This window comes from Oreochromis aureus, linkage group 23 (genome assembly GCF_013358895.1).
Source record: "Oreochromis aureus strain Israel breed Guangdong linkage group 23, ZZ_aureus, whole genome shotgun sequence".
In the NCBI taxonomy this organism is placed as follows: Eukaryota; Metazoa; Chordata; class Actinopteri; order Cichliformes; family Cichlidae; genus Oreochromis; species Oreochromis aureus.
In genome coordinates, this window is record NC_052963.1 from 11,402,322 (window position 1) to 11,546,500 (window position 144,179).

The window sequence follows — 144,179 nt, forward strand, 5'->3', positions numbered from 1 at the left end:
ATATCTATGAGTTTTATTTTGGCTACTTTGTGACTTTCTGGCAAATGTAACTCTGTAAATGAGCTGAGTCAAAACTAAACACTAAAAAGTCAGGGAAAACAAGTTTTTAAAATAAAATGGCCAACTTGGCAATTCATTTGGCAATGTGACGAGCCAAAATGTCACAGTGAGTGATAGACTATACACAGTACTGGGCCAAAGTCTGGAGTCATCCATCATTTCTTTATATTTTGCTTCCAAGGAGGCAGACCTTCTAATTTTAACTCTTCCATTTAAAAGTCATTCATTATGTTTACTGACCACTTTCACCATTTTTTTTCCCTTTATGTTTAGTGAACACATTCAACTCTTCACTCACTTTTCACTTTCATGCTTTTGTTGAGCTATTTCAAATGTTACTGCGTACTTTGAGCAAAGCATTTAAATTAAAACCAAGGTATGAACCAGTTTTGTGTTGACACATAAAAGACAACTTCGCAAAAAAACAATTTTAAATTGGATCTTGACACACTTTGCCAGCAGCCTTTTACAAAAGCAAATCAACGCTTCCCTTTTCTTTAGTTAAATCCATGAAAAACGTTGATGATAACAGCCTAACAGGCATAAAATTATATTTTTTGACCAACAATGTGATTCCCAAAGAGTTATTAACCAGAAATGTGGGCTATGTCAGCATGGTGTGCAATGTGTCCTTAAAAAAAATCTGAGGAAACTGGACAAGTGGAGGACAAAAGAAGAAGCAGCAGGCCTCAATAAATTATCTACAGCAGGTGAGCTGTATCAGAAATGGGAATAAATATCTGAGGGATGCATTTGGCCTTTCATTTGGTCCACCTAATGTTCACTGAAGCCTTATCAGAATTTTTTTACTGGAACAGTGGCTGCCAGGAAGCTATTCTTAAAAGGCTGAGGTATGCTAAATTAGTGAAGAACTGGACAGTGGCAACAAGTCTGAAGGGGTGACTAATCCAAAATGTGTGTTTTTGGCTCAAATTGTTGTCGGTGTGTACAGTGGAGGTCAGTGTGTCCAACCACCGTGGAGGCTTTGTCATGGTTTGGTGCTGAATTCAATCAGTGCATTGGAGAGCTTGTCAATATTGACAGAACAGATTTTCATCCATTATGCTACCATTTGAAAAGTGTATGATTGACAGCGGCTTCATTTTACAGCAAGACAGTGATCCTAAACACACTGCCAATGCAATGAAAACAGACCTAAAAAGACAAGACGCACAATGAACACTATTAGTCATGGTCAGAGCTCAACATTATTGAAGCATTGTGGGATCATCTTGACCACGAACAGAACAAAGTGCAAGAATATCCAAAGAAAAGCTTTGAATGTCCTCCATGAAGCCTGGAGAACTATTCCTGAAGCCTACTTAAAGACATGAAAAGAAAGATGCCAGAGAGAGCTCAGACTGTGATGAAGAATAAAACCGATTATAACTATTTCCAGTTTTTACAGCAAGATTTGAAGACATTAGACATTAAGACTTTTCCTCCATAAACACGTGCTAATTTACATTCGTGAAGGTGGAATTCGGCGAGAAGTAAACTAACAAGAAAAATGCATTAATGTGATCACGTTAATGCGAGCAGTGAATAAAATCTCAGCTATAAAATGAACATCTTTCCACGGCCCAAACTGCAAATTTAGAAGGCCATAATAGAGATTTTCAATAGAAAGAGTCATTTACAACCAGGTCACTTTAATTTAGCTACAAAAAATGCTTCTGTTAGTCATTTTAAGTCAAACTTCGTTCACCTTTTTCGACTGTAATTTGAGGTCAAACTGAGCGTGCGCAGTCCTGCGCATACAGAGTTAATGCTTGACGTTCGCGAACGTCTCCTGTCAACAACGAACTCCCACAATTCACCGCGGTCCTTCACGTTTGGCTCTGTTGCTCTGGGTGTCAAATCCAAGGTGAGTACGGTGTCTTAAAAAGAAAAGCTATCAAACATTTAACTTCACCTTTTCTGTCACGACGCTCTGCGTACACAGATACGTGCACGGTGGTGTGTTTGGTGAGAGCGGTGGTGTAACACACCGCGGCACATCAAACCGTATAAAAATGTCCGAACGCTCCCTAGTGTCAGCTAAAGCTAGCCTAGCATGTTAGCATAAGCCGCTGTTTTGTCATTTGAATGAAGGAAACGTCCAGTGTTGACCAGCAAGCAGCAACTCAGTAAAGCCGATCTAACGTCTTGTAGTTATAGTAACTATGTTTCTATAGGCTGGGTGTTTGGGTTAGCTGCAAACTGAATGTGCTAGTTAGCTATGCTCTGCCTTTGACTTGAACTAGCTAATGCTAAAGGCAGCTAGTGGTACTGATTGATAGGGAATTGGTAAAAGATGGCAAACATATCCACGAGAAAGAGGAATTAAAGACTTAAACACTTAAATAAAATGCGTTTATGACTTATTGAGGGGTGTAATTTCAAGCCCTCAGAGTACTTTGTACCAGCACATTTCGTCCAAAATTAGTTTAAATGTCACCCAAACTCGACGCTTTGGCTCCTTCAGATGGCCCTGCACCGGTTATTCCAGCTGTCCTCCGTGCTGCGCTCTGCCGTGAGCCTGACCCTGCGCAGGAACATCGGCATCTCTGCTGTCCTCTTCCAGCGGGCCAAGGAGCTCGACCCCGTCCAGAAACTGTTCCTGGACAAGATCCGTGACTACAACAGCAAGGCCAAGTAAGTTGGTGATAACTCCAGACACTGACAGACAAGTTTGAATAAAGTTTACCAAATAGACTTCCAGCTCAGAGGTCAGCCGTTGGCAAAACATTAACTTTAAATGTCCTTTGGGAGCGCTCTGGCATGCGCTTCACGAACATCTGTTCAAACAGCATCTCCTCCTCCTGCCATCATGCTCATAATATTGAACTTTTTTTTTTATGCCTTTGCTCTCCCAGGACTGCTGGTGGTATTGTGGACGCAGGTCCGGCTTATCAGAAGAACCTGGGTGAAGAAGTAACCAAACTGCAGAGACTATATGGAGGAGGAGACCTCAACAAGTTCCCTGAATTCAAATTCACAGGTCAGTTTGGGCTCATTTTCAGCTCAGTGAGTGCAGTTTGCTGGATAGTCTTTAATATTGTAGTTATAGTTTAGTGAGAAATATTTTTACTTAAAGGTTCCCTTGCCACAAGGGGTCGCCACAGTGGGTAGGTCCCACAGCATTTCATTTCAAAGGGGATTTGTGTCTCTGGAGTTGAACCAGCGACCTTTCGCTTGCCACTACAGCACTGGAGGCACTAGGCCTGTAAAAATGTTTTGGTTTTTTTCTTTCCAGTTGTTTAAATTAATCTTTGGGTTACTGACATAAGGCAGTCGTTCTTGTTTTGTGTAATTTAAGCAAATACCTAAAACGTGTTATTTTATGGTCAAAACTGTGCCTTTTGTTACTGATTATCGATAAGGCGCAGGACTACAGTGACAATGGCATGTGCTTATTATGCCACACTTGTTCCCTTCATAAATATTTATTCCTTTGCTACAAAGGAGGCAGTCTGTGATTTGAGTCTTAGGTCTATAAATAGCATAGATGTTGTCATCAAACACAGCCAGATGACTTGAGTTTGAAATTGGGTCAGAAAGCTCTTATTTTTTAACTTCAATGTGTTTTTGATGAAGCTAATAGTAGCCAGTTTTTGTATATTTCTATACCTTTATTTTTGTTTTAGATGTCAGAATAATCACTAATATTGCAGTGCAGGAGGAAATCATTCATATGTTTTTCCATCTTGTCTCTTTTTTTGCAGAGCCGAAGTTTGACGAAGGCGCCAAGTGAATGATCTCCATGTTGTGTATCTCCTACCTGTCACAAAATATGTTGTATTTAATAAAAAAGATAGTGGACTGAACCACGAGATCTTTCTGACTCTATAAATCTGTTGTGATTGAGGCTGTGCAGTAAAATCTGGACCTAAAAATCAGAATGATTAATTTCCAGACACTCACCCTCAAAGCATGAATTTGTGCCAGGAAATGAGGGCTGCTTAAGAACTTGTATAACTAGGCCTGCATATTTTCTGCATATCTATAAATCTGTCCCCGGGCTATTATTAAAAGACTAAAGATGTCAATATTATTTACTTTTTCCTTTGGAGCTGAAAAATGTTTAATAGCAGTTTCCCTCAAATAACCGTTTGTCGGATTGGACAAATGCAAACATGCTCAGAACTCGAAGGAGGTTTGATTAAAAATACTGAAAGACATCCAGCTGCAGTGACACTCCCAGAACATATGGTGAGGCACAGTTAATTTAATTTTTTAATTTATATGTAGATATCCAAAAAGCAGCAAGCCAAATGTTGGCTGACCTAGATGCAAACTGGCTGTCAATCTGCACCGTTCTTGAGCGTTCCCCGTTATGACAAGGTCAGCGATGCATTTAAGCCTCTCCATGATGAATGTTTTGAAACCCCAAAATAGCATCAGAAAGGGCAAGTTTCTGTCTGACCTGGTGCCTAAATTTTTTAGACTGTGCAGCCAGCCTTTAAAGCTGAGCTCAGAAAATGTACCAACGTCTACCGCTGTGATTTCAAGCAGTGTACGGCTGCATTAAACATACGCTGAAAAGAAACAGAAGTGCATGTAGTCATGGCTGTGGGTTAAAAATGTTGCTGTTTATTCTGTTAGAGGGGGAGAAAAGCAACTCTGGAAATATTTAGTTAACCTGTCTGGGAGGGAACAGGTCTGCTGGGAGATTATCACTTGAAAGATTAATGTAAAGTCTTGCCGACCGCTGCACTTCACTGTAGCCATCTATGGGAATACAGCAGAGACTGTGAGCATTATGAGAGATGATGCAATTAGTTTCACGAATAAAGCAATAATGCAACAACCTGAACAACTACCAGTTTTCCACATTGTCTGATAAATCTGCAGTCCACTTAATTAGATTTACACATTCTTGTCACTTTAAGTAGAAGTCATGAATAATTCCTCTTGTCAGGTTGATGCTTGTGCTAACTGCAGCGGTGGGAGAAGTGCTGTTACTCTGAAAACTACTCAAACACATCCATATCTATATTAATGTAACACCTGAGTGTTGCAGCTGGTAAAGGCAGGCAGGGATACTTGTGATAAAAACATAAGCGAATGTAAAGATGGTGAAAAAGCGAGTGACGTTTGGTTCTGATCAAACATGGATATAAAAAGTGGCAGCAAATGCTGAAGGACTTTGAAATGATGCTTTAGTAGGTAGCTGGTTACTGCAGTGTACAAACATGGGGTTTGCATCAGTAACTGGCTTTGGAAGTGCAAGTTAATGGTTGTTTACAGGATTTCATAGGCAGCGCAGAAAATCAATACAGCGTAGCATCACAATATTTTGCCTGATGGTATCGTATCGGTAAAGGAACACCAAATATTGGTCTTTTATTAAGTCAATTAAAATGCAAACAAGAGGGCTCATCTCATGCACCACTATAAAGTTATAACATTAGCTGAGCAAACTGTTAAACCATCCACCACTGGATGCACTTAGCTCGACAAAGCTACCTGCTACTTCTGAGCTAGCTAGCAGCTCAGTCACAGGAATAAAACCAGGACAGCAACCTCCTTACATCTACTAAAAAGAAGAAAAACATGGTTGCTTCTGTTGTTTACTCATGCCCACTTGTGATTGCAAAGTGTGGAGAACGGGACGTGTACTGAGCACAAATGTGAAAGTTAAAGGTGAATTTCTGTCCATGTAGACGCCACCAGATGTGTAATTTCACAGGTAGTTGCTGTACCATCAGAAACAGATTGCATGTAATTGCAAACTTCCCCCCATTCAGTCTCAGACTGATAGCAGACTGCCTTACAGGCAGGTTTTAGTGACAGTGTTATGCTTGAAAATCTCATTTTGTTGCCAAACCCCCAACATGTGAGATAATTTGATGTAATTTGTGGTTTTAAAGAGCGATAAATCGCAGCATGCCACCTCTACTGTATATGCAGCTACTTCTCGTGTTGCATTCTTTCCACCATTGGAAACACAGTAATAACAAACATGGGCTTGAGTAGAAAAAACTTTATTACTGATACACTATTCAAATAAAACTCTGAAGTCATTCACACAGCCTAAAAACAGACACTCCTTTTGATAATCAGTGGCACAGAAATATAAAGACATATAAAGAAAAAAGTAAGGCAAATTCTTTACAAAAAAAGAAGTGTGATCCATAGATAAATATGACAGACAGACAAATTAAAAAGGCACAAGGTATATAGTATATATGTATATTTATAAAAAAGACCATGCAGGCACATCAGGATGGAATGGGGTTGTCCTCAGCGTTATTGGAAAGTGGCTTCTTGTTCTTACTAAGATCACGAGTGGTCCCAGTGTCGAAGACGAAATACTGACTGAGGTAAGCTGTAGTTTTATTGAAAACAACTGAGATGCTTCCCTTATGGCTTTAAGGAGAATTCCCTGTGATGATTCAATTTTTTAAAGACAAGAAATCTCTCAAATTAAACATCAGTCTTTGGTAACAAAAAAAAAAAAAAAAAAAAAAAAAAATTGAGTAATTAAAGCAGTTAGCCTTAGAAATTTATACTGAGAAAAAAAAGATCAATTGCAAATTCAACATCTGACCACCAGGGGGGAGCAGAGTACCATGAAACTGTATTTAATCCCATAATAGCAGGAGACATCAATGTAAGAGGCGAATACACAGCAAAGCCAGAGAGTAAAGAAGCCTTGCAGATTTGCTTGACATCAACCATCCGGAAGGATTGGCGGAGGAATAAAGATTGAAATTAGCACGCATCGGAAGATCAAGAGCTCGTTCTGAGTCCGAAACAAAATCAGAATCCAGTGTTGGCACCTTATCACCTTTTTTTTCTCTTTGTTTTGTTTTTGGAGAGGAAGACCAGCTTCTCAGAGCATGAACGACTGTGTGTGTTTAAAATCCTGGGGCTGAGAAGAGGGACACAAAACAAGTATTAATGTTTGCTAAATAAACTTATGATTTAAATTAAAAAGCACACACACACACACATCAAACATCCGGTAAGTGTGAACTGCTACATTTAGGCAAAGTGAGAGGGAAAGAGGCAAACCTGAAAACAAACACTTACTTCTTGGGGTGGAGGGATGTAGTTGACATTGGACCTGGAAGACAGAAACATGGTAAGAACACCTGACAGCTCTAACCTGAGTCATATCTCGCCTGTATTAATAATGCACGTGGCAAACACAGGTAGGAAGGACAGTCAGAGCGAGCTCGTCATTAGGCAGCACTGGAACAAACTGGAGAGTAAAGTGTAAGGAAAGTGCTGCAGTTTGTCGCAGGAGGGCTTGTGGATGCATTTGGAGAATGACAGACCTTTTTAAATCAATCAAGCTGTGCAGACTTTAAGTGTTCTAACAATAATTTGTTAATTATTTAGGAGTTACAGCCATGTTTATAGACTGCTGTGGTATACAGGGGCAGGATTATAAAAACCGTGGTGATGATCGGAGCTTTAAATGTGCCTGTAAGCAGATAAGATTCGGAGAGAGTCGGGCTAATGCTTTTCTCATTTCCGATCTTTACACCAAGCTAACATCTCCTGTTTGAATAAACAGCTATGAGAGTGGTACTGATCTCCTTTCAACATGACACGCAGGATGTTAAAAAACAGCTCCCTGAATTTCTTTCTTTCACATTTACAGTCATTTTAAATAGTGCAAAAGAGCAATTTGCACATTGAAAAGTTGCAATTTAAAAAAAAAAGTTAAAAATATATAATATATGTATAAAAATTAATCCTGTGGAGCTTTAACGGAGTGTTTATCCAAATGTCTGACAATTAAAAAAAATAAACAACTTGCATGTATGAGTTTTAATTATATTGGCTACATCGACATTTAATGCTCAAAATTCTATCGTGCAATTTACTTTACCTTGGAGATCTTAAAAACTCGTGTATCAAATATGACACACTCGGTGTTACAGGGTTAAGCAATCAAGGCTGAATGATGGTCAGAGTGCAGAGTGTTTTCACCATTCAAAACAAAAAAGTTCACATAGTCAACTTTGATTTGTACGGTACATTTGACATACTCATTTTCTTTAACTGTACATAACGTGGAATTGATCAGAGATGCTGTAAAACGCCGTTAATGAACACTGGAATCATTCATCGTGAACTGTTTGTATCTGCAGAGATGTGCAAAGGTCCTTTTGTTCAGCAGCAGTCTTGTGTTGCAGCGGCACGTGGTGTTAAAAGTCTAAGTGATCGTGTTAGCGGAGCTGTGAACTGTTGTGTAATGCATTTGGCTTGCTGAGTGTCTGGCACATCAACCTCTGTGGCTTTAATTATAGTCTCGAAATCACCTCCAAAAATAAGTCCTTTGAAAGTGATCCTCTTCTAAGAAATTAAAACTATTTCATGAGGAAAAAGTAAAGTTTTCATACAACACTGTGTAGTTGGCGCTTTAAAAACCAGCACTGTGGCTCTTACAGGTACATTTAATGACGCTGTCTGCTGAGGTCCTGTGAGGGATCCATTTCTCAAGTGAGCGACTGACAAATGGTCACTTATGGACTAATGTGCACTACCTCTCTTTCTAGTTTGACTGGAGTACTGTGGAGGGAGTAGTGCACACTATTGTACTGCTTATGTGGCCAATTTTTAACCCACAAACACTGATACTCTTTACACTCAACTAGAAACGTGTAAGCAGCAGCACCGGTCCAGCTAAAATGAAGATTTTCCATTACATTTAGTAGCACAGTGCCCCATCAAAACATGCTGAAAACTAATATCTGCACTGTATATATCTACACTGACAACATTTCTGATCAATTAAGTATTAATCCATCTATTAACTTCTATGCATCCAATTCAGGGTCACAGTTGGGCTGCAGTCTATCCCAGCTGTCACTAGGCGAGAGGAGGGGTACACCAGCCTTTCACGGGGATAATCAGTGGGCTAAGTCTTATTTTAAATAAAACAAATGTGCTTTTCTCCCAAAATTCTGCGCAGGACTATAAGTTAGGCGAAAAAGATCAATAACCCATAAATTAGCCAGTAAATTTAAAGTTGCAGCCAGAAAGATGTTCAGCTTTAAATGAAGACAGGAAACAAGTAGCTTGGCTCTCTGTGAGCAAAAGAAATCTTCTTACCGGCACCTCTAAAGCTCAGTAATTAACACGTTATCTCGTTTGTTTAATCCAAACACAAACAGCCAAAACAACATATGGTTTTAATGGTGGGTCAGGTTCTGCGGTTCCTCCAAAGTCTCGCTGTCTGCGAAGCAGTTACGTCTGTATATTTTATTTCCTAATGTGCCACACTCACATGTCCTCAGCTCTGTGCAGGGTTTGGCTGCTGATGTGGGCTGCACCATGACACTGGGAGATCCAAAATGACCTGCGGGGGGGTCAGGGCATGGGCTTTAACAAGAAGCATGTCCTTGTGGACCCGTACTGCACACCATGCTTTGGAGTGTGAGTATTAGTGTGAAGTCATCCGTAAAGATGTGCAGCTTAACTGTTGGTTTGGAAAGCTTGAACATTTGTAACCTAAATCCTAAATCCACATTTGATTTCTATTCCATGCATTTAGCTCTCTGTGCATCTGTGATTGTGCATTCAGATTTATACCTGGAAAGCCAAAAGATATCAATATTAACATGCACAGGCGCCCAACCAATTATGTCTCTGGAACTGCTGGTTGGACAACAATGATATTCACTCATATCCTTAGGTTTAGTCAGGCATGTTGAACAATAGTGAATTCTGTCATTATGCAACAAAACAAGCAAAAAAATGACCCTGACCAGTGTTTTATAGCCATTTGTGTGTAGTTCTTAGCAATGCCAGACCTCTAACTCTCATCTTTGGAATAATATTACTAATAGTAGAAGTCCTAATAGTCCATCTAATATTTGAGCAATGACCTGAATTCCAACAGATGTTGGAAACCCAAATGAAAAAGTAAGAATCAAAATAGGCAGAACTAATATGTTCAAGCCCACTTTTAAATTACATAGAGAAGTAAACCAAGATGTTCAAGCTTATTTGAGCACACTTTATGAATGACATTTCATAAACCAGCAAGCATGCAGCCAATCACATGCAGCAATCCAACACCCCAGTATTAAAAAGTTCAAACTGTGTGACTGCCTTTTGTTTGAGCAATGCATTTAATAACTGGAGTTACCCAAGGCTCCAGTTTAGGCCTCTTTAAAGGTACAGTGTGTAATATCTCACCACTAGATGTCAGTAGAGTGCAGATTACAGGAAACTGATTTCTGTTTTCTTACCCTCCTAGCATTAGCTGGCGTAATGTTAGCAGTCACATATCTAATAAGCTGAGAGCAAGTAATTGTGACAATATCGGGGATAAATAAGCCTGTTTATGAAGTGCCAGTTAACTCTTTCCTTCACGTTTTCATTTCTTTGGTGTGGGAGATGATTAAACATAGGTACGATCATTCGTATTTAAGTCTGAAGTTGCACACATGAATTAAAATTTAAATCAAGTTAAAATTTGAATTGAATTGATTTAATAACAAACTACTGCTAAATGCAGCAATGTTTATTGCAGAAAAAAGCTGGTCTTGCTATAATGGTGGACTAACTAAAAACACAATGAATCAAAAACACAAGCAAAGCTTGCGGCATGTGAATGCCCATGAGTTCTCTTCTCCATCATTAGCGGACTACACATGTGGTCAGGCTCCGGCCGCATATGTAAAACACAGTTTGGTGGAACAGCAATGTCCATTTCAGCCACTGTATTCAGGATGGAGGAGAACATGGTGGCTTCCACAAACTGTGCTCAGTGCTTTCTATCAAACACTAAAACACTGACGACTGCAGCTGAGAGCAACTTGGGGTTCAGTATCATGCCCAAGGATATTTAGGATCGAACCACCAACCTTCCGATCAGTTCCTGCTCTACCTCCTTAACTCCACAAACTAAACACCAAAGAATGATGCATATTTATGTGTACAGCTGACTGTACCTTTAAAGACTTCTACTATATCTACAGTGGCTTGCAAAAGTAAGATCCGAAAACTGCTGTTCAAACGCTGTCCATCTAATCTGACTGAGCTGGAGCTGTTTTGCAAAGAAGAATGAGCAAGGATTTCAGTCTCTAGATGTGCAAAGCTGGTAGAGACATACCCTAAAAGACTGGCAGCTGTAACTGCAGCAAAAGGTGGTTCTACAAAGTATTGACTCAGGGGGCTGAATAATTACACACACCCCACTTTTCAGTTATTTATTTGTAAAAAATGTTTGGAATCATGTATGATTTTCGTTCCACTTCTCACGTGTGCACCACTTTGTATTGGTCTTTCACGTGGAATTCCAATAAAATTGATTTATGTTTGTGGCTGTAATGTGACAAAATGTGGAAAAGTTCAAGGGGGCCGTATAATTTTGCAAGCCACTGTAGTTCCTTACTACAACCTATCATTTCAAGTATTCATCATACACTGTAAAATCACTAGTGCCTCATTTGAAATAAAAGAAATAAACTGTTTCCTTCTTCTTTGGCTAATATTTTCCAACAAGATCTTAAGTGAGCAACTACATGCTAAACAAGCCGGATGCTTTTTAGTATCCTAAAAAAAAGCCAGAACAGTTCGAACTGTGCTTCATTCAACCAACATTCATCTACGACGACTGAAAACACATCCGCTGTCAGTCCTCAGCATGAAATAACATTCATCCATCTAACCAGGTGCCCGAGGGACCATTTTTCTCTTAGATGCCACATCCTAGATCTGCATCGCCGCTCAGTAAATTTGTACCCACTATCGGTGCATCAGAAATCATGTCGCATTGTCTTTGATTCTTTGTGAAGAAGCCTGTTCTATAAATAGGAAGTTGACACTGACAACTCCAGTTAGCTCAGCAGGATAAGCATCAGACTTTAACCCAGACAAAGAGCTTTCGCATCAGCTTTAAGGAGAGCTCAACGCTGACTCCCCATCAAACTCTAAGCAGTAACAAGCCAGTAATCAAATAACATAAAGTCAGGCGAGTCAGACCTGGGATACGAGGCCATGCATTTATGTCTCTGTGTCTTCTGGAACCTCTTTACACCCACTCTGGTGTGTTTGGAGGGCAGTGTCTGTAAGACGGGTGTAAGCGCCTTCAGCTATGCCACACTCTCATTCTTCAATATCCAAATAATCCTTTTCAAATTACCCGTCCAATCAGTTTAATTGCCTATAATTCCTTCTACTGCCAATATTTTCCTTCTTGCTGATTAACAGCCTGTAATTATTCCATAATTATGTTGCACTGATTGTTTCCCCCACAGCCCTGTTTTGAGGAGGGAGGAGGCGGGTGGAGTGGTCATCTGTCTGGCTGTATTTTGACATGAATTCAACATTAGTACATCTGCCTGGAAGTGGAAATCAATTCTAAAAAAAAAAAAAAAATCAATCAAAACAATAGCAAAAAAATGTTTTCCCAGGGTTTTACATCTGTTGCCGCCAATCAAATGACCCAGCGAGTTGAAAAGCAGGCACTGCTGCATCTCAAATAAAAAAAACACACAGCCACAGCTGTCACTCCATACAGTCCTGACTCAGCACACAGATGCAGACAGGCCGGCTAAGTGCAACAACAATCCACCCCTCCCCACCGCCTCCCCTCCTCCTTCAGCGTGTAAGATATTAGCTTGTGTTTGTTCACATCAATGTTAATTTAATCACAAAGCTCTTACCTTCCTCTGTGTCCTGCTGATGAATGAGCCGGGACCGTGGAAGAGAAAACAGAGTCAATGTCATTCTTTTTTGGCGGGAATTGAAAACAGTTTCTATATTAATTGGTGCACTGTGGAGTGGTTTTCGGACTGCCAAGACAGCCACACAAACTCACGGCTGAAGAAGCCGTTCCTCTGTAACAGGAAACCGCCGCATCCACAGATGAGCACGGCCAGGAAGACCCCTAACACTGCTGCCACTATCGCTGTGACGTTGACGTCCTCTGGAAGTGCGAATGAAGACTGAGTTATGAGCTGTTTACTCGCTAATTTATTGAAGCAGCGAGACACAAGATAAATCAAGAAGCAGCAAATAAAGCAAAATAATCTCCTAAAGTGGGTAGCTGTACTTCAGCATTCCTATAATTTAATAAAGTCCACTTAATATGCTTTTCTTTTTGTCATATATATACAGTTACAATGATGAATGCTCATCTTAAACATAACCAAATGTATAAGTAATGCCTGTGAGCCACAAGCTCAGGTCACAGACTGCTGTAAATGCTCTGTTTTAGACAGGCTTTTCCCCTCGTGGCTCTGTGTGATGTCACTGAGAGCAGCAACCCCTAATATGGCCATCTGCGATTGCAAAAGCTCCACCCACCTGCTGTTAAAGCGTTAATGAGCCAATGGGAAGGGAGTGGGAGGAGCTAGTTTCAGACAGATGGACTGTACCAGGCTCAGTGTAAAATAAACTACTTTTTAAAATCAAGCACAGCTGCTCCAGCACATTCCAGGAATAAAAAATATGGAGCTGAAAATTAGCATAACAGGTCTACTTTAGGTGCTTAAATGGTAGTGTGCATTAACGTAGAGCACATTACATGATTTATTAACAAGCCCAGCACTTATTTTCATCAACAGCACCATTTTAAATTTTGTAATTTGGCCCACACTGGCTACAGGATCTCTTCAAACTGTAGGCTAGGCTATAAATGTGTCCAGACATTAGAAGCAGGGTGGAATGAACTTAGTGGGCTTTTCCTCTCCACTGCATCCTTGATTTTGTCTGGTGCTGAAAGGTGTGGGGGATGAGGCAGGATTTAGTGTGGAAACGCACACACACACACACACCTATCGTCATATGCTTGGCCTCGCACATCTTGGGTAGTCCCACTCCGTTGGATGCCAGGCAACTGTATCGGCCGGTGTCCTCTTTGGCTACAGATTTAAACTCCTGTGGAAGAGAAAAAACAACCAACAAACCTCTATTATTAGAAAGAGCACGCTTTAAAGTGAAGTGTCTTCTGTCCTGATGGGTCCTTGAGGAAGAATCAGGAATGCTACCTTGTATTAAACCGAAGAGCGACTCAGCAGAAGCATCTTTATGCTGAGGGTGTTAATCACCCACACGATACTACAGTGTGCAACATTTCCCTGTTTTCTTTATCTGCATGCACACACACTTATTTGTCTCACCAGAACTCCTGTGCGCGAGTTGATTAGATAGGTTGCGTTGGCAAGACGGGGCGGGTTCATTGGCTGGTTGTCCTTGTACCATGAGTAAGTGGCAGGTGGGATGCTGTGCTGGTCCCTGCAGCTCAGCTGTACCACTGAGCCAGTCACTGCTGAGCTGGGGATTTCACAGAGTGGGGTTTGAGGCGGCACTAAAAAAAAACGGGCAGAAAAATCACAGCAATGTAAGCAAAAAAACATTCCCATCTTTAATATAGTTTGAATGTTCTTTTTACAGCAGATTCTCATCTCAGTCAGTGGTACCTAGGACTTTAAGCGTTACATTGGTCTCGCCCAGGGTGACAGAGTCTTTAGGAGCACTGATCTCACAGCGGTACTCTCCAGCGTCCTCCTGGGTCACTTTTTTCAGCGTCACTGTCGCTCCTTCAATGGTCGCCCGGCCCTCAAAGGGACCTGAGAGAAAGAATAGAAGGTCAGAAGTGGAAATGTCTTCCATGGCTGTGGGCTACAGCCACTGCATGTTATAATCTACGGTCTGCAATACTGCCACCCAAAATTTAATAACCAGTAGCAACTGAACAACTGCAGTATGAGTAAAATAATCTACAATTAAATGTTTTCTTTTTTTTAACCACTGCTATAATTTGGAGACATTTTGAGTCGCCGTAAACCCAACACTGAGGATTTCTTATACTGTCATGCAGCTACTGGATGTGACACACGTGCACTGAACCCTGGACTTTTGTAGACATCACCCAATGGAGGCGTATGTGAAAACACAAATGTCCAAGTCTGATCAGACAGCCACCTAGTACATGTTTGTGTGTGGGTAATAATCTGGTACAGCTATCGAGTGTACACTCTACTTCATCGTCAGGAGTTTGTGTGTATCACTGGTAAAGGTGGGCGGATCGATCTAAATATTGATACCGACACTACCGATATTTTGGTTGGATGGTCTTAGAGCAGGGGTGTCCGACTCCAGGCCTCGAGGGCCGGTGTCCTGCAGGTTTTAGATGTGTCCTTGATCCAACACAGCTTATTTAAATGGCTAAATGACATCATCAACATGTCTTGAAGTTCTCCAGAGGCCTGGTAATGAACTAATGATTTGATTCAGGTGTGTTGACCCAGGGTGAGATCTAAAACCTGCAGGACACCGGCCCTCGAGGCCTGGAGTTCGACACCCCTGTCTTAGAGACATACTAGCATGATAAGATTGATGCTTTGTTTCTATCTGCTAGGTTCAGTATGTTAAATTTATATATGTATATTTATTTTATGAAAGACAATGTACCTCATACCTTTTTGTGTTTGACTGTCACATCTATTTTATTTATAGCCTGTAGCACATTTAAACAACAGAAGTGGACCCAAAGTGCTTTAGAGACAGACACGGTTACATTTCCGGTCTCCAAAAAAAAAAGGTTTCAAAGTACATGAAAAGCTGAAATTAGCTGGAAAGTAAAAATCACAATGATTTAGTAGTTATTTAAATTTACTGCAAAAAATAACATTAAAATGTATTAAAAGAACTTGCAAATTGATGAGGATTCATCTCATAAATGATCAAACACTGCTCTTCCCTACATAAGCTGCTTTCAAGCATTGGTATCGTAATACTGGTCCTATATTTACTTGGTATTCGCACTGCACTAATAAATGGCTTTAGTTACAGGGATTTCATCAGATTAGGTTTGTAGCCAAGACAAGAAATCATTCTGTATTCACTATGAAACTTACACAAATCAACTTTTAAGAATTTAGAAAACTATTATGCATTTTCTCCAATGATGTAGCGCTGTGCAAGTGTTGAGTAACCCTTCATTTCTTTACATTTTGCTTCCATGGAGCCACATGTTCTTGTAAGCCTTTAAAGTGGTCTTGAACAGTATATCTTCAGGCTTTCTAAAGGTCTTTCAAAGTTTTTATTTGGCTGCTTTTTCACTCATTTTCAGCCCAGTGCTTGCACCTGACCATTCTCAGAAGAAAAGAAGGATTTGTGTGTGTGTGTGTGTGTGTGTGTGTGTGTGTGTGTGTGTGTGTGTGTGTGTGTGTGTGTGTGTGTGTGTGTGTGTGTGTGTGTGTGTGTGTGAACACACTTAACGCCAACTTATTAAATAGTGAAAAAAGCACCTAACTTGAGGGATGAACGAGTGTTGTGTCTACACATAACAGCAATTTTAGCAATTTTAAATGGTATCTTTGGGTGCTTTGTTACTAGCAGCCTCATTTGTTCCCATTTCTTTAGTTTAATCTATGAAAAATTCTATTTGATTCGATATTTGGTTTAAATCATTGTCAGTATATACAGAGGAGGTCAGGGGAAAGGTATGACAGTGTCTACAGCCATCTGGTTTGTGGCTGCATGTCAGCCAGTGGTGCTCGGGATCTTGTAAAAAATGATTGAATTATGAATGGAGGAAAGCACCATCAGTTTTTGATCCATGATGCAATATCATCTGGAAAGCATCTTATTGGCAACAGCTTCATTTTTCAGCTTGACAATTATCCCAAACATACGTCAATGCAGTAAAAGCGTATCTGGATAGAAAAACACACAGTGGAGCACTATGAGTCATGGACTGGCCTCCCTAGAGCTCAGACCACAACATTATTGAAGCAGTGTGGAAGCATGTTGACAGAGAACAGAACAAAAGGCAGAAACATCCAAAGAAGAGCTTTGGATGTCCTTCAAGAAGCCTGGAGAACTATTCCTGAAGACTACTTAAAGACATGACAAGAACGCTGCCAAAGAGTGTGATGGAGAATAAAAGTGGCCATACCAAATATTGACCAAATATTAGTTTGTTGTCTCCCTAAGAAACTGCTTCCCAACAACCCTTTTGTGACCTTTGGTGTTCAAATGTATCCAGTATTTACTTTTAATATTATTCATACATACCTTTTAGCTACTACACCTAAACATTACCAGTGGTTAGCTAAACATTTCAACTGTTTATCCATACTTTAAGTTACTAGCTTAACAGTTAATCAATACGGTTAGCCAACATTTTAAAAGCTAGGAATACTTTTTAGCTAGCCACTGTTTTACGTGTTTATCTATTATGTTAAGCTAATTTGTTTATTAGTAATATTAGATAATACTTTCATATAGTAGCCATACTTTTAGTAATGTATTTGAACTTCCTCTTGCTTTTTGGACCATTATATATCTATCTATCTATCTATATATATATATATTTATTTATTTATTTTTTTAATCCTTCCTGGGTTCTTTTTGGTGTTTTTTCCCCCAATTTGTTAACTTTACTACCACTTGGTTGTTCAATTGTAACAGTTAAACTGACACTTCCACATATATGTCCCGGCTACATCAAGTACTCCTGGTTGGGGAATCCCCTCTACCTAAGTGGTTGGGGAATTTTTCTTAAAACAGTAAACTATAACATGATATCTCAGCTGAAATTAAAATAATAGATTTTACAATCCGCAGTCATGCAGTTTACATAACTCCATATCAAAAAGCTGTTATCTCAGAGAGATAACAGCTTGAAAGGACGACTTCCATGGCAAGGCTTGTCATGAATTCACAAGATATAGCAGCAATTTCTAAGAAGCAGCCTCACATTATGAACACAGTAACTATTCATAGCACCTTTAAAACTAACTTCAGCCGTAAAGCAGCCAATGAAGAGGCAGCGATGGGTCAAAGGCATTTCAAAGCCTTGACATATTTGAGAAAACTGTCAGGCTAACTGCACCGCCTTTAAAAACGACTGGCCCGGGTGAAAGCTGCTGCAATTCATTATTTATTTCGCCCATTAAATTCAAATCCTAAAACATAAAGATGAGAGATCAAGGACAAGAGACACATAGACTGAAATATCTCACCCGTACCCAAGTGTTTTGTTTTTGGGTTTTTTTTTGTGTGGCACACCCTATCCAGCTGGTACTGCAAGCTGATTACAACAAATGTCCTGTTTGTTCACCGAGAGGATGGAGAGCGACGGGATGCTTTCTCACCTCGAAACTTTCCCTCATAGAACATAAAGGAGACGTCTTTCCCCTTCTTCTTCCATTCGATGCGTGGTTGCTGGTCAGTCTCTGTATAGAATATGCAGGACAGCACTGCATCTAAAGAGGGAGTGTGACCAATGAGATATTTATTCCACAGCAGCGAAGGATCAGTGGCATTTTTAACTGCTTGGTCTATTTATAGCCTTATGATTTATTTTGACAGAGAGAATCAGATAGAAGCTTGGTTAGAAAAAACAAACAAACCAAAAAAAGACCAAAACGTGGAAGCGGCCCACAGAAGGGCTGCTTTATTTTTTTTTCCCGCCTCACCTTTGTGCTCCTCTACCTCCACTTTATGTCTGTTGGTCGTCACTGTGACAGGAACGGAGGGGGAACCTGGTGGAGGTGAAAGAGGAGGAGAGGGGAGGGAGAGAGGGAGATAAAAAGAGAGGTGAGAGCAGTTCAGAATGCAATATCACTCATCATCCATTAGGGGGCAAGGTGAATTGGGTAAAGTGCTCCACATTGCCCGCTAACTGCAAGAGGAGAATACTTAATGGCCGTCTCTGGTGTCTCGCTCCACTGTCCGAGGTAAAGACGTCAGTCGTCTTTCTCCAGGATATCTGGAGTTAAGGACGGGATTACTCCCTCCGTCGATTTAATCCCGCGGGGTTAAGGAGCAGCCTGCTGTATGTTTAGATAGGAAGAGTCATCAGTCATTACATTGAGGGGGGACTGGGTCAGATTAACCTGATGTATGGTAGGCATTAGCTTCCACCTATGTTTGGGTTTCCCTGATATCTGTGTGTCTTTGACACAGGAAGAGGAAGCAGCAGCTGCTGCTGCTTTTCCTGCGTGCTGATTGGTTTAAGGGGAGGATTAACGTCTGGTCGTCCTGTGATTAATTAGAGGTTAAGGATGAGTGAAGGACGTATGACGGAGAAGCAGGTCGGAATCGTGAAGGCAGGAACAGGAAAAGCAGTAAAACACACAGAGAGTCTAACTTCAGCCTGAAAAAGGTTTTCAGACTGAAGGCTGCGCAGCTGGGAAATTACAGAATAAATGTTGAATGGGCCTCTGGGGGTACTGGGGAACATTATGGCCTTCAAAACTTCTAAAAACTTATAATTTGGGTAAAAGAGGATTTCTTCTTCATACGTTCTTGAAAGCTCATTAACTTCCCTCGCCTTTGCAAGCACGCACACACACACACTTTCCTGCTATTGTCCCTGGAAACAGCACAACTCAAATCTCATGGTTGTAACTTTAAACATAAGTATGACAAAATATATTGTCACATCTCCACTTTCCTGTGCAGGGCCCATTGTCACCAGATTACAGTGAGTAAGAGAAGGTTTCGCTGTGGCAGGAGGGGTGAGGTGGAAGGGTGCTGGCCAAGCTGAGACAAAAGACAGGAAGTGTGAACTACAACATGGAGATGGCCAGTCAAACTGACTGTTCAGCTCTATGTGCGCTTAAGGTCTCTCACACAAATTTGCACAATGGCAGCTATTTTTATAAGTAACTTTTTTACATAAGCACCACCCTAATGTCATTTTCCGAATGCAGCATCAAGCACACTCGAGGTTTTTTCTTTTCGTTTTAAAGCTTTCCGTGACGTTTGCATAGTTTACACCAGCTTCACTTGGTCAAACTTTGACCTAGGTGAATTAAAAGTGCACGCTCTGCCTCCAGACGCTCCTCCTCGCTCGCCTTCACGTTGCTGTGTGTTGACTTGCAACAGTGTAACAGGATTATCATCGTAGCTTTGGCTCGTGTATCGCGACGCCCTCAGAGGAGCCATTGTCTCACTTGAGGGTGAACAAGACGAGGGAGGGAGATACAATGAGATTAAAAAAAGGACAAGAATGAACGGAGGAGAGATGAGCGGCCCTAAGAATAGAATACAAATGGAGTGGAGGAGAGTGAGGCGACCGGGGGGAGGTCGGTTAGGGCGGGGGGGGGGGACAAGAGACCCGCAGAAGCATGAATAAAAGAGAGAGTGGGATTGAAGGCGAAGGAGATCCTTTCAGACAGTAGGACTGTGAGAGGAAGAAGCTCTTGTCACATAGTGTGAGACCAGGCCTGCCGCCACCTTGAAGGGTGTCTCTTTGAGAAAGAAGAAATGTAACAGGGCTGACAACGTGCCCACACTGAGTGCGCTTTTGTGTGCATGACACATACACATAAAAGCGCACACTTAAAGAAAAGAGCAGAGAGGCTCTGCAAGTGAGGTCCCGCTGCCTCTGTCATGCTTTTCTGTGCTCTGCTGCTACGAACGCTGTCAGCTCCACTGTCCTCAATTAACTACAAAGGCGTCGAGGCAGACAATGAACACATGGCCCGCTCGGATCATTTCAAAACTGCGTGGTGGCTAATGTTAACATGGTGTAGCTTTTACAGGCTGCTGTGTAAGTCAAGTAAATAACAAATGTTATTCAAGCTCACAGACGACTGCCAGCAAGCAAAAGTTGACCCACTGACCCCTGGATGCCACTTTGATGTTGTGTCATCTGTTGCTGCTCGTGTGGGTGAATTTAAAGCAGACCTATTGTGGTTTTTTCCATACATATATATATATATATATATATATATATATATATATTTATATATGGTGAACCACATTGCTCTAAATTCTGTTTAGACAATCAGGAGAAAAAAGCTGTCTTAAGGTAGCGACGTCTTAAAGGTACAGTTAGTTATTTTTTTTGTTTATTTAATATCAAACTGATGCATTCTCATAAACTTTAAGTTAATCAATTAATCAAACACACAGGAGCGCTGGCTTATGGAAACTGCCATCTTGCCTCGCCATCTTGAATACAGTTGGCAAAATGGACATCGCCGACAAGAGCAGGCTAAACAACAACAACAGCTGGCTTTAAGCTGATATTATACCAGCCAATGTTAGGCTCAAGTTTCGAAAAATCACAATTTCCACCTGATAAACTGTTTGATTTCATTGCCACAATGTGTGAGACTTTATTTTCTAAGTGTCAGAGTCAGACAGTGTTAGATCCAGTTCAAAGAAAGTTTCGCTAACAGCAGCTAACAATAGCTAACAGCGGCAAAAACAGCAGCGCTTACTGACAAAAAAGTTCAGGATGTCCTCAACAATTCACTTCGGTATCGCTGTCATCGGACAGAAGTGAGCTTTCTTGGCTCACTGACTCGTATTGAACTTGTTTCACAAAGTTTTGCAGACTCCCTCATAATAAATAGATGTGGACATCTGGCATATTTCTGAGGTAAACAATGGACTGACAGTTTACACTCACTACAGATGAATGGCTGCCAGAGTTCTTTGTCCTGCAGTGGCCATCAAAGCTAGGATTTTGCAGATGAGTCAGGAAAGGTACAAAAACAGAATTGAACCTGCAATCTGCGATCTAGTGACATCTAGTGGTGAGATTTTTTACACTCTACCTTTAATCGGAGAAAAGCTAAAACTCAGCTAGTATTTTGGCTTCCAATATGTTTTATATGGGGGGTTTTCTTGTAGAAATGACCAGGTTTGCAGCAGTGTATGGAGTTATCTGCCAACATTAGCAAACCTGGTTAGGAGGCAGTACACATAAATTCCATAAATAGTGCCAAGAGATGAAGAGCCAAGGACTGCACGAAAACCATATGATTTATCATACAATTCAATTAAATATTCTAAAAGGCAACAACAGCACCAACATGGTGGAGTGGTCCAGTTCCTTAACATATAAAGCCCCATGAGGTGACTGCTCTTCTGAAGTAGTGCTGTATGAATAAAACTGAATAGAGCTGAACTCTAATAAGCAGAGGTGAGGTCTAGCTGGCCTGTCAGCTACAGCTGCCTGTTTTGGGATGTTGGTCAACGTGCCATTGTCCTACTTCCAGTAGGAAGTAGAAAACAAAATACACTTTAAACCCTTCCCTAGAGTTGTTTGATGACGGAGCGTCTGATTAATCTGATCAGCCTCTGAACTCTTAAACAAAACTTAGTACTGCTAGGTTTTATTTAACACTTTATTTTTTATTTTAAATGTTTTGTGGGAGTTTTTAATCATTCGTGTTTTATATACACAACAGCTCTATGGGACAGACTTTTGCTCATCTAGATGTTATGTTAATTTTTGAGTCCTGGCAGCTGCTGTTTGTGCTACAGCAAGGCTAAATAAGGATCATCTTGAATTGTGATCCATGCAAAGCCAGTGCAGTAGAGTCCAAGAATAAAAGTTAAAGAGCTGGGACTTAATTAGGTCTGCTTTAAACAATGACTGGCATTTGCATCCAAACGGACAGCGTAATCTTATAAGACATACAAAACATCTCCAAATTGTTCCGTTAGTCAGCGGAGGTTCTCAGAGTGCACCACATGTTTTCATTTGGCTGATTTTTACACCGCCTTTCCTGACCGAGTCACAAAGAGATTTGTATCGCCTTCCAGGATTGACCTTGATTGTTGGCCAAAAACTGGAACATCCATAGGAGCTAATGCACGCAGCCCTGATAGATGAGTACAAAACAATCATCAGACAGAGCAGACTGATTTGGGTTAACATCATTTCCAGTTAGCAGGACTATTACCGGCACCGAGTGCTGAGTATCCTAACTACTCAGTGTCGTCATACATAGTTACACAGTACATAAGTATGGACCACTAGGGGTTGAAAATCAACTCCATTTTACACTTTTTCCACCAATCCAGGTGGACTTCAACTACTTTGGTCAAGTGAACAGCAAAATGGCCTAATGAGGGGCTGCAGCGTTGCACTAGATTTGCCAGATGAAAAAGATTATTATAATAAGTACCACAGCAGCAGGTCTCTGGTGATTCTCCAATATAGCATCGGATTTGGCCACAGCGGTAATTAAAATGCTGCTTCTGTGGGCCTGTGGTGGTTCTGAAGCACGGGAAAGACTAACAATAGCACCAACACAGGAAGGAAAAAGACTAAAACACACACAGACACACACACGGATGTCGTGCATGGCATTAACATCAATCAAACAGTGCTACTGCTTAAACTCACAGGAGGGACAGCCACCCTCTTCCCTGAGCAAAAAATAGAAGGATGGCACGCTCACTCCTTGGCACTCAGCTTTACTCTCATTACGCGGTCCGTTCTGAGTATTACAGAGACTGAGGCGGGTGTTGCCAGGGCTGTGCCGAGGTCAAAAGCATGGCGCAGTAATAATTAAGGCACTTATTCAAATTAACAGAGAACAAATGAAAGAGGGAGGGAGATGGACCCATAGGAAATATCCTGTCTGCCTGCGTGATGTAGATAACATGAACGTGGAGGGCAAACACATTTCAAGGCTGTGGAGGGGGAGTGCGCAGGAAAACAGGATGACGACTGACTGTGCGGGCATGTGTGTGTGTGTGTGTGTGTGTGTGTGTGTTCTCCATTTGAACAAAGCCAGTCTGTGTATGACTGTAAGACTGTGAGCAACAGCTGTCTCAGACAGACACAGCATGAGAGAGTGTGTGTGTCTGAGAGAGAGAGGTTGATATGAGGGAGTTGATGTGTGGATATATGTGTGCGAGAGGGTGAGGTTGGGGGTATTACTTAAACTGTTTGTGAGTGTGTGTGTGTGTGTGTGTGTGAGAGAGAGGGAGATAGAGATAGAGTGAGAGAGAGAAGAGGTGATATGGAAGCTTCGGGATCACTTGCCAGAGACCCACCCAAAACATTTCCTCTTCTACTTCTTTTGTTTCTTTTTTCCTTTTTAAACAATGCACTGTACAAGTAGCAGTGGAGCTGAGGGGGGAGGGGGATCTCAATGGTGCTCTTCTCACCTGCTGACATCCATCAATTGAGCCACATGACGAGTGATTTCTATCACAGCGGGACTGAAAACACACAGCTCTGTGAACTCTGACCCGGTGTCCTGACAGGTGGCGAAATGTGAGTAAAATGTGAGTGACTCACTCTTACTGTCTCATCACATCCATCTCACGCTCAAGCCCCAAACAGCACTCTTCCTTCCTGCGTCTCCGTGCAGGATAATCAGCCCACTTGAGATGTTTTCTTGTTATTTTCGCCTTAAAATACATTTAAAAGTGTAACTTTTTGTGTTCCCAATTTCTTCCCTCCCACCGCCCCTGAAGAAACAAACAAACTCCGTGTCACGGTGAAAACCAGCTTGAAGTTTCTGGTAGAAATCCAAACGCTGACCTCACGCGCAGATCTGTGGCTTATTCTGCCAAAAATGGGTACCCACCCGCCACCAACATAACACCCACACCCTTAAGTGGCACCAGGCCAATACAACTTTGGGGCCAGCTTGTAGGAACCCAGCCTGGCTGCACCGTCACCACGGCCCACTCTATCGGAGGGGGTTCAACTAAACCGGGGGGGCGCTTGCAAATCAACAATTACGTGAATCCAAAAAAGAAAAAACGTGAAATGAAAAATTCCTCCATATATTCATCTTCCAAATCATGTTTATAGAAAACAGACCAACGCTGTATTATGACTTCAGTGAAAATCAGTAGAATTTCCCCACAAGATAAACATCTAGGCTTTCAAGCACCTTTTAAAGAATCGGTTTTCTTAATGATTCGTAATGGTTTCTCCCTCGTCCTGAAAAGTAAATAAAAGGGAACACTGTAAGAGCAACTTCTTCGAATGAACACTTTCCATTTTCCACTTACATTGCATCAGTAAAATCACAACAGGAAGATACAGGGACGTCCACATCATTATCGTCCCCAACTCTGGCTGGAGTCTCGTCTTCGGAGGACGGAGCGAGGAGGCAGATCCCGAGCCTCGGCTTTGTTGTTCACTTGTTCGCAACTCCCGGATAATTCACCCAGCATCCAGGGAATAAACTGATCTCCGGGGAGGGTGTCTGTGCGCGCGTGTGCGTGTGTGTCAAGCAACCGGACCGACCCGGCGCTCAGCTCCTGGCACGAGAAACAGACGAGCGTGAAGTCGCAACTTCTGCGCGGAGCAGTCAGCGAGATCGACGTCCCGGCTGAAAAGTGCGGTGAGCAATGGCGAGCAGCCTCTGTCACTGTCAGAGAGACGCGAATGGATGCTCTCTGTTCTCGCTGGGCGGCTGGTTGAGATTGAGGTGGAGGGAGAGAGGGAGGGAGGGCGGAGTGAGCTCTGATGAGCAGAGCGGCGGAGCGCCGAGAGCGCAGCGCCGTGTCCAAGACGCGCACTGCACTGCCAAGTGGCCACATAGCATAGCGGTGGGGTGGCAGCAAAGGTGTGGCCCCCTTAATACAGAACCCCGAGGGAGACCCGCGAGTTATGCTGAACTTTGAGGCCCACTCCACGTAGAAACACACATATTACAGTTTCTTTCTTCGATGTTGCAGTCAAGTTTGTTAGAAACAGTCAGAATCATTACGGAGTATTTAAACAGTTTTGATGAAAAATCTCTTTGGTTTCAGTAATCATGAAACAGGCGATTTGTTGGAACAGAGGACAAACACTGAGATGCAACACTAAGAATTAAGAGTTAAAAGAACTGTAAAGACCTGAAATCGTTTGCGTTTTTGAGAAAGGGGGGGTGCCGAACATAAGGCCCGGGAGCCAGAATAGGCCCAGCAAAGACTCCAATTTGGCCCACCTGACAAACATTGCGTGTAGATTTTGAACTGTAGACTTTACAGCTAGCTTTTCTTAATGATTATCACCATACTACACCGTATGTCCACAGTACAAAAACAAAAACAAACCCCAATATTTTCTGTAAATTGATTAAAACTTTATATTCTGACCTACAAGAACTTTTTTTTCTCCAATTTTACACATTTATCATGTAGTTTCACTGGTCCGGTCCACTTAAATTCAGAGTGGCATTTATCTTGTAAACATGAGCTCTTAGTATTGTGACTAATTTGGGTTTAAAGAGCAGAAGGGTGGCGTCATTAAAACTGTGCCGGGCACCTTCAAGGTTGAAAAACAGTAAATGTATTTCAGCTTTTCCACCATAACAGAAAACATGTGAGTTGTTGGGCAAAGAATTTTCTTTCAAGTTATTCATTCGTCAACTCTGAAAATCCTCCCTTATGTTTTGTGAGAATGAGCTCATGATTTCACTTGGATTTCATATGAGGTCTCGTTGTAAGCGGTTCTGAAAGTGATCCTGCCCGATTACGCTTTCGCTCAAGATCTTTTTAAGAACAATTTTGTAATTTTGTATAGGATGGATTTAAAGAATAACGAGTGTTTAACAGGGAAAAAAAAGCACTGACATTTAAAGTATGGTGCAATCAAAAGCTTATTTAAGCAAAGTAATTCTCATTAAACCTGAAATGCATGACAATAGTTTTTTTCCTCTATAGAAAGCTGAATGCTGATTATATCCAGAGAAAGACGGGTTATTACTGTTCATCAGCAGAGCATTGATTCCTCAACAATTACTCAAGAGATTCAGCGAGGCACGCAGATTGCATTAGAGACCTTTTGAACAAATGGAGAACAGAAGGACATAAATTCATTTGTCAGAATGCATCATTCCACAGTATTTTTGTAGTTATTCAATTTTAATCATCTGAGCAGCACCAGTTCCTAAACACCTCTAAAGTGCTGCAGGAAAGGGGAATTCAGGGCATCAGGGCACCGAGTCAAACATCTCAACTGGGACTGAGTCTGAGGCATGTGTGTTTGGGTGTGTCTCACACACTGTCAGGGTGTTTTTGGGTGGGGGGGTGGGGGGAGAAGCAGCAGGATGCTTGAGATGGGACAACAGCTGCATAGTTTGGAGCTTTTCTGGCCAGAGACTTTGCGCAATCTTACATTGTTTCCTGGATCCAATTTGGGAAAAGTTCAATGTTACTGAGAAACAAACATAATAATTTGACCAGAAATGGGCGTTTTTTCTGTTTTATGGTTCCTGGCATTCACTTTTAATCTCAAATGATCTAAAGACACCCAAAGAAGGGATCAATTTTCCTTGTCACTGGAAGCCATTAAACATAAGACATACTTTATGTATCCCAAATATGGGAACTTTACCAGAACGAATCAATAAACAGATGTTAAACAAGATTGTGTACACTGTAAAAAAACACAAACAAACCAAAACAACCCCCCCACCCTCCAGCCACCTACAGTAATAGTGCAGCATCTGGTGTGCCAGAAAAACACAGTGAAATAACGGAGCTTTACGATCACGGAAAAATAAAGACATTTTAATTAAACATGGAAATTTTCTCGTTTTGGAAACTAGTTCTGTAGCTTTAAGTTTACACAGTATTTTTTTAAAATTGCATTTAAATGTGCAAAAATGATAAACAAATATCTAATAATACGATAAAATACTGCTACAATAAAATCAACCAAGCTTAAAATTGCTACAGTTACCAGTCAGGTTTATTATGTAGTAAGAAGACAATTTTAGAAGGTTGCCACGCCCACAGTGCTTTTCATTTACATCTGGTTCAATCTATAAACCGTCCATTTTCCACCCATTAAAATTTTCCATGTTGCTGGCTATCTGTTTGAACTTTTTCCACACTGTCCCCTTGTAAGTGTCCCTCTGTGTAAAGTCCGTCAAGCATCCTTCAGATTTGACAGTTATTGATCTGCAAGTGCCCGCCCCTTACACCTTGTTTCTAATCAAAACTAAAACAAAAGAATCTGATTGGTTGCATCACTTTCCTGATTTAACCTATTTTTACGTTACAAAAAATGAAATTATTACAAAAATACTGTTTGTTTGGTCTTACATGACTAGACTATTCTGTTTATGGAAGAGTTTAGTAGTTTTGTAAAATTATATTGAATGATCCAAGTCTGTAATTTCACAGCCAATTAACATTTATTGTTCAATCTCATTAAACTTATGCATGCCTTAAGAATAAATCTTTACAGAATTTTTATTATTCCTTCTCCATAACGTCACAGTTTTATGGTTTATTTTAAAATAAACAGCACAATTATAAAATACACAGTCTGTGAAATTACACTAATTATAATTGTTAACTGTGTTTTGACAGCTTACTAATATTTGCAGTTTACGTTATAAACACCAAACTTTCTGTGAAAAATGTCAATTTTGTTTATTCAGTTTTTTTCCCCTATTTTGCAATTTTATTGATAATTTATTTACAGCTATGTGTAGCAAATTTAACAGACAGAATGTTTCATTGCAGATTCTTTTAATTTTAAAGCATATAAAGGAATGTTTTTACTTTAAAGTATCGAAGACCCTAGATTTCAGGCTACAATTGCAACTTCTCAAAAAACGATGATGTAGCTCTTGCATAAATCTCAGTGTTGTTGTCGACCGTGTCAATTTACCACGAATCAAGGAAGAAGAAGAAAAAAAAAGGGAAACGATGCTGCCTCATGACTCAAATCCTCAGGCTTGCTCACACATGCCAAACGCACTCAGAGGATTGAGAGCCACCTGTTTGCCAAGTGATAGACGCAACAGATGCACTGTTGCCTGACCTCTGGCCAATTTACACATGTACACATGCACGCACACGGCTTTTGTTGTTAAGCAAAACTCCTGATACAAGAACAAACGCACCCACAATCATGACTGTTAATCACGCCGAATACAAAGGCTGCTGCGTTTTGCGCAACAATACTGCCGTTTGTTTCAATTTGCAGCAATATTGAATAAGAAAATAAATAGATGCAAGAGATTTCTCACATATTTTTATACATTTATTGAACAAATGATCAAATCAGTTAAAGTGTTTACGTGGAGGGTTACAGAGGTGGTTAGTGGCTGGCTGGAAGTTGAGGTGAGTTGGGAGGAGATGGTGGAGCTGCTACTTCAGGACCCGGCACATCCACCTGTGTAGAAAACAAAAATGTGAAAACAGAGAGAAGAGAAACTAAAATTGATCTACTTCTAAGACCGTTGCATCCCCTCTCCATCCTACTTTCATTAGAAATAGGCTAAAATATCTTTTTGCATATATTTTAAAAAAGAAAGCTTCTGTAGTGGTGGTAGTGGGTTGTGGGGGCATGATGCCCACCGTGGGGGGAAATTTGGAAGAATCTCTTTGCAGTGTGGGCGGTGGTGTTTTGGAGCGCCAGCTGGAGGCAGACAGGGGACAGGCCTCCCTACTGCCTGCAGCCGGCTCACAAAACGCATCCGCCCACGTCTCGCTGTTTTTATAAACCTGTTCCTGGAGAGTCTGTAGGCTGGCACATACTGGGGGTGGACCAAATAACACTAATCTTTCAACTTAATGATGTAACAAATTACGCCCGTCAAAAAGGCCAGACAATTTGACATCAGTGCAAGATTCAGAGGCTTTATGAGCCTTCTGAGGCAATCTTTAGAAGAGCTAGAAGCATGGATGCAACACATAAATAACCAAAAAGTATGCGTTTTAAAAGAAAAACATTCGGGTAATCCCAGCGAATGAACCTCAACAAGTCCATTTAGATAACCGAAGTCTCTCTCTCTCTGTTGTCTAGCTGTACAGCGGGTTTTAGTATTGAACATGTCACCTATTTTCTAAGTAAATATATTTCTAAAGGTGCAATCCACACACACAAAGAAATCAAACCACAGAAGTCCAAAGGCACTGCATGTCACCCCAAAAGCACCACGCCAACAGTGAAGTTTGAAGGTGGGGACATCATGGTGCAGGGCTGCTTTTCAGCATATGGCACTTCCTTCATATAATTAGAGCAAGGATGAATGGACAAATTAAAATCTGCTTCCATCTACCAGGATGATGAAGATGAAACGAGGGTGGACATTACAGGGAGAAGATGCTCCCAAACGCAGCCAAGGAAACTCTCAGAGAAAGAAAATAAAACTGTTAGAAAGGCCGGGCCAATCATCGGACCCGAATCCAGCTGACGAGAAGGGACCCCATGTAAGCCTGTTTGTGTGGAAGAATGGGCCAAAATCACCCCTGAACAATGCATGCAGCAGGTTTCTCCATACAGGAGGCTTCACGAAGCTGTCATCACCAACAAAGGCTGCAGTACTAAGTAATAAATAACTCTCAGAAAGTGTGTTCAATACTATTTCCCTTTGTCACTTAATTTATGGACATCTATCGTTGATTTCTTTGTGTGTGTGGATTGGGCAGGTTGTTGCCGACATCTGGTGAGAATTTCATGTCAACAGCACTCTAGAAATATATTTACTTAGAAAATTGGTGACGTGTTCAATATTTATTTTACCAGCTGCATGTCTATCAATCAGAGAGAGAGAGAATTGTTGCAATTCCAAGTTCCCCCACTTCATACCAGCATTATAATTTGCAAAACGGTGCAGAAGAATCAACTAAAGCAAAAGGACGCCGCGGGTCATTTTAAAGACATACTGCCATGTTGAGCAAACACAACATCTGTAACCCTCAAACGCTGCAATTTAAACTGCACTCGATCATCACAGTAAATGTTGTAATTTAGAAAATTGTTTTGGTAGTATGACATCATCTGATGAAATGCTGCTTTGACTTAAAACAGCTGAACAGTGAACACGAGTCACAAACAGGGTGACTTTCACTGTAAAGACCAATCAACACTTCACAATATGATGTCAGGCAACAGCCATCACCAGAATGGTGACGATGCTAACAAAGTTACTGCTATCCATTCCTTTAACCTACCAGAGTCATAATAATTGATCATTAATAATCACACTTAAAGGCACAGGCTGAAATAAAAACACACGCACCTGGATTTCAAGCATTGTAGTGAATCCAGCCATTGTTTAACTGTTTAATACTGAAGGTTGTTTCTCAGCAGTTTTTCCACATTAAGGAAAGACAGATTTATTTCAAAGAGCTGAGCATGACAAGAACAGCCAGCCAGCCTCGGGCTGCTTAACAAAAGGAATGAAAAACATTCATGTGGTCTTAAAATGACATCTGTTTGCCACTGCAGGCTGCGAAAGAGAAGGAGAGGAGGTGCATTTGGCATGTCTGCCTACATATGCTTTCTTATGATGTAACGTGGTTGTCCTTCAGAGATCTTCTAGACCTCTTTCACTTTATAGCTCTTCCACTGATTAGCGGTAGCGACGTTCTGATAACTCGGGACAAACGGGACAGGGCGGCTGCCCTTCGTACACCTCGTGTGCACGACAAACACGGCATGCATTAGAAGGTTGGCTGATAATATATAACAGTGACCTCCAAGACTATAAAACTGATGTGCAGCCTCTCCTGGAGGAGGTCTGCATGCTAATCCTGCGCTCTTAAAAACTCCACAAATATATGATCCAAATATTTCACAATTTTAATATCAATCCAACTCAGGTCTTCAGACTTTTGTTCTTAAAAGTGCCATTTTCAATTCCCCGAGTATCCAATCTCTGTGTAGAAAATGTAGGCCATGGAGCACAGTATATCATCAGTTGCCAAATTAAGTGCGTCTATTAATGAGTACATCTTTTTTTTTATTATTACGCCATCAGTGATGCGCCGAGGATGCCAGAAAGGCTGCAGCGAAATCTATTTCGCCTAGATGGCTCCATCCAAAATTAACTCATAACCTAGTTTGAATTTGCAGAATTGATGCGTCTATCTTTCAGCGCTCCAGTCAACCTCGGTTATGCAGACGGAGCGGATTCACCTTTCGCATCAATCCAGACGTCTAGAAGTAGAGCCTTGAACATGCAGAGATTTAAAAATATTTTTCCCTCGGATCTTCACTCGGCGTTTGTGTTTTTGATGTCGACTTCAGAAAGCAGCCTTTGTCCTTCATGAGGAGGATGAGACCTGCCTTTTCCTTGAGATTACAGCCCGCGATACTTCTCCTGTCTCGGTTTTTGCCAACATAATAATGCACGGTAATAAAAACAGAGTGCTAAATCCTAACCTCTGGCTACTGGACAAATACTCAACACCGTCCAGACATTAAGAGTTCTCTCTGGGCTGGTTTCAGTTCTTCAGAGCTAAAAAACGGAGACATTTGCTGTTCTTTTCTCAAACATATTTTTATTAGATTGAAGCACATTTGCTGTTCTTACCAGTTTCTCTGCCCGTTGCCTCAGTTTCCTCCAGACTGTGTGGTGAGCCTGCAGAGAGAGGAAAACGTGACTTGGAGGCACATGTAGACACAATAAAGTGCTTTTTATACATCACACACTTCTTGGCAATTGTGCATGACAAACTGTTGTAACAGATGGACAATCAAGTGCCATTTGATTAGCTTTTGTTCCACTGCTGCAACGCTTTTAAGGATATTAAAAGAGAAAAACACGAACAATAAAGCCTTTATTTAATGTGGGCTGGACTGCTTTACATCACTTTTACAGTCCTAACAATCAAAGCACTAAAACGTGCATGAAGTTTACAATCATATGACACTCAACCTGCCAGTATCCTTAGTATGTGCAAAGACACTGGAATAAATTTTGCAATTAAAAGAATAGATAACTGGTTCCTATATATACAGCTTATACTAAACACACTTTCTCACCTGAAGCTGCAGAGGCAGGGAGAGGCCCTGTGCTCGACGATGGAGGCCCCAGGATCCCTGCCCCAGGCTGTGGAGGGCCGTCACCTCATACTGGGAGCACAAGCCTGTTCTGGCCACCAGGGGGCCCCCACTCAGGAGTACATGGTCGCCGCATCTACCAAAACGGGTACATGGTTGGTTGAGTTTAGGCGAGTGCAGGAATAATGAAAGATTCTACTCTGCCTGTCATGCAGTGCAATAAGGAAAGTTTCAGTCTACTGGTGTTTGCTCAGTGTCCAAATACTGTTACACATATTTGTTAAATGCAGAAGCACAGCCTGCAAAGTCAAAGGAGACGCAAATTCATAAACTCTAGCTAAAGTTAGGATACCTGTCTCGAGTTTAGTACCAAGTGACTGCTCTTAAAGAAGGTCCTGCTCTTGATATGTTACTGCGTATGAGATATGACGATATCTGGATGTTGTGTTTTCTTTCTTGCACTGTGCGTCAGTTGTATTTGTTCATTTATTTGAGCATGCATTGGTTGCGGTGTGTGCTGCTCTCTTGGCCAGGTCTCTCTTTTTGTACTCTGTTTATGTAAAAATGCAGTGTCACCTGTAGAGCATCACTGTGCCTTTGGGATTTTGAGATGCTTTCTGTTCCACTTCTTCCTGCTTACACCTGCCAGAGTAGGAGAAAATACAACAAATAAAGCATTTAAAACTAAATGAGTCGTGAAAGGAGGTACATGGAAGTGTGAGCTGTCTACACAGCTGAGGAGCACTCAGATGCCAGTCTACCTGCTGTGTGAGAAAGCCTCCAGTGCTACAGAGGGCGCCACTTCCAGAGGCTCCCAGGCCAGGTCTTGGTGGATGAGCTGCTGGGCCCCTCTGGTCAAAGAGCGTAACGACTCCTGAAAAGAAACGGACGTTTTGCTTGACAAACAGATCACCAGATAGTAAAACATCAACTGACAAACAGCAGGAGTCGTTCCTGCCCTCCAGCTTCTGGGCAGGATCGACTCCATTAGGAATGAGCAGGGATGGCAACATTACAACCAAAATAAGGCCGAATGATGGCTGAGTTTGTGGGATGATGAGGTCTCGTCACTGCGATCTAAGAATCACATAATTTCAAACAGCTGATTTTTGAATGGAAAATCTCATTAAAGAGAAACTTAACATTGGCCAGATGTCACTACTTCTTACAGTAAAAACTACAACCTGCCTAAACAGTTGTAGTTTTTACTAGAGTCGCAGGGCTTTTTCCAGTCGGGCTACGAAAATCTAACTCAGCTCTGCCCATCGGGCTATCATAGGAAGGAAAAATATATGGCAATGCTTTTGCATTCTTTCGCAAATGTAGCTGTGTAATTATGTCATTGGCATCGATGAGCCTCTGTCAATATGTCACATATTGAAATCGAGTTTGAATTTGCGCTTGTTTTTTGCTTTCACTGTGCGATCGCGCGAACTGTGTATAGAGAGCGGCAGCACTGATTGGTAAGTCACAGATTAATTGTGTACCAGTTCCTCTGAGGTCGTCTTATCACTCATTAGCTTCCTATTCAAACATGACAAGTGAAATCTCTCGCAGCAAGCTTGAACATGCGATAGAGGCTGATTGCGCAGAGAATCGCTGACCGTTAAATGCATTATTGCTCAGTCTGCAGTATCTTTCCCAGAACAAACACCAATTGCAAAAACATACTATAAATAAACCAAGCACAACAAGAACTCCTGAAAAATCTGTTTAGAACAGTGTACTATGTTGCAAAGAGTGAACTACCACTGGCAAAATTTAGCCGTCTTTGCAAACTTCAAAAAGCAAATGTCCTAGATGTTGGTTCCACTCACCTCTTACCCCTGACTTCAGTGGAAATTTGAGATTCAGGATCTGACACAGACTGATTCATCTTCTACAAAGTTCTTACAAGTTCATAGAAATTTCTGTCCAATTAGAACCAAGTATTTAAGTTGATGATTGTAATTTTTATACAATTGTTGTAATTTGTGTTTTAACAATTTTTTGATTGACGTTTTGTTTCCTTTGCAATATTATACATTTAAGTATAATATCTCTTTTTTGGGGGGCTTCTTAAATTTATTTTGGGCTACCAAAAACTGAAGAGTGCCTGCCCGAAGGGCTACCAGGGATTTCGAAATTTTGCGAGCCCTGAGTTGTATTTAAGAGGCCATGAGCACCTGCCGCTGCAGTAAAACAGATGGATATTCACCATCTAGGTAAACAGAAATGATGTCGGCAGCGACTGCAGTGGCGTAATAGAGCTTTGGACCATACACGCACCTCAGAGGGAGTCCATGAGTCGAGGTGGGGGTCGAGCACCACGTCACAGCAGAAGGCCCCAGAGAGGACTGCAGGGAAATACAAAGTCAGCACAGCAGAAGCAGAAATGTCAAAGCAACATTTTCACTTAAAAAAATGCTTAAATATCAAACATCAAGACATGTAACATATGTCAGTAACTAAACACAACCTTGGTTTTTTTTAATTATTTAACATCAGTCAACAAAGACCAGATAATACATCAAAACACTCGAGGTCAAACTTCTGAAGACACATACTCAGGGTCAGGGTAAACAGTGGTTTTCTACCTGGCACTTCAGGTGTGCGGAGCAGCTCCACAGTGTAATCATCCTTGAAGGCTGTCTCCAGCACCTGACCCAGCAGGGCAGCGCAGGAACGCCAGTACGCCTGAGCACAAGACAAGAGGACAGGACTAACACTCAAATATTCACTTATTCTACAAACTGGCTTCCACATCTTTACTGGCCTTGCAGCTCTGATGCTCTGATGTCAACAATATTTTCTTTTCCCAAATAAAAGGTGTGATCCTTTAGCAGCAAGCTGAACTTATGAGAGAACGTTTGTCTGTCAAAGTACCTCATTGACCAGTGTGGGGTCGTTGTCTTTAAACGTGAGCAGAGTGAGCGAGCAGGAGTGGGTGAGGGGCTGGTGGAGAGGCCATGGTTCTCCGTCCACAAGAGCCAGAGCTGAGTTTGTCACATGATGCTCCGTCAGATCTGAGAGTGACAGAGCGTTTGTTTGGAGTGAAACATGTAACAACACGTTATTAACACGTGCAACTGAAGCTTACGGTGGAGAATTTATAATCGGTTTGTTCTTTTCACTCACGTCTAGCGCAGCTCAGCGGGGTGGACATTCCTTTGTTCATGACGAGCAGCGCACCGTCCAGCCCGGGGCCCTGCATGGACACCTCGATCTTCTCGATGCGGGGGTACAGAGCTCTCTGCCTGGCCTGCTCTCTGGAGAAGACGGCGTTACGCTGACTGCGTACCTCAGCCAGAGATGGACGCTGAGCTGCCGCAGCGGACGCAAAGCCTGTGGATATATATTTAGTCTGTTAACTGTTTTTTTTTAAAACTATATTTTATAAATATTTTGCTCTTTACTTTTTTTTTTTTAAACTGTATTATACTGGTGAGTGACTGTCTTCTGCTCGTCAAATACATTTCATTGCAATGTTGACCCTGTGCTAACTTCCATATGACAAATAAAACTGAAACTTTTATGCAAATATTTATTGTACAATTATTTAAGGGGAAAAAAGCTAAGAAGTCGACTTTTTTCATCATCATCATTATTATTACTTCGTCTGCTGTACCCAACCGTGACTCTAAAACAGAGTTTTAGAAAGAGCCATGATTTTGTACCGTTATACACCTGCGCACTTACAAGGCGCTTTATTAGGTACGCCTACTGTCACTGAGCTGGACCTCCGTTCACCTGAAAAACTACTATGTATTTAACCTGTGCCTTCCTGTTATTGATTCAATAAGGTGCCGGAAACATTCATCGGAGATTTTGCTCCACATTGACATGACAGCATCATACAGTCGCTGCAGATTTGTCGGCTGCACATCCATGATGGGAATCTCCTGTTCCAACACATCCCAAAGCTGCTCTCACATTTCTTGCGGTGACCCTCCTGTTGCCAGTACTTTCTCTTTACAATATATAACCGTAAAAAATATATCATATTTTATTGTATTATTTATTTCTATGACAATTAAATCCAGCTTTAAAGGAGCATTACTGCAGCTTACAGCTGTCACAAGCCTGACCAGCTACATATGCTAGTGCTACACGGATAACAACTGGTACTCACGTCGCTGGAAAATTCGACACACGGTCCTGCTCGCCATTTTCACGACTGTTCCTACAGCCACGCAAAAAAATACCTCAAACAGATACAACAGAGCAAACAGATAAATGTCTATTACAAACGTCTATGGCTGAAGGACGCCATGCCTGACTCGTGTGCAGCGCATATTTAAGTCCGTAGAGGAACTGATGTTTTCAGAAGCTAAAGTTCCACGTGTAAAACGACACGCTGTTTTAGCTTAAGACAGCAGGTGTCGCTGCTGGCAGTAGTTTCAAAGAAGCTGGTGTAATTTTGTATTAAGCCAGTCAATAAAATATATCGTTTACTTCTGTGATATTTTTACAGGCACTGTTCCTAACATATGGTGTCTAAGATGTATTTCAGCATCACCTCAGCTTCCATACCTTCCTAAGTGCTGAAAGACTTTTCCTCTTATTCTGATTGGAGGGAACCCAAACTTATGATCTTGAATCTGGAGTCTCACACACCCCTCTAGTTCCATCCTTCTAATGGACTCTAATGGCACTCCAAATTTGACAAATGCCCGCTGGATTTTTCAGGACCAGAATCTGCAGTAGGCGTTGGCACTAATGGCAACCGGCAGGGGCAGTAGCACAAGGACGACCAGCCAGGGGAACGCAGACGCAGGACCAAAACATCATAAATCATCTCGACGCAGGCCAAGGCAGTGCCAGATTACTGCTAAAGAGCAAAGCTGAAAGGCGGCTATATTTTCTCAATGAGTGCAAATCTTATGACCTCTGGAGGTTAACATGAAAGGAGAGCGGTAACTTCAAAGACTGGGGAGGAAAAAAAACAAAAAAACACAAAGGCATTTTTTGATGACACAAAAAAGATGATCCAACAAAAAACACACACGACACACTTGTGCATAAAGATTTATTATTTTGTTGAAAATAAGTGTTTCTGACATTGAACCACTAACATATCCGATGTGACTAAAGATAGATGAGCTACACACTGACACTGATGTTCACTTCATACATTGTAACAAGGCATTTGTATCATCTGTAAGGTGTCTGCAGAGTGTTGGTACATTTTATCGACTGACTGACTGATTGATTACCGTCTCTTTGGGTGCGATTGATTGTACTCACTTGCGAGTGTGACAGTACAACTTCGTGCACACGTCATCCACAGTTATTATCTGTGACATGAATGGGACATGAATCCCCCCCTAAAGGTGCGGCCTTTTTTTTGTTTGTTTGTTTGTTTTAAACACATTCGTTCATCCTGTCATTCATTCATTGTTAAGGTGGGCCCTGCTTCCAAATGCCTTCCAGTAACGACTCCTTCACAGTGGTGTTAACTTATCTTTCCGGGTACCCGGTGAATGGCCGTTGCACTGGCAAAAAACAAAAAAAGTGCAAAAAAGAACAACAAGCAGAAGAAAAACAGGACAGATAGAACTGCTGAGCACGCCGAGCCGTCCTCCCATGGACCTATGGCTGCTTTCCCAAAAGCATTTAGCACTGTGGTCCTCTTTGTTGATGGCTTTTAAGATGGTTTTTGGCACCGCACTGCCTTTGGGAAAACCCCGGGAATTCACTCTGGAATAATCAGCAAAAACCATGATAGTAGCAGGAAGGTCGTGTGTTTGTTTTTGTTTTTTGTTTTATTTTAAGAGGGAAAAAAAATCCCCTCTGTGTTGGAGAAGTAGTGAATGTCAAAACTGAATTCCCCTTAACCTGCTTTCTCTGGAACTTCCTACATTTCCCAGAATCCTTTAGGAAGCAGCTAAGAATAGTGACACCAAAAGTGGGGGTTTGCTTCCTTTAACTCTGCCCCGTCTCCAATCTTCAAGTTTGTCTAACATGAATACATTTGGACTCTAATTTCTACTCCTCTCCAATCCATCCACCAATCACTCCTGCTCCACCTCACTTCTGACATTTAGCTACTGTATGCTACAGGCGGGGCAGCAGGCCTCTCTCCGGTCCGGCAGAGGGCAGAAGTCCATCTGCCTGACGATCTCCGCGAAAAGCTCATCCACCATGGTCTTGCTCTTGGCTGACGTCTCCATGAAGGGGCAGCCCCAATCCTCAGCCAGCGCCTGGCCCTCGCTGGGAGACACCTCCCTCTCATCCTCCAGGTCCACCTTGTTGCCCACCAGCACCACCGGTACCTGCTGGTACCTGCAAATTAAGAGAGAAAGTGACATCAGTGAAACTGTGCTGCCTTCACCACCCCGCTGGGTGTCTTTTGGTACCGACTACAGGAACTTCGTGATTCCTAAGGGACAAAGAAAGAGAAGGAAAGAGCCATAAATGCGTCTGCTTGTGTGTCTGTGTGTGCATTGTTGGCCTACATACTGTATTTGCTCAATGCTGAAACAATAAGGGGTTTGAAACAATGCACAATAGAGCGAGAGGAGAGGAATGAACCCAGCTACGCTCAGCTCCAGCTTCCCAGGAGGCTCCTGCTGCTCAGCGGGCGTCCGGTACCAACAGGAGGTCCTTTCAGAAAACCGCCATCATGAAAAAACCCAACTGATGGTCCATTTATTGCTGAATACATTACATATGTGTTTGCATGGTGCGCAAGCTGCATATTTTAATGGATTCCAATTCTTGTTTAAAAATCGTTAGCTCTGCACTTTGCACTTGCACCATTTCCATCGTGCACTGAACACGTCTTAAGGATCAAAAGCCTTCTCCCCCAACGCGCGGGGCTGACAAGCCCAGTCCTCTTCCCCTCTGAGCCATCGATACGAGGAAACCAGGCTGGGGAGAGTAATGGAATAAGTTATTGAATAATTGAATAAAGCTAATGTGCTGCTCTCACATGGGAGAGACATGAACACTGGGGCACTGGAAACAACTATTTTCTACTTCATATTCATCTTTGGCTATATTTGATGCTTGTTACTGCTGTAAAAACTCCAAGGCTTAGCATTAATTTATAAAGAGCCGTGTACATTACTTCTGGTTTTGAGAAGAGGCTGACATCTGTAATTTGGTAAGTAACTCCTTAAAGGTGCACTTTAGTCAAATCACACACACACACTTCTTCAAAACAGCACTGCCTTCATTCAGTGGGGACAGACAGACAGTGGGTCTATAATCAATATTTCATACTTTGTGAAATGGCCCGTGAAGAGGCCGAAGGAGAGCTCAAAGGAGAATGAACATTGGACTAATATTCATCAGCATGAAGCAGAACTGCCAACAAACGCTCATTTTGCTGTGTAACTGTTGCTGGATCTCTAAAAAGCAACTACACTCACTGGCCATTTTATTAGGTATGCCTATTAGCTGCTTTTTAATGCAAATGTCTACACAGACAATCGCATGGCAGAAACTTGATGCGTTTAGGCACATAGACTTCGTCAAGACTACCCGAGCATCAGGATGGCAAAGAAAGGTGATTTAAATGAGACTGGTGGTGACAGACCATCTGGTCAGAGTATTCCAGAAACTGCTGATCTGCTGGGATTTTCCTACAGGATGGTCTGAAAAAAGAGAAAATATCCAGCGAGCAGCAGTTTTCTGGGCGAAAATGTTTTGTTGATGTCAGAGGTCGGAAGAAAATGGCCAGACTGCTTTGAATCGATAGGACGGCGACAGTGACTCAAATAACCAGTCACTGCAACCAAGGTATGCAGAAGAGCATGAGTTACAGCAGCAGAAGGCCACACTAGGTGGTCTTCTGGTGGTCTTGGCACACTTTGGGCCCTTTAGTACCTTGTTTATTCTGTACCACAGAGAATTAAAACAATTCTTTAGGTAAAAGGGAGTCCAACTCAGTAATAGCAGGGTCTACAGAGCATTTGCTAATTGGCTTGCAATAATTAATGGTTGCAGTTCCTCAAATGGCCACTTGAAGATTCCTAGGTGCACTGCCACTTCACTGAATCACACCTCTGTGCTGTTTTCCTGAATGCAATCATATATCATCCCGTCCACAGTGTATGGACGCAGCTTGCTAGAGTTAATACTTCAATACCAGACTTCCCAAACCACTGGGTAATGTCAAAGTGGCCATCTTTTATATACAGTGACTTGTCGCAGTTTTCCAACTGTGGCAAACTGTTAGCACACTAGTTGCTACTTCACAAACAGACACTTATATTATACTTAAATGAAGCGGGACCCCACTTTATTCAAGCAAAAGATATTGCATTTCAGTTAGATGCCCTTCATGTCTCCTGCGATTAAATAACTACACAATATCAATTAAAGCGGGTGTATATTCTCACAACAGGTAATAGCATAGACTACCTAATAGCCTTGGCCATCAGTCATTCCTAAGTGCTCTCCCAGCCTGCCTTATTGATCTGCTGGCGCTATTGAGAAATAGGCTCTTATCTACAAATTGGTGGCCCGCTGCCACGCTGCTCAGCTGGGAGAAGAGCTGAGGCGTGGAAAAGAGCTGGCAAACGTTTCAGCGAGCTAACAGGGGCCAGAGAGCTGCAGGAAATGAATGCAGGCAGCAGGGCGGAGGACACTTATGGACCTGCTCGAGTGTCATTCAGCAAACCGGTGATTTTAAAGGGTTCTGAGCTCGACCTGTATCTGCACCTCGTTTTGGATCTCCAAAGCTTCTCCAAAGAGCATTTCTTTTGTCTTAATTGCCTATAAAGACACTTCAAACTGTCAGGCAGACGAAACTCATTCCACACAGCCGAAGACTTCCTTCCCTGCAGCCTGACATTTTCCCTAACAACAGCTGCACTGTACAACACAAACGCACGCACACACACGCAAAACAACAGCTGACCTCAGCAGGACAACCATCTCGCATGGCCCGTGTGTTTGGAAAGCTGGAATCTAAAGGGTGTGAAGTGTGAACAAGGAGAGTACCGTGGAGACAAACACAATCTGACAGCCTTGCAGGAGAAACTCTATATATATCTACAAAGACACAGGGAGAGCCAGATTCTCCGGGGTGGGGCGGGGAGTTTGCACGGCGACTGTTTATTGCAGCATCGAACTACAAGCCCCTCCTCATCGGATGAGGGGGGAGCAGCTCAGCGCACCGTGGAGAAAAGTTGTCCCACAGGGATCTATAGGCTGCTATCACTCCTTATTGAATAATATCTCAGGAGGTGCTGGAGTGAGAAGCTTAATGTCTTTATCTCAAGCATGACTCTTCACTATAGCTATGTGCTAACTGTGCTTGCTTTACTGAAGTGTTCATTTGCTTTTTTAGTTGATTGATATGACATAAAACAATGAATGTCTCTGTTTCCACGTGATGCAGTGTAACTCGGTCATAGGTCCTTCTACCTTTGGGGAAGACCTGACTTAATTTAATCTACAAGTACTACTAAATCCTTTAGATCAGGATTTGGATGGATTAATAACAGGTAGAACAACTCTCTTTGACGACTGCTAGAGTATAACCCTAATTTCTCTTTTCTGAACTTTGTCATTCTGGCTGCTTACAGAACAAAATGATTGGGTGCGTGTCAGACGTTAGTGAAGGTGATCGGCTTACTGGGGTTATATACCGAGGTTATATACTGATATATACTGAGGTGACAAAAAACAACATTAAGGGTACAGCCGAGGTCGTCAAATGTCGTTTTTATGGGGGGAAAAAGGTTAAATACTGTTTTTAAAATACATATTTTGTGCTTTTATTTTGAAATTTTATTTTGAAATCTTTTGAAAGCAGCTATAAAAACCCGTCCTTTAGCCTTTTTCAGTTCACTGTAATGACCCAAAACCCCCATATAAGTATAAAAGACCAGTTTCCCAGTTAAAGGCAACTGTTCTTTTTTTTTTTAAAGTGGAATTCTTATATGGATTTTTTTTTTAAAAATTCTGTACATATTTGCAAATTTAATTGAAATGTATCTTATTATGTTTACTTGGATGCATAACTTTGCACTAGTTTAAGGTTTAATATGTCGAGAACATCAGTTTGGATTGTTTTGTATAATGCCGTGTGTTTATACACAGCAGCACTTTGAGCTAAAAAGTGAAAGTCCGTCTATATCTCTGACGATCTGCATACTATCAGTTTTGAATCCAGTCCGGGGCCTTTTTGCATGTTCTGCGAGGGTCCTCTCCATGTACAGTGGCTTCCTCCAGCAGTCCAAAGACAAGCACAGTGTGGTTAACTGGTGATTCTAAATTGTCTGTATGTGTGAAAGTGAGTGTGAATGGTCATCTGCCTCCATGTGATAGCCCAGAGACAGACCTGTCCGGGTAGTACCCCGATGGCATTGATAGGGTCCAGCCCCCCCACCACCACCACAACCCCGTATTGGATAAGCAGAAGAACATGGATGCATGGGTCTGTGACAGTTATTCCAGTTATCATGATACAGAATGTCCTCGTGACTATTGGAGCCTTAACGGTATGTTTACCAGTGTTACGTTCTTCCTGAAGTGTTATTTTCCCGGCTGTATAAATATAAATCAGGAGAAACTAACAAACGCTTCTGACTCGTTCCTTTTACAGCACTTGGAAACCACCTAGTATGGGGATTATCTGCACAGTTGGAATGTGTTGGGATTGCTTGGCTGAACCATACAGTTGTATAAATATGCAGATTTTAGATTTAAAAACGGAGCGTGAGAAACAATGCTAGAAATATAAAGTGGCTTAAGATAGCTTAAAAAACTATATCGATTTATTTTTTTTATTTTAAGTCTGTATTGATATCTAAAATATTGCAGCATCCCTATGATGCATGTATAAGCCTGAAATAAAAGTTAGACACAAACGACTTAATGCCATTCACCTCTGCAGGCTGTTATTTCAGCTGCTGGCAAAGAGGCAAACACAAAACCAACCCACCCACCCACACAGAGAATCAGCGTTTATTCCTCACATAAAAAAGATGGCCTCCACATTTTCCATTTAGCCTCGGGGTACAACAGACTTGTTAAGGCTACCTGCTGTGCTAAATAGCTTCAGTGACCTCACTTACCTGTTTTTTTTCTTTTGTTTTGTTTTTTTACAGGGCCCACAGCAAAAAACACTCATACAAATTACAAAAGAACAGTCAGACATCGCCTACATGAAGCCCTCCAACCCTGCAGCCACCTCTTTGCTCTCTGGATCTGCTGTTAATTACCAGTTGTAGCAGCAGCAGCAGCGCTGTGTGACAGCCAGCCATGTATCTGCATGTAGAACTGGATAGAGAAATCACACAGCCTATAGTGCCCACACTATGTGAACTCCCAAAGGGTGTGTTACTGCTGGAGAACAAAGCTTTGGTAGCTAATGTTTCTGTAATGCCTCGGTATCATGGAGGAAAAATCAAGGAAGCGAAATAACAAACCACAAACATTCCCGTGATACACAGGCAAAGAGAGGGGTCTGCACAGCAGATGGAGAAGGTGTTTTTTTAAAGATGAAACCCCAAGCTTCATTTCCACCTTTAATGCTGCAACCCAGCTCCCCTGACAATCTTCTTCTCTGTTCAGATAGAAAGACATTAAAAGAGGATGTGAGTTCACATGGCCAGTGCTGCTTTGAGCTATGATACCTGCTGTTCTGTGCACCTAAATGACAACAAGACTCCCAAAGAGAGATATAAGCTACTGTTAATAAAGCTATTATTAAAATATTCCAGTTTCTTCCTTCATTGTGAGTGTTGAGCCTGAAAGAAGTATCTCAGTCAAGCAGCCAAAAAGAAGCCAACTGGAAAAGACTGATCTGCACTTCCTCTTCTGGTCACATGAGGCTGATCCAAAAATAAGTCCCCAAAGACCTCGATGTTCCTCCACAAACATGGAGCAGTGGACTGAAATGTTTCTGAGTGGAGCTGTGATTAGTAAGAAGTTAATTTAATTGGCAGTTTTATATATAATGCAATAAAGACTCTTTGCAGGTTCTCGGTCATCTAGGTCATGGTAGTTTTAAGAAGGACTTCAACTCAGTTTTGGTTTCTTACCCCTCCCAAGTGCATAACCTGAGGCTGTCTTTCTGCTATTTACCTTAGCAATATGCTGGGTGTCCGTGTCTGTTTACTCTAGAGGAGGCTGTGAAACTTTGTGCAAGGATTCAGAAAGGAGTTGCTGAATCGGTAAAGCTCACTTCTGTCCGATGACAGCTATATCGAGGTGTCGAGTTGTTGAGGGACTTTTCTGCCAGTAAGCATTATTGCTGCAGTAGGCTCTTTGAGCTGCTGTTAGCCCCTGTTAGCTGCTGTTTTGTCACTGTTACCTGTGACCTACCTACTTAGTGAAACTTCTTTGAATTGGATTGAACACTGTTGGACATTTGCAAATAAACTTTCATACAATGTATACGATGTTTATGACTATAATGCCTATCAGAGAGAATGTCTGATTTTTAAGAGACTTGAGCCTAACATTACCTGGCATGATGTTAGCTTAGAACCAGCTGCTGTTGTCGCATGGCTAAAGTAATTGCAACAATATATAAATATTAAATACACATATTTAAGCATGTTTTCATGTGTTAAAGCTCTGACTTCAGTTCAGGATATGAGACAGAATGGCAATAGCATGACCTGTCACCTGATATGTGTATTACAAAAGGCACAAAAAGCAACAAAACAGGCCTCCTCTTATTCACAACCCTGTTCAATAGCACTCCTAGTGGTCTAATAACACTACAGGATGTCTTTAACATTAGCTGTGCTCATGCTATTTGTACAAGTCAATTTAATACATGTTGAATGGCTGCATTAAACCATCAATGCTACAAAGCTCTGACTGTTTTTCCTACTTGGGAAGCTGGCATCAATATGTGCAACATTAGAATGATTTAAAACACTTCAATGACTGCAATATAAGAATGCAAACTGATATAATCCATCCATCCATCCATCCATCCATCCATCCAATTCTATTATCCAGTTGAGTGCCAATGCAAGTTGGACTATCTATAAACAGAGATTTGCTTGAGCTGTAGGTGAGGAACTAGAAGTTTTTGGTACCAGAAGGTTTCTGGATTATATTTACAGCCTGAATAATATTGACCAATCACAAGCTTCATGAACAAAGATTGGTGCACACGACAGGGAGCTTCAGCCTGGATACCAGCTGGCTCCATGGGAAGCCCTGTATCACTGGGTGCTATCCCAAGAGATCGTGTCATCACATGATGCTTTCCTTCAGTGACACCGAAATGCATATGCCTTGCAGACTTTGTTTTTTTCACTCTGTAAACATTCCCTTAGGAAGTAGAATCACCATCACTGTTTATCGGGTTCATAGCTGTGGCTGAAGTGATAGTCATCTAAACATAGGAAGGTCCAGATAAACATCAAGGCAAAGAATCTTTTGTAACCCTGAGGGATTAAAAGATAAACCGGAATGAATGCGAGATGATTCACAAGCAAGGAATTGTAATTGCACAAATGGTGTTCACTTTAGACTTTCCTAATGATGTTTGCTTTTTTTTATTGTACTACACTCACCTCTGGGCAAACTGGGCTTCACTTTAAAGGCTGGGAATGACCATTGTGATTCATATTAAATTGGACTGGATCAAGGTAGAACCATGTGTTTTCAGATCCCCTGAATGAGATAAATGGTGGCACATGATGAAAACACTTAAGCAAGCATAGTGCAGCAAATATGTTAAGTCTATAAGTCCAAGCACTTTACTGGTGGCTATCCTCAGAGAGCTGGCTACTTAAACATTTCTCTCCTCACTTATGGGCGATGCTAAAAGCCTAAGGAAAAAAAGTGGCTTTGTCCCTACACCAAAGTGCCCCCTGGGATACGTAGTTTTGGTCTCTCCACCCTATTCCCACTCAGTGGTGCGTGCTGCTCACCTCCTGCTATTAGACACAGCATCAGTGCAGCGTGAAAACGCAGCTCCAACACTTTGAACGTGCTTCCTCCTCCTGTGCCGATTAAACTATAAACCTTAACGTGCAAGCGAGGAGATCATTAGATTGCGAGGAGGGCTACGCCCAGATGTTGTTATCACAGATAGCGACTTAAACGGGGGTTTGTGTGGTTAGACTAAGACCGTGCTGGAGCGTTCAGGGGGGTAAAGCTTATCTGGCGTAGTGTTTGTTAACCTAAATACGCACAGAAAATTGTCCACATATGTGAAGAAAAGCTGCTATATATCAAGTGTCTTTGTATTTAATGTATTTCCTGCTTCTCTTCACCTCTTCTTTAAGTCAACACTGTAATGTTGATGTATATGTGGCGCCAAAGTCGTGTCAGATGGTGACCACATGTCAACTTCAAATGTGCTCATCTGAACACATTTAAACGGATTTTACCATTTATAGTGTGGTTCACAAACTAAATTAGCTGTTTACCCCTAACTGTTAGCATTTCTGTTCACCGCTTTTAGCTAACCTTACATTTAATAGCAGTTCATCATGTTTAGTGACCACTTTCTTCATTGTGTTTAGCAAACAAACTATTTAGACTGCATACTTTTAGCAAAGCTTTAAAAGTGTAATCCACACTTTAAGCTATAATTTGAGCTTCTAGCTCATGATTTTAGCTAGCTATTTTGATGTGTTAAGCTAACAGTTTCAACTGTTAAGCCATCCATCCATCCATTCGCTTCCGCTTATCCTTTTCAGGGTCGCGGGGGGCGCTGGAGCCTATCCCAGCTGTCATAGGGCGAGAGGCGGGGTACGCCCTGGACAGGTCGCCAGTCTGTTGCAGGGCTAACACACAGGGACAGACAACCATTCGCACTCACATTCACTTGCACATTTACACCTAGTGGCAATTTGGATTATCCAATTAACCTATCCCCACAAGCTGCTAAGTTTGTGGGGATAGGTTAAGCCATCCTTTTAATTTTAATACTTTTGACATTTTACCATAGGTTGTTTCCAGCAGCCAGACGTTCTTATAATATTTTAAAAGCAATATTTCTCCAGTCTTTCTAAAGATATATTTTCTTTGAGCTATGGTAGCTTTTTCACTAGTTTTCAGTCCATCCGTGTACCTGACTGCTTTTGTTAAGCCACTTCACATTGACCTATGAATCATTCATGCATTAAAAAGGCACCTAATTTTTCTCCATTTCTTTAGTGGCATCTACAAAAAATGCTAAATATAACACAGATGGAGAGACAGAAAATAACATTTTTATATCAATACAGTGGAACCCCGGCTTACGAGGACCCCATTTAAAGAAAAATTCAAGTTATGAAGGCACTTAACGGCAATATTTCTGCCCGTGGTACGGCAAAATGCCTGCGTAATGAAATCCGCTGGCTCTGATTGGCTGAGCCCAGAATGCCCACAATGCCTTCCGAATCATGTGATAACATCTTGGCTTTTGTGCTTGTGTTTCGCCGTTCCACGTGAAAGAAGTATTGTTGCTGCAGTTAGCAATTAGCCTATCGTTCATTCATAATGGGGCCGAAAAAACGGCGAGGCAGCGAGTTCCGATCAAAAGGCGGCTGAAGAATACGTATGCTTTTCTTCAGTCTCCACCACCTCCTCCTCCACCAAGAACTTCGTCTTCAGCCAGCATCGCCTCACTCAAAAGGCGATGGAAAAAGGTGCTTCGACTTACGAAAATTTTGACTTACGAAAGACCCTCTGGAACGAATTAATTTCGTAAGTCGGGGTTCCACAGTAAGGTGATTCCCAAAGAGCTATTAACTGAAAATAGTTGGCATATTTCAGTATGCTGTTCAGTGTGCCCTTAAAAAATGTGAGGAAACTGGGTAAGTGGAGAAGAAAAGAAGCAGCAGGCCTAAAAAAAAATTCTCCACTGACGCCTGATCAGAAATGGTTTCAGTGGAAGGATGTATGTCTAGAAGCCATTCTTACGGAGGGGAAACGGGGAGAAAATGCTGATTCATCCTCTTCCGCTTATCCTTGTCAGGGTCGTGGGGGGCTGCAGCCTATCCCAGCTGTCTTAGGGCGAGAGGCAGGGTACACCCTGGACAGGTCACCAGTCTGTCCCAGGGCTAACACACAGAGACAGACAACCATTCGCACTCACATTCACACCTATGGACAATTTAGAGTTACCAATTAACCTAATCCAAATTACACAAGAACTGGAATGAAAATCAGTGGCAGTTTGAAAACTCAAAAAGTTTGCATTCAAATCAGTGTCAACATATACCGTGATTATCAAGAGAGAGATACAACATTGAGTGTGTACAGCTATTTGTAAAACACGGGGGGCTTTGTCATGGTTTGCGTTGCATTCAGCCAGTGGTGTTAGAGATATTGTCTGAACAGAGAAAAGAATAGAGCAAAATGCAGCCAACTTCCAAAGAAAGAGCTTTGAATGTCCTTCAAGAAGCCTGGAGAACTATTCCTGAAGAATTCTAGAGACTCGGTTTTTGCCTGATATACTATGCTTCCATGTATATTAGCATGTTTCAGTAAGTTGCTGCACCTATTTCCTATTTTCTACCAAAATATAGAGAAATGAGGGGTGGCTTAAGACTTTTGCGTAGTACTATATTCAAAATGTTAGTATTTCAACCTCTAGCTAGCCACACTTTTAGCTAATCAAGTTTCACTTAACAGAATTTACAAGTTTTTTTAAATTATACTTTTAGCTAACTATTTCAGAATATTAGGCTAACAGTTTTAGCTGCTTAAGCAGGATTTTGGCAAGAAATTCTGCAACAGAGGTCATAATATTAGCTCACAATTTTAGCTATTAGCCACTTTTTAGTTTAGTGAGATATTTTTTAATGGTTACCCGTGTGTTACCCATTAATTTTAGTAAACTGTTAACTATGACATTACATTCGGGTTTTCTTTAGGTTGGGTAGCTGATCTGTCATACAACGAGCGGACTATGAGACTATGGATTCACGCCTCCTTAACCAAACAGCATATCTCACTTCTTGTCCATGCTTGGCACATGGAAAGCCTTGCATAAGCATTCTGGTTTATATGACTGCCTAATGGAGGCCTGATGTCTTCTTGGCTTTCAACCCAACACAATCCCATTAAGTTCTGGTGAGTGGGCACATACTATATCTCTGTGTGAGGCTCGTTGTTACTGCTGCTGGCTCAGCAACAAGTTTGGGAGGAGGGAGGCTGTTTTTCTAAAGACAGCTAATGGAGAGCAGGAGCCGATTGTGACGGACACCTTAACGAGATCAAGTAACTAACCGAGTAGATCTTGCTAGTACTTCTACTTTTGTCACAGACTGTGACAGACCACCGTTTCTAGCCTCACTGACCACTCAAGTTCACACAGCATCCACACCTAAGACCAGTTTTAAGCAGCTAATTAGAATCATGCATGTCATTAAGAGTGTGAGAGGAAGCCAGGTACAGCGAGTCACAGGGAGAACATGCAAACACTTAATTTCTGTGTAATAATGTCTCTGCACAAACCTCAACAACAATATTATGTTTTCAAGTCTACTTAAGGGTGTTTTACTTATCTGCAGCTTTGCACATACAGTAACAAGCCCCACTTCAAAGCCAGAGCAGTGTGAAATACAAGCATGAAATATTTATAGGTATACACTTGAGGACGGCGATGGCTGCTGCAGTGTGGGCAGCCGCTTTGGGTGCTGGGGCACTTTTTTATCCATCATTACTATTAAATTAATTTTAAAGGAGTCCCCCCGCCCCACCCCCACGCATTCGCCATCACTGTGCATCGTCAGCTGTGACGCTCTCGAGCTTCCACTCGGCCTGTGACGTCCACACCACAAGAGAAGCACCGAGTTCACTCCTGGGAGGCAGATGGAAAGCGCCGCAGCAATACTCTACTGGTGAAATGATAAATGTCACAATACTGTATGAAACGAGCATGCCACCACACTCGTGTTCAACACGCAGAAAATGGGGGCAATATAAGTGTAATCATAAAAAATTAGAGGTGTGCAATCACAAGATTTTTGTCTTTTCTTTTCTGATGATAATGAAGTGCACCCCCCCCCCCCTCCCCCCTTCCCCCAATGATGATGCTCATGTAAGACTACTGCATGAGTCAGAGCTCCTATCTCACTTTATCTTTGGTTTCCTTCTGCATGTCTTCTTCGCTGATTTAAAGTGGGGCACTTTTAGTGGGGATTTTTGTTGCCTTAATATTACCACACCTAACACTCCCCCATCTTCACTGAACAGCCATGAAAAGTAGCATCAATCGCTCATCTATCGGCTGCTGGCATCAAAACAACAACAGCTATAAAAAAAAATTCTATTGAAGAAGTCATAATGATGCGCTTTTGTTGGGAATAAAACAAAGAAAAATACGTTTCACTCCAGTTGCACCCTGGAGTCACAGGCTCACACAATTACACAAGACTCTGAGCCAAAAAAAAAAAAAAAATTCAATGTGTCACTACCGAAAAGGATAGACCACAGCCTTTCTCCCACTCTCGCTCACTCCCAGGCTGTGAGATGAGCTCAGGGGATGTGTTGAGTAATGGACTGAGCTGATCAAAGCCGTGCAGAGTTAGTCATGTGTGAGAGACGCAGAGAATATCAAACCCTGGGAGAGTTCAGCGGGTTGATGTGTGACAGGTGAGCCGCAGCTGGGCTCTTATGAAGAACATATGAGCGGGATGCAGCTTCTCACGAAGGACTGGAGGAGAGCGTGGGGGAGAGAGGAAGAGGAAGAGGAGGGAAGACGTGAAGAGGATGGCAATTTTGGGATGTTTCTCAGCCTTAGTTTAAAATGAAAAAAACAAAACAAAACACTGATTTGTATGTGTGTGTGTGGGGGGGTTCATTTCATTTATAGAGGCCCTGGAGGGGCTCCATGGGGTACTCCAAACATGTTTACTGTTATATGTGACTGTTTTATTTATTTGAATCAAGGTGTAAATATTTATTATCATATCCTTAACATTCCTTCACCGACACAGACAACTTCCGGGGTCCTTATTGCCCCAATATGGCTATTTAAGGCCCCTAAGACGTGTTTTGCTCGCCTTTTGTCTGTGGCATCAGAGCATTTATTTAGAATTACAGTGAATTACAGCAAACTGGAAAGCGTCTCACCTTTTCACCCTGATGATCTGATCTCTCATGGGTTTGATGTCCTGAAAACTTTGCTGGTTGACCAGGCTGTAGACCAGGATGAAGCCCTGGCCGTTTCTGATGTAAAGGTCTCTCATTGAGGCGAACTGCTCGGTGCCGGCCGTGTCGAGGATCTCCAGCACCGACGGAGAGGAGTCCACCTCGATCTCCTTCCTGTAGAAATCTTCAATGGTCGGGTCGTACTTTTCTATAAATGTCCCGGTGACAAACTGGACCGTCAGCGCGGACTTCCCCACCCCGCCGCTGCCGAGCACCACCACCTTATACTCCCGCATAGCGCTCCCGTGGAGTTAAATCCGGCATGCAGAGAATAAAGTGATCTGCAGCGGATCAAAGAAACGCATGCCCGTGCACAGCAGCCCAGACTCACGCTACAGGCATGACACAGCCTCCGGTAAACGAGATGCTCTTGCAGTTATAGGCGGCCGAATGGAGATGATGCTGGAGCATTTAGCCCTGAGATGCACAGCCACACTGCCTTCTACTGAAATATTCCCACGCTATCTTGAAGGGACACCATTCCGGAGGCATCCATAATGCAATAAGGCGTCGGTGCGGTTAAAATAAGATCGGCTATTATTAGAAACAACTAGACGGCGCATCTTTTTATGTGCCGACAAAATAAAAGGCTAACACTACATTTCCCCTGCACAGTGGGGTACAGTGGAGTTAAAGGCGAAGAGCACTCTTTGCCTTATAGAAGACAACAGTGCTGGGAATCCACGCCTCTGGTGTGCTTCATCCACTGGATGCTACTATTTCCTGGAAGATATGGAGGGAGATTAGTGCCACATGGCAACAGGGAGCAGAGCACAGATGTGATGGAAAAGAAATAAGAGAGGCTGCTGTGACATAATTGTTTTTGACCTCGTTTTAAACGGAAATATAAGCTAATCTGTGAGGAATGCTGTCAGCAGCCAATGGGAGGCTAGCCTGCACAAGACAAAGCCAGAGGCTTGGACTTGGTTTCCAGCACATTATAATGTCTCAAGACAGTGTCAACATGTGATGCTCGACTCTGAGCTCTACTGAGGGATGTTAACTGAAGCCTCAGTCAAACTACATAAGTCCCACTCTTCAATTACAGTTTAGTTTTATTTCTATTGCACCAAATCACAACAACAGTCGCCTCATGGTGCTTTATATTGTAAGGTAAAGGCACTAACGGAGAGAAAACCCCAACAATCAGGTGACCCCCTGTCAGCAAACACTTGACAACAGTGGGAAAGAAAAACTCCCCATTATGTTTTTAGGAAGAAACCTCCAACAGAACCAGTGTATAAACACATAGTAAGTCTTTTTAAAGGGTTTGCATTTAAACTGCATCTTAGATGGCCAGATGAACCAGAAGTGGACAGTGCTAAGCACAAATGTGTAGGTTCTGCATGATGCACTGTGATTGAGCACTTAAACAATTTTCCTACACATTTAATCCTTTACAGGGTTCTGAACCATGCCAGAAAATCAATTTTCTAAAAAATGTAGTTTCTGCTGAACCTTTTAACAATTAAAAAAGTAATTAGAAATATTAGTTTGCATATATGAGTTTTAATTTGTCTCATACTTGGTACATCTGGCATTTTTTATTTTAATTTATTGTTTAAAATGTATCATACAATTAATTTAGGTTTTTATTGGAAAACTAATAAATCTCAAAAACTCATGTATCAGATATAATACACTCAGAATTAATGGTTTAACCACTTATGGTTAAGTGTGCCCAGGGAAATATGAGTGGTGCAGGGCGTGGAGGCTATTTTTTTGTCTTGTATTGCAGGAAAGCACTTTGGCCTGCCAGTCTCAGGAGCCACAGTAGCCCATATCTGTGTATTACTTTGTGTTTTGGATTTGCTACAACCTGCTGCTGGACTGTCAACCAAGCATCAGATATCAATGGGTGTAATAACTGTGTAAAGACGTGGTGCGAGACAGAAACAAATAATCTGGACAAAGGCCTCGTCACTGGAATTCAAACATAATTTTGGGGGCATTTGCTGATGATTCTTTTTACTTTCTTTACAGTTAATCTTTGTCACCATGTTTCTGCAATAACCTGTGTTTTTTAATTTATTATAGTTTGTGTTAGCCACACCCTCTGTGATTACTTTGTTCTAGTTGTGGTGTAAATATCAAGAGCACTAGAGAAGGGAGGCTGCGTTCACGTCATTTGTTCAACAAGGAGGATTGCAGCTCATCGTAATGAATTTAAGAAGGTTATTATCTAATTAGTGACACATGATAAGTGCAGCTGCTGAGAGGCCCGTCCACTGCTGTCATCAAACGGCGATTTACTACACATTACCATTGTGGTACTAATGACCCCTCATAGCTGCTTTCCCCCCCTCAGAAAAGCACTACTCCACTGCAGTAACGGGAAATGGCAGAAAATAAATAATGGAAAAAGCGCTTACTTGTCCCGCTCTTGGGTCCTTCTCATTATGTTTTATCAACTCTGGCAAAAACTTCATGCTGCAACTCTCAGATCTGTTTTAATGCACGCAGCTTTAAAATCTCTTTTCATGAGAGCTGATGTTTATTTGCTTTTAAGGCAGTGAGCTTTAGGGACCACCAGGGGCCCTTGAGAGGGCCTCTAATAAAAACTCTGGGTAAAGCAGGATGTTCGGCACTGCAGTAGACACAGCTACAGTACTGTTACTACTTAGAGCAAACATCTCTGTGGGTTACTGAAGAGAGAGTTTGTGACACAAATGAGATCCAAAGCAAAAATCATTACTTTGATTTTCTTTATTTCTTTCTTTCAATAGATTTTACACTATCTTGCTGGAACCAAAGAAACATTTGACTATAGAAACATAAAGTAGCACAAAATATATGCAAAAAAAAAAAACACTTAAAAATGATTACACTGAAACTAGAAATCTGACGTGGGTCTTCTTGTCAATTGGTTTTCATGTCTTGACTTTGTTGGTGAGGCACACTGCAACAATGATGACACAGGCAGTCACACTTCTTAACCTGCAGTCTCCGTTGTAGTGTCCTCTGCTGGCTAAAGCTGTGAATTGCATGTTCCATTGTAAGGCAACGGGACCCAAAAGATTTCACTCACAGATTTGGGAGACAGGAAGTAAAGATCGGTGACTGTTTGCTCTGCTGCAGTCTCCTCCCACTTTTGGCCTTGTGACGCATACGTTAGAACCTTAAAAAAAATGATTTTCGATATAAAGATTCATAGTTCAAATGAAACTCTGAAGGGATTTGAGAAGAGAAAGACAGAGACCCACTTAGGTCTCTTTAATAAATTTCATAAGAGCTCTTTAAAACATAAAACCTTAAGTACGATGGACTCAAGATAAGGCAAAGTGTTTGGAAAAGCTGAGTCTGCTCAGTCGGCCAACTGCTCAGAAAGTGCTTTTACCATCAGTCAATCATTGCCAACACATTAAAAAAAACATTTCAAGAGAAAGTCCATACACAGGGGGCACCAAATAAGGACATTTTGTGTACAGACATTTTTTTTTTATTCACTAGAAACATTCAGTACGTTATAATTTAGTAAGAAAAGAAAAGATTGTTTTCTCTCATGCAACGTGTTGAATTGAAGTCATTTACTGGTAATATCTGCCATTCACTGATGAACAGATTTACCCTTGAAGGAAGTGAAAAACAGAACAGATCAATAAACAATATGAAAGTGCAATCCTAAAGACTAGTGATACATAAGCCTCGAATAAAATGTATCCGTGTGGAACCTAAAGGTCCTTTGTCAGGGGGAAAGTTGAACATCTTATTAATTTATAGATTATTTAGTTCTTATATTTATATATATATATATTTTATATATATTTATATGTAATCTATGTAACATTGATGAATTTTATATCTCTAAGTGTTACAGTCACAGCACTATAGAGGCTGTTACTTACTAATGAAAATATTAGGTCATTGTCATAATCTCAGAGAAGAATAACAAATGTTCATATCTTCTTTACAATCTACCTTGTACAGTGTTCTAGCAAAGAAAAAAAAGAAACAAAAACCAACTTAACAATGTCATTTACAAAAATACCCAACTTTAGTAATTGCAACATCTGGTTGCCACTGCAACAACTTATGTTATGAAATACTATTATACTAGAGTGAAAAGTACATCTTTTTTGAATTTTTCTTTGCTTTTTTTGGTAAAATGTCATCTATACAATAAACATTTTTTTTCCCAACAACACAAGCAACTCTATAACTATGCTCATTACTGCAACACCGTGATCGTTTCTATGGATGAGAAGGCAAGAAAGGTCCAGTAGCTTTCCATCGAGGGGGGGGTGAGGGCGGGTCGACATTTAAACCCCTCCCACTCAAGACGTGCGCAACTTCTCATTCGCCGGCCCCCTACGGGTTAGACCTTGAAATGACCAACCGTGCAGAACGTAGCACAGCTCAATAAATTACATTCATTTCAAAATAGAATAGTTTACAACATTGTGTTTTCTTTTTCTGACTAAAATTTTGACCAAGAGTAACATAAGATAAATTACAACAAAATAGAACTTTTTTTTCACCACCTTCCACAAATATTACACACAGATCAGAACGTGTGTGAGGACATTCAAAGTGAATGAAACTCAAAAAAAAGCATGATTGTGGATTGTCGATGTTAATCAAGCACCATGAAATTACATCCGAATTTTGAAGAATGTCAAATAAAATTTAGTATTATGAGTTAAAATACACTGCTAGTCGACAAAATACAAAAAAAAAGAAAACGAAAAAAAGGGTGTAAAATGACAAAATAACATTTTATGCTCTAAAAAAATAAAAACAAACGATTGTTCCAGGAGGTGGAGGGGTTTTTTTAGAGAGGGGGGGAGGTTCAAACATACTTTGATAGTAGACACAACACAAACTCTTAAATAACTTTGAATACATTTCTAGAACCATGAATATAAACTCTCAAAATAAGAGACACTTTACATACATTACACAGTTTACAATACATGTTTGTCTCACTCACGTTCCTCATGTAAACTACTCAGAACCATGGTAAGAAACAATGGTACACTGTGAAAGTCACCAAACATTCTACAAAGCTATTTTTGATTTGTCGTTTCTTACGTTTCTTTTTCAGTAAAGTCACTTGTGATGTTAATGAGCGCTTAGCTGGAAATCTCCTTCCAGGGACGCCAAAAAGTGTGATGTCTTTTCCCCAAAGAGTCTGTGTAGCTCCCAACAGCCCAGTGTGTTGTGTCTGTGACTTTTTAGTGATACACTCTGGATGCACGTGTTGTTGATGAGTAATTTTTTTAGGCACTTCTACAGTTTTCTAAAATGGAACAGGATTATCGGTGATAGTAGGGTTGGACAGAACAACCGACGGTCACAGATAGCCCTCCAGTCGAAGTTCAAGTCATCTGTTTGCTTGACGAGTGTCGTCGAATGCACTGTTTTTTTTTGTTTGTTTTTTTATTTTTAAGTCTTAGCACTTAAATCCTTCACCCTCCTCCAGGTAAAAAGCTCTCCTACCAGGCTTGGTGTCACCATCATGTGCCAGATTCCACTTTAAGTCCCAGTCTGCCGGCAGACCATCAGTATCTAACACTCACACACACATGCACACGCACGCACACACACGCACAAGGCTTGGCATGTCTGGAACAAACCCTCGCGCTTTGCTGAGCCCTTGGCACACACCCCAGCCTTCAGGCTTTTTCGGTAATGGCCACGACTATCTTCCGACTTCTCCTGTCACGACTGCATGCACAATCTATCAAAGATCTGAACCCAGCAACGCAACTAAAAAAGATGGCGAGTAGGTCCTATTTGCAGTGTGGGCAATGGCAAAAGAAAAAAAAAAGTGACCTCTTCCAAGCCTCAACTTTGGCAAGATGTTTCCAGAGATGAAAAGTTGGCAGAGGGAAGGGAGGGACGAGCTTCATCATGGCATCTTAACAGCATCGGGTGGCAGATGAGGGTCGCGGAGGAGCCCTCGCAGGGACAATCACACGAAGAGCTCATGAGCCTGGCTGCCCCGAGGACATTCAACTTTTGCAGAGAGAAAAGCAACGACCGCAAGACGAAAAACCCTCGTGAAAGCATCGCGTGCGTAGGTGTGTTGTGCATGGGGTTTCTGTGACTCTTCCTTGTCTTCAACATTAAACACTATACTTTCATATAGTGCAAATCAAACATCTGTGTTTTTCTTGACTAACCAAAGGGATGAATATTGTGCAGGTTGGTTTTTAGAATAAATATGCAAGAAGAGGAGATCCACGGTATTCTGAGAGAACAGTTGTTAAAATGACCTCTATAGTGTGTTTGCTATGTATGTACTATACATAAGAATATTTTTTGACGTTTTATTGTTAATAGTTTTTTTCTAGCAATACATACAGTATATATCTTTTTATTTTTTCCTGTGTGTGTGTGTGTGTGTGTTACACCGGTACTGCAGTTCTTATGGTTAAATTGAAGTGTTACACTCTTAGCATGCAGGTTGCTGGACCTCTATGGGAGAGGTTAGGTAGTATTTACAGAGGGGATGTTTTGGGCTTCCTAGTGCAGCTTCTTGACACTCCGTTCCCTTCCTGACACTTACTTCAGGATAATCTGCAAGACAGAGACAGAGAAAGCAACGACAAAGAAAAAAAGAGAGAGAGCATTTTAGTTTACTTATAAGACAGAAATACAACTTTATCTGCACACACTATTGTGTTTAAAAGTTTTGGAAATTCTTTATAAATCAAAATATTAGCACCACAGCTAAAAAAAATGCGGCCATGTTATTGGAAGAAAATCACCTTTGTTTATTTCTAAGATTACATAAAATTGATCAGAAATATTGTAAAACACAGTCTTCCTCCTCTCACCCCCAACCTGTCAGACAGCTGACCTGCTCTGAGCCTGTTTCTGCCAGAGGTTTCTTCCTGTTAAAATTGAGTTTTTCTTTCCCACTGTCGCCAAGTGTTTGCTTATAGGGGTTGTTTGATTGTTAGGGTTTTCTCCCTATTACTGTATAAATACACAGAGGCCCATATCCAGCTACAAGCAACCCTGTATTCAAGTGGAGCATTTTGCTATCTAATGCAAACTGTGCCGAGAAAAGAAGCAATAAATCTGAGCATCACCCTCTGTGGCTCTCTAGCATTCCTAACAACAAACCTAATAAGACACTTAAATCCCCGTCACCTAGTCAGACATTTTAAAGAAGCTAACAAAGAAAAAGTGGTTACAGCTAAATCTGTTCAGTTACGAGGTCGCCACAAGCCAGCAGCCTCGGTATGAGCAAAGGATCAAAGCAGTTAAGTGGAAAAATATGAAGATGAGTGATAAACAGAAAAGTGTCGATGTCCTGTTACTTAGCAGCTTTTAACACACTGAAAAATGAAGTACCTGACCTTTATTTTGTTCGATAATTCTGCTGCACCTGCTTTTGTTTTCGTATAAATATCGTATATCAGGTAAATGTGCATGTAGAACTCATTTTCAGCGTTTTCTCCCTTCCAGGAGAACAGCACTGCATTTTCATTAGTTTCACACAGAGAAGACTATTTAATTGTAAAGTCTAACAACTACTTTATTATGAAAATAATATTCTGCATTGAAGTGAAGTTGATTTTTGTTTGAATGTGTTGTCATTGACGTTGTTGGAATCAGTAAAAAAACAGCAATTGGTGCATCTCTAATCATTTTATGTTTGTTCTAATAAATGACAGCTGTTCGAGCTGAAGATTTCATACAGCCCCTGGTGCCTGCGGGCTCTGGCTGTTACCACAATAGAAAGAAAAGGTCCTCAACTGGCATCTTTATTAAATGGTACCTGCTACATCCAGATTATTCAGCTTTCTAAAAGGAGATCTACATTCTCTTGCATTAGAATATCAAATTTGTTATTGGCATATCTTTATTGAGCTTCAGAAAAAAAGCTCATTTTTTAAAGGAGATTTGGAGACTATAGACAAAACCTGCAAAGTCTCAGCTGTGCTTGCATGATACAGTAGTATTTTAATATGATAAACGTGGATGATGTCACATTATGGATCTTTGTTATCTCTGCAAAATTCAGACCTACTAGAAATATGATTCCATTACCCATTAAATGCATTTTATATTTTAACATTTCTGATCAACTTAATGTCAGATCAAATATAAATGATATAGAGAAATATAAATGATGTTTGCTGTGTTTGTTGTTCCCTGAAGATCTGCATCAAATCTTTTGTCTGATTAAACAAAGTCCTTGTTAGTCTGACAGTTTCTAAAGCCTCTTTTACAATAATGTAATAATTAAAACAATATATATGTTTTTTAAATTTTAAAAGATAGCCAGGTGTGGAGGTGTTGACGTAGGAACAACTCAAACTTGTCTCAGGGTGTTGTTTGCACTGTTTCAAATCATTAGCTGAGCCGGTTAGTGTTAAATTAGTACAGCTGCTTTACAGCTCCTCATATGTGCTCAAGAGGAGGCTGTGACGAACTATAAAACTTTCCCTTTTAGATTCAGTCCATGTGGCATATTGTGCATAATCATTTCTCTGAAGCAGACTGGCACCAAAGCAAAAAGGTAGGAGGTGTTTACCACAACAACAATGTGTGAGAAAGGTCAGATGAGCACAGATAAGTATTTGCCAGTGAATAATACATATCTGTCTTACTGATGAGCTGTGGCAACACCACCAGCCTGGTGTTTCATGCAGATAAGAACCAAACTTCTAACTATTTGCAAATAGCATTTGACCCTAGTCTGGTAACCTCTGTTTGTATTCTCTCTTTAAGAGATAAAGCCTAATCCGCCACACAACAAAGAGAAAGAGAGACAGTGTGAGATTGTCTATAAGGGGGGGCTGACAGGTAGGAGAGCTGCTGGCTGCCATCGTGTGGGCGCCACTGGCAGCAAGCCAATGCAGAACAAAGCCACACGACGCTTGTTAATAGACAATGGACGGCCAGCAAAGGACAGAAGCCGCTGGTCACACCACACATCACAGGAGGTCACCACAGTGGGAGAGAGCGTGTGATGTGCACAGGTCGAGAGAGAAGTCAGTGCAGTGTGGAAATTAGGGGAAAAATTTGGGCTGCCAGATGGGTGGGATTTAACAGATAGGACGCTACAAACTAATGCCAAGAACTGTTTGCAGGTCCTGTTTGCCTTTGATTTGGTGCAGTGATACCAGCAGCGTGTTTCAGCCCAGAACGAGTCAGAGAGACAGCAGACGAAGATGACGTGCTGCAAAATCACAGCGGACATTTAAACTGCTGTACCTCCTTTTTTACGCCTTAATATCAGCTAATTATAAGAACTGCACCGTATCACAGTGACCTAGTTTGCAAATTTCATAAGATGAAATATTAATTAAGTGATAAGAATTAAAGCAGGTTCCCTCTACAGCAAGGTGAAGGATCCAACTCTTGTGCTCCAGCTGAAGAGCTCCTCGACATAACAATGTGTAATTCTACTTGAGCATAATCTTCCCATCGGTCCAGCAGCCAAAGTGATCCCCTCCAGGCTGCAAGTCTGAATAGATTGCAGCACAGCGACAGCAGAGGGTGCTGCAACTTCACAATCTCCAGTAATATGTAGCACTTCACAACTGGAGACCCCGCCAGCATTAGGACATGCTTAATATGTGCAAGGACATGCAACGATGTGCGTCGCATGAATAGTTCAGAAGGTCATGAATCGACCAGACTCCTGACGCCTTAACGAGTGTCAGCATCCTGGCCTGACATGGGTGTGTAATACCCTTTAGACACAGATTTCCTCGGCTGAACACGACGCCCAATTAATTATCGAGTTCGGCTCAAACTGTCTCGGCCCGGGATTTATGTTAAAGAACCAACATAATAATCGAAGCTAAAAAGCTGACGGCAGGCCGCTAGTATCGGGACAAATGCACCACTGTTTAGGACAGAGTGACGTCGGCAGCCCCGTGCCCTCAGAAAATGCCTGGGTGTGTATTCGGAAAAGCCATATGATTTTTATGACTGCACTGAATGCAGCACAGCTGGTGATTACAAGGGCTAACTGTGTCCGAGGCCCTGCTCATACCTGGCATTTGCTGGAGGGATCTTTATATGGGCTGGAGAGGAGGTGAGAGAAAGAGTCGGGTAGGGGGTGGAGCGGGGGGGGGGACAGACGGAGACAGACAGCAAAGGCTGACGTCAGTGTTTCTCCGGCTCCTTGTCCCACATGCATCTTTAAAGAGCAGCTCTGCTTCCTGCTGCTACTGCTGCTGCATGCCAATTACAGGAAGAGTCAGTGACTCACAGGAAGTGCACACGCTGCTGGCCTATGAGGGGCAATAAAGCGCACAAGTGGTGGGACCAGACCCATGGTTAATGATGGAAGGGGGATCTTGGAGAAAGGATTTATTTTCCTTTTTTTAATTTGAAATGGGAGCAGTCATTTCTTACAATGAGAGCTCTAATCTTGATTTTAGATAGCACTTTTATAGGCAGCATGAAAATGTTTAACTTCAAAGAAATGTAAGGGGTTTTTTTTTACATTGAGGCAGTAAGACAAAAGTAAAAAAAAGAAAAATATGGAGGAGCAGAGTCTGAAAAAAGAGGTGGGGAAGGATTATATTGGTTCTTGCTATAGTAGTAGACACTGCTATTACAATAATTGAGATAATTTTACGCATCTATTTGCGTCTTTCGTCGTGTTGTCATGTTGAATGTTTTCCTCAATTCAATTAAGACACACATGCCGTGTGGTGGAAATATTTTTCATGTGCTCGCCCGTGTGTCCTCAGCGTACCTCGATACAGAACTACCAGTAAATGATTGCCAGCTGCGTGAGGCCGGTGTGCCAGCATTGTGCTGAAATTTCCAGGTTTAAAATGGGGCACACATGCGTCACTCTGGCATTCAAAAACCTGGCCTTGCTTCCCTGGCTCTTGCTTGACACGTGGCAACAGGAGAGCCGCCGATCAGGGGCCATTTTTAGACAGCTTCTGTGATCTTCTTTTTTTATTTTCCTGCGTCTCTCACCCTGACAAGTGTAGCCTAGAACTGTTTCCTCACATGATTTATTCTCTTTTTATCCTGCAACCAGGAAAAGGTAAAAAGGTGAAGCCGAGAGGAGTGGAAAACAGGAATAGATCCAACATAGCTGCTGTTACGAACCGGCTGTTAGGTGCTGCGGAAATTGTCTGTGTGTATTTGCTTGAACGTGTGTGTTTGCAGAGCACACAAGCAGTACAGATGAGGCCCCTACTGCAGATGGAGAGGCTTATTTGACGACAACAACAAGAAAAGTGGAAAATAAAACGAATTTAAAAAAACAAACAAAAAGCAAACAAACAAAAAAGAAACAGAACATGCAAAAAACAAAAATCAGGAAGTAGTGCAACACAACACAACTACTACTTGCAAATGTGGGAGCTCTGAAGAAGTGCTTGTCGGGTTTGCCTAATGGGGGCTGTGTTTTATAAGAGGTACAATGCTCAGGTAGCTCTTTTTGCTTTAAATTGTCTAGAAAACACCCACTCACAGGCTTTCATGCCAGTGTGAGCGTGCTCTGTGCAGGTGCACCGATGGACAGATGGGGATGGGCTAGGTGTGGGTTAAGGTTATCGCAGCCCACTATTAGAAGGGAGTACTTATTCAGAGCTCCGGGGACTGATGAAAGAAAGCTTTAAAAGGAGCAAACCTGATTGGCTGGTGCTGTTGCTGCGTAGGGGACACTTGTGGCAGGAGTTGTTGCTGCAGAGACAGTAGCAGGCGTAGCACTGTACATCATTGGGACTTTGTTTTGAGGGTAGGAAAGGGGAGAGGGGAGGAGGAGGAGGAATGGGGGGAAGAGGGAAGGAGGTGGTAGCAATGGACAGGTAGGTGGAGGATTATGGTAGTTGTGGTAACAGTTGTGGTGCGTGCGTGCGTGCGTGCGTGGGTGGGTGCGTGCGTGCGTGCATGTTGAAGGGGTTGTTGTTTATTTTTTGTTGTTGGTGTTGATGGTGGCGGATGTTACAGAGAGCCAGCAAGCCATCGTTAGGGTTACACCGGCAGATGGCATGCAACCATTCACAATGCAAAGCAAAGGAGGTCAGAAAGAAAGAAAGAAAGGAAAAGAGAGCATGGGAGAAAAAAAAAAACAAGAGGAGAGAAGCTGATTACAATCACAAGTAAGGAAATTTATGTGGAAAATCAGTTTGCTGTTTTTCCCAGAGAAGTTAAAGGGCACAAGACACCAATTATGATGAATCGATGGCATGGGGATGGGAACTTTTCAATTCGCGTGGGCTGACGAGTCAAACAGCAGAGATGAGAGATCTTAAAAACCCAAGTGGCTGTTAGGGCTTCTTTAAAATCGTTATTTCTAGTCATCGGTTTACCTTGTTGCTAATGTTGGACCTGCTGATGTTATCACCTGAATTTTTGGTAATTCCCATCCCCTGTTGTGCAGCGACAAATACTCCGGTTTGTGTGTAATTTCTCTGGGAAACTGATTTAAATTTCCTGATCAACACAGCACAGCAAACAGACAAAACTATCCTACAGCTTAAGAACAGATCAGTCTGCAGCGTCCACGCTAACACTTTAAACATTAGCAAGAGAGTCAGTCAGCGGGGAGACGAGCGCTGAAAAGCCACAGCTCTTCCAGGTGAAACAAAACGGGCAGCTTGATAAAAACTCACAAGTGTTCGAATCATGTCCTTTTGTCTCACCTGCAAGGGGGGCTGCAGATAGTGCCCACTCATACCCCCACCCCCACCCTTCCATCCCCCAAAACTCCCACCTAAATCAGACAGTGTGTGTGAGAGAGAGCAAAGAGAAGGTCAGAACCTACCAAGACTGCTAGCGGGAGTCATGCACAAGACTGACCCTGTTGTGTTCATGCAGAGAAAGATAAAGAGAGAAAGGGGGGAGACAGAGAGGGAGAGAGAGAGAGGGAGAGAGAGAGGAGGAAATAAATGGGTTAATCGAGAGGAAGGAGAACAACAAGGTTAGACAAGACACACAGAAAAAAAAACCCCAAAAGGCTTGAGGACTTCACTCAGCTCAGTTGCTATTGTTACCGGAGCGATGTTGGCTGATTACGAAAGCAAGCAGAGATGTATTAAGTTGTTGAGTTATTTATTAGTTAGAATACTGTTTATATGCAGCTGCAGCAAAGTTTAACATAAAGCAAACTTAGGTACGGAAAAATCTGGACGAGTTTAGCAAAGTGCAAATGTACCTAATGTAAGTCTGGAAAATGCAAGTTTCTCCATTTTTCAGGGAGTTTTTCCTGAGGTCAGAGGATATTCATTTTTGGTCACATATTGTATAAATTTTTAATTTCAGGCTGCACAATATTTAAAAAAAGACTTGAGCCTGCTCGTATCATATGTTAGGCTTTTTACAACAACATGCTGTTCTGCATGTTTCTTGTTTTGTAATTTCTTTGGCATCTGAATGGCTGCACATGATTAAACGATCATATCAAAAAATAAACAGACAAAGAAATCGCACTGTTTGGTCAAAAAAAAAAGAGGCAAGAATAAAACTGAAGAGATGTGCCAGACAGCAGCATCATGCAGTGTCAGTACAATGATGTGCACAGGCTTCTATCTAGATCAGATGATACGTGGGGTTTTTACTGTACTCAGGTAAGCCTCCATCACATACATATTACAGTCAAACACCTCCTGAGACTTTTCTTTTTATCTAAACTTTGAAGAAACCCCACCTATCTGAAATTTAACAGGTTAGTAAAAAAATGCAACTGTGAGCCAGGCTACGCCCCACACACAGATACACACAGAGGAAGGGATGGATGAAGCACCATTAGGAATCCCGTACCAAGCGAAACAAAAAGAGCAGGCAGGTAGTGAGAAGAGCGAGGGATAGGAGTCTTATCCTCATGAGTCATGAGTGTGGCTACAGGCTACCATATTAGCTGCAGTTAACTCATTTAGCAAGTGACTCAAGGGCCCTTCAGGTACTGCTATTTTCTGTGCGAGGAGCAGACAGAGTGTTTATTTGCGGGTAAAAAACACTGAATAAATTTGGTAAAACTGGAACAAAATTATCGCCAAAATAACAATAATCACCATATTTTGTATATTCTAGTATTGCACTTGTGCTGAAACAGTTGGGCTTGTTTTGCTCCCTTGTATGCTTGGGGATTAGACTGGCAGGTGTATCACATTGAGGTGGTAATATATGATAGCTTTCATTGCTCTGATCAAAGCGCGCACTGCCCTTCCACCTGGCAGCAATTATGTGTTTATATTTGCAGGCACTAGATCAAAGTTTTAGGGATGGCGCAGTGAATAGTGAAAACACACCATCACAGCGAAGGCCTTTATGAGCGTCACTCAAATTCATCCGTGCCAAAAGATGAAAATTAGGCTAAACAGATGTAAACGGTCATGTGAGAATCCCCTCTTTTGTGCGTGTGAAGCTCCAAAACAACAACACGTTTGGAGGATAGCTGTGCGTCTGTGTGTGCGTGCGTGCTCCGCATACCTATGAGTGCTTCGCTTCTATCTGCATCTGCGTGCTGCGTGTGTATCTTACCTGTGGGAAAGAAAGCGGGCTGCTGGAGCTGTGCATTGGCCAGCGCCTGCTGGTAGTGCAAAACACTGGGGTTGAACAGGGAGCTCGCTCCATTGCTCTTCTCAAGTGCTGGTCTCTTTGGTAGGGGCTGGAGGACGCCGTGGGGGAACGCCTAGCCACCGACAACACACACACACACACAACAGGAGCACAGCAGATTTGAACTGTATACTCACACAAGTCGACACTAACATTTCCTAAATCTGGTATTTGTCTATGCACAGCACAAGAAGGCAAAAATGGAAACTTGCTGTAACTATCACAAGGACAATGAGAAACTACACCGTAGCAGGGCAATCGTCAACAACACATTAAAGAAAGTGTGATAGCTGGAGTTATTTTAACATTACGTTGTAGTTGTTCAGTTAACAAATGTACAGTACAATCTAGAGTTACCACTGGTGATCATAAATGATACGTATTTATATCATTAAAGTCTTTTACAGGGTTTCACAAAAAACAAAAGAGCCAAATTAAATTTTGTGAGTGGCTACAGTACAATTAAAGAAGCTACATGCAAAGCAAAAGGTGAAAGGTCAAAGTACCAGGTCTACAGTTGCCTCGAGGGGTCGCTTCATTGCTTTGGCAGTCGACTGAGTCTTTAATTAGCAGGCAGCGAGCACATGATGGCAGTGGGCCAATGGGATTCAAGCGTATTAACATACAGGTAACAGCAAGCAGAGGTGCGTCATGGGGGACAGCATTGCATTGTGGATAGGTGAGAAGGAAAAAAACAAAAACAAAAATAATCTGAATGCAAGTATACCACATACAAAACAATAGGCATGCACATAAACAAAAATTTGTTTTGTTTCGTTTACTTTAAAGAAACATTGCTACTTTTGAATTAGTACAAAAGCCAAAAAAAGCATCTACAATTAAACTTTGGTTAAAAAAAGATAAGCAAGATTCTACAATGTACTCCAAAGCTACTGGGAAAGCATTTAGTAACTACTTCTGAACAGCAAGAACAGAAAAGTAGTACGCTAAACACGACTGGCTCAGACTAGGAATATTGATCTGACACTTGATGTGAGATCTGCGCTGAAGTTCTCGGCAGTGTTCAAAGTAAGACACTACAGACCTACGCACATAACCATTAAGGCGCTCCTGGAGAAAGCTAACCTATTTGATGACGTGAGGTGGTTCGAGGCTGACAAACGTTAAAATGTACACAGCAGACTCGAATGTGAGTGAGGTAAAAAACCAGCAGCAAGAACTGGATACCTTTGTGAAGGCAAATTTAAAAAAACAAAACAAAACAAAAAACTACAAATTAGTACAGTTACTAGCAAAGGCTAACAAAAATAGTTTAACAATCACATCCTTCTCTGTAGCGTCAATTCAACTACAGACACATCCTCAAACTAAATCTGCGTTGTGAGGGTGTGTGGCGTTGTTAGGTGTGATCAATGAACTCGGGAAGGTGAGGCAACGTTACAGTTTAATAACATAATGTGGAGCTCTGTTTATTAAAATTCATCTAATCTAACAAAGTAAAAATAAGTCATTTTATATCGTTTTTGTGCTAACTTATTAAAAAATATCCTGGTATTTGATGCCACTGCTGAGAGGAAAAAAAAAGAAAAAAGATGACACGGGTGTGATGAACACAGCACTTAAGGGTCCATGCACAAGCCTATGCTTCATGTATGTGGGTATTTTAATAGTATGTATGTATGTCCAATTAAACAGCAACAATGCATTGCTGATGCACTGCAGAGTTAAACATTGCGGTTAGTTAAAATGAAAGATGCTCTATTAAAGTGACATGAAAAGCAAAGATGACTGCATTCGCCTTTGTAATGAGGAAGAAGATCACAGCATGGCAAGCAACACGTAATGTGGCACAGTAAAACAACATAATCTCAGTGAGAGGACCTTTTTACTGTAACTGCATCAGTTAATGTGTAACCTTATCTACTGTGCGCTTTATCCTATTTGCTTTAGATTTTAAAAAGTGAATTATGGATAATGGTATTACCTATTCACAGCAGTGCAGCAAAACAGGTTTTATGGGTCTCTGCTTCAATAAAAGGACTAAAAGAAAATTGGATTAAAGGTGCTGACTAAACAACTCGTTGTCCTAAGGTTAGCCCTCCTCACCTCTAGTGCAGAATCTGACTGCACAAGGTAATTTGGGAATTGGGTCATAAAGTTGATAAACTGGGGAGGAAGACGGGAGGAGTATGAGCAAAGGATTGTGAAGAGGATGCACCGGCAACATAAACTCGTGGTACCTTTAAGAAAACAGCGCAGTCAGGTCAACATCAGGTTACAGCGCCTTCGGGTCTCAGGGCCTTTTTTCTTATTTATGGATGCTTCAGTTTGTTGTTGCTTGAATGCAGCTGCTAATATGTGCACACGCTAACCTGCCTTATCATCCACACTGTGGATCACTCATGAAGGAAGAAGAAGGAGAGCAAGCAGCAATGGAGCCAGCCAATGAGAGGTGTGTGCGACGCACAAAGCATGCCCATGCCATGGAGGAAAAAAAGTCAGTGAGCACACTGGCGCAGTGCAAAGTGTGCGAGTGCAGTTAGCCACAGGATCATTCAAAAGAAGCCGCTCAGAGGCCGGGGAAAGGCGGGGCACAGCCAAGACATAATGCCAAACTCTTCTCACTGTCTCTCTGCCTGACTTGAATTCTGTCTGCTCCTCACATCGTTGGGGAATTTTTATTTATTTATTTATTTTTGGTCAAAATAAAGGCAGAGGTAGGATGCTACATCCTCATCCATCCCAAATTCAATTTGTACTGATCTGCAGAGAACCGCACTTATCATTGAGAGCAGTGGGGTTGGATGAGGGGGTGAGCCAGGATATTGTCTTTGTACGAAACAAGGGCATTGGAAAATAAAAGAGGACTGCAGAGAGATAATAACAGATTGTTCTTGCGGAGTTACACTGATTTGTTTAGGTCTCGCTAAACCCTTTTTATTCTATACAAAGGCCACTCTTTGGGATGACTATTGTTGGTGAATTGTGCACTGGAGTCCACTAGAATAAACCCGGCAGAGGTGGGTAGGTTTTGTGCAGTAATAAAGCAGTGCTCCACATTTTATGTTACTGTAGGTGACACGGTCAGCAACATGTGCTTAGGTATCGTGTACGTCAAGATGATTTGGATTAATGTTTTGCCTTCAGAGGGCCTATGTGTTATGTTTTCTAACTAATATAAACTTTACTCAGAAGGGTCTCGTGATCTGAAACATTATGTAATTTGTATAGAGGCAGGTAGCACCAGGCACAGCAGTTTTATTACCACCTCCCCTCTGCTATAATAAATTTGATTTCACTGTGATATACTGTATATATTATGTTGCACTTCCTATGTCATAAAACTTCCAATCATCATTTACAAATAATATAAAAAATGCATAAAAGTTTTCCACAGCCTCAACTCTTAGAAAGTTCCAGCTATGCTGTATATAAGAGCTATAAAACAGCCCATCTAAATGTTACAAGCTCTTCCACTATAAACACTAAACAAGCAGAAACCTTGTGAAACTCGTATGTTTGTATCTTTCCTGCTCTACTGCTGTGAAGCCACGAGACACAGAAGGTGGGCTGTGCTCTCACCATGGCTGCAGCTGTGGCAGCAGCTTGCGCAGCCACAGCTGTCTGGTTGGCCTGGTGTTGGGCGGCCTTAATCTTGGCCTGCAGGTGGGCGGGGGGGTGGAAGTACTTGCACTTCTCGCGAGAGCAGCGACTCTTGATGTAGTCCATGCACACGGTGACCGTGTTGTCGCTGGTATCGATCATGGGGCTGTCGCTTGGGTGGGCGAAACGGCAGTCTGTCTCGCCGCGAGCGCAGTTGCCCCGTTGGAACTCGCGGCAAACCTGGAAGCGGGACAGTCACACACACACACGGACACACACGCACACGGACAGACACACAACGACACGTGCACACAGAGGAAACAAACACACGGAGAAGACAAAACAGTGAATGCTTTGGCTTTCAGTACATGTCAGGAAACAAAACAAGGCTGCTCTCATTGCATTAGCTGGCAGCGGCTCCTTTTATTTCTTGTCATCTTGAAGCAAGGTGACTCAAGCAGACATCAAAATCTTGATAAGATTATTAGATTTATCTTTAAGGATTTGAAATTTTGGCATCTGACTGTTTTAACTATGACAAGCCTGAAACATCAGGGATTTTCCAGTCGAGAAAAGCTTCTGACACACCCAAAAGATGTCAAAGGCAAATCACCATCATTTTTTTAACCAGTATGTTAATTCTGGGCATCATTTACTCAAATATTACCTACATTTCTGTTGATCAGATGATCAAAAACAACAGAATGCATGCATTTTTGTTCAATAAGATATTGCTCTTTTTACATTGCTCTCACTGATAATGCTTACAAGCATAATCATCCTGTTTAATACTGCGTAATAGAGCAAAAATACTTTTTTTCACACAACGCCTATATGATAAGAACAATAACAATTACCAACACATAATGAATTATGGCTGCATTGGTTCATGTGAGTGTAAGGAGTGTGAGAAGCAGCACAGCGGGTTAATAAATAATATATCACATATATGGGAGAATATTAAAGCACACTGTGAGATACTGTATAAACATTTGCCATATAGATTTATTCATAGTGATGCGCTTCTCTCCAAAAAGAAGATAACTGCAATAACACTCTTCTCTCAGCGTCTCCCAAAATAAAACATATATGCATATATATGTGATACACATAATATTAAAAAACATAACTTTGTGTTTTTTGTTTAAAAAAAAAAATAAGACTATTAATTAGTTTTGGACACAGTGTGAAAAGGGCTCAACAAAATGTAACAAAACCTAAGTGTGTGTGTTCAACTGTTCAGAGGCTTGGGCGTAATCACAGGAGAGATCTGCTTTTGACTTGCACTCTGGGACTGAAACACACACACATATACAGGCACACAGACATATACACACACGTGTGCACACGCGATGGCTTTGTGGGGGAGTATGTAAGTGTCTCAGAGGGATACTGTTTCATTAGAGGCTGCTTCATTCAGTTGCTAAGTGATAGCACTCTGCAGAAAAACACATACAGGCACACACCTACACATCACCCCTAGGTCTTAGGGAGATTATTGTTTATCTTTATAAATATAGCGGGGTAAAAAAACAAAAAAAAAAACTCCACTGCCTCGCAATCACAGAGCTATTCTCATTCAGCGTTGTTTGCCAGGGGGGCAGATGGAGATGGCTGAAGTTGCTGAAAGCGTCCCAGCCGAACTGCGTCTGTCTAGCAAGTAGCAGTTTATCTTGAAAAAATTCCAATTACAAAATCTTCAATAACACCATCTTATTTATTACTTCTATAAGGCATAAAAAAATCATACCCCTTAAGTTGTGTTCAAGGACATAGCTGATGTAAAGATCTATGAGGAGAGGAGTGTAATACTGATGTTTCCATGAAAAATGATCCCCCCCTGAAAGACAAAGCCTGGATATGTGCTGGTTATAAAACAGCTACCGCAGTTACAAATCTTGCAGGCTCTTTTTTTTAAATAAAAGAAACATGATTTGAGATTTAATTGTTTTGCTCCCACTTGAATTTTCAGAGCCTGAATTGTTTATTTGGGCTCATTCCAAGGCAACTTCAAAGTGTATTTATTCACGTCATTTACAAGTTGCTTATAAAACAGAATGCTAAAAACTTGCTTACCCTTTCAGGTCATTATCTAAGGCAAATTATACTACAAGTAGCCGCATTTAAAAAAACTAATTCAAAGTGGAGAGTTTCTATATGGCTGTATTTTCTTCGCTGCAAACTCTTGTGGTAATTAAAGGAAGTAGTTTGCATTTTTTACCAGTATAAAGAAAATCTTTGGAGAGTGTAGACATGTTTTTGGAACTACTGCATCACAGAGGGTCCTGTAAAAGCTCCTGAACTATAAAGGATACTCATTTATAATCACAGTAAGATGCTACACTAATCACACTTCACAGCCTCAAAGAGTGCATTCACTATGATAAAGTGCCATGCAGGAGAATTCTGATTGGGTGGGTCACCTCCAGCTTGTCAGTACGCAGAAGTTTCTGGTTGGAGGAAGAGCCAGCGGTCACGGAGACGGGCGGGCTGCCGGGGACGATAACCGGAGTGCTGGGCAGGATGTCTGTTGGCACCAGACCCATGCTGTGGGACATGGGAGTCAGGTAGGGTGTGTAGCTTAAACCTGCGCTGGACCCCAGCCCCTGGCTGACTGGAAACGTCTGCTGCAGATGGAGAGAAACGACAAGTTTATGACTGCTCTTTCAGTAGTTATTTTTCGCATCCTTAATTAAAATGGTAGAGATAGATAAAAAAAAAAAGCAGAACTGAAAGATGATGGATGTAGGCAGGGACAGTGGGAAGTGGAGGGTGAAAGGCAGTAAGAGGGTATGGAGATGAGAAAGAAAGAGAGAAGTAAGGGGGAAAGAGACACCAAAGGCAAATGAACAGAGGGTGCAGCTGGGGAGAGAATGTGGCAGGTGGAGAGAGAGAGAGTGGGAAAGGGATCGGCTTGAGAAAAAAAGAGAGCGAGGAGTGTGAGAGTAGAAACAAGAGGAGGTTCAGTTTTTTTTGTTTTTTTTAACCGTTATGTATCCCAGGAAGATTTTGCTGAGCATGCACGTTCTTTTTCGGTTACACCTAGCACTACACTGATGCAGTTAAACAAAGTCACACCTGGCAGCTACCCAGTGCAACCACAGTCTAGGGCTGGCTGCTGAGCAACTCCCTGAGGACAGCTGGGGACTTTTTGTACGTTGCACAAGGGCATTACAAAAGCGAAGAAAAAAATTCTGATCTTCCAAGCCTGGCACGTAATCTAAAAACAGTCAAATCTGAGAGTTTAGATAACAATAAAGTACCTTACCAAAGACTGGATAAAGGTGTGTTGTAAGGCATATTTTTTCAGTAAATCGCATTGCTTGACACCAAACTTTTTAATGCTAATCACGACAATGGAATTCACTGCTAGTTTCTCAGAGAGACAATCAATTCCCACAGTAGCGAGTTCACACTAACCACAGGTTGCATGGTGGTGCCGGGGATCATAAACTGCATTTGTTGAGCCAACATGGCGGCAGCTGTCTTCTGCTGGATCAGGTTATTTCGCCCGTTGATCTCCAGCTGGGTCTTCAGGTGAGCAGGTGGGTGGAGGTATTTGCAGTTCTCTCGTGTGCAGCGACCCTGAGCACAAGTAAACAAATGTGATGGGGGAGAGGAAGGCGAGAGGGCGAGGGAGAAAAAACAAGTCGTTAATGGTCCGAAAACTTCAACTCTCTCATCAACAGCATGAACTGAAAAAGAGCCAGTTTTTTGTTGATAAAGCTGAGTGTGACTAGGCTGTGGGCCTGCCTGAGGATGTGGCAGATACGTGGGCACTGACTCCAAAACATCAGGTGCTTGAAGGCAGCATACATATTCATACAGAATGTGAAACAGAAATTCATGGGGACGGTTTGTGCTTTTGAGTAGAAACAATGTTATGGAAGATGATTACCATTTGATCTACTAGGTTTTTAACTGGCAGGTTAAAAGGTCACGTTTGCAACATGGACACACTGTCTAGCTAGTATTCATGGCAGATGGGGGGGGTTAGGCTTGCAGAGGCCATGGTGGATAAAGGCAATTACACTGTCAACCCAGAGGCTAACGGCAAACACAATAATCCAATATGGATCCAGGCTGCTGTGCTTACTGCAACGAGAGTGGGTGGAAGAGAGAGGGGAGAGGAGAGGTCAGGGGGGAGCGACAAAGTGAATGGTAGCAGGAAAAAGGACTCTGGAGATGTGTGGAAGATGGTACGTAAAGGTGAGGAGAGAAGAGGAAAAGATGTGGGCAGAACAGACTGTCAGGAATTAGCAGAGAGGACAAAGATCAAGGAGACAATAGGAGAGATGACACATCTGGCATGACACGACAAGTCTTGGTGAATGTGATCGAGAGAAGAGGTAACCGAGCTAAGCTTAGCGCAGTCTCGCACAAACGACTCTGCTGCTTTGTCCGAATGTCCCTTTAACTCCATGACACAGATGAGCATCACCACAGTGGCCTGATTAGCATTATCATACTCATCACTCCTCTGATTTCCTCTTATATGAAAGTATGACAGGTCTGCCTAGCTTCCACGCAGTGATCGGTTATGACTGAGTTTAATTACTCAAGCCCTGCTCTCAAACACTACATCCAGTCCATACCCAGACAGACAAAATGACAACAAACCACCAGGCAAAGCTACACACAGGATGTGTCTCATGTACTGTGGCGGTCTGGCGTGTGCAATGATGTGTATTATATTTGACAGGGTAGGGGGACTCCAGCTGAGTAGTGCAGTGAATTGTGAAAATGCCAATGACAGAAAAAAAAGGAAACAGCCAGCTTCAAGTTAAGTGGGGAATGTATTAATATTATATCAGTCTCCTGATATGATTATCATTATAATGATCGTTGTGATTATTAGTACATGATCTATACATATTATATATGCGTGACTGAAACCAATGTGCAAATTGTTGCTGCTAAGCAACTTAAGGGTTCATTGTTATCTTAAAGGAGGCCTATTATGCGGTCTTACGTATACTGTTACAGTAGTAGAGGTGATGTCTGTGTATGTACAAGCAATTGATATAAAGTAGTAACTCAGTTTCAGACTTAAGGTTAAGAAAGTTTTTTCTACTCTTGGATCTGTTTGATATCAAACTGAGTGGAGAACCTTTAAAATGGTCATCTCAGGGAGACTATAACTGTGAGCATCGAAGGGTTTCACCCACCTGCTGCTTAAAATTTTACAAGGGGGTGCCAGTCAGAAGAAAAGTGAGGGGGAAAGGAGCTAAACTACTTTGTTTCAGACTTGTTTTTTGTGTTGGAATATCTGAGGTTTAAATCACCAAATGTATCTGTATCGGTTTTAAAAATCCTATATGCATGATAAAATATACATGGATGATTATTAACTATGATTCATGCAAAGCTGCTCTAGTAGAGTTGAAGAATTAAAAATATGGACCTTTTTAGCATTATGTGCTAATAATAATACATTACATACACAAAATAATACACTATTCTAAAACACATAACTGGAACAGATCCCATGGGGTGTAATGCAAATGCACGAATGCATGGTATGGATTGTTTCTAGCACTTCTGCTTTAAAGCTCAAACTGTCGGAGACTTGTTCGAGTTTATACAACTACAATGAGATGATCTTGTACGTTAGGTGGGCAGGCAAACAGATGAACATTTAATCAAACATGCCTCAAAGTATAAGCCTGGCTCTCAGAGCAAATAAAAAAATAGTCTCCTCAAGTCTCATCAAAGCAAAAACCAACTATAACTATCCCGCTACTCTGTTCTTCGTGGCAGATATTAAAAGGCACTCCCAAACACACTGTTAGTGTTGTTCCAATTACAAGTGATTGGAAGTGCAAGAGAGCAAAGCCACAAAGGATATTAAGACTGTAAACACTATAGGCTCCTTTGCAATCACTTTTTCACATGAGTAATAAGATACATACAAACAAAGCTGATCCCAGGTTCAAAACTTTCAGAGACCTGTGTGCAGAACCATGAGTCAAAAGAGACTGACCTCTAAAACCTGGTGTCAGAGCTGCAGTGAGCCGGCTCTGGTGTCAGAGCTGGCTCACTGCAGCCACTACCTCCCTCCTCCTTCATGGCTCACACGCACAAAATCACACCTGCCCACACATACGCATACTAAATCACTCAATCGCAACAAGCATCACCCACACACACGCATACACACACCGGCATAGGGATGCAGGCTAACGGATATACACACTGTTGTACTCAGTTCCATTCAGGCCTGTCCAGATCAGAGGAATAATGTTAGTGCTGGACCAAAAACCTCAGAGGTGTCCAAACTAATTGAAGCCTTATGCACCGCCACCACAGTCAAAAGTGACAAAAGGTGTGTGTGTGTCGGTGCTCTATCTGTGTTTTGTGTCTCTGTGTCCACGAGAGAGGATGCGTAGGCAGGTGTAACTGTGCATGTGTGTGTGTGTGTGTGTGCGTGCAGGAGAAAACGTGTGGGCGGCTGTAACTCTGTGTGTGTGAGAAAGGGAGCTGGTGCTGAAGCTGAGCTCTGGACAGCATCCCAAACCGAGTCTGCGGGGAAGCGCAGCATCAATATCGCGCCCCGCAGAGATCACAGACACAGACGGACACAAATAAAGAGACACGCAAAAAAACACACACACCACAGACCCTCACTGCACACTATGTCGCTCAGTTCAGTCCAGACTGCACTCTGGAGCCATTACCTCACCTCCTGCTCCATATTCGGTTCATCTACAGCCAGTGAATGACATATGCTTTCTGCAAATGCTCGTCATTAGTCCTCACTTAAAGCAATGAGGTAAATGGTGGCAAAGCTCGTTGTTTTGTGGTTCTTACTCAATGCAGGCCTTGGAATTGTAGAACTTTCTCCTTTTATCTTGTCAAACTTTATTTAAGAGCATTTTCTTACTGATCTATTCACGATCTCTCACAGCATTGTGCTTGGTCTTTGCATAAATTTGTTTTAATTTATCCCAGTTTTCGTCTAGTCTGTAGGTGGAAGAAGAAGCAATAAAAATAAGTAGTTTCACAAGGGCTGCCATGGCAATAGAAGACCGAGTACTATTAAACACAGTGAAAGAATTCAGTGCTCGAATTTATTATATAAACATCCATTATTTGCAGGAGATTGCAGGATACAGTTTGTGTAAGCTTATCGATCTCCGCCTATATTTACAGTGGTGTTTAAAGCAGAATAATCAATGTTCAGTAATTTCCCCGGCAAGAAATTTTTGTTTGTTAGCAGGATTACTCAAAAATGTATCGACGGATCTGCATGATATTTGTTTTTACCAGCGGTGGAGATTGGCCCATCTTAGAAGCGCCTTGTATAATTGATCCAGATCTGGATCTATGAATTTTTGGAATTATTATTTACTATTTCCAGTCAGGACCAAAAATAATTGATAAAAGACATTTGGTGCCACCGTTTTTAAAACAAATCATCCTGATATTCGCAAGAAAATATCACAAACTAATCTGCAGATATTTTGCAGTTTATGCATATCAGACTGTTTTTTCTTCTTTTTGTTGTTAGTTATAGTGTCAAATCTCAAAAGATATTAAAAGTTTATAGTGACACAAAAGTCATACAACTGATGTAGATCAGTGAGAGTGGGACTGAAGTAGTTAAAAACTCAAAGGTTAGCAGATGTTAAAACGTGTTTCAGCATAAGTGTGGGTGTGTTGGGGACTAAGGCCCCTAGGCAGTTAGCTACCTTTAATAGAAGTCAAAGTTTACTTAATAAATCCCGGTTTCTAATGTGAAATGGGATCCATGAAGACCAGTTTGAGTAATAGGGTCTCACATCAGATACTCATACCAATTTGGCTGATATTGATACCAATATTTTTACAGTCTTTTCATTTTGTTTTTGTTCTTATTTATTCACCTTTTTGTTTTACGGTAATAAATTAATCTTAAAATAATTTACTGACCTGTTTAAAAGTCTTCAAGCTCTTCAGCACACAATTTTTTGACCACAGCTTGAATAAAACTGATTTGACAGCCAACAGGACCAATACTGGGTGATACCGACATGAAGCCAATATATTGATGCATCCCAACTGCACATTGGCTTTTATTGCTATGAACCTTGTCTTGATTATTGTGTATGAGTACGCATGAAAGTCTGCAATCTTTTAGATTGATTACCAAAGCTGGTGTGAACACAGCCTTACCTTTAACGTGTCAAAGTGTTTTTCTGTTATTGAGTTAAGAAGCTTAACCTTCTCTTTGGATAATCACAAGGGGAATATGAATTGGCTATAAATATGTTTAACTGAGCCTCAAAACGGCTTGTAAAACATTAGGTTTCACACAGAAGAAGAAATGAGGTCATTTAAAAGAATTTCAGCTGTGTTCAGACTAGATATATAATGTCAGTGAATCTAAGACTATTACAGGCTAAATCTAGACATAGAGACATAATAGTTAATGCTGAAAAGTTCAAAGCAAAGAGAATGTTAATAAAAACGTACACCCCAAGACATAGAATATTCATTACACTCATCCAGGTGGTAATTTCAGGATATTGGACACAGCAGCAAATAGGGATGAAGATCTAACATATGCTTAATTGCAGACATGATAATAATAATTCTTGCTTAAATAAAATATGGCAAGGCAAATTGCAGTTACGATGTAGTGATGGCTACACATATCAATTTGGGAGTGTGATAATGATGATCATGAATGAAGGGTCCAGGCTGCAGTTTGAAATGCCACACTTGATGATTCAAAGCACATAAGATGAGGTAAGCTTTGTGGAAAGGCGCCGCTGCATCGCACATAAAAACGAAGCGTGTTTATGGCTTATGGTTTAAGCAGTGAGCTGGTTCACCAACGCATCGATGACGGTGCTAAAAAGCTGTGGCTGATGACGGTGCTGTGCCATCATCTGGTTTTAAGCCTTCATCCTTTGAGAGGGTGGCAGACACATGCAAATACACACACTCCCACACAGAAAGACACACACACACACACAGGCCAAGTGCACTATGCCTTCTGTCTAAGCCACCCACTCAGAGCGGAGCAGAAATCCATTCATCGTGGGCATTGCCTTCGAGCAGCTGTCTATGAAAAGGATCTTTGAAAGCACCATGGCACCTCTGTGATTCGCACGCCGGCCGCTGGTGTGTAGCCATAGCTACACTGCAAAATTATACCTTTCTCCAGGATCGCTCACATGGCAATTTCTTATTGCAGGCTGCAGGGTTGCCCTTGTATGGATGAATGCTGTGATCCATGCTTTGGGATACACTAATAACTGCTTTGATTCAGATTGGATAATTATTTGCATCGCAGTGAGAAACAAACGACAATGACGGTGAGATCAAAGATAAATTAGTGGTTGCTTTCACCTGACATAAAGCCTCAGTTCGAGAGCTGATAAAACAACATATTACTCGCAGTTATGTCCTTCAAATCCCCACAGCCATTGCCAACAAAACAAAACAGCACTTACTGTTTGCCAAGTTTTCATATACAATTATTGCCCATACAAATGGGTTCCACGTTAGGGCTGTTGCGAGGGGGAAGGGGATAAAGAGACCTAATTTCATAAACAGATTAGGATTACACTCACTTCACCCACTGCGGCTCCTTCAGTTGTTCATGGAAATCAAACAACAATTTTAAAAGCTTTTTTTCTTTGTATTATATTAACTGCTACTATGCCACATTCCCCATATTCTCATTTTACTTAATGAGGACAAGTCTGAAGATCTCAGACATTGTCTGGCATTTGTCTCGAGTGACTAAACAATGTGTGCCTTACTTTAAACATATATCTACAGACTGATCTATAATAAAAAAGTGTGTTATTTGCAGACCTAAACTGTTGTCTTGTTGTCATTCATGGCACTGAAAAAGAAGGATAACTAATTTTTCTCAGCAATCCGCTGATCACGCTCCCAATCTGTCACGGCCACACAGTTGACAAACCTTTAGCAAAAGGCAAAGTGGGAGAGGAAAACACAAGGCAAACATTTACTGCAGCAAACACGCTGGTATGAGAACACAAAACACACACACACACACACACACACACACACACACACACACACACACACACACACACACACACACACACACAAACCTTTTTACACAGTGACAAAGTGCTGAGGAGGGTACAACAGTGCTTCTACACAAACATGACAGAGCTATCACACTGCAACACTCACAGATACACAGAGGCAGGGCTAAACCTACAGAAAACATCCTCTGACCGTGTGATGCACATTTTAAACTGCCAGTGCTGAACTACTTTGTTGTGATTTTTGTCATTTTGTATTTTTTTTTCAGGGTCAGCTTTGGATGTCTGGATGCAGTTCCACAGTGAAAAGACAAATGTTTAGGTACACCACAGCGAAGTCTAATTATCTTCTGAGTCAGCTGTGGCTGCTAAGCACCTGATTCAGAGCCACACTTAAATTAATTTGCTACTATTGTCACTTAAAGCAATAAAAAAAATCGAACAAAAGGCAAATTAAAACTATTTTTTACAATTTTTTTTACACAGGATAATTACTACTACAATTACAAAGCCATAATTACACTACAGCCACTTCTGGAGGTTGCACACATTAGTGAAGTGTAAAATAAATTCACAGGGAACACTGGCCCAAACGGCCCATGTATAACCGGGACTGGCATCCCATTCACCCTGGCATCTTCATCAGTGGCAGAAACCCCTTCCACGACCCCACCCCGCCTCCTTCATCAGCTCCGGCTGAATGGTCAGAGTGATGACTGTTGTGTGTCTGTGGGTGGCACAGACACAGAGGGCCAGTCTTCCACCCCCTCCACAGAATAGCGCTTCACTTGTGGGCCCCTCCGTTCACCACTGTAACATTTGCATTTTGCCCTCAATGGGCGCTCTATGCTCAGCACTGCTGGAGACAGAGAGGAGCTGCCTATAGGCCGACAGAAGAGCTGAAAATGCCAGTGCAAAGATGTCTGGCAACCCGCCTTTATGCTACACTCCTGTGGTTCCAATCAGCCTTAATGGGTAAACTGGTGCTTATCCCAGATTGATACGCTCAAAATGAAGCATTGCTTTTCTTTCGCACATCAACACTTCAAACCGAGAAAACAAACAAACAATATTGATCAATTAGGTAGTGTTGAATCTTAGGGGTCCTGAGATGTGAGTGTGCATGCATTTCTCCATTAAGCCCCCCCTGTTTTCGCCAGCAGCACAGAGAAGCTGGGTACATATCCAAGCCCTCGTGATGTCTTTCTGATGTGAGAGCAGCTCTCAGTGACATGATCGATGACAGTGTGATTGGCAATATTGGCAGACTGCAATCCTGAAGAAACAATGAGGGAGGAAAATCATGGGAAAAAGAGCTTAAACACATGCATGGTCAGCACAAACCAGGCACTGGCTACATGATGGTTGAAGACTTTAGAGGTGAAAGGTCAGAGAGATGGGACTCTAACTGATAATGTTTAAACTCCAACATACCTAGCTGACTCTGGTGAACCACAGATGTACAACAAAAACGACATTAAAATGCTCACAAAGGCAGCTTCTGCAGACATTGCTTAAAAAAAAGCTTGTGCCTTTTTTCCAACAGGACGTCAATCAGAGAAGCTGTAACAATGTCTTCTTCCCCACATTCATCCGATTGTCCTTCTCAGCGTGAAAGCAGGAGGGCTGCTGTGAGAAACTGACTCAAATTATTCTGACGTGCAGCCTGTGATATGTGTAATCCTTTTACAGCATAGCCAAAGAACCTGTTGTACCCCAACTGACCAGCAAGAAGGGGGTGGAAAGGCACTCGCTCTCTCTTGTCTCTCAGCATTCCCACATATCTCCTTCTTTTCTCTCTCCTTCATTGCCTTGTCTCAGCAGTGTGCCATTTATATCCAGCCTTTTAATGCTAAGTCATTTACATTGTTGAGAAATGACTTGTGGTCTTCCTTTCGTTGGGTGTTTTGTTTACAGGTATTTGCACTTGCGGCTATAAATATCCAAATGAGAACATTTCATGGCTTGCAACACTTACAGTACTGAAAGCTTAGCTTAGTTTGAACCCTCAACGTTCAACACATTTTAAGTTTTTCTAGGGCATCCATGAAAGAAAAAAACAGTTGCTCTTGTTCATAATGTCCTTTCTCTCCTCTCTTAGTTTACTTCAATAGTGTCTTGTTCCAAGGACCCTAACAGCTGGTTATGGGTCAGCCTGTAACAGTTAGAGGAAAGCACTTTGGTGAAAGCCCCCAGCTATGAGACACCAACAGGACAGGCACTCTGGTGCTTGGAAGACTGGAAAAAAAAAAAAGTAGTACCCAGTGATCCCAGCAGCCGGTAAAGTACTGAGGCGCTAGATGCACATGGACAGGGCTTCCCTTTATCCTTGAACCCACAGAATGCTCCCTCTTAAGGATCTTGTTTTGTTTTTAGGCTCTAATGGATCTGTTTGGGCTAATGGGTCTGTTTGAAGCGGTGAGGCCCCGGGACAGCAGGAAACACTGAAAATCCATTATGAAATGATAGCCAGAGGCTTTTTGTTTACATTTAGCCTGGTAATGGAGAACAGGAATCAATGGTGAAAAGTGGGGGAAAACTAGTCATTTAAACTTAAAACCTGTGGCAACTCCAAACTTCTTTTCAGGTCTGATTGTACTCTGTTCAGCTCTATTTAGCATAACATATACAGAAAAGAAAACACCACTGTAGAGCACAGATTTGGTATTTTAGAAGCGTCTGCTTTCTTCACCTTCTCCTAAGACACACATAAGACATGTGTTAGCTCAGCAGTAATTAAGTGCCTTTGTTTCATGAGCTGTAATCCCTCAGATGAACGAGTGGTAGTGTTGCTGACACGCCTGAGATTACCCAAGAAGAGGGAGGGGAAGGACAGAGAGTGGGAGAGTGGGATTAAGGTGATATAAAGTGTGTTGTTTCTTCCTTTTTTGTTTGTCCTGGGATGCCTGGATATCATGAATCTTTCTCCCCCAGGCCATAAATCTAAACACTCCCACCTCCATCTGAGGAGTGTAATAAAGCCTGTCCTTGCTGATCAAGTGTCTTCAGCAACTGGATGTGTTCATTTTTCTTGTTTGGACTAAACGAGAACAAAGAACACATCGAAATTTCATCACACTGTGTCCTTATAAGTCTGTGTGGTAACATCTCTGAACAGTTGCAGCACGTTGTGCATCAGCTAAAAATCACATGCCCATGATCTCACGACACAGAAATGCACTGGGAGTCTTCAGTTAGTTAAATCCATAAAACTCAATAAAATCAAAGTGCCTTTAAAATGCGTTATTTCTAATGACCAGCAGATAACGAGGAAGATATGGCAGAATTTGCTTTACCATGTGACTGACAAGCTGCAAGCACACAAGCATGCAGTGTCCCAGTGATCATTACATCTGGTTTCAAAACAATGAGATGACAACGGCCAAAATGCTCAGCCTTCGAAGAAATTCACTAATCAATGGAAGAAGTCAAGGGTTATAGACAGTCTGACTCACACCCCAGATCAGGCAGCTCAAGAAAATGTTGGAGTTGTTTGTCTAAATTCCTACTTATAATTACAAATAAACGCTACACTAAAGATGTTTCGGTAGTCAATATGTGCCTGACTGCATGAGAGAGAAAAGAAAAACAGTTCTTATTATGCGTATTCTTAATCAATACAGAGGGTCTTCATTAATTTTCTGCGCTACTGTGCCTAAATAGTCTGCAGGGTATAAACAATTTTGCATCAGGAGCTGTGATATATATACTTGTTGCAGGTTGTGAAAACAACCTATAGTTTAACCATCTAGGGTATGGATCGAGGATCATAACAAAGGAGCTTTCGTGCAGTCGTGGAGCAGCAAAAAAAATGAAGCCTATCAGCATTCAGCTGATGGCTATAGTAACTAACTATGCTGGATACAAGTGTGAGTATTGTAACCGTCTTTTGAGGAGGCAATGTTCAAAGTGCGGCTGCAGTGGCACCGTTGCGAGGCGCCTGCAAAGCCCCGGTCCCCGCTGCTAATCCAGCTGGAGGCTGAAGCCTTGCTTCAGTTAATCTGATCATCTGTGACCTGCTGAGACATGAAACCCACCCTGCAGAGCTCATTTACTCTGTACGCACAAAAACGTAAACAAGTATCAATGCAACACATAGAGGGAGATTGGCGAGGAAGCTGACATAGACACTTGCGTACAATCATACAGCGTGTTTGAAGTGAAGCAGCTGTCTCACTTTCCCATACACGTCTAAAACTATATACCCTAAAGAAAGGCTCAGCTATGACATTGCCACCTCTCAGTCTGTTGATAAGTGAGTCACAGCTAAAAGACGGAGGCATTAACCTGCTTTCAACAAGCTGTCATTTCCCTATACTCATCCTGTCAGCTCTGCAATGATATGAGGGCAGTCCTACAGCTAACTTCAACTAGCCATATCGGTGAAAGACATCATAGAAATAGGTTATATGATGTTGATGGCCTAGTTTTAAAAGAACTGTGCCACATCCCCAAGAGGAAATAGCAGAAAGCCGGTAGGCTCTTTTTTAAATTTCCTAATTTTACATTTGTTGACAGATACAATTTCAATCATTCTCTAGCCATCAAAGGCAAAACTACTCCACAGTGGTGCAAAAATAGCACAAATCAGCTACAACTGCTAACGAGATAAATAAAATAATGTGGGAAAGTGAAAAAAAAGGATAGCCTACATCTTCTTTCTCTGCTGACACTATCGACCACATGTCAGAACATGTTGAGGAGTTGTGTAAATCCATAAAACAGATAAAGGAGGATAATGAGATGGAGGGGAGAGAGGAGATCTATTCATCAAAGCCTCTTTCTAACACACTCAGCAGATAGGGGCAGAAACGCTGGATGGCTGCTTACTCTCCTGTTTGGAGATTAAAGCTTTGGTTGCTGACAAAAAAAAGTTGCGAAGTGCAGGTTTATGATTCAACCTACAAAGAAACTAGACAGTTTCTTTTACTCAAGAATGAATTTTACAATCACACTAATAATTCAGTTATTGAGTATAATCTTGTATCTTTGATCAAACTCTATATGTCGAAAAGTTATTTATGTTTAATAAATACATGGTAAGCAAGAAAAAAAACCTCTGTGTTTCGGACTAAATTAAACGCTGCGCGATGATAAATCAAGAGATAACATTATAAAAGGGCGTTAGATAGAAACAGTATCTGTTCATGCAAGCATTTTAATACACTTTCTGGATCCATTTATATGCATAAAAAAACACAACACAATAGTGCTCATGTACACTGGGCGTTTATGTGCTCACGTAAAAGCCATTGCTTTTTAATAATTCTTCAGAAGAAGAACCAGAAGGGCAAATAGTAAAACCAGAGTTTTTTTTGGCTAGGTCGATGATGAAACTGATGCTCTTAATGAAAAGAACACATGGTAAAGGGTGGCGATACCAGCAGAAAACATAGCTTGGGAGTGGCTGCGAAACAAAAAGGCCCGCATATTAGAGCGGCACTGGAAGCATTATCTATTGCCAGAAGTCTCGCCTGCACCGCAGGCAAAAAGTACTCACTACGCACCACTGACTTTGTTTTAAATGAAAATGCCTCCTTGTCAATTCTGTTTTTCAGACAGAATTCAGAAAGCTGTAGTTGTTTGCAAGTGCCTCAGTTAACACAGTACCTTGCTAAAACAGCAAATTAGATCCTGGGCACTAGAGCACTCATTTGATGTAGTAAAGTCTAAGATTTTTAACCAGCTAAATGATTGTTTTTAGTCTTTTTTATGGCTCAGTAGCATATTGTTTTCCACTCCACTGGGAAAAGTTTCTAGTGTATGACATCTTGTACACTATTTCTGTTGCAATGCAATAGAAGTACCCACAGAAAAATGTTGAAATAAATTGTGCAAATAAACAACTAACTTGGATATCTGTGTCATGCTTTCCAAAAGTCTGATTTTATATATTTACTACTGTGGATTCTAGATGTACATGTAGTGATAATTTAATGCTTGAAAATAGAAACATATTAGCATGTAGTTACATCAAATAAACAGGGCAGGGTCTAAAACTGAGACATCAAATGTACAAAAATGTCCACAGTCTTCAAATGCAAGTTGTTTTTGTGTTTTTGTTCTATACGCAACCAAAGGTGAATAAGAGCAACATCACTTGGATCGGCATGTTGTTTGTTGGCCCTGGTGATGAGGCCACTGAGGCCTCTTCTCTCTCCTGTGGTCTGTGGAGGCTCTAATCCCATATGGAGATGATACAAACAGTCCTCATAAGTTTGAGAACGCTGAGGAAGAGAGAGTAGAAGAAGTGCTCATACCTGGTTAAAGTAATAGCTGCCCTTTGGTCAAAGAAATAAGATCAATAAACCACGGTACAGTGACTCAGCCTTTGAGCTGCAGGGCGTGTTTTATCTTAAAATCGTCCGAACGAGGCAAACACATTGATCACGCTATTCACTTATGTCATCACCTTGCCCTTTTCCTGTTTTCTCCAAGGGAAGTCAAAGCTTCCTTTGGAGAAAACAGGTCCAAAAGAAAGTGAAAGCAAACTGAATTCAGTGGGACTATGGAAATGCAAACAGAGCCGGATTAGAGAGCGGCAACATCTGTTTATTTATCAAATGCAAAATGTGCTTTTTTTGGTAAGATGGAAACAGGCATGAATCACAGGCGGTGTGCACCTGAGCCGTGCGGCCGTCAAACCTGACACTCTTCCTACCTTGCGTGTTTCGACAATTTGCGGTGCCAATTTATGCTCACCACTGTCACCACTACTCTTTTGCTCTCACCCTCCTCTGTCCCCACCTTCATTCCCTCACCCACCGTGGGTTGAGCCAACTCTGCGAGGGTGCGCTCTGCCAATTAGTGTCTCCCACCTGTCGCCGTGGGTCACTGGAGCAGGCATCTGCTGGGTGTGAAATTGGCCATCTCACTTTCGTCCATGAACTTTTCAAGCCCCCCCCACAACTCCTTGTTGGCCCAAACACACAACCACCCACCCACAGGAACAGAAATGCTGCTATGACCTAAAGTTGACCTTTATGGTATGGCCACCCTCTGTGGTAGGGGAAAGGAGGCAAAGGAGTGATACAAATACAAATAATACCTCTAGCTTGGGTTTTAAATAGAACAGAAGGATGCGTGCTGCCAAATATGTTTTAGTGCATCAAAGGAAACACAAAAGTTGCCATTCCTATTCTGCGTAGTGATATTGCACCATTCCCACAGGTCAAACTGAACACTCTGTGTGTACTTTGTGCTTTGAGTGCCGTTAGGAATGATATCCAAAACTACATAAATAGGACACAGGTGGAAGTAAACACGGCTTATCCTTTATTAACAAACATCAGTTTATTGTTGCTGTGGGAGTTCATAGCCAAGAAAAGAAGCGTCGACAAAGCATCATTTGAGAACCAGTACTGGATCTGAATAAGCTGAGTATGACAATGTTTCCTTAGCTTTCCTTCTAATTACAAAGCTATAAAGAGGACCTACTGTGCTTTTCCTATTATTCTGCAATATTTTACAATGATGGAGATTCAGGAAATGACTTTTCATATGTACAGGTAACACCTGTGAGCCAAAAGCTCAGGCTTCAGACAGGATCTGTGTGTGAGGGGCAGCCAATCAGAAGAAAGCTGGCTTAAAGGGAGGTTGTTTAGACAGTGACTGAACTAAGGAGCCCGTAAAAGATACATAAGGATGATTATGAACCGTGAACCATGCAAAGCTACTGTATTAGAGCCCAGCAATTAAAAACGTGGAGCGTAACAGGCTCAGCTTAAGCCTTTCATTCACTAATACCGGAGCCATTTACACTGACGCCAAGACTTTCATCTAGACAGGCTCTATCAAATTACTCCAACATAGAGCTGCTTTAGCCTGGCCTATTAAGCTTGATGCTCGAGACAAAAACTAGACTGGCTTTGAATTAATAGTCTGCTCAACCTTGTGCCACTGACTGCAACAGCATACTGGTTTGGGTGATCAGCCATTTCAGACAAAGGCACAACCCCGCATGATCTCATCAGCCTAATTCAGTCCATATGCTAACTCAAAATAGGACAAGTGACTGTCTCTTTATTATGTGTGCCAGTACAAAGCACCAACTTTTTAAGTGCCATTTCTCAAAATGGGGGTCTCCATTTAGCTCATCAGTATCTGCAGTGCAGCAGCGAGCATAGGAAGGCTTCGACAAGTAATTATGGCAGATTCCACTTTTACTGCGCAGTCCGTCACTGCCACTCAATGAGCCTGAATAGGATATGAGTCAGAACACTTCTAAAATGGAGTTCACACAGGGCACACTCCATTGTCACTTCTCTTTTTCATATGCAAGCCGAGCGTCAATCACTGTCAGTGTAGCTTTTGGTGCTTACTTTATTAGCAAAAAGACTTTTTTACAGTGACGTACCGACATGTAGGCTTTTGAAGTTCGCAGCACTGACAAGTCTCCACAAGGGATTGGGATGTCATGGTAGGACTGGTTTACAACTGCCTCTGACACAGCCCAACAGTTATTTAAACCAAAAAAAAAGAAAAAAAGAAGAGGGCCCCTAAAGATTGCCTTTATGTTGCCTCATTAGATGGAGCCAATTAAGAAGATCTTTGTCTCATTATAAAGGCTGGCCCCTAGGAGACAGCTGGGCCTGCCTGTCTAACTGTTTGCAGCTCCCAAGGTGTGTGTGCCTACAAACTGAGGGTGGTTGGGTGGAAACATCTTGAACTCTGTGCCTCCGTAAGCTTGTCCATTTCCTAATCACCAGAGAATTAAAGAACCCCGAGGAAGCAGTCAACACATTCCCTGTGAAACAATTAATTTCAGTGTTTAAAATGGGCTACAGCCAACGCCATATGCTTCAGTACACTGGCAATACAGTGAACATACTGTGGCTACCACTAGGCATCGCTTGCCCTTCCAAAGGGGGGGAAAAAAACACAGAAGGCTGAAGATAATGATTTTTTTTTCAAGCATGATTTACAGTGCATTTTTAATCTAAGGTTAGGTTCCAGTGAATAAAGCAGGTAAATATGTGCTACTCTTAGAAAACCCGAGTCTGTCTCTCAGTGATGATGAAACTACGTATCAATAATTAATGGGGCTGATACTAAAGGTCAACTGCACAGCATGCCTCCTGCCTCACTCTGGCATAGATCTGCCTTCTGCTTTACTGCAGAGGTGCTCACAACAGCAACAACTACTGCAGCAGTAAGGGAGTTTGAGTCCAGCTGGCTTTGAAATCATCAAATGTGAGGACGGCATTGATTCTGCAGCACTGATTTAAGTTACCATTTTTTTTCCACAGGCAGAAAAAAAAATAATGCAGAAAATGGAGTACTTTATCAGCACTGTGGGCAGCCGAGAGAGATGGAAAAAGAGGATGACTCAGAGGTAGTGGGTGGACTGAGACCAGGTGAGACACTGGTACAGCAGATGGGCAGATTTTCAGTGCTCAGTCTTTCCATCATGTTGCAGGCAGCTCATTGGATGAAGAACACCTACTATTCAATCTGACATTAAACAACATTAATGCCATACATCTTTTTTTCCTTTTTTTAAAGAGAAGACATAATAGAGTTCAAGATCAAAACTACAACTCCATTAGGTAAAATAACAAAGGCTGCACATTAGCAGAATGGGAAGCAGACAGTGCTGCATACTGGACATGTTTATCAGGCCTCATTATAGCACTGATTGGAGCGATGTAAAGCAGAACCACCTTGGTGTATTTTTGATAAAATAACACCGTTTTTCCTGACATTTACTTTAACAAAAGTAAATACTGCTTATTCTCATCTGTCTGACGTCTGAAAACCCATAATTTCCACACAAAATTGCATGAAATATTGTCCGATGATTTTCATTTGGCTCCTTGTTTTATTTTTAGGTTGGCTGCCCACATGGAAAGGAAACATTTTCACCAAAAAATCCTGTTGCTACAGCACAAGATTTGCAACCAACAGCACCAACAGTATCCCAGCAATAGAGCTCTGATTTCTCAGAGCAGCAAACGAGAAATGTGGAGCTGATATTGTGGAGTTTTTCAGCTACAAATGAGGAAAAAAATGTGGGGATCATGGTAGACTCACACAAACAACAACGTTAAGGCACACTGACCAACACAAATGTGGGTCAAAGCGGTGGCCCAGTTAAAATATCGGCGTGTACTCTTATGTGTTGACTTTGCTGATCAATAGCAGTAGTGCAAAGTTTTAACCTCAAATTTAATTTCAGCTAAAAAAAACATGAAACATGTCAGAATAACATGAAATTTAAAAGACATGGAAGCATTTTGGCTGCTCCAGATGTTTTTATTGCTATGCCATGCTCCTTTATAATACTAATTATAAAAGCGTCTTGATCAGACTATCTTAGTCAGCACAAACCTTTTGTAACACAACAAGTAGAGATTGGCCACAGATATCAGTACATGTCATGTTGTTATGCTGATATCAGGTAACAACGCCGATAACAACTAATACTGACTGTTTAACATCAATGGATCCCCATGCAACATAATAATATAACACAGAAGACAACATTTGAACTTCTACAGGATGTAAACTATAAACCAAATTATAACACACAGTCTCAATGATCAACATATGACCTATAAATGTGATGAGACTCAAGAAATAAAAATCACCAGATGTAAAACACAATTTTCTACACTGCTCAAGGACTCCTTACAAATCCCACTATAACAGTGATCTATCACTGGGGTTTAATGGTGGGTAATATGCTTTCACATGCATAAACAAATGTTTTTGTGGTTCTTCTTTTAAACATTTCCAGCACACAGAGTGACCAGACTGACTAACTAGACCTGAGTAGGAAATAGTGATCTGATCAGACTTCCCTCTCCCTGACTCTTATTTCTATACCTTTGTAGATGTTTTCAGATAGACTGGGGCTGTGGAGGGGGTGAAATCACATGGATCAAATGAAATTTGGCATGGTTTGCACTGGCAAGACAGTGCGTGTGCATACATTTGTCTGCCTACGAGGAGGCCTGTTTAAGGAACGGTAGCAGTGTGGGGTCTCCTAGGGGCTCATCAAAAGCATGCCGCATCCACTGCAGCCCCACATTAGGCTCAAGTCAGTGCCTCATTGTGTTTGGGTGAATGACCCTGGGGGACACCAACTCCTGCTGCGTGGCGTACATTCCCCTCCACATGTTTGCTCTGCCCAGGGTGTGGCCCAGTTCGGGAGGATTACACTGAGGAATGTAGCCGAGCCCATCTTTTAAAACAAGAGAGGAGAAGCAAGCTGAGGCCACGGGCAGAAAGTTCATGTTCACTGACGCTTCCCACAAAAATTCAAATGTACTGAGCTCAGAGGGGGGAAGCTATGGTTAAGTTACAGATCCATTAAACTTAAAAAGAGGTCTTTGGGATGTATTAGTGTTTTATGTTTCAATGTCTGCCTTCTGTCTTGACAGGTTTATCTGGAGTAAGAAATTAAATCAAGGTAGTAGGCACACTTCTCTTGAATCCTAATAAGAGTTTTTGATAACTGGCTTAAAAGTTTTTGTTCTACTTCCCTACCTGGTGAGATCTGTCGCTTGCAGACAGGAAACAACCTTATAGTCCCACCTTCACAGTTTTACTCTTGTATTTTTATTCTCTTAACCGTTCAAATATGAACACCTTCCCTTCTTCCCATGTTCCCTCGCTTCTTTATTTACTGGTTTCAGCCGTCCCACGCCCTCCGATAACACACTTACAGTGGAGCATGCTCTTTTAAAGCACAGTCCGGATTAAGATGTTCTTACTAAGTGAGGGAAACCAGGGCGCTTCATCCCCATGGGGACTGTGGCGAGCTTGTGATACAAATGAGAAAACACTGCACACCTGAAAGTAGTAGCTCCTATTGTTTGTCCTGCTTCACTGCTTTCTTTTTGACGACTGCAACTTGACGAAACATGATCGCGCTCAGATGCAGCAGGCTACCCCCCCGCCCCCAGCCCCAACTCTCAGACTACGGAAGCTCATTCAGGCGTGGTGGTCACCTGGTAAAATGTTACTGGTGCAAAAAAGTGTGGGGGAGGAAATCTAAACAGACCGTGCTGTCGGGCATTCAGTCTGTTTTGTAAAGGCTTCAAGGTCTGCAAAGACACCAGAGAAACTCTCTAAAATGGCTGTTAATTTTCTGCAGCATTGGAAACATAGCTGATTATTATACATATGTGTCTTATGCTTTAACTGAAAATGAAAAAAAAAAACATCCAGGCATGTCAAATATAACCACTGACGAAAGGCTGATGTCTAATGGTTGCACAGTCAATGTGACATCATCACATGACCGGCATGATTGCATTTACTCCATTAAGGTAGGTATTCTCACTCATTTACTACCCAAGCCCTCTCTTCCACTCATCTCTACCACCACCACCACCACTCTATGATGGTTTCCATGGTCACGGTGCAACAATTATCAAAGAGCTTAAAGGAAATGGCTTCGACCACAACACATCTCTGAAACTACTGGAGACACAGAGCTGCCTCTCTCGGTTTTCTATCACGTTTAGCTCGAATGATGTCAAAGTTACAACGGAAGAAATTATGTAAACAGATTAAGACAAATCAAGGTTCAGCTGACAGGACAGACTTAAAGTTCTTGTTTTGACTTACTGATAGAACTATATCTCCGTATTTATTTAGTTTAAAATAAGCCATCTGTATGGAGGTAATTTGATGCTGACATACAACAATTTGTATTCATATATGACATTTAAATGTCATGTTCTGTCTGGCAGCCACCAAACCTGTCTGAACTTGTTTCATTTGAATGTCATTTTCCTAATTCAGAAGATAAAACACAGACAAGATTGTTAACACCCCTAACGTATAGAATAGCCCTTTATTCTCATTCTACATATACAACGAAATTCTGACTATCACAAAGCAAGAGATTAAACATACTAAAACTATGAATTTGGACAGTTATGGGAGCAGAGCTGGGCTATAATGGGCTCCATAGCCATGTTGGAAATCTGATACATGGTTGAAAAAACAGTTGACATATCTGAAAAGCTCCCACTGCGAGGTCACCACTCCCAAACGTTCCTGTCAGGTCTCAATTGAAACGAATGATACTTTATAACCCCTCTCATGCACCCCGACTAAATGTTAGTTCAGCTTTAGCTGGACAGGGATGAAGAAGCTTCTCCTATTTTGAGAGATGACAAATGTAGCATAGAAGGGCTGTTTCTAAAACCCACAGAGTAAAGCAGGGGACAAAAATAATCCCCTAGAAATTACACCATAGAAATGCTGAGAGCAGCACCGTGTGAGGGTGCTGCAAGCGTTATGATCGAGAAAGCAGGAAGTAAACGAGAAAGGAGTGATCCCTCATCATTATTTAACCCATGCAAAACTCTCTAACAGAAAATGCAAAACCAGATATTTCAGATAAAAGAAACATGCACGAGCGACTGTTTGGCTACACCACGAAAGATCCCCTCTAACTTAGACGTGCATTTGCCGTAAAACCCATGATCTGGTGACTTCACTGCTTGCTGGAGTTTCTTATTATCGGAAATCTAAAAAGCCATGCTGTTCCTCGGGTCTCTTGGGTAAAGACGGATGCCCACACAACAGCAATAACTCAATTATGCTTTCAAATGCAATTTATATCCAGCAGAAATACAACGCCTTTTTTTTTTTGTTCGCCAATTCCTGCGAGGTATAACAGGAGTCTTTCCCCCTTCTTTAAGCAGTCCTGCTACATCATGTTTTAATTGAATTGCACCCTTGAGAAGCTGCATTACGAAAAAAAAAAGACTGAAACAAGTCAGAGATACCTGCAATTTACATATCACCATGCCACAAGTCATTAGATTAAAAAAAATGCTGTGCTGCCCAAAGTAAAATATGAGTAAGAAAATTAGGGCATAAGCATTCATCCAAAATAAGATAAAAAGCAAATGCTTTTATTTTGGCAGAGGGCTTAAAAGTTTAAGCTAAAACTATATGATGGTGCAACAAGGAGCTGCTGTGGTCACAGAAGTGTTTTTAGAAACTGAAAGCAACGACCATTCCTTGGAATGTTTGCCTACTGCTGCTTGACAAGCGCAGCAGCAGTGCTACACCTCCTTCTCTGCTCCTTTCTCAACCACTACCATTTACGTGTTTATGAGAAAGACCGTTCTGATCGTTGGCCAAGTCATGCCTCGCAGCACCCAACCCTGGCATGATAACCCTATCGGATGAGAAGACCCAGGAAGATGATACGGGCGTAATGGGGGTGAAAATCAGCCTGCCATGGACTGAAACACACTTCCTAATGCATAATAAAGCATTCATTCTCTTGTCACGAGGAAAGTCTTTGCAAGAGTGGGGGTGAGTTGGAGTTAAAAAGTACAGAGAATCCTGTATTCTCCTTCTGTCAGTGGGCTGGATGGGGAAATTAGGGTTAGGGGTGAAATTGTGTCTTTGTCTATACATTTAGCTTTTTAGTTGCATTAGGAGTTAAGCTGGGTTAAGGAGGCAGTCTTCAATGACAGTAGAAGATCGTAGATTAACAGGCTGCCAGACAAGTCCGGACAGTAAATGTAAGAAATGCTGCTGTTTTGCTAGAATACTGCAGTATAATGCAAGCCAATTATGGAAGGGAAAAAAGCCCATGTAGGGGAGAGATACCACCAAAAAACTCTTATCCTGTGTCATGACCCTTAAATTTAAAAAAAATAAATAAATTTTAAATTAAGAAACTCCCCAAGCAGTAAACAAGCACTGATATGGATCAGGATGGTGTAATAGCTGGCAACAAATACAACAACATCAACGGTGTGGGAGCAGACTTATCTGTTTGTTATACTACCTGTCTATGGTTGTGAAGCTGTAGGTAGGCGTGCTTTTTCTGATCTAACCATATACAAAACACAAATTTGCATGGCATGAGGTAGAGATGAGCCATTAATGGTGCCACAATGAAGCTGTACACTTGCGTAATAAAGTATACCATGCAGAAAAAAGAAAACATTTCACCTTATCTGGGGCAAATTGACCAAACTTTTCAATTTTTTTTAACCTGATTTTATGCATGCAATCCTTAGGACCCATTCACTACTGACGTAAAAGTAATGGATATCTCCCCATATATTTAGGTAGGAGCTTCAGAAAAAACTGCCCCAGTAACTGTCAGGAGGTTTTGCTGTTAAGGAAAAAAAGGCTTACTTGTAGATGGCCTTTGGTCAGACCACAAAAAAAAAAGAAGAAGAAGTCTGGTCGCTGTGGTCAAGAATCCCTTAAGGAAACAAATGGGAATCAATCGAGGATGCTTGTAGTCCGTACCTGAAAGTGTTCTGGGTAGAAATTACCATCAAGACTGTGTATTATAACATAAGTGATAATATAAAGGCATTTTTAAAGTATGTCAATAATGATAACTGACAACAGGGTTTACAGCATAACTTGAGGCTCTGATATCCAGAAATCCTGAGTGCACATTGTACGCATAGACTTTTCTTTTATTCTACAGATTAAGCCACAGCTGAAGAATGAATTGCCAGATGACTGCCTCAAAGCCAGTGTTTACACAGAAAATGTCACCGAGCACAGTCTAAACTAAACATAGTTTGTAACACTAGTATGAGGTTGACTTCTCGGGTCATTTTAGTTCCCCTTCAGCCAAGAATGCCAACTTGGAGTTATTCAGGAAATCATACCGATTGCAGAGATTCCATATTAGGCTTAACCTTACTTGGTGCAACAACAAATCAGTTCTGATTAGAGTCAGCTGTTTGCTCATTAAACAATCACGGCATAAGAGCTCAGAAGATCTGGCAGCTGGGAAAGAATGTCACTTAGCGGCTGACTGTTAGCAATAACTTAGCCAAGGAAGGAGCTTGTAGCAACATAAAAGCAGCTTGTTTCATTACAGTATCAAATAAATAAAGACCACGAGCAACTTTGGAATGAAACTGACTTTTTACACGTTTTGCAACGTGTTTCATGAAGGTTGCGATCGAGATTCAAAAATGTCCTCTACCATTATTTCACATTTTTAACATTCAGAGAAATGTACCAATCTAGTAGAACCGCTTTTGGCACGGGCCTCATATAAAGCCTTAAAAAATGTGAAACCACACATTGCGCTGTTCTAAATGTGAAATGCAGCTACAGTTTATACCTAAAACAAAGACAAACTCCTTACAGTTCTAGTGTTCTGCTCTAGTTTCTTTGGCTATTTATCATTGTCACATCTGTTTTTCAGTTCTTTTTTCCCCTGCACAGCCTGAAAATAATAAGGGTGCTCTCGGATCTTATTTGCAGCATGAGGGGGGCATGTGTGAATCGACCTTGTTACGACTGGGTTGGCTTTAAAGTGTCTGGTGTTGAGCTAATTTAAGTGATGTTTTACCACTATGAAACTGTGCAATAAAATGTGCTTCAAACGTACAAATTACAACAATTTAACTTTTGATAAGGGGGAGGGAGCAAACAAATAAACTACAAGCCTTATTAAAGGGATAAACACTTCAACGTGGCTTTGAAGCTTCTAGTGGATTTTCCCTGAACAAAACGTGGTACAATGTAATGCCGCACATATTCAATCCATGTATTCAGGCTGACAAAAGCAGATTATCCGCATTTTGAAGATGTAATGCCTCTTCTTGGATCTGTGTGAACCAATATGACAAAACAAGCACTGACTGGTGTTTGTTGGTTGCATGTGACAGCTGACATGCATCCAGGAATAGAAGCCCTGGAGTGACTCAAGGCGATCAGATGTTCACCCACAAGTACTCATGATGGACAAGGCACGGTAATATTAGAAGAGCTTCCCATGAAACGAATTGCACACACATGACAAAAACTCTGTGGCCTTTTCACTTCACAGGTCAGACTGGTCGGCTAACAGCAGCACAGCATGGGGACATGACATGACGCGCTGAGCGCACAACCTACAACACGCTGACCATTTGAGAGCACAAAGCTGTAACATTTTGTGTCAGGTGTTATACTGCTTCTGCAGAGATGTAATCCGAGTACACAAATGTGTTTTACATCACACAGCAGATATAAACTAACAGTAATCACTTCTGTATGCCTGGGATTGAGAGACAACAAATCAAGCAGCTCAAATTCTAGACGTCATGAACAGAAAACTGCAGTCCTTACCTTTAACGAGTCAAAGCAGGCGATCACTCTCCCATTCTCCACCTGGCAGCTTTTGGGTGGGTGGGCAAATTTGCATTCTTCATCGCTGCGTGAACAAGTCCCACGTTGAAACTGCCGGCACACTTCCAGGGTCAGCCATTTTGTGTCCCGTATGGAGGCAATGTTTAGAGCCATGTCAACAGCGCTGGCTGTAGAGCCGGGTTGCAGCAGAGCCGGGTTGCAGCAGAGCCACTAGGTGTAATGTGGAGGTTATCCTCTGAAGAGGAGCACTCCAGTTAAAAAAACCCAAACAAAAACAAAAAAATCCCCAAAAAACAAAAGAACTAAGAAGCGGTAGAACGTGTAGCTATAAATGATCTGCTTTAGGTCAGTGGATCAGGCTTGTCCTTGCAGACAGGAACGTGGAGGTAATGGACTGGCAAAGTCTCTGTGACCTGAGCATGGGACTGCACTATTGCGCTATTGTGGAGTTTCTCAGTCAAACAGCTAGTTGTTTATCAATCAGTAAGTCTCAGGTGCGAACGTCTGGAAAGGCAGAGGGGGCATGCTCAGAGAAAAGCTTTAGTCAATGTACCCGTGTCCCCAAAATGTCCTCTGCGTGAGTGATGATATCTTTGCAAGGGGTGGATATCAGGGTTATTTTGAGGTACAATGGCACAGTTCAGGATAATACAAAGTTTGTGGCTTTTTATTGTTACTCTCTCTGAGCTTTGGCACGTTGGCCAGCTATGCAGCAGCTCCAGCAGCTCTTTACTTTTCCTTCACACAGATCACAGGTAAGGACAAATCAAGGGTCAGCGATCCTCACAGCCAAGCCGTGTGCCGTCACGATCGCAGGGGGGGAAAAAAAAAAATCTGGAGCTCTTCGGAAACACTCAGCGATCTTCAAGTAGGGATGCTGTCTCACAAGGCACTTTCTGTCAGTGATCTAAAAGGGAGAAGTGAAAGGAAGAAAAGTAGAGACAAGAGACAAACAGAGTGAGGCTATTTTCACATTGAGAAAATGGCTTGCTAAATATGATGGGAAACAATTTATCTAACAGGCTTCAGCAGGCGTTAACGGTGTTTGTTTTATGCGTGTCAATCTGAATTTGTGTGTGTACTGCCCCAGAGGAGTGCTAGCTCCAAAGGGGACAGGCCTGATAAACCAGAAAAAAAGGCAGTTAAAAGGTTATTCAGAAGCCATTTGAGTCTGTCCCACAGTTGCTGCTGTCCGCCTTTGTACGGGGTGACTACAAGCCCAGTGGCTTTCCAACATATTGCATACAAAGTGGTGAATGGCAAAAGCCTCTGTGCTATGAGACAGTGGACAAGAACGCAGAGTCAGAGCAGAGATAGAAAAAAGCCCCGGGGTCCAACCCGCCCTGTAGAGCCATGCACGGAGGGACGAGTTCAGCCAATAGAAAACCGCGCAGAGCAGCACTATTCCGGGCAGTCGTCCAGCAGCCGGAGAGGGACCGAGACAGATGCATATGCCAGTGCCAGACACGATTATGACGCTGCCCAGTGTCCGGCAATATTCACTGGTCTCCCACCATCCAAATTAGGTACCGGCTCATTGACGGCAGCCTGTCAATTTACATTCATTGGGGGGAGACGTGCGTCTGTGCGTGTGTGCTGCCTGTCTCGTCCTGTAAAGACACTGGTCCCTGTGTTTGGCTGTTGTCTAGGGACTGAGGAGGGACAATTGGTAGAGCAACAATATGAGGAAGCGACCTTTAGTTTGAGCGTATGAAATCCATTACGGAGCTACTGCGCAAGGAGCTCTTTCCTTGGCACATCTGGAAATATTTTTCTGCTAAATGCAGGCGGGAAAGGGGCTGAGGACACAGACTGAGGGAGGAGAAAGAGGACTGTAAAAATATAGAGTTCTGGTTAACAGATTACCCCACTGGAAAACATCTTGACCAATCTCACATGGCATATGAAAGGCTCCACTTGTTAATGAAGGTTTGTCGGGAATTGTACACCCGTGTTTGCACGGTTTACTGAACGAGAAATCCTTAAAAAGTGTCCCTGACAGGGAAGCAGCTGTCATACAGGTGTATGCTACTGACAGATTCAGCACAGTATTTTTGTTCTCTTGTCCACAAGACAGAGGTCTGAAGTAAGATGCGCTTATCCTTTCTGCCGGGAATCTTCTAAATTCTTCATTTTGACATCCAAAATAAAAATAAAATCTAAAAGTCCAAATGGAGAAGCCCATTTTTCTATAAGATAACTGATTTCTTGTTGTTTATTTCAGACATATAGGAAGGCAGATTTTTTTTATGCTTCCCTCGAAATTACCCACCAACCTTTGTCTAGCTAATCTAATTGTCCCACTTCAGAGCTGATCATGTGAAATGAGATCAGAAGCTTCCTCGCCTGATCGTACTGACGCCCAGGCTCCACTCTCCAAGGCTGGATTTAATTTCACATCATCACCCCAGGGAAAGAGCCAATCGCTGCAAAAGAGACAGTCAGGTAAGAATCATGTCAGATCTGACCTTTAACAATTAATCCCTTCTTATTTTTAGGAGCCATAAGAAGTGTGTGATCAAGCTAACCTACTTTGTCAGAGAGTGTAAAGGGATGATAGTGCCATTTCTCTGAGAAATGACTTACTTTGAAAGGTGCAGCAAGTTGTGCTGAAATAGTAGGGGAACACAGCCACCAGTCATTTTTCTATTTTTCTATTTAAAGCAGGGGTTTACAGCAATCAAAGTTTGGATGAAAAGAAACAGCCTAACAGAGTGGATAATGCTTGGCCAGGGTCATCTGAACACTCCAAGGTGTCTCAACAGGCAACATTCAAACAATGTTTGCCAAGAAAGATATTCAAAACAAATGGTGAGGACTAGACATCAAAAGGAGACTTAGGTGGGTGGTAATAAGACTAAAACGAAGGAAAAACAGAACATAAAGAAACACAAAGAAAAATCTGTTCTGATATTGTATAGAACTGTATGTTTATGTAGTATTACTGCTGTCAAAAAAACAAAACAAAAAAACAGAATAGAAAAAGTAAAGTAAATATCTTAATGATATATAGTGACAGGATGCTCAACATCCTGACTAAAGAGCATTTGGTAACGACAAACACATGCAGGTTCCACCCTGCTTCCAAAGAGCCAATGAACAGCCAAACCACAAAAGATATTGTGTTGTTGCATTGACATATGCACAGATTAGACTGTTTACGATAGTTGTGGCAGATATATCTACGTGCTATATTGGTAAAAATTTAGGTAAGAGTACTTGGCTCATCTACAAATAGAAATTTAATCGGGTCTTCCATCAAGATTAAGCTCATAACAAGAGCACTCAGAGAACTCCGTCCTCAACGGTGTGACCTTGACCTTGACCCGATTTTCAAACTAAATTAAATCAGCTCAAGCTGTTATTGGTATATACCATCACACAAAATTAGAACATGATATCTTGAACACTGTGGACACTGAACTGATTACATATTCCCTCCCTTTGGGGGAGGCTTGTGCGAATTAGAGTCAGTGGGGCCAATATATCTGTCGATATCAGTTATTTAACAGTATTATAACGGTATCTGCATTTATAACAGACAATAAATGAAAATTTGAAAAGTAAAGAAGAGATAGCGGAAACACCCTTCAACCATGTTTCAAATTATCAATTTGCATAATTTGTCCACAAGAGGGCAGTCTGCTACATCCCTGATGGCACCACACATAATTACCTACACATAACAAATGTTAGGGAAAAACAGTTTATGTTTCTTGTTTCTGAAAGAAAAAAACACATCAACCATTTAGATTGGATTTTTACATCACCAAATATTAGTATTGCTCTTAAAAATCCTATATTGGTCAGGCTCTAGACAGAAACAGCAAAATAACTGCCTCCTATCTGGAGGGGTTGCTAAGATGGCAGCAAATTGCTGAGTTGCACTTACCGAGGTTTAGTCATTCATTTATATGCCAAAAGTTTAGTAGACAAATAAAAATTAATAATATATAACTTAATAAAGGAAATAATCAATAAAAGTAGCCCTAGTAGTATTTTTAAACAGACGCTACATGTGCTTCGTTAATGTAACCTTTTAAGAGATGGGATATCTAACTGTAAAGTGATGTAGCCATAAATGCTAGCTAGACACTCTTTAGCGGTGGCAACTGAGAACACTCTTATATCCCTAAAACATACCAAAGCCCCTGCTAGGAAGTAAACTGTCATCATGGGGGGTGAACCTCTTATCTGTGTCATATAATTACACCCGATCCTAAGAGCATGAGAAACTCAAGCACAGCAGAAATAAATTGCTTTGGAATAACTACTATTGAAAACTGTAGCCGAAGTCAGAGGCGGTGCACACAGTGTAAATTTAGGCTACTTTGACGATCCTTAACAATGTGACTCTGACATATTTAAAACTGCCTTAGCTTCTGCTCATGCATTACATCAACATGCAGCATGACTTAGTTTACACTGAGCTCAGTAGTCACGCTTTGAGGACAATGCCAATAATATGAAAGGACGGAAGGGCAGATGGTCAGCAGGTAGGAAGAGCCACACAGCATGTTCTGACTACTGCTTTCCTGCATAGGATCACTACTAAACACTAAATCCTTTTAATACCATTTCAAGGTAAAATTTGAATTAGAAATGAGCCTTTCTGCAGACCCTCATGGCTGAACCAGGCATTGCTTCTGCAGATCTGTGGCCTTTCTGGGGCAGAAAATTGCACCACGGCTTTTGTTCTGCAGAAATGAAGCCTCTCTGTGAAGGACTAGTATAATAACGTGGCTCCAACAACACAGAAATATATTCTATTTCAATGTTACTGTAATGAAATCGATTAGCCATTATTTTTACAGCTGATGCTTGGTGGCTAAAGTCCACTGTCCTGTTCCAGAAAGGCAGCATTTTAAATGACATTTAAATGAAACTAATAAACTCATACACATGCACATTAGTGTATATGTTAGGAATTTTTTGTTCTGTAATTTTTTGTTCCGTAATTTTTTTTGCGATGTTGAAAGAAGATTTTGTCTCCTCTTTGTCCTGTACAAACAGTGGTCAGACAGGGTGACCTGATAAAGCAGGATAGAGATGTAAAGAAAAGCACCACAGTACTAGACTTTATGGATTACTGATGCTTACCAAGGCCAGCTGGCTGAGGCATTATCTTGGTCAGTCTGCTTAATTGAACGAGTCAGAGGGACTGGGGTGTCTCGAGTGAAAGTCATGGGCTTGACCTCTGATTACCACGTATGTAACCCATTATTCTGGTATCTGTGCACACTGGCTGTGCTGGGCAATTTATCTTTAACCGCATGTATTTGTTTAGGGGAGATGATAAGCTACCTGGTTCCGACTGGTCATAAGCTTTGTGGAAACGTTTTCCATGGCATCAGCCAGGTGTTGCTACCAAAATAAAGTCAAAATACAAATGGCTGTGACAGATGAGCGCATGAGCAGGGAGCCTGAGTGGCTGAATTTCCATTTATTACCATTTTGTGCTGGCAAACTGCAATTGTATGGCCATTTGCATGGCCAAGAGGAACAAGTGGTCAATGTTTTTCAAGGCTGTGTAGAGAGGGCCTCATTGTAGAGGGGAAATAGGAAAATGTTCAGTTTCCAGTGAGTAATGGAAAACGAGTGAGGCTTTTAGTTAAGGCTTTATCAAAATGTTCTCTATTCCTAAAAAACCAAACCGAGACGTCAAGTATGACATCACCGTCACGTTCCTTTTTGCAAAATCTTCCTTTGCATCTTCCAGTGGGGATCAAGAGCAGGGCTAGACCCTGTAGCCTAATTCGTATTTAATACCCTGGAGGCTCTGATGCTTATGAAATTGTCTTTGGCATAAGCTATGGATCCTTCAGTTCAATATCATCAAATGCCATTAGCAATAAGGATGGGCTCAGCAGAGGCTATACCAGGACTAAGCTACTGTTCGGGGGCAACGCAAGAAGCATTTCACAGAGTCAGCAGATAGGTGTGTCCCATATCATAATAGCCTTAGCTAAACCAGAATGACCCGAATAGCCCTGCTCATGGTATGGGACTGGCCAGTGATCCAGTTATCCGTGATCCCTTTCATAACTGGAAGTATTTTCTATGTTTTTATAACCACTTAATTGAAAACAGACAGGAGAAAGTTTCAGTAGATTTGATTGATCTTGACCCCTGCACTCAGTAAATGGATTTGTTTTCGTGTTGAAGTGAACTTGTCCTCTACCTAGTTAGCTACAGGGACTCAGGCAAGTCAACTAATTATAGTGCAGCTGGCAGCCGGAGATGAATACTGCTGTTGAGATAAATATGATGATTAACAGGACGCCCAGTCCTACTCCATTTAGTGAAACCAACACAAAGTGCACCTACTGCAAATGGAGCCAAGTTAAAATCTTACTTGAGCACTTGAAAACATAAGAGCTCAATGATTCAGCAAACTCGCCCTTGTATCACAGATCAGTTGGAAAAGCTCTGTTATGCAGAGGATGTTTGTAAAATCTACCAAGCACTAAATCCTTTTAATATTAGCTCGAGGTACAATTTACATTAGTGTCAGAGAACGGGGATTTCTAGCTGACAAAGTCTTGCAGTAAGGACATGTCTGAGATTAAGACCCCATTATTTTCTCATCAGGAAGGGCTGGACTGATGTTCCAGTTTAGAAAACACCCACTTCCCCTTGATCTACAGCCAGACGCATGACACCACTCTAGCCTTTTCCATGCAGGCAGTAATGTCCACTGCTTGGCTGCCACCGGCCGAGCGTCTATTGCAAGGCTAAATGTAGACAGACAGCGGTAAGCTGAAGACACGTCAACCGTGCCCCATCTCACTCAGAGGTTAATTATGATCTGTGCCTTATTAGAACTGTGAACTTCCAGCTCATTTGAGCCATCGGCTATTTGTGTCCACAACACCGGCCCGTGCTCTTAACAAACAACCTTTGCCTTGGGAAATTTGCGCAAGAGTCACGAGGAAAAACTTACACAAAGTGAACAGCGACAGGACAGATGCCACACAACAGGAAAGTTTTTCTCAAGGCAGTGAAAAATATGTAGCCCATGTGGCAAAAAAGGAGCTCTTGACATTTGTACTGAGGAAGGGGCAAGTCAACCGCTGTGATAATGCCTCTCCCGCAGGAGCTGAAAAAGAGAAAGTCCATTAACGGGGCTGGAAACTGCAATGAGGACAGTTGCTGCGTGGCTGCAAGCTCCCAGTGCTCCTACGCATTTATCCCACTCTGTCTGCATTTTCTTCCCTTTTCCTTGTTTTTAAGCATTACACTCTTGTCTCTCACACAGATAAAACATTCCCTCTGGTCCCTCCCCACCCAGACTGGTATGCAGCGCACTGCAGCAAAACTCCTGAAAAGAAAAAGGAAAAAAGCCAGCCAATCTGACGGCTCTTTCCCACCTCCTTTCACCGGGGGTCCCGTAGCTCTGTGTCTGTCTGTCTGTCTGCTGTCCCAAACGCAGGACGCTCCCGGTGCTTCTGTGACGCGGAGCTACAGCGCAGCTCTCCCCTCAGCCTCAGCGACAGGAGTTAATGACCATGTGTTCTGCTGTCATTCCTCGCGAGCTCTCGACTGCTTCTGCCGGAGGTCCATGCCTAGACAGGGATTTTTCTATCAGTATCTCTCTCTCTCTCTCTCTCTCTTTTCCAAGCTGCCGAGCAAGCGAGTGAGGCAGGCAGGCAGGCAGGCAAGCAGGCAGGCAGGAAGCAAAGAGTGTCTACTCCAACTATCTGGCTGAAACACTTCCAGCCAACCCCTCCAACACCCCTAAAGCCAGCCCCTTCCTGCCCACCAGCCTGTGGCAAAGACCTGCCCCTTACCATGTTCAGCCAATGAAACAGCAGCTACTGCAAATCTGTGTCTCTCCATTGGAAGAGCGCAGACTAAGTGATGGGGTGAAAACTGCTTTATAGTATAACAACCCCTGAATGCTGATCTTAAAAGGTATTTCCCCAATTTCACGCCCTGCTTAACCAACTATCACATTATTTATTTCTTGTCTATTCTGGTGATAATATTTAAAATCAAATCATTATTAACTGAACTGCATTTAATAGAATATAGATAAATATACATGTTTGATGTATTTGAAATACAAAACAGCAGTAATTAAAGTGTAGCTGCAGATCCATGCTGAATATCACGTCCATCACCATCATCACCCCAGGTAACAGGATCACTACATTTCTTCCCTCTCCCCCTCTCTCCTCTACCTCCCATCAGCATCTGTCCTCTGAACTCATTTGCGACATCAACCAGACAGTCAGACAACTCTCTCCTCCTCTGCTCTTAATCACCTAATTCTATCCGCCACCCCACCTTGTCTCTTTATCCCTACCTGCATGTTTTTCTACATTTCTATAAGCTATCTTTCAAGCTCTATTTCAATCCAATTCCTGAGTTCGCTGGACTGGAAAATTACACAGTAGTGAACATTTCTGTTATTGTTATTGCATCAGAATTAGCTTCGAGAAAAGGGAAAGGGGAAAAATAACATAACGGCGGCTGGTATTGGAAGGTCCCCTCCACCCAGCTGATGACATGCTGGCTGGCATCATATGAGCCGTGAAACTGGAGCGTCACAGAACTGATGAGTCAGAGATCCAGCTTCATGACTTTTCGATCCAGATTCAATAGAACAGCTGTACTGTCTGTCTCTCCCTCTCTCTCTCGCTCTCTCTCTCTCTCGCTTGCCATCCATCCGTCTCTCCCTCTCTCTCTCTCCCTCTCTCTGTCACATACAAAGGTTGTGGATGACGCGGCAGCCTGGGTGTTTCGTTGACATCAATGAGGATAAAAATGCTTTACAGTTCCACAAGAAACAAACCTATTAGCTGTGTGATTAGGCTTTGACAGCTGATGCTCCACAAGCGAAACATTTGTCAAAATGTTGTGAGCAGATAGAGGCTCGGGGTGATTAATCCCATTCGGCATGAAAAAGTGTCTACTTCAGCAAATGATGCCGAACACTGACGTCATCTTAGGGATCAGGGCACCTGTAGGTAAATGACACAGACAAGCGCTCTGCTGCTGCATGAGGCACGGGCTGGGAGGCGGGGCAATATCACCCTTTGTTGAAAGAAAAAGTGCCACCTTACACTATCAGTGAAAGTAGTCTCACTACTACCGTGTACACAATACCCAGCGATCATTTTAATGATCCTAGACAGTGAACATTAGTTATGACCTGAATATTGAATGTAAAAAGCAAAAAGCAACTTCCACTGATGAATGAAGCTTATCAATCTCTAATTTGCCTGCAGCCAACTTCTCAATAACCCTCACTGAATAACTGTCAATAACTGCATAACAAGCCATGCTCACTGCTAATTTCCACTGGCAGACCTCAGATAGCCTACCTCCTAAATAGATTTGTCCGACAGGAAAACAAACAAAAGCCTGGCAGCCAAACAAGCCGAGCTACTTCCTTCCCGCATGGTATCCCCACCCCACTTATTATCCCTGTCCTGTTTGACCCCAAACGGCTTGGCTCACTCACACACAACCAGATTTAGGATTCTGCGGCCCAAAGCAGCTTCATATTCAAATATAAAAGGAGAATAATCTGAAACAATGGCTAATAACAGAAAATGAAAATAGTGATGGGTTAAGGCTGTGTTTGAAATATTCTCCCTCAGCACTGTCTGTGTTTTTTCTGTTAGTTACATGCGACAGAGAGAGAGAGAGAAAAAGGGCTCAGAAATAGGGCAGTGAAGACAGATCAATGAAAAGGCAGCTGTCCTTTTCTATTATTAGCTGTAATCAAATATCAAGCAGGAAAGAGTTGTGCTTCCTTCCATTTGAAGCCCATTCCGATAAGTCTGTCAAATGCAGAGTCTGCATTAAAATATAGAAGAGCTTAATGGATACAAGGGGCAACCAGGGCTTTTTTAAAAATAAAATACACACCAACAAAGCCATTCAAGTATATTTCATTCTCACTGAACTCATACTTTCTGGAAGCTAATCTACCACTTGTTTTATCCTTTTCAACATTATTGAGCAAATGTTACATTCCTTATTATACAAAGCTCATTTTCCACCAATTACACTGTGCTGTTGAATGTCATGTCTTACTTGAGCTTTAATAACCACGACATATTCCATCCAAATGGCAAACCAAGGTCTGGTTTCCATATGAAAATAAAGACACTGGTGCAGTGCTCTTCTGTGCTGCTGCTTTGCATGTTCACAGGGATTAATCATTGTAAATAACCTAATAGCTAGCCTGATCAGAAGGTATTAACCTTAAATGTGTAAAGGCTCTAATTTGAAAAAGCTGCAATGGCTAAAAGTTTGCCTCCACTCATGCCTCATCAGAGGTCCTTTACTTTTCCTTTAAAACCAAGAATCCATTAATCCAAGTAGCAGCTAATTTATCTCAAAATGCAGAAGTTCATTGAATACTGAAAAAAACGCACCGTTAATGACAGCTCAACAAACTCACCTGCAGAATTAATAATAAATGAGTTGTTATTAAATCTATTCACAGTAGGCTTCGTTAGGTCATTTCCCACTTCATAACGCAACATAAAGCACTGGATTGAACACTTTTCGGATATACAGGGAGCACGAAGGTGCAGCATCTGTGGATTTGAGTTATGTCATATTATATTTTACTTACGAGCTTTCAGCTGTTTTTATTAGCTATTTGGGCACAGATTGGCGGCTAGCCCTACAAAACAGCCTTCCGCGAATTATTTTTATGATGGTGGAGTAACATTAGCCACCTCTGCTGTTCCAAGAAGTCACTACATTTACCATAACGCCACACCGTGTGAAGTAGCATTAGAGTCGAGGTGTGCTAACACTACCTGCTAAGCTAACTACCTGACGCTTACCTGATGACGAACCTGTCACATCCAGCTGCACTTCAGCCGCTACCAACGGTTTCTCGAGAGCGCTGTTTCGGTTGGTATGGGACTCACGGTTCGGCACAGGACGGCAGAAACGTTCTTCGACTAACACTTGCCTCTATTTGCGTTCGGCAGCAAACTTTTTCGCTTTCAAAACAGATGTCAGTGAAAGTAAGCTATCAGTCGCTACACGCTAGCTCGCTAACTACTTTTAAGGCTAGGGCAGGAAGCAACAAGCGATTTTGACAGTTCGAGGAAATGTTGAGTGTGCTTCCCTCAGGGGGGGTTACTACTACGGTGTAAACGTTAATAGAGCATTTATTATCAAATGTTTGAGCCACTGTAGATGCTACTGGAAGAAAAACACTTTTCGGTTAGAGTGAAATGTTACATGTAGTCCGTTTTACCATTAAATTCTACTTCTATTCGATAGAGAAGATAGCCCCCTCACCCTAACAGTAAATATGGTACAGTCCAGAGTGAGCAAGGGTAGGGGTGGGGGTGGCTGTTACCTAGGAAACAACAGTGAATCTCCCTCGGGTAAAAAATGTGGCCACTGATTTATGAACCAGTGCCTGTCTGTCTGTCAAAGTAGCCTCCAATCGACAGGATAAAAACATTGAAGGCATTTGATAAAGCATATTACACTTTATCCTTCAAGATGCTCTGGTTAATCCAGGTAAGTTCTAACACTTTTTGACTCCAATAACCAATCATTTCTCAGATAAATATCATTTTTATTAGTAGTATTTTAGGGGGTATTTGTGCAAGAGTGATTTCAGAAACATTAACCTGAATAACCTTTTTTGTCTCAAGTAATATTTAGATTATAGATATATATGCTGTATGGTGGTGTATTAATTTATTATAGGCTAATGTTGTTGACGTTTCGGATCAGCTGAGAGAAATTATCCTGCAAAAATGATCATAAATCAGCCCGTCGTCACCACTTCATGTGCAGCAGAGCCTGCGCATTTTGCAGCGTAATTGCATACAGCTGGCTGGATTTAGCACTTTGTGACACACAGGGACCCGTTGTCAGCAAGGAGCGCAACGAGTCAACAAGAAGCAAGTCACAAATATCCCCGGAATGAGCAGAGAGGCACAAATTTAGCCCCACTGACTGCTGCCCACGCCATGTGCTGCCTATTGAGCACATGAACAATGAACATAGCCAGATCGCAGACTGCCATGTCAGGGCCGAGGCCTGCTTCAGTGGAATGCTACTTTGGATAAAGCCATCACAGTTTGTCAGGAGGCAGCAGCGTGATTAGATGAAGATTTTGTTGGTGGGCTGTGGTTTGATGACAACTGTAATAGTCAGAAACTCAAACAGTTGAGTGTTGAGTGTCTATAATTATGGGATCAAGTTAATATTTGTTATAATAATCTGACCAGGGTCAGACTGGTAACTGCACATACTTTTGGATTGGATTACCTCGTGTCAGATATTGGTCACAACACAGTTCAGCATGTGACATTTAATACCCATCACACTGCTGGCATCTTCATATTTACAAAACATGATCTCAGAAGGGCAGCAGTAAAGGTCTCAAACAACACCAGGAGATTTCTCCCTGCTCCTGTTCTTGTCAGCTTTTTATCAAGAAAATAAACCATCACCATGATCTTGCATGCTCATGTAGCATGTTATAACAAGCAGAAAAGTAAACTACATCAAATCACAGCACCACAATGGCGAGAATCTAATGATTATGAAAAACCGCTCACATAGGTCAAGCTCAACCCCATCACCCCCCGAAGACCTAGCATATCGATCCCAATGCAGAGGAGGCATTTGTAAAAAGAATTTAAAAAATCCTGCTGCCGGCATACTTTTCTAAAAGTCCCTGAACGCCCACACACTTCAAACACACTCACTGGGGCTCGCACTCATAAAAACGCACGAGTAAATACAGAACAGGCAGCAAAAATATCAGTTTAACAAGATGCTTTCTTTATTTGACATGTTTGAAATGAAGTTGGAGGTTGAAAATGATGGAGGCGTAGCATTGATGCGCTTCTGTCATTTTCTCCTGCGTTATCCAAGACAGAGTCATTTAAAGTCTGCACACTTGTATGAGCGTGAACAGCATTTTGGGTATAATTTGTGAAAAAAGAAAAGAAGAAGAATCTGCTCGGGAAACAGGTGGCTCCTTGTCGCCGGAGACACGGATTCATCAGAATTCAAAATAAATTAATTTCCTATGAGTCACAAATAAAGAGCTGAATGCGCTCATATGTATGCATTCAAGAACATAATGTATTTGAAATATACACGTATACACACACACGCATGCGAGCAAAACAAAAAACAAAACAAAAATGACCCAAAGCAGATGCCTGTGTGTGTGTTTGTGTGTGTGTGTGTGTGTGTGTGTGTGTGTGTGTGTGTGTGTGTGTGTGTGTGTGTGTGTGTGTGCTGGGCTCATTAATGGGTTTTGACTCTACATTTGTTGCAGTAGCAGTCTGTAGAGTGGACCTTGGGATCAACTGAGGAGGCGTCAGGCAGAAAAACAACCGCAGTATCTACAGGACGCCACTGATAGTTTCTCTCACACAGAGAATAAAGAGAACGCTGTAGAAAACAGTTTGCCCCCGCAGACAGGAATCAGTAAACAGACACTCACACGGGGAGAATACATGCAACATACATGCACATCACCGCCAAAGCTCCTAACTCTGAGGCACACATACACCTACACGCGGTGGGCAAAGCTCCACGTCAAGGACAGTATTGATCTCTTTAAATGAGAACGCACCTGATTATGAAAGCTTTTAACCCAAATGCCTAATGCAGCGCAGGTTTAATGGAAAGAGCTTAAAGCTGATACAATACTCAGGAGAGAGGGCGCGTGCGTGCACTCTTGCGTGCCTGGCGAGCGTGCGCGTGCACTCTCCACTGAGGTGCAGTCAATTTGATTGATTGTTGAGAGATCACCTGGGCATTTTACTCCCGCCATGACGAGGATTTTACTGATCAAAGAGGCTTAAGTAATGATGGATTGAAGATGGTCCCGCTGTCATTAAAAAAACAACAACAACAACAAAATAAAAAACCCTGATCCAAAAAGTAGTGCACAGCACACCAGGCAAGACTATTCAAAATGCTGAGAGGGAACCATTTCGAGGCAGGCTCATTTGTTCACTGAGAAATGACCACTTATGCATCATCATAAATCATCTGCTGCAGCTGTTTGTTCATATTGCTTCATCCATTCCTCCAGGATCCCTTTCAGCATAAAGGCAGATGCTGCATAATCCATAATGAATCAGATTTTATGAAATTCACGAGGAATTGAAATGTTTGACTCATCAGTTTATTATGCACCAGATATTTAACAATTAACTGTTTACGTCAGATTATGAAATGTATTTCCAGTAAACAGTGAAAGCTAACAAGTGCATTGTTTGTTGAGGTTTTGTTGAACTTGAAAGTCAATATTTGGTATGACCACCTTTATTCTTCATCCTAGTTTGAATTCCCTGAGGCAGCTTTCTTGTCATTTTTTTATTAAGTAGTCTTCAGGAATAGTTCTCCAGGCTTCTTAAAGGACATTCAAAGCTCTTCTTTGGATGTTTCTGCTTTTTCTACTGTTCCCTGTCAAGACGATCCCACACTGCTTCAATAATGTTGATGTCCAGGCTCTAGGGAGGCTAATCCATCGATTGTGTGTTTTTCTATCCAGGTATGCTTTTGCTGCATTGGCAATGTGTATGGACTCATAGTCATACTGAAAAATGAAGCAGTTGCTGACCAGATGCTTTCCCAAGGGTATTTCATGGTGGATCAAAATACTTGGTGGATCTTACCATACTTTTCTGATTTCATAATTCCTTGAATTTTGACAAGATCCTCAGCTACACTGGCTGAAATGCAGCCAGTACAGCTAAAAACAGGGAGGAAAGCTAACAAATGCATTGTTTGTTGGGGTTTTGTTGAACTTGAAAGCCAATATTTGCTTCCAGTGATGCTTCCAAACAGGAAGTCCAAGGTTTGGCAGAGTGACAGAGACTCCACCAAGTTTTACACATGGCTGTTATGCATCCTGGCCTCCTCCACTCATTTTTTAATCCAGTTCTTGTGTCATTTTTAATGCCTCAGCCTTTTCTCCTGTTTCCCTTCCTTAAGAATGTCTTTATCACAGGGATCCTTGGACTGAGACCATTTCTGATGAGGCTTCAGTTGAACAGCAGTAGATGATCAACTAAAGGGCCAGATGCATCTCTCAGCTCCTGTGTCAGGTTTTCTGACATTTTTCCTATTTCTTAAGGACATACATTTTTGATACTGCTGTAGATAGCTTTTTAGTCCACTTGTCTAGTTTCCTCAGATTTTGTAAAGGACACACTGCACACCATGCAGACATGTTTTCGACTGATAGCTCTTTGGGAATCACCTTGTTGGTGCAAAAATACTTTTTTGAGCCTGACAAACTGTTATCTTTGCAATTGTTTGTAGAATCAATTCTATAGAAATGGGATAAATTGAGTTCTTCTGACAGGCTGCCACTAACAAAGTGCCAAAAGATATCATTTAAAACTTATTCTTTGTTGAAAACCTATGAAAATGGTCAGGTACAAGGACTGGACTGATGAGTGAAAATGCAGGCAGTTTATGGAGAAAGACTGTGAAAGCAGTCAGAATGCTGCAGGACTGTTGCTCGATAAAGCCTGGCTCCTTGGAAGTAAAGTATAAAGAAATAAAAGGGTGGCTCAAGAAATAGACAGAGAGGGTTTGGAAGCGTTAATGTAGCACAGAAGGCGCCATTCTTACAAAAACAAACCCTAAAATTTAAATGCTAAAACTGATGCTTCCAAACAGAAAGTCCAAGAACAAATGGGGGATGTCATGGTGGCTACTTCCATCTTTTATATACAGACCATTGTTGTTGTTGTTTTTCTGCTAGGCATTTTATCTTAGCACAGCCGATATCTTGGTTCCACTAAGTGTGCCACTAAGCAATGTTATATTTTCACAGAAGAAGGACCTGTCTTAAATTAAGTTCAGCCATCATTAACACACCCGCGCTTTCCTATTGTCACAAATCTGCAGTGAAAAGGACTGTTGATTGAAAGAGTGGCCCATATTTAAAACAGACGATTGGTGATCTGTTTGAATAAATTGAATGAATTTTCGAATTTTTTAAAGAGACACCTCACAGCCACAAAATCACACGAATAATGGGAGAAATTTAAGGTTGTATCCAACGGCTTCATCATTATTGAACCCAAAAGCATCACAATTTGCAGTAACTTTCCACCATAGCTGCCTTATATTTGAGGTGTTTTACAGTTGTAGGATCTCATCTCAGGAGAGAGTAAATCCAATAACGAAGGGTGGCCTTTCAGAAAAGAAAACATACTGGCAAGAGTAATTGTGAGAGATGAAAATCTTGGAAATGTCAGGAGAAATGGCATATTACCATGACAACCCAGCTATTGTCTCATCAAGGTTGCAGTGCGTGGAGTGTGGCAACAAAAACGAGACCGTGACTGTTGTTCACCATCAGGAGTGATTGCAATAAATCGGCTGTTTTCTACGAGCCATTGTTCAACACTAAAATTGAATTGACTCATTCCCTGAAATTGCTCAGCCGAAAATCAATCTGGTATCATCAGCCTCCCCCCACTAGAGTCCAAAGTGCTTCCAAATACAGTAAAGGAATTTATATTATTCATGAGCTCAAGGTTCACACAAGGCCACCAGCGAGGCCCAGACTCCTTAATGGCTTAACCGCCCTTCATCACAGCCAAGCTGGCCCTGTCATCCTGATTTGGAAGTCACTTAGCCCAAAGGACTAAGGCTCCTCTGAAAAACACTGTTGAAAAAATCAACTAATCTTTTACATAAAATGTAAAAAAACGTAAAAATACGGTTGTAAAACTACTAAGTGTTTATAATTACAACCCACAATTTACTGTTCATTTTTAATTATATCAGTGTAATGGGGTTTTATGTGTAACGTGCATGTTTAATAGATCTTTATTGTTAAAAAGGCTTAAGCACTATAAATTTAATCGATTTAAAAAAAGGTCCAGAAAATGTAATTGATAATATTGTTAACCACGACTGTCATATGTGTTTAACATTTATTGTTCCAACTTCTTACATTTCTGAATACTATTATTTTTCTGTAATTTTTCTAATTTCAGTCAATAAATTTAAAAGATACATAACTACTCTAAAATTACAGTCTGTGAAACTGCAGTAATTGTAGCCAGTTTTAATTACAATATTTTGTAGATTTATATATGTGATTTATGTTATGATATATATCCTATTTTTTTTTAAAAACTATTAACAAAAAACAAACAATTAATTAACAATTAAAAACAGTTAACAAACAATTAAAAGTACAGATAATGTACTTCTTTTCACTCATTGCGTCAACTTTTTAGGCATGTATTTACAGTATTACAGTAGATCTTAACATTTTTTATGCTTAACAAAATCGCTCATTTTTTTAAAAAAAAGATTAAATGTTATGTTTATTCTTGGTTAAAGTTTTTTTTAAATGTTATTTTTACACTATAAATGTTAATTCACAGTCTGGTTTTTGTAAATTTATTGACATTTCATGTATTTAACAATAACAGGGAAATTCTGTAAAAAAATTCTCTTAAATCCCAGTATTTTTTACAGTGTATTTAAGAATAAATTAAAGATCACAGACAGAAGTCAGCTAATTATGTTCACACTGTGTTTCTCCCTTACGCAAGCACTCATAAACACCAAAGCAAATTGTGGAGGTAGTAATTAAGTATTTTGCTCTCTGATAAGCTGTAATGATGTAGGAAGTTTTGTGAATGAAAAATGAATGGGTGCGTGGGGATGACCTGTTATTCCGTCTTCCAGTGTCTGTGTCAAGACTGGTTGATGTGACAGCAGGAAAAAATGTTTGCGTATATGTGTTCCCCTCAGTGTAAGAGACAATAATAACCTATCTCAAGGCGACCCATCAAGTTGAAATATTGATGCGTCTGCTGCAAAGCTGCTGCAGGAGGTTACAGGGCCACCTCCATTGCCTCACTCTCAAAGAGATGCTGACCTCCAAGATCGTGTAATAAACAGTGGATATCCCCACATGGCTTATGCTGGTTCTATCGCTCGGACTGTGTAATAGGAATTTTCTATTTTTGCACTACAATTTTTATCAGTTTAAATATTCCGCTATGATTTTCCGAATTATAGCGTGTTTGGGTGTTCTTCATTTATACTGTGAACAACATACAACTATCACTTGGCTTCATGATGCTGCTGCTGTAAAGTTCAACCTCCTTGACATAAGAAAAAAATTGCATTGAACTGTTTAGCCGTCAGCAACTGATTGCAAGTAATTACAGCAACCAACTGGGTACTTAAAGGCTGAGCGGGCGACACCCTTAACCTCTGGCCAACCACTTTTGATCATAAGACAATAGTACAGGTTGCCGCGTACAGTGGGAAGCAACTTGTCTCCAAATAATTCTGATTTGACTTTCTGGTTATATTCCTACATAAAGCAGGGTTGCTGGGAGCCTATTTCGTGGAAGAACTGAATTTATGTTCTGGTTGGACTCTGAATGTAAATAGTTTTTGTAAATGTCTGTTTTAATAGGAATTTAAGTGCATGTAGATGGCAACTGATTTGAAACACACATCAACGGATTTTGATTTATATTAATATAAAAGTGTTAATCACAAACAGATTGACTCTATTTAATTACAAACTATTAGCAGACTGACTTCACTTTAATGCTGTTAACTCCCATCTCGATGTATCAAGGACCTGGTCCCCATGTTATAAACAGCTATTTCAAAGGCAACCACACAAAGCCAACTAGAAAGACTGGGAAAACATATTTAGATAACTAGACTGGACAACAGTTTGTTTGTTTTTTGCCAAATCAGTCAAGTCTGAAAGAAAACCCTTTACCAGGATGGAAACAGCACTGATTATGCTTTGTTTGTGTGTTTGTCATACTGTGACCAAAACCTCTGGCCTGTATTCCAATCCCACATTTCCAGAAAGGAAAACCAGACAGGTTAAATGTAAGGATGATGTTGTTTGTAACACATTTAAACCACACATAAAATTCATAGATCTTTTCGACTGGTTTTTTACTGCTATTTCTTCTCATTTTTTTAAATTTCCTCTCTATTTTTAAGCACTATTTCTCAGGAGCACCTCTGCAGGCGGCGTTTGCTCCTGAGGACACCTGACCTGCAAAAGGCTTGCAGCGTCCTCTAGGCCTGTGGGCAGCCTAAGGCAAGAGAGTGGAGGAAAGAAGGCATAAAAGTAAAATTAAGGACTAAATATGCCGTATAACCTTCGCCTTCCTTTTCCCTGGGGCCCTGTCTCATTTTTTCCTCCCCTCTCTCTCCCTCCCTGTTACCTTTTTCCTCATTTCGATCAGGCGCCCCACATCCCAACACACAATTCCCAAACCACCCAAACAGACAGTAGCACAGATAAAGCCATGCAAATCCACAACACGTCCTTTTACTGTAACAAGCGATAACGTCTATGAAACAGAGCTTCGTCTGAGTGACATAAAAGTCCTGTGACTGCTCATGCAGAGCTCGCATTACAAGTGAATGAATGAATAAACAAACAAACAAACAAAGAAATATGAGACCTGATTTAGGGCTCCGTACGGCACGGACAAAAACAGATGAGTCATATATAAGATAAAGAAAAATCAGCTTGGGTCACTCTGAATGTCAGCTTCTTTCTGCTGTCCCTAACTAACTTAAAAGCTCTGCAGGTTCAAGTTAACCTTTCTCGTGTCCTTAACATTGGACAGGCCAAAGTTAAACAGAGATCACTGTAAGATTTATCCATTATATAACAAAAGATATGACAATCAGGACCTCACTGCTCTATATGTGATTCTGTTAAATGGTCATAATGCAGGTATGGCTTTAATCCACCAGCCATTTACATTTACAGCGTGCTTTTGTATTGTGCACAAAACCTAAATTACCACAAACTAATCACCACGTTAATGGTAAACTCGGGGCCTTAAAGCCTGCCCGAGGGCTTGAATTACCCAGCTATTAGTCCAGATATGGAAAGAGTTTTACACTGAACCCAAATAAGATCCTGAACTGAAGAATTCAGAAATATTCAGTGATATGATATTAAATTTTAGTCAAGCTTTCGACCAGGTCTATCCTAAAAAGTCATGATACACAGACACAGAGCAAACAGAAATGTCCACTATCCAATGGTCACAATGTATCCTTAATCTTCTCACTCCGTTTTCTGCACCACATCCTGCTCAGTGGGTCAAACAGACGTTCAAACATCCACTTTGCCGCTAAATGAATCCAGCATTGCAATACTTTCACTGTAATTATCGATTTCTAAGTGGCCTTACAAGCAGCATCAGTCAAAATCTCCTTCAAATACAACAATTATTATATTACAGTAACCATGGTGATTTATTTGCTGTATGATTTGCAGTGGAAATGTATTTATGGATGGGAGTAGGCGGAGGATCAGCCAGTGTGTATGTGTGAGTGCGTTTGTGCCAAGGGCTAAATCAATTAAATACCTTGCCAACACACACTCTCGGTCTCTCTCTCTCTCACACACACACACACACACACACACACACACACACACACACACACACACACACACACACACACACACACACACACAACCCCTTTGACCTCTGAGCTATAAGCACAGATTTATATGAGAACAAGATGCTTAAAAAGTCTTCCGCATTTATTAGTAATAATAATAATATTGTTGCTATTTGCAGACATTTAATTGGAAATAAAGGTTAAGTTGATTCGCTGCTAATAAAACAATAAAATATTCATATAGATGAGCAGGCAGATATTAAAAATGCTCTCACTTAATTATTCTTCATGCACGTCTGTTTATTTTGAAACATTTTTCATCAGTGGTACAAAAGCTGTTAACCACTGAAGTTCTTCAACCGCAACAATGGGTGAATTGCTCCATCTAGTGGACATAAATGGCATAAAAAGATTGAAAGCTGTTCTATAATGCACAGGCTAAAAGCCCCATGCACTGCATAGATCCAGCGCGTTCAGATTGAATATACTGAGTGGACTGGTGCTTTTAGACTGAAAGGTACACTTCCTGCCATGATTTCCCTCTGTGTCCCCATCCATAAATAAATAAATCAATGAATAAAATAAAAATCTTTTCAACTGATAACCACATTTCACTTGTTTATTCTTATACAGAGTCATTTTTTCTTGTCTTGTATATACTATACACTATATTTATTCTATTTATTTATTTATTTTATCTTAAATTGCGCTCTCTTTACTTGCACTGAACAGGTTTGCACACAATTTTGTTGTTCTTAAAAGCACAATGACAATAAAGATTCTGATTCTGATCTGAAAAAGTGTTGGTTAAGAAAACCTCCCATCGAACAATGTTATATCTATCCATTCTCACAGCGGGTTATATTTACATTATAAACATTAGCTTATTATCGAGACACCATATGCAATAAAGAATCACATACACATGTCATAGCAAAAACAACAATGGACTAGAAGCCCAATAATCAACAACATTCTTATGACATGACTACCAGCTGCTTTGGTATACCTTCTCCAGTCACCCCTTACCTAACATGTGGATTACAAACAACCCTGTAAGCTAAACAAAAATGACACTGGTTAGACCCAGATACACAAATCTGCAAAATACTACAATTTTACTACAAAATACTTTAATGACGTTTAAGCTGCTGGATGACTTTCTCTCTATATATACTTAACTAGTAATTAAACCTTTAAAATAAATGACATGGAGTACAAAGTTCTGAGTAAAAATACTCAGAGGTTCTTTCAGATTGTTCTTTACCAAAGTAATGTACCCGTTAGTGTTAATATTCCTCTATGGTCCAGCACTGAAGGCTTTCCAGGGAGTTTTTTTTTTAAAACAACCTGATAATAATAAAATACAAAAGTCCAGCCTAGAAGTAATAAATGCATGAACTAGTTTTTCACCATCACTCTGAGACAGCCTGTAATAGTAATTTCCCCCCAGCAGCTCTTTATCCCAGTGGGTCATATATCAAGATGGAGGTAGCCATCATGATGTTTACTTTGTGAATTCTGGATTTAGAAGCGTCATCATTGTGTGATGGAGCAGCCGTGCTCCTGCACGAAACGATCGATGCTAACCTGACCGTGATTCACAAGCCAGAAGTTACAGGTCGCGATTCTGTAAAACATTTTGCAGAGGCAAGTCATTTATTGACTCTGTGCACTTAAAGTCCAAAAGCCTGCCATGCTGTTCATCTCTGTAAATGGACCAGGAGGTGGATCCAGGATGTGGGTAAAAAGAGGGCCAGTTTCTGGCACTTCTGCACTGGCTTTAATTTTCAGCTCTGGAGGTTGATTCACCGAGTTTTGGCAAGATCTATTCTAGTTAAATATTGCTACAACACCTAGCTGCATCTATCTTCATTGTAAACTGTAACCATGTTTCAGATCAGTTAGCCAGTGTGACCCTTGGCTTACTACATCCAAGCCAGCACGGCTCTGTCCTACATGAGTGCAAATATCCTCTGGAAAACAGGCAGCCACCAATCAGAACCATTTAACCAGGATCTGCTGACATTTTTTGAGTTAATGCGCAACTAATGATATTTGCCTCGACAACCTTCTGCTTATGAGTTTTTCAGCTGTGAATACTCGGCATTACAAAGTGTTATAGTGGATCTACAACCAGATCCACTATAACATTTCAGATGTTTCAAAAGCAAATCAAACATACTTGACAGATGTAGTATTTCCAGCCCTCACTAACATGTCTCACAAACTACCAAAGGCTTCATTTTTATTCTACCCAATACTTCCAATCATTTTCCCTGATCATGATCTGTGCTGAACACTATTCTGTTGGAAACCCCCCCAAAAGAACAGCTTCAGCTTAAATTGTATTGTGCAAATTATAGATCTTTAGGGATAATAGCCTGAATTTGCTGTAATTTTGTTCAGTAGTGCCAACTACCCTGAGCCTAGCTCTGCCAAAGCTTTATTCATGTCTGGTCTTTACCTTACAAAGTGCCTTGATATAGCTGTTGTTGTGAACTGACCACTGAACTGGTCATTAAAAGGCCGGCCTCTATACAAAACGGCACAAATCGTGCACTTCTCCCTTCTTGTTCTGACCTTGTCAACACTGCCAACATAAACACACAACATTTATGTCATAATTTTAAAGGATTTAAAATGAAACTACCATAAAAAGAAACTGCACAATGTCAACACTGGTTATCCTATAATGTGCCACTACCCTGGTCTGCCACTGGAGTGCAGCACATCAAAAAAAATGTCACAGAAAAAGCAACAAATAGGTTTAACTATATGTTACATATTGAAGTATTTATTCGGATGGTCTTAGAAGATAATCTTTGAGCACAAATAGCACAGTTTTGAAAACAGCAAAGTAACTGGCAAGTGAAAATGTTCAACTAGGGGCACTGACAGTCTTACTCTGTTCATTTATTACTGTGATAGAGTCACTATGTGACCTGTAAAACTGCAGAACTGACATTAAAATATGACCATCTAACAGAGCATTCATGTATTTGAAATCTGCTCTAAGCAAGTAACATTTAAAAAAAATCAAATATCTGTATCTGTGTTTGATTGATCACGTCTGATGTTGAGGCAGGCTGGTTGCTTCAGCTGCAGGTGGCAATGTTGCTCTGTGATAGAGGGCCCTGTTTTTTTGAGCTCCTCTGCCTTTTTTGTTATTGTTCTGATGAATGGGTAAAAAATTCTGTGTGGAATAGAGACTTCACGGAGGCACACATCATTAAAGGTAGAACAGATTATTCTTGACAAATTGGATTCGGCCTGCGCAGACAACAAATCATAGCAAGAGCGGCAAGCGGAGATGCAGGAATTTCTTATTTTGCATTATTTTAAAGTGATGCATCCGGAGTTTTGGTAATCAATGAAACGTTGATTTTAAAGGCTCTGGAAGAACATGAAAAACAAAAAAACAATATAGATCAAGCAGGTTTTTGAGTCTGGACTGCAGATTAATCTGTGGTCCCCTATCCTCAGCAGCCACAGGTGTCAAAACAGGAAAAAACTGTACATGGGTGTGATATAGGAAGCTAGTGGTGGAGAAGCAAGTAATGGCTAATATATCTTACAAACAGGTTTAAAGGCTGACAATGTGGAAAATCCTGTTTTCTTTGTTCCTAACCTGGAAATTGTGCTGCCGATTTATCAGCCGTTGAAAGATATAGGCCCAGTGCAGCAGATAAGCAGGAAAGAGGGATCATATATGGATGGTGTGGCGGGATACATACGTCTCACGCACATGGAGGGAAATGACTCTCCGGGGAATGAAAACCAGGAGGATGGGTTGGAGAGAAAAACAGGATTCTGCCTCTGTATGAGGCAAAACCAAAACAGAGGTGCTGACGGCTTCCTCCATCCAGACCCGGTGGGAGCGCTTATCCAGTTTTGCGTTGTGAGATAAGAAGGGGATTTATTTATTCAGGTTGATAGCTCTGGCACACTTTGAATGATAAAGGGTGTGTGTGCGTATGTGTGTGTTTGGGTGCTGTGTGTTCATCCACTTTCAGCGTGCCAGTCAGGATTAAAGGTCATGGTCTATAGGACAAATGTGTGTATATTAGAATCCATAAATGAGGGGTGTGAGTTTCTTCATTTTCTTATCCCTTTGTCTGGAGACTTGTTCCTGTTTCGTGCACCTGAGAGCAGCGATCAAACATAGTTCGGCACATTTCCATTTAAGCACATGAAAAACACGAGAACAGGGGGAGTGGGTGGGTGGGTGGGGGAGCTCAGATCAAACGCGAAGGCCAGAATATTTTCATCCATTGTCTTCCAAAGAAAACCACATCTAAAGTGGGAATAAACGGAAAGGGAGCCCTTTGTTGTGGTTATCCTCCTGGTGGTTAAAAGGAAGGTGTTGGGTTCACTGTGCAATGGATCTGATGTTATTTCAGTCAGAAAAGACATCTGTTCAACTGTAAGTCACGTCCGTGCTAACTTCCCTGGTGCAGATGCTTCCCCGCGCGGTGATTTATTTGTCTCACATGGCGGGTGTTTTGGGCCGGAGAGGTTCTGAGCGGTTCTGTTGGCGCAGCTGACGCGGAGCCACGGGGAGAGCTGGCCTTCGGGAAATACTTTCTTTTGGTTTTAGGAGATGTTGCGTTTGGCTCGTGCACCACATCTACATACGGTTAAGAGGAGAGCTGCTTTTGAACCACAGAACTGCAAGCCTGAGAAAAGTTTTCAGTGAGTTAATTCTTCCTCTGCGCTCCCTCTTTCGCAATCTTTAGTTCTGAATTGGCTGTCCAGATGTGGAGCTTTACTCAACACTGACATCCCAAAATTTGCAGTTGGCTGAGATTTGTTCCACTACCGCATGCAGACACAGGCTGTCCCTATTTTTATTCTGAACATTACTTCACATGGTCCCCCCCCCCGCACCTGCAGTATATGAAGAATTGGAGTAAACGGCCAAGATCTGGGTAAAAGCCACGAGTGTTTTCCGGATAATAATCGTCCTTGGTTGTTTATAACTTGCCCAACAATAGGCCAGATCTCAAGGTCTTCATTAGATATTTGACTTCAATGATTTTAAAAGCAATCAAATGGACCTTCAGGCAATACTTTTGGGTCAGGATACTATTTGTGAGACTGATCGCAAATTGGGCAACATCACGGGAAACATAGACAAGCGCAAGTCTAAACAAGGGGCTTTATTTTTAATCTAACACTGGTAGATGCTTGGTATCCAAATCCTGCATGCTCTCCCGGTACTCCGGCTTCCTCCCACAGTCCAAAGACATGCAATGTTGGGCTAATTGGTGATGCTGAATTGGCTGTAGGCGTCAATATGAGTGATGTCTCTCCTTCTCTGTAAGCTTTGCAAAAGACAAGTAACCTATCCAGGGTGTACCCAGCCTCTTGTACTATAACAGCTGAGAAGGGCTCCAGCACAATCCTTAACTGGGTAAGCAGAAAATGATGGATGGATGGATTTGCAAGAATAATTTGAATGTGAATTTTTCTAAATTAATTCAATGAGAAATGTAATTCATTTGGCCCAACAACAAAAAATCAAGCCATTTAAGAAGATGCTGCAGTTCCTCAAATGACCACTTGAGGCTGGCTCCAAAAATTAGTCAAATAATGAACGCTCCGGTGTTTTCTCCCTTTATGACAAATGCAACTGGTGGGTCAATGTTTAGATAAATTACCTGCTTAGGTCTAAAAGCCTTTGCAAGAAAAAAAAAAGACATGTAATCAAATGAAATGAAAACATTTGCAAAACTTTTTAAGCATCCGGTGAGTAAAGTTAGGTATAATTACAGGTTTGGCTGTTTTAAGTGACAGCCCAGCAAACATGGTTGAGACCCAGACATTATATCTCTGGTCAAACTGGTTGAAAAATTGAACCGATCTGGACAGATGTAAACGTTTGTATGTAGACTAGATGTCTAGTAGGATCGTCTCTTACCAAGTGACAAGGTACTGCAAGGGATTTAAATGCATCTGTCATTGATTTCTTTTAACAACGACTAATCTGGTTACTACACGGCTGTGAACAGCTGTGAATAGAGACAGACTCGTATTTCCAGATTTGCATCTAGAATTATGCCTCATTTGTTTGAATGGTGAACTTGACATGTGAGACTGCTACAAATTTGACTCCTCTGTCCGCAGTGTCAGCATCATAACCACAGGGAATGGACTGGTTAAGTTTGAAGTCAATTAGTTCAGTAGGCTGAAAAAGAACAGGGCTTGAAAGTGTGAGATCTCAAGTTAGTGTCGCCATCGAGCACAAACAATTCTTTAGGACAAATCTTCTCTCGCAGTAAAGTCTAACAAGGACATCTAGGCAATACCAAGATGTACCTCGAATTGACATCTTGGTATGTCCTCAGCGTTTATGGGCAGAGGTAGGAAACTCCAGGCTGGGAACCACATAAAGGTCTGTCTGCCAGCGCCATAGGTGGCCCCACGAGACCCTTAGAGCCTGAATGACAAAACAAATCTCACAATAGCATCAAGTGGAAAAAAAGAGATCAGAGAGAGCGTGGCAGCCTCCATCAGGGATGTCTGGGGATACACTATGGGGGGGGGGGGAGTAAAGGTGTGGCACTGCAGGTCAAGCCACTACTTCCCTCTTTCCTCCTCTGGGAGAGACCCCAGTGTCTCTTACAACAGGAAGAGACTGAAGGTCAAAGCACAGACCCATTGTCTTCCTGCCTGTGGGACAGACGTCTGTCTATTTTGCTTTATTATCTCTGCCTCAAACACGCTTAAACAGACACCTTTGCATATGAGGTAACAAAGAACCATGTATTTTATACATGAAGAACATGAAAACCTCTAAGTGCTCAGCAACTATGAGCTTTAATGGCAACAAGTGGCTGCAGTTACGTAGAGTACATTCAAAGGGTTTTTTTAAATTTCAACTTTTTATGTTTAACTTCCTGTGAGCTGAAAAGCCTTATCAGCTTTGTTGCAATTTTAAATACAGGCTGTGATGCCCAATATTAATCTGTACTTGTGCTAATATATCAAACATTTGATGAGATATGTGTGGCTGTGTGGACATAAGAAATATGCTAGGCACCCACTCTAGGAGGATGTCCTGCTGGGGATGTAAAATCTGCCCTGTATAGCACAATTCTGACAGCTGATAAGCCTCCAATGTATTGATAAATGGACTGGTTCTTATATAGCACTTTTATACTCTAATAGAGTGCTCAAAACACTTTATTCAACATGCCTCATTCACCCATTCATAGAAGTACTTTTTAACCACAAACACATACTCGGGGTTCAGTATCCTGCCCAGTGCTAGCATGCAGATTGGAGTAGCCGGGGACTAAACCACCAACCTTTCGATTAGTAGATGTCCTGCTGCAGTACGTCTTGAACCACAGCTTCTCCAGTGGACATATTACTCAGACTGTTCCTGTGGTTCATGTTCTGTTTACTTACCCATCCAAAGCTAGCTATGGTGGCTGCTGAAGGACAAACCACTTTAGCATTGCTCATCTGTTGTGTGTGTTCTGTTACTCTGCTGTTTTTCACAGAAATATGCCAGGTTTCCACGTCTATTTATTCAGGAGGAATCTGTAAACTGTGTCAGTTCAATACAAGTCAATGTTTTTTGCCGCCATAGGTTGCAGTTAGCCTCTGTCAGCTGGTATTAGCCTCTGTTAGCTGGTATTAGCTTTTGCTAACTGCTCTTAGCTAGCGTTAGTGAAACTTTCTTTAAAAAGGATCTAACACTGTTGCACTTGGTGAATAAACTATTATAATGAGAGAATATAATCAAAATGTTTATCACAGCTGTTTTTTTTTTTTTTAGCCGACTCATTGTCAGCTGTCTGGAGACAGGAGGTTGCATATCTGTCTGTCATGTCTGCTGACGGTAAATAATTGCTACAGTATTGGGACTGGTTAGGCATATCTATCTATCTATCTACATGCCACACATATATATGTGTGTGTGTGTGTGTGTGTGTGTGTGTGTGTGTGTACAATAAAATAAAAATCAGATAAAATGGACAAACTGCAGACAATGACAGACCAGCAGTTTTACAGGCAGGCAGGAACTTATTGGACTGAAAGGCAGCAGGGGCTGGTGGCATGCAGTCTGACAAGTAGACAGATCTACACCCCTCCAGCCACCATCACTCCTCAGTCTATTATCTTGCCTCCATAATGCCCTCAGCTAACTTCATAGGCATTTCCTCAGTGTGAAAGACACACGTGGCCTCTTTGATAAGATAAACGGCAGAAAATAAAGACACGGCAAACCGAAAACCCTTTTTGCTTCTCCAGCCAAACAATCCAAATGTCTATTTCAGCAGATAAGGTCACGCAGACAGACCGCCACACCCCTGAAACCTCAGAGACACACACTTGTCCCTTTGTGCCCCGATAAAGGAGTCCGGTGGATGCATGTAATCAGCATATTATTGATAGTCTTAATAAGAAAGGCTCTGAGTCACTGAAGCCATTAGCCTGGATAAAAGAGGCTTAATTGTTTTGTGTGTGTGCACGCCGGTGCTTGTGTATGTGTGTCTTAGGGTGTGCACATGTTCCTGGGCTAAGATCAGGCTAATTAAATCCATTTCCTTCGTTTGGAAGTTTTTTTCACTCTTAATTAAGAGGGTTAATCATGGGTCTGGACAGAGGTGGCGTGCATGTTTGTGTGCACGCGCGCTCTCCACACCATGGCTGGCTGTAAACGGTGCAATCTGTATGAGAGGCATATAATAACACAATGAGTATTCATGGATTAAATTAAACAGCCTTTGATATTTATCTGCATTCAAAAAAAGGAGCGAATATTTTAGGTCAGATAGGATCTAGTAAATGATAGAGTCGTCTGCCTTGAATTTCAAAAGCTCAGTGTAATAACACATCACAATCTCTTTGATAATGGTCCCCTGTGTCTGTCTTTGTTAAATGAAAAAAAAAAGGGAAAAAAACAACACCATCACAGCTCCAGTTGAAAATAACAGCAGTTTTCTTGTCTCAAGGAGGAATCAGCACGCTGTGGTTTCTTGTCAAAAACATCAACCAACAGGTCTGGTGTTAATACCAACTTCTGTCATCACCACCAATGTGTGCTATGAGAGGACGTCTGCAGCATACCAATGGTGTGGAACAATATTCCCCAGCACGCTCCATCTACAGCAATAATATCGTTATGGCTGCCAGACATGAGAGGACTCTCCCTGCCTGCCACTGGACACACACCATTACTTTTGATGGCCCGCGTGTATGTGTGTGTACATGAGAGTAAAAGTGGCCGTGTGCTCCGAGTGTGTGTGTGAGTGGGTGTGTGTGCACTTGTGCCCTTAGGGTCACACATCCTGTTGGGGAAAAAACGGCTGATTCAGGACTCTCAACCATTGTGCTTGTCAACTTGAGTCCGTGCCTCTATAACCGTTAGACATCTGTGGGTGGGCAACCATCTTCAGTATGATGATGATGATGATGATGATCTGCTGTGGCCATAACAACACATTAACACGTTTTACACTCTGTTGACTCCTCCAAAAGCTGCAGGCTTGTTTTTCTGGGGTGGGTTTGTAAAAAACACACTTGTCTTTTCAGCCTGCATGTGGAATTTAGATTGTAATGGAGAAAAGAGTCCCATGCCGGCTAAATGAAACGTGGTAGATGTGCACGATTTACCAGAATGAAATAAAGCATCAAATAACTTCAGTTTATATTAGAAGCGTGGACGTAGCTAGAGTTCAGTTTTATTTGCCACCTGCGAACGTGAAGCTCGGCTCCACCTGTTACTCTGCAGTCCCGTTTCCAAAAAAGTTGGCATGGTGTGTTGACTTTAACTTTATTTTAACTTTAGATTAAATTAAAAATAGTACAAAGATAACATTAAAATCACAATCCAGCGTCTGTGAAGCTGCACACACTCGTTCACACACACGTTAGGCACTAACTAACCATTAATATGTGATCAGCCAATCACACGGCACCAGCTCAATGCATTTAGGTATGCAGACATAGTCATGGCGATCTTCTGAAGTTTGAACTGAACATCAAATTGGGGAAGAAAGAGGAAAGAAATAATTTCCTGGTCTGATGAGTCTGGAGTTCTGCTTCTGGTAGAGACAGAATTTGGCATAAACACCCTGAATCCATCCTGCCTCGTATAAATGGATCAGGCTGGTGGTGGTATAATGGTGTGGGGGATACATTTAATCACCACAGCCTACCTGAGAACTGTTGCTGACCATGTCCATTCCCTTTATGACCACAGAGTGCCCATCTAATGATAGCAACAGGCTAACACACCATGTCACAAAGGTCACATCATCTCAAACTGGTTTCTTGAGCATGACAATGAGTTGGCTGTACTTAACTGGCCTCCACAGTCACCAGATCTCAATCCAATAGAGCACCTCTGGGCTGTGGTGGAACGAGAGATTCTCATCATCGATATGAAGCCAACCAATCTGTAGCAGCTGTGTGATGCTATCTTGGTGATGTGGACCCAAATCTCTGAAAAATGTTTCCATCACCTTGCTCAGTCTATACCACAAATGAATTAAGACAATTCTGATTTGCATTCTCTGACTAATAAGGTGTACCTAATAAGGTGGCTGGTGATTGCAATGCCTTGCTTTTTGAGACCATTCCACATGTATCACACCAGTAAGGCTCGATACAGGCTTTGATTACATTTCACATACATCCCAAATCTATGCCTGTACCTGAGACTTTAAGTAGAGACAAACCCAACTCTACAAAGTGTTTTAGCTTATTTCAGCTCCCGTGGTTTACCTAAGTTTAGTCTAGCTCTAAATGGACTAAACAACAGAATGCAATCAGCATTTATGAGTTAAAGAAGAGTATTTTTCTCTCACGCTGGCAGAGACCAAAAAGTAGAGTGAATATTAAAATAAAGCTAATGTGTCTTCTGGATGCGAGCTGCTAATAAAATGTCAATCTCACTTTTCACATTCCTTCCAAATGGGAAAAAGTATTATTTGTTGTTCCCATTATAAAACAGGGAAATGTGTTTACCAGTGAATGCAAAGCCAATTGTGCGTCCTCAGACTGCAAAAGTAAGCCATTCTGTCAGCACATGTGGCCACTGGTTTCCTGTTCTCGCCTCTTTGTTCTCTACCTTTTTGCAGAAAGAGGTTCGTGTCTAGTGGGTTAGTGTCCATCACTGTGCCTCAGAGTGTGCATGCTTGTCGCTGTCATGCGCCCTGCTGGTGCATCATTAGGTATGGCTTTTTATTAGCCTCTGGTGTGGTGGAGATGGGGAGGGTGGGAGGGTGGGGGCGGTCAGCATCGCTCTGGCAGTAAACTAGCACAGCCGTCAGCCCTGCACACAGGAACAAACACCCCATTAAACCAAGGCCTTCACATATTACTGTAATAAAAGCCCCTGCTCTCGCCTTTATGGGCTTTTTAATTATGTCTATTCGTCTTCCCGGGCTTGTGAGCAACAGTTCATGATGAGCCCCATTTCATGAATACTCCACCACTGGCAGAAAGCTGGAGGGGGGTGAATTAAAGGGGAGAAAAAACACACAAAACAAAAAACATGAAAATGGCCCGAGTCTGAAAAAATGACTATTGTTCCTGGAATGGTACTTTATATTTTACCTCGCAGTGTGTTGTCAGTGCGGCTACTTTTACCATTTTTTCCCCCTCCAGAGTTATCTTTGTTTTAGATGTGGATTATTACAAAGATGGAAAAATCTCATGCAGCTCAAGTGAATTGCATGGCAGCTTGGTAGTAATGGCGTGTATTAAATTAGCTCCCAGAGAACAGGGCAGAGGCTGGACAAGCTGGGAAAAAAAAAAAAAAAAAAAAAAAAAAAAAAAAAAAAAAAAAATATGAACCAAGCAAATCATCCATGCATGAATTTAGCAAAAAGAGTCTGCACCCAGGCTCATTTTATACCTCGAGTACTTTTCCTTTGGTGCGTTTTTACATTCTAGTTTGTTCAAAATTATATTGGATTTACAATAAAGGTCAGGCAGTGGCCACACCCGCCCTGCACCATATGAAAAATCTGGATCATATACAGTAATGTATTCACACCTTGAAGCAGGCTCAATGTAAGACCCTGCCTGGTATTAAAGGATACTGATTGATAGAGCAATATAAAACACGTTGTGTTAACAGTGTACATTTTATGGCCAAGTCATTTTCTCGCAAGGCTGGCCACTCCGGCTCAACCCCTTAACCCCAAGAGTACCTAAGCATGCAAGCATCACTGTGGATGCCACCAAGCAGAAGCGAAAGCAGAAAAGGTTTAGCTGTGAAGAACCTTGATTACCCCCCATGTTCGAATTTGGAATTTATGTCCATTGCATAATGAACTTTGGTTAAATAGACTTCTGGTCCTTGATCTATACTCAAAGGGAGGAAAACAGAAGAAATAAAGGTCGAGGCATGGGTATGAATGCTTTATTTTCTTCTTACTCAGGTGCAAATAGAGTATCCGGTGGGTTTGCGAAGTCTGCTGCAAATCACAGTGCTGGTGAAAACTAACACCACAGCAAGCACCATCCAGACTCCACACAGCAGGGCTACTGCTGAAAACAAGGCTGAAAAAGGGAGGATGAGGACACAGAAGACAAATATTACCACTTCTATTAGCAGTTGAGAGAAAACTCAAGGGAGTGGGAAGAAAGTCAAGTCAGAGAGGTTTTTTTTTTTTTTTTTTTTTTTTTAACCCCTTGAGTTGCTTTGTGGGTGTCTTACCAGCTCGAGTGACTTCTTGTGTCTGCTGCAGAGAAACTGGTTCTGGAGGAAGCTCAAGCGGCTCAGTCGACCCCTCTTCCAGAACGTTCTCCTCCAGCAGGATGGGGCCCAGAGCAACCGTCCCCTCCCACCGCAGAGCTGCATAAAAATAAGCAAATCCAATATGGGTTGGAAGGGAAACAACAATCTTCTTAGTGCATTTAGCCAGCTGAGTAAACCATTCCCGACACGACTGATTGGTTGGACAATTAAAGGGATTAACTCAAAATCAATCCACCACATAAATGGCATGTGTGCCAAATGAGCGCAAGCAAGCTCGTCTAAACACGGGTGGAGCCTCTGCTTGTGTAGGTTTGTGGCTGATTGTATTATACTCCAAATGAATGCATTTAAACTAAATTTAAAAAAGAAAAAGTATTTCTAAAATATGCATGTTTGCTACTTTTATGACATTTTAGACAGCCTCGTATCAGCTAGGCACAGCCCCTTAAAAAACACCTTTTTAAAATAATGTTTGCAGAAATTAAATCAACAGATTCTGCATATGCAAATGCTTTTCATAATGAAAGTGGTTAGAATAGCATAATTTCCCCCCCACTGGGCCGGCATCACATGTTCAGGACCTATCCCAGGTTGTCATGTAGAGTCGCTTCTGCAAACTGTACCATCATTTGCTGCAAGGCTTCTTTTCCATCTCTGCGTGCTGCAGCTGGTCTCACAGCAGCTACACACCTTATTGTCTCCACCTGATGCCACCCATCTGTCCAGAGCCGAAAACGCATTGTTAGGAGGAAGCGCAGCAAAGCTTTGCATTAGCATTAGAGCCATGGCAACGAATCTGAAGGCAAACACCTGTACAGTAGAGCCATCTTTGTGTAAACTGACCTCTTAGCTTCAGACAGGAATGAGCAGGCTTTGTGCTCCGAGTCGACGGGTGCAGAGACTGGCGTTGCTTTCAGGTGACATGTGATGTAGAGCTATGAGAAAGTTAAACGACATGGAAATGTATTAATGTTCAGAATGGATGTGCTATATGATAAACTGCATCAGGAGTCCTGACAGGTATGGAGAGCCAAAACTGCCATAATTTAAAAAACTATTTGACTCAAAACAAATATGCCATTAAATGGACAAAAAAAACCCCAAAAAACCCCAAAAAACCAAAAACTCGTTATTACACAATTTGTGATTTATTTGCTTCAGTATTCGTGGGCAATATACATTCCTACCTTCACTTATGATAACGGGATCTGGGTATAACCAAAAGAAGGAGACTATGGATACAAATTGCAGAAATACACTTGTTCTAAAAGGTGGTCAGGTCTCTCCTTTAGAGATTTGATGAGGAGCTTTGTCATTCAGGAGGAGATTAGGGTAGAGTTCATACTCCTCCATATCAAAAAGGACCTAGTTCAAAAAAAGTTCAGGCATCTGGAAACCTCCCAGATGAGGTGTTTTGAGTTTGTAACCCTGGGATCAGGCCCCGTGGCAGACCCAGGACCTGCTGGACAGATTATATCTCTAGACTTACTTGGGAATACCTCATCGTTCCCCCAGAACAGCTGGAGGAGTTTGCCCAGAAGAGCAAGTTTGGGCCCGTGTATACAGAAGCACAGGAGAAATGTAGAAGGAAGAAATGTAGGAAACGAGAATTCTAAAATAAACCTTCAAAACAATTAAATATAATATAATTATAATTAGTTCTTATTGCATTTCCTGTCAAACAAAATAAAACAGTAATTATTTAAATATAAATGGAAAATTCTAAAGAAAATAAAATGAAAAGTACATTTAAAAATGCATAAAATTAAAGCAAATACACATAAATATGAAACTTAATTCATATAAGCTTTCCTAAAATTCCTTTGGACGTCACTGTGGCGCATTTCATGCCGAATAATTTTTTTATAACCTTTTAATTTTGGCACTCTTTGTCCTCCACAGCCCGGTGTTCTCACAAACAACGTTAGCCCATTTCACATTAGCACATCAATAGCAAAGTTTTTAGGCTCTTATGGATTCAAAGTGGCTTGCTGCATTTGGGAGGTAACGGTTTCTAAATGGCAAACTGATCAAAGTTAATGTAATGTTACGATCCAACGCTGACGTAAAAGGCACACAAGAAAAGGTTTTGTGGAGTTGATACTGGTTCATATTTATGGCAGGGATCCTAAACCTATAAAATGGTTATCAATGGTTACCACAAAGGGCATTCATTTCCTCCATTTCCACACAAAGCTTCTGAGGATACTGTAGCCCCGAAACAACACTTTCAAACACATATATTAGGTGTCGGCTTGCTATATATAAAAACTAACAGAAGGCAAGAAGAAAAAAGTAAAGTGGTTAAACTAACACCTCAGGTGCTGCAAATCGCACCTCTCTATAGTAGCTTTAGGATACGTGATCAGTAGTTTCAAAACTGCATAAACACATCTTTATACTACTTACAGCCTTCCTGTCATCTCGGTGGAACCTGAAGGCCTTCAGCTGGAAGTGAAGTTTATCCTCGTGGCTCCTCGGCATGAAGTAAGACTTGGATCCCGTCAGCTTAGTGTCAGTTAAACATCTCATGATTGAAGAAAAAAAAAAAAAAAAAAAAAAAAAAAAAAAAAAAAAAAACGGGCGTGAGTTTTACATGCAAAAATCTGCTGATTATATGCACCATTTGTTACACAACTGTGACCCAAACAGTAAATCTTGATTATTATGTCTAGCTGACCCTTTGAAACAAATACAGCCAGTGACTGTTCGTATTTAGTGTCACTTTAAGGTACAGTATTCCACAGACGATCCACAGCTTCTCACCCGTGGTTGTTAATGAGGCTGTATCTGGGTTGAGAGTATGGATCTGGGTTCGCAGTGGCCACGCAGCCGTCCACGTAGACCCTCAGAGGTATGTGGTTACCCCTGAGGACCGCCGCCTCAATGTGCATCACGTCATTCAGGAAATAAACGCTGGAAGGCCTCTGCGACTGCCAGTCCTCTAATCAAATACAGAGGAAAAAGGTATGAGTGTAATGCTGGGGCCATCAATCCGATTAGATGAAACTAAAATGATGCCCGTGGGAGAGAGTGTGGCACTGTTTCAGCAGACAGTAGGATATCGGTACTGGAACAGTAAGAGAAAAATACTTTAAAGAGGACAATAAATGAATCATTAACCTGAGTAGGAAACGCAAATGAGGTCTGTGCCTTTAAAAACTAGTTTAAAACTTTCATAATTTCCTTCATAACTGCATCCAGTCCAGACAGGTTTATAGTAAGTAAATCAGAGCTGGAGGACGGTTCTGCTCATATGATGACGATGATGAACACCAGTCTGGTGCGGTGCCTGTCTGCAGCGCATAGCTTAGAATTAATTAGAAAACACACAATCAGCAGTATATTGATCACTCCATTGTGCGAGTGACCCTGTCGGGTCAGCTGCAGCCTACGAGGCATGTAATTTCAGCTCATCACCATGCAAAAGTTTCACTCCTGTTTATCAAGTCGGTGTTTAGCATCTTTAACAGTCGCGACGAAGCCCGCGAGGCCTCGAGTGATTGCAATTACGCCTGTCGCCGGGGAAATTAGCCAGACCGGCTGGTGCACATCAAAAGTTTTTCCTTCCCCTCAGAACATAAGCGCCAAGTTTGTCATTTTTGACCTGCCCCCACCTGTCATGAGATGCAGGGAGAAGTGCAGCCACTGTTCCACTTGCATGAGGGAGGCCAACGGCTTCGAGGTGGGTCTCAAGGCATCGCTGTTTACGTAATGCCTCCTGTGAAGACAATTACAGGAAGGAGGGGCGTTTCACTCGAGAGAGCCCCATCAAGGATGAAGAATATTCACGCCACTGACAGAAAGATACAAGAGTTAAACATCTACAGGTAAACATAACTATAAAAGGGTTTGTGCATGGCTCACCAAGGTAAGTTCAGGACTTTGGGGGCATTTTTAGTACTATATACTGTAGGATGCACTTTAAACCAGTTTAAGCTACAGTTCTCTGTTACTGGTGTGAGACATCATGCATTCTGACTGCTATAGATAGTAATACCGACAGGGTGCTACAGATTCATAAGCCCTGCAGATAACTCTGTATAACCTGTGCTATCAGCTAGATTTGTATACTCTAGGAAATTTGGACGACCATCAGACTCAGGGAAGTGAAAGTAATAAGAAAAGAGGGTGAATTCCTTTTGGTACGAAAAGTCAAATGATTGTATAAATATATCATTTTTTTCCACTAACATCATGTGGAAATATAATATGATTCCTGCCTCTTTCCCCTCACCCCGAACTGGTTGCAACAGATGGCTGCCCTTCCTTAAAGCTAGTACTTCTGGAGGTTACTTCCTGGTAAAAGGGAGTTTTTCCTTCCCACTGTAGCCAAGTGCTTGCTCATAGAGGGTTGCCTAATTGTTGAGGTTTTCTCTCCATTACTGTAGGGTCTTTATCTGACAATATAAAGCATCTTGGTGTTGTCATTTGCTGCTATATAAATAAAAATGAATTAAACTGAATATTTAGAGGGAAAAAAAAAGGCACTTGGGCATAGCTGCCTTACGTTTGGTCTCTCCTATCCATACATCCCCTCCAGCAACAGAGAGAAGGCAAAACGCTAAACTCATAGCTTCAAAGACTCATAGCTTCTGACATCACAGTGATTACATTTATCCTTTTACAGACATTTAGAATGAATCTCTAACGAACATGGGGGGTAAACCACAAGGCGTTACCTTTTATAGTGGCACTGAATTACCGCTTCAACAGGGTTGGTCTTTAAAATGAAGGTGTTGCTAATCGGAGTCGGAGAGTACATCAGAGTAAATGTGTAGATGATGGCTTCTTCAGTCATCTGAAGAAAGTATTAAACAGTTAAGAGTGAAGTGAAATGCACGACAGTAAATAGGCCTGAGAAAACAGAGCCACACACCGTCACTGTGCTGCCGCAGCCCTCCGGCTCCGTTTGAAACCCCAGGACGAGTCCCTCAGTGTCTACCGCAGCGCAGTCTCCTAAGGTCAGATCACTCGGACGGATCAACTGACCGTTTCCTAAGAACAAAGCGGAGAAGGCGCTGCTTAAATCGAGACCATTACCTGAGGCCATTTTATCCTTCTCCAGTCAATAACACTCACGAGGAGTGGAGGTTCAGCCACAGGACAAACAGAAAAGTTTCTTAATGCACTGCTGTAAAGTCAGCATTCGAGCACCCGACAGACAAGCCGAATGCCCCTTCACAGAGTGAAGAAATAAGAGGAAACGTAATATTGATCACCGAGACCATTGTCTGTGCCATTTGCAGTAATCAGCACTGAGTCTCCCATCTTCACTGTTCCATTCAATTTTCCAATTTGGGCCTCTAATCTAAACCTTTCCTTTTTAGACATCAGAGCAGAAGGTATGTTAAGTGGACCTGTGCCGGTGCCACTGCAGATAAAAAACCCCTGCAAATTCGATCAATTTAAACAAATAATGGGCAGCCATTACCTAGGAAGTTCCGCTTGACCTCGACGGTGACCTTTACTTCGCCACAGTCCACCACCACACTGTCAGCTGGCACAGGAACCCGCTCCTCAAACTTCACTGGCACCTGGAATAACATCCGAATGGATTATATAGTGCAGAGAATTCAATAAATGCTGTGCAGCTGTCTAAAAATAATAATAATAATTTTTCTATACTACCTTTGATTTCTGCTTGACTGCTAGGTTTAGATCTGGATCTTGTTCCTGCAGTTGTGCCAACTCTTGAGTTTGGACGGTCTCCCCCTGCTCCAGCTGGGAAGGTTTCTGCTTCCTGAGCTGGTGGCTCCTGACCCGGTAGCTGACAGGAAAGCCGGCCGGATCCTTTTGTTCCATCTGGTGACGTCCGGCTGTCTGCAGTGATCTTGGCAGCTGCGAGCTTGTTGTCACTTCTTCTTTTGGGATTTGGCTAAAAGTGTCATTGGTGCTGACGTTTAACCAATTTTGTGTAGTGAAGCAGAAGTTTCCAGCTAAGAAGAAAAGCACAAAGCCGAACACAAACCCCAGCTCCATTAGAAGTTTTCACAAAACAAGACAGCACTGCTGTGTTTGTCTCTTCACCAGAAATCAGGTATAGGAACTTGGCACTGGCTCCACCTACTCCTAATGACTTGATTGGATTCCAGCCTGGAGTATTTCAGTATTGATTGCTGCGCTCCCCATTATACAGCACCAAATCACAACAGCAGCACCTCAAGGCGCTTTACTGTAAGAAAAAGATCCTACAGTAAAACAAAGAACACTCCAACAATCAGATAACTCTCTATAAACAAGCAGTTGGTGAAAGTGGGAAGGAAAAACTCCCTATTAACAGGAAGTAACGTCTGGCAGAACCATCTGCCATGACAGGTTGGGGTGGGGGGGGATGGACAGCACAATAATCTCAAAAACTGCTTCTTTAAAACTAATTATGCGTATATTTGTATTGTGGGAAAAAAGGCGGGGTTTGTGTTCATCTTTTTGCTTTTCTACTTCTGCTGCGCTACACAAAATTGTTTAAACGTCAGCACCAGTGACACTTTTAGCCAAATCCCAAAAGGGCAAATGCTGCCATCTGCTAAATGTCCAGCAATCATGTTGGTAATGAACAAAGACTTTTATAAACAGAAACAAGCCTGACCCCCGAACAGTAAGTGGCTTTCACGGCCCTCGTGAGGCAAATCAATCTACGCTCTCAGGGAGTTGCCCCCCCTGCCCTCCCTTGAGTTTTGATGCTGCGTGATCTTGAATGTCAAGGCGATGCGGTCAGCAGTTAGCAGAGTTCAGCAGAGACGCTCATAAAACTGAGATTTATGATCATCCACTGAGAGATTTCACAAATGTCACCACCGCCGCTACCAAATGTGTGAGTGTGTGTGCTGGTCAGCGGTGTGTATGACGCGTAACAGGAAGCAGGGGGTGTGTCTTGAGGCTGCGCCAGCAGGCATGTCAGTCTTGCAGATGGTCTATGGTCTGTTTAAGATCTAAAGTATGGTTGATAGATAGATAGATAGGCAAGTGGGTGCCTCACATCACTCACAATATTATTTGCCTTGCTCCATATATGGTGTCTTAAAATCTTTCTAAACTTGGTAATGCAATGCAATCCCAACAACTTGTTACTCTTTCTAATTGCCTTTTCTGTGCCTCAGAGGCATTTCCAAACCAACAAATAATATAAAGTCAAAACATTTTCAATAACAACACAACAGAAAATTTGGAATACACCTTGAAGGATAAAAGTTTCCTCAGAAAAATATGTTTTTTGCTGTGCCTTGGTGCCCAGGCAGTCAGTCCATGAGTGTATTTCAGTCTATGCACACCTCCAAGATGCTTGTATTTGTTCACAGAGTGGATCAGTTCTCTGGTAATGAAAGTGGGCTGGGCTGATGGTTTCCTCCTAAAATCATCTGACATTTCCTTTGTCTTTGCGGTGTTGAGGATGAGATTTGCACTCTCACACCATTTAATAAAATGTTCAGTGGCGCATGTCCTTCCTCTCCATCATATAAGAGGCTTGCTAAAGCTGGATCATCTGCATGCTTAATAAATGTCTGTTAGGAAAAGTACTTTTACAAGAGTTGGTATACAAAATAAACAAAAACGGAGATAAAACACAATCCTGAGGGCAATCAGCAGCAGCTCCATGGAGTAGTGGTTTCAACATTCGCCTTACGTATGTGAGATCTCTGGGTCAAGAGTGGGCAGAGACACGAACCCAGCCTCAGGGAGTCACAAGCTAGTGTACTGCTAGTGCTGATCCCACGCACTGGGCAGTACACTATCACCTGGTGTGAAAAAACTGTGCCAAATCAAGCATGTGGATCTGCTGTGGTGACTACCTTTAGTGGGGTTACACAGTGGTGCAGTGGTTGGCACTATCAAGAAAGTTCTGGGCTCTTTCTGGGTGGAGTCTGGATGTGTGTTTCCAACTGTCCAAGTGAATGGGAGTTTGACAGTTGGTCTTAGGCTCCAGTCGCTTCAGGAAGAATTTGTTTTGTGAGAAGAAGGGATAAAATTGGACATTTTGTATGACATCAACACAAATATATATCTGACTGAATTAAGGAAAACTAGGAGCTATCACCTTGATGTTCTAGCATAGCCTATTCCAGATTGGGATGTTGGGAATTTTCTGCCTTTGAGTAAATGGATGGATGGAATTTAATGCTACTAAAGTTCCAATACCATCCCATATGTTGGACAGATAATGTGAATGCATACAGTACATATTAAATGTACTGTATGTACTACTAAATCTTTATTTTACTTCAGAAAATGTTGGCTAACTTCATTTATTGGGTATTAATGTTAGTGGTAGATTAACATGTACATGTAATATATCCTGGCCCGCAAACTTGCACAGGGTATCTACCACAGTGCTAAAAGTGAGCTAGGTGCTCTTTTCATCCAAGGTGTTCCTTTTTCAGTCCAAATACAATTTCACTTGTTTCCAAAAACAGGTCTGCTTTAACCAGATGTTTTTTGCCCACTAAACCTTTCCGCAGCTTTTCTGCCGTCGTCTGGGTTTTTTTGCTTTGCCCTTCTGGCCAGCAGATGTGCAGCTCTTTCAGATCTTGTTTTGAGTTCCAGAGTTCTCCATAACTGACCTTTCCTAATGTAGTTTCAGACAGAAGCAAGCTGAAGACAGTGTAATATGTTGCTCTGTTGGCACGGATTTCATTTTCAGATCCTCACTCGGTTTGAGGAAGGGGTTGGGATCGTCGCCGTTTGACCAAAACACTAATATTTAACCTTTCGAATTATTTCAGGCTAAAGAAGTCAGTAAACGTCTTCTACAGAGTGCTGTAGGAGAGAGTGCACATGTCACATTAGTTGTTTTGGGTTTTTTTGGCTTTTTAAAGCGTATGGCATAAAAAGCAACCACCGACACCTGTAATTTCAATATATCTGAGGAAATAAACTCTATTTATGCAAAACTATAACATTACCTCAAACAAAAACCATAATAAGATCTTCTTGGGGGGAAAAATCCTGTTTTAAAAGCTAAATGAGCTTAAATAGCTCCCCCTTGATACAGACACACTAATCCTTGCTGACCTACAGGAATACATTATAGCTCTTTTTCTCTCTCAGGATCTCCCTGCAGACTACCCAACAGAGAGGCTGCTATTGTCAGGAACTGGCTTTTATCTTTTGCTGATCACTGGCAAAACAAAGAGAGGTGTGTGTATGTGTGTGCTAGTTTGGGGGGGGGAGTGAAATCAGTCCATCCCTGCCAGTCAGACCCCCTCTGCCGCCGATCTCTAACTTGGTTAGCTCCCTCTAATTTGGCCCCCGGAGGGCCCTAATGTGGTTCCCTGTGGGGGTTTGTGAAAGGGCCTGGCAGCTTCTACCCCTAAACACACACACACACATCCACAGCTGCCACTCCCATCAGCTTCTGTTTCCAATATTCCTGATGCATTTTTGAAACAACAAGGACAGGATGATGCAGGTAAAACAGGCCGATCCTCTACTAAGACAATAAACATACACACACACGCGCGTTCTCCCACTCACTTCTACCAGATGGAAAATCGTCAAACGTGATGGCACACCGACAACACAGATGCTCAGAGAGAGCAACGCGCGCACACACACACGCACACACACGCAGGAAAACACACGTGTCCCCTGTCACATTTTGCTGACAGCACAAAGTCATGGAAACAGCTCGATTTGGCCCTCGCTGCACTGCGCCATACGGATTACGGTTATGGAGGCTCATTAAAAACATGTAGTGGGAGATGGATTAGTTATAGCCTGCTGTTGTGGTGGGCGAACAGCGCTTCAAGATCAGCGGATTTCTGCGCGTTTTGTCAGCGCTCATGTGGCGGTGAATAGGTTTTGCGTGGGATAGGGGAGATATTTCTGAGGGATATTTTGCCTTCCAACACGTACTGCCATGTGCTTTTAAGGCGCTGGCATTATTTATGGGGCCACTGCTTCAAACTATCTTGGTAGATTGTCAGACTTTTTATTTATATATATATATATATATATATATATATATATATATATATATATATATATATATATATATATATATATATATATATATATATATATATATATATATATATATATATATATATATATATATATATATATTTAGAAGGAAGCAAATTTGTGGATTCCTTGATAGGTTGAAAAGGTTGAAACTGAAGCACGCGAGGGGAAAAGAGCCAAGGAAGTAAGTGTGAGAGTAAGAAGAGAAAGTGAGAAAGGCCTGGGAGTAGAAAGACCGGGGGGAAGGGAGGGAGAAAGTCAAAACAAAAGGAGGGAGAGGAGAAAAATGTGGCTGGGGTCAGTGAACCTTGGGGTTAGGGATAACAGACAAGCAGCTCTGTGGGTCCCGGTGGGCGCAACATGAAATAACAGCACGCCAGGCTCTGATTCACGGCCCATCAGCGGCCATATCCAACACATCTCCACACAAGGACGCACATTCTGCTTTCACACAGTCTTGGATACAAACATGCACATAGGGTTTGTGCACAGGCACACACACACGCATGCAGGGAGCTAATGGACTGTTATTAAAGACATGCATCACACTGCGTCACCTACTGACCACACGCAAAGCCCTCCACACATCTGCACATTGCTGCCACGCACACACACACACCAGTGGGATAACAATCTCCTAGCACAGCAATAACAGCTGATGTATCATTCAGCAGAGAGCTGGAAGTGACACGGCGAGGTGACAGTGACACAGACACACTCCACACAACCTAACCTCGTATTTTAAACACAACATCCGTGACATTTCTCATGAAGCCGCCAGCGTCTCCCTCAATGGCCTGCGAGCGGCCTTTGTCACGCTGTAAAGGTCTTCGGCGCTGGCTGATTGACAGGTGTCATCACCCCCATGCAGAGGAACAATGCGCTGACCTTAAGCCTCCACTCGGTCCTACATCACGAGTGCTGGAGTAACTCTCAGAAACTTTCCTGTTTTACCATCTGATTTGTGCACAAATGCCTTCATTAACTTTGTCCAGTCTCTAATTTCACACTTTCTAATTTCACAGTTCACACTTTGAGGTGGAACACTAACCCTAATCCTGTCTACAGAAACTAGAGGAATATGAAAACTATATATATAAGAAAAGCCATTGTTTATGTTATCAAAATGTAGTGGTTTTGAAGTGTTGTGGAACAGAACACACACACATACAAACACCCACACACCATTTTCTTATGATTTTTCGGCATTCAACATTTTTTTTCTCTTTATTAAATGTTTAAAATTTAAAATGTTTTCTTTATTTTCTTCCTTTATTTCTTTATTTTTTATAATTAAAAACCAAATCACTACAAGCAGTTGCTTTGCGTTGTAGGGTCTTTACCCTGCAATAAAAAAGAGAATGCTCCAACAATCAAACAGCTCCCTGTGAGCAAGCACTTGGAGACAGTGGGAAGGAAAAACTCCCTTTTAACAGGAAGAAACCTCCAACAGAACCAGGCTCAGGGCAGGGTGAGCAATCTGCGGTGACTAGCTGTGTTTGAGTGGATGGAGACAGGAGAAAAGACTGTGGAAGAGAGCCAGAGATTAATAATAACTAATGATTAAATGCAATCAAAGTGCATCATGGGAAGTCCCTGCCACCCTAGGGTTTTTGCAGCATAACTAAAGGAGGGTTCAGGGTCACCTGATCTAACCCCAACTATAAGATTTCTTAAATATTCACGATAGACGAAGATTACCCGTCTACATGACCTGTAAGGTTTCCACCCTTTTAAAAACAGGAGACAACAGGAAACAAATGATCTGAACATATTAACAAAACACATGAGAAGGCTTTTAACCAAAGTGCCGTAAGAACGTGGGTGGCCCCACTGGGAATCAAATGCCGAAAGTGTTAAGAGCCCGCGGACCGTGCCGCACTCATGACCTCACCGACACTGTTTTTATTCCAGTGTTTACGCTCGCAGGACCGCTCGCAACGATCGCCGCGGCTTCTGTTGTGGAAAGGGACTTAAATGGTGCGTTTTTGAGAGAAGAAAAGGAACCTAAAAACCTGCCTTCCTTACATGGGCATATTATACATGGGCACGCTCACATAAAAGTCTGCAGCCCCCCCGCCCCCACCCCTAGCTCCACTACTGTCTCCTGAATCTCTCTCTCTCTCAGCTATGCTGCAATTCAAGCCTTTTGTTTAATAAACAATTTGTCAGTGATGTATCGAACTCCGGCTCTAATTTGATTGTCTGTGAAATGTGTATGGAGGTGGCTGCCTGCTCTCTTTCTCCTCTCTCTCTCTCTCTGTGTCTGCAGAACCAGCCCTGATATTCTAACCCCCCTCCAGCTTACAGGTCCGTGCTCGTGGTGCATTTTCAGCCTGTGTCTCTTTGCGCGCAGGGATGAGGATGGAAGAGCAATCCTTAAGGGTTTGCAATTACATCTAAACGGCATAATCAGACATGATGGATGGCTGTTGCCTCTTCCACAATGTCTAGATCTCAGCTCTAGCGGTGCAACAAGGTTATAAGAGAGTGGTAAATGATGAAAGATTTAATAGTTTTGTTCTGCTTTCCTCAAACTCTGGTACCTATTTTGTTTTTCACCGTTTATGTCCCCCTCTCTGGTGACCTCGCCGACATTTGAACAATTTAAGCACCGACAAATTGTCTTGTGTTTTTTTGTTAGGGTTTTTTTTGGGGGGGGGGACAAAATGGGCTGAATAACCTAACTCTGATATTTTGCAGTAAATTGGGACATTTAGGAAGGACATTTTTTTGTATGGTTTAATCCTTATAAAGCCTCAATTCTAACCCTTTTTTTCTTTCTTCTAAAGGAGAAATCATGTAAGGATTTAGTTATAATATTATTCAAATGCTTTAAAAATAGGCAATTCCAGCTTAAAACAACCCACTGCGCCGCTTCCTGTATGATTGCTGAACTTGTGTTGGCCAATAGGTGGCACTGTGGGACCAAAAGTTCATTTCTAAGCACCTGGTCGAGGCAGCACCGGCTCAGAGAGGAGCTGAGCACAAGCACAACCCGGTAAGTGCTGGGTGGTAGGTAAAACGGTGTTAAGGTTCTTAAAGTTGGATTCATCCAAGATCCTTACAGTCAGAATTATATGGTTCATTCCAGCCATCAGGCTTGCAAATAAATGCCTTGGAGATGCCACAATGATCAATTTAGGATCTGAGGTAAGATGTTAAATGGACAGAATAATTGGGAGACTTCACTCTGGCAATTTCTTGCAAGGTTCTTGCAATTATCTTGGACAATTGCATCCTTTGACTCGCCAGGTGCTTTAATTGAAACGAGAGCAGTTACAATATAAGAGAGTGATTATGCACGAGGGAAGAAAAAAAAAAAGCATTCTTCTGCGAGAGTGTAGGTGCTAAAAGCTCGTGACTGCTCGCAGACTCGCGGACAGAACTTGTCAGTGCTGTCAACAAGCTGACTGGTAAATAAAAAGAGAGAGGTAGCTTTGTCAGCTGTAATTATCCAGATGGGCCACGTGTGTCCGTGCATGTGTGTGTGTGTGTGTGTGTGTGTGTGCGCGCGCAAGGAGTGAAAAGCAGCTGGTAAAGACAAGAGATTGTCATTTCCAGAAAACAGACATCTTCCTCTCAGAGAATGGTCAGGAGCTGCTGTCACTCGCATTGTTACCAAAGAAGAAGAAGGCAAGGGGGGAGAGATATGTGAGAAGCGGCCTCGCTTCCTGTAAAATGAATCTTTGATTGTGCTTGTTCATTCTGTGACATCACTGGGGCGGAGGCGCCCGGCTTTCCCACGAGAGCCTCATTACCCACAATCCCAGAGGTTTCACGACTATGTTGTCATCATCTCAGTCGCTACCATCTCTCTCTCTCTCCCTCCGTCTCTCTCTCCATCTTCCTCCTCCTCCACCCTGCATGTCTTTCTGCTTCGATGATCAGGCTGTCGCTCGGGACCATCACACAGATGTTGGTACAAAAAAAAACAACTAAACAAACAACTCAAAAATAGACATGATCCCTGTCAGAAACACACAATTCATGTCCCGGGCTGAGGCTGTTTTTGTGGCTGATGAGAAGAGACGAGAAGGTGGAGGCATGTCTTGCCACAGTCCAACTCTTAATCTCCTCTGATCAACAGGCTTGTGGTGCAGCTGAGCCCACCTCACACGACTTGAAATGAGCTCTTACCCAGCCTCTGAACCCACTACCGTACGAGTGCTTCCTACCTGCATGCTGGCCATGTTGATCAGAGTCCTTTGATCAGATCTACAGCTTTCCAGACACGACTTGATTTACCCACCGTGGAGATGAGAAAGCCTCGTGCGCAGATGGGGAGAAATGCGGCCTCTCTGCCTCGTCTGTTTGTCGGTGCGTTTGTGCCTCTGCAAAGGCGCTGCAAGGAGGAACTTGTCCTCGGGCATTTGTGGCCATGTGCACCCAG

The 144,179-nt window shown here is 41.7% G+C and overlaps 6 protein-coding genes across 18 annotated transcripts; 1 reads left to right on the forward strand and 5 right to left on the reverse strand.

Moving 5' to 3' along the window:
- Nucleotides 1–1,802: 1,802 nt before the first annotated feature.
- Nucleotides 1,803–3,891, forward strand: atp5pf (ATP synthase peripheral stalk subunit F6). The gene is made up of 4 exons (XM_031738457.2): nt 1,803–1,927; nt 2,528–2,697; nt 2,919–3,043; nt 3,768–3,891. The coding sequence occupies exons 1-4, from the start codon at nt 1,829–1,831 to the stop codon at nt 3,794–3,796; spliced, it is 423 nt and encodes a 140-aa protein (XP_031594317.2). The 5' UTR covers nt 1,803–1,828; the 3' UTR covers nt 3,797–3,891.
- Nucleotides 3,892–6,013: 2,122 nt separating this feature from the next.
- jam2a (junctional adhesion molecule 2a) lies at nt 6,014–25,156 on the reverse strand. Of its 2 annotated transcripts, none has more exons than XM_031738486.2 (10): nt 24,748–25,156; nt 18,444–18,509; nt 18,120–18,230; nt 14,436–14,585; nt 14,136–14,323; nt 13,791–13,893; nt 12,833–12,940; nt 12,678–12,693; nt 7,081–7,114; nt 6,014–6,919 (listed from the first exon to the last, which is right to left on the reverse strand). In XM_031738486.2, the coding sequence occupies exons 1-10, from the start codon at nt 24,794–24,796 to the stop codon at nt 6,881–6,883; spliced, it is 864 nt and encodes a 287-aa protein (XP_031594346.1). In that variant the 5' UTR covers nt 24,797–25,156; the 3' UTR covers nt 6,014–6,880. The 2 variants fall into 2 exon arrangements, with proteins under 2 accessions (XP_031594346.1, XP_031594348.1); XM_031738488.2 differs by having other exon boundaries at nt 12,678–12,690; nt 24,748–25,155.
- A 3,548-nt stretch (nt 25,157–28,704) lies between these two features.
- mrpl39 (mitochondrial ribosomal protein L39) lies at nt 28,705–36,754 on the reverse strand. The gene is made up of 10 exons (XM_031738442.2): nt 36,588–36,754; nt 35,594–35,800; nt 35,342–35,481; nt 35,053–35,152; nt 34,745–34,812; nt 33,238–33,350; nt 33,053–33,118; nt 32,459–32,612; nt 32,007–32,054; nt 28,705–28,858 (listed from the first exon to the last, which is right to left on the reverse strand). The coding sequence occupies exons 1-10, from the start codon at nt 36,622–36,624 to the stop codon at nt 28,784–28,786; spliced, it is 1,008 nt and encodes a 335-aa protein (XP_031594302.1). The 5' UTR covers nt 36,625–36,754; the 3' UTR covers nt 28,705–28,783.
- A 716-nt stretch (nt 36,755–37,470) lies between these two features.
- Nucleotides 37,471–52,229, reverse strand: LOC116319192 (ras-related protein Rap-2a-like). The gene is made up of 2 exons (XM_031738443.2): nt 51,455–52,229; nt 37,471–38,740 (listed from the first exon to the last, which is right to left on the reverse strand). The coding sequence occupies exons 1-2, from the start codon at nt 51,766–51,768 to the stop codon at nt 38,503–38,505; spliced, it is 552 nt and encodes a 183-aa protein (XP_031594303.1). The 5' UTR covers nt 51,769–52,229; the 3' UTR covers nt 37,471–38,502.
- A 1,994-nt stretch (nt 52,230–54,223) lies between these two features.
- mbnl2 (muscleblind-like splicing regulator 2) lies at nt 54,224–107,906 on the reverse strand. Of its 12 annotated transcripts, none has more exons than XM_039606463.1 (11): nt 107,505–107,906; nt 104,064–104,258; nt 96,673–97,600; nt 73,013–73,177; nt 72,016–72,219; nt 69,572–69,832; nt 66,535–66,588; nt 65,951–66,101; nt 64,236–64,271; nt 63,099–63,151; nt 54,224–58,054 (listed from the first exon to the last, which is right to left on the reverse strand). In XM_039606463.1, the coding sequence occupies exons 3-11, from the start codon at nt 96,844–96,846 to the stop codon at nt 58,040–58,042; spliced, it is 1,113 nt and encodes a 370-aa protein (XP_039462397.1). In that variant the 5' UTR covers nt 96,847–97,600; nt 104,064–104,258; nt 107,505–107,906; the 3' UTR covers nt 54,224–58,039. The 12 variants fall into 12 exon arrangements, with proteins under 12 accessions (XP_039462397.1, XP_039462395.1, XP_031594308.1 ...); XM_039606461.1 differs by having other exon boundaries at nt 63,099–63,193; nt 107,517–107,904; XM_031738448.2 differs by having other exon boundaries at nt 63,099–63,193; nt 107,505–107,904.
- Nucleotides 107,907–129,473: 21,567 nt separating this feature from the next.
- Nucleotides 129,474–135,874, reverse strand: LOC116319210 (zona pellucida sperm-binding protein 3-like). Its single transcript, XM_031738473.2, has 11 exons — nt 135,458–135,874; nt 135,261–135,363; nt 134,706–134,824; nt 134,509–134,627; nt 133,444–133,547; nt 132,593–132,770; nt 132,236–132,353; nt 130,670–130,761; nt 130,450–130,544; nt 129,785–129,922; nt 129,474–129,627 (listed from the first exon to the last, which is right to left on the reverse strand). The coding sequence occupies exons 1-11, from the start codon at nt 135,806–135,808 to the stop codon at nt 129,503–129,505; spliced, it is 1,542 nt and encodes a 513-aa protein (XP_031594333.1). The 5' UTR covers nt 135,809–135,874; the 3' UTR covers nt 129,474–129,502.
- Between the last annotated feature and the right edge of the window lie 8,305 nt (nt 135,875–144,179).

Excerpts from the sequence above, each read along its gene's own strand:
- jam2a (XM_031738486.2), bottom strand. The coding sequence starts at position 24,796 with ATGATGTGGACGTCCCTGTATCTTCCTGTTGTGATTTTACTGATGCAA. Across the intron at positions 18,231-18,443 it reads GGAGGTAGAGGAGCACAAAG|ATGCAGTGCTGTCCTGCATA; the intron begins GTGAGGCGGGAA and ends CTCCCTCTTTAG. Across the intron at positions 13,894-14,135 it reads ACTCGCGCACAGGAGTTCTG|GAGTTTAAATCTGTAGCCAA; the intron begins GTGAGACAAATA and ends TCTCTTCCACAG.
- mbnl2 (XM_039606462.1), bottom strand. The coding sequence starts at position 96,846 with ATGGCTCTAAACATTGCCTCCATACGGGACACAAAATGGCTGACCCTG. Across the intron at positions 73,178-96,672 it reads CCTGCTTTGACTCGTTAAAG|GGTCGCTGCACACGAGAGAA; the intron begins GTAAGGACTGCA and ends ACTTGTGCTCAG. Across the intron at positions 66,102-66,534 it reads TCGAGGCAACTGTAGACCTG|GCGTTCCCCCACGGCGTCCT; the intron begins GTACTTTGACCT and ends GTCGGTGGCTAG.
- LOC116319192 (XM_031738443.2), bottom strand. The coding sequence starts at position 51,768 with ATGCGGGAGTATAAGGTGGTGGTGCTCGGCAGCGGCGGGGTGGGGAAG. Across the intron at positions 38,741-51,454 it reads CAGATCATCAGGGTGAAAAG|GTACCAGCAGGTACCGGTGG; the intron begins GTGAGACGCTTT and ends CTTAATTTGCAG.
- atp5pf (XM_031738457.2), top strand. The coding sequence starts at position 1,829 with ATGCTTGACGTTCGCGAACGTCTCCTGTCAACAACGAACTCCCACAAT. Across the intron at positions 1,928-2,527 it reads CTCTGGGTGTCAAATCCAAG|ATGGCCCTGCACCGGTTATT; the intron begins GTGAGTACGGTG and ends TGGCTCCTTCAG. Across the intron at positions 2,698-2,918 it reads GACTACAACAGCAAGGCCAA|GACTGCTGGTGGTATTGTGG; the intron begins GTAAGTTGGTGA and ends TTGCTCTCCCAG.
- mrpl39 (XM_031738442.2), bottom strand. The coding sequence starts at position 36,624 with ATGGCGAGCAGGACCGTGTGTCGAATTTTCCAGCGAC. Across the intron at positions 35,482-35,593 it reads CCCGCTGAGCTGCGCTAGAC|ATCTGACGGAGCATCATGTG; the intron begins GTGAGTGAAAAG and ends TGTCACTCTCAG. Across the intron at positions 34,813-35,052 it reads CCGCACACCTGAAGTGCCAG|TCCTCTCTGGGGCCTTCTGC; the intron begins GTAGAAAACCAC and ends ATTTCCCTGCAG.
- LOC116319210 (XM_031738473.2), bottom strand. The coding sequence starts at position 135,808 with ATGGAGCTGGGGTTTGTGTTCGGCTTTGTGCTTTTCTTCTTAGCTGGA. Across the intron at positions 134,628-134,705 it reads GCTGCGGCAGCACAGTGACG|ATGACTGAAGAAGCCATCAT; the intron begins GTGTGTGGCTCT and ends TACTTTCTTCAG. Across the intron at positions 132,771-133,443 it reads CTCCCTGCATCTCATGACAG|AGGACTGGCAGTCGCAGAGG; the intron begins GTGGGGGCAGGT and ends GTATTTGATTAG.